The sequence below is a fragment of the Oncorhynchus tshawytscha genome, linkage group LG14 (assembly GCF_018296145.1).
Source record: "Oncorhynchus tshawytscha isolate Ot180627B linkage group LG14, Otsh_v2.0, whole genome shotgun sequence".
Classification (NCBI taxonomy): Eukaryota; Metazoa; Chordata; class Actinopteri; order Salmoniformes; family Salmonidae; genus Oncorhynchus; species Oncorhynchus tshawytscha.
The window spans coordinates 5,845,456-5,967,225 of NC_056442.1; the positions used below are offsets into that span (position 1 = coordinate 5,845,456).

Sequence of the window (121,770 nt, forward strand, 5' to 3'; positions counted from 1 at the left end):
GGCAGCTGGCAGTGAGGCCTTCCTTTAGGGGTAATGTCCATGTGTGAACCCCCAATGAAGAATAAACTGAACCCTTTTGTTTGGGGTGCAGCATGTGGCGGCCCCCTAATGTTAAAAGAGAGTGGAAATGTGGACAGAACTCAAGATTAATAAGGGGGAATGGGGCATTAAATTAGTGTAATGTAACTGTGTGTGTCTATGTGCGTGTGTGTGTGCGTGTGTGTGTCTGTGTGTGTGCTCACTTGTGAATGTGTGTATGGGTCTCTCATCTAGAATCACCAGAATTATAATTTAGTTTTTTTTTAAATAAACACACAGTGCTCCATAGTTACCCCCTACATCATATAGCGGTTGCTGTTTCTGAACATCAACACACAGCAGCTACAACCCACCATTCACCAGCATGGCAATAGGATTAGATGTAATAGAAATTGGATCGCGGTGCAGGAACGTTTTTTTGGTGGCACAGTAGGATACAGTAGATTGCATCTTTCCTTTTGGGGCAAATGAAGAAAGCAGATCTGAACAAAGTGTGCTGATGTTGTATCCTGAACAGCTTGTAAATCTCCTGTCCCAAATGAGTGCAATATAGTGGTGCCAACCTGGGACTGACGTGTCGCTGGAGAAGAGACAGGCTCGTGAAGTTAGTTGATGGAAGGGGGAGAGAGGCAGGAGGCGATGGGGACGGAACGAGATGTTTGTGATATACTACGTTATTATTTTGTCTGCACATCCAGATGGTGTGGAGTTATGAATAGGTGGGATGCACATTAGTTATATATTCGGCTTTGTGTGTGTGTTGGGGGGGGGGTGTAACGTTTGTGTGTGTGTGTGTGTGTGTGGTGTGTGTGTGTGTGTGTACACCCACAAGCAGTGGTGTACGCACACAAGTCTCCTACGGCCATCGCCAGTATAGCCAGTGCCTGACATATGCACGGTCTTCCCAGCTCAGCACGGCCCATCTGATACACCCCTCTGGTTTATTGATCCTCTTCATTGCGGGAGAACGAGATGCAGACAGCATCCTCCCGGCTGAGCCAGACCAGCCATAATCATGATCTAATGTCCTGCTTCTCTGCTCAATAGCTGATCTCTGTATGATGGTATAAATCGGATGCTAACCTCATGATTGTCTTTATTGTGTGACTGTTTTCATATCATGTTGTATTGACGCTGTCCACATATTCAATACATAAAGGCTTTATGTCCTTTTTGGCACATTTACGCTGGTGATGTGGAATAGAAGGAATGGTCAGTAGCCATTGTTCTCAATATGTTATGTGTTACACTGACATACGCACATTCTTATTACGTGATCACTCATTCTGTTCTTTACCATACAGCAATGTTCCCTGTTCTTCAGAACCAGGACCTTGGACAGCATCCTGCCTGTTCTCATTCAAGAGCCCCCTCAGTCAGCGATGACTTTGACTGCCCACATTGTCCCTGCCTCAGTGTGTGTGTGTGTGTGTGTGTGTGTGTGTGTGTGTGTGTGTGTGTGTGTGTGTGTGTGTGTGTGTGTGTGTGCATGCACATTCATGTGTGTGTGTGTGTGTGTCTTGGAGTGTTTGTGTGGGCTCCTTGCACATTCCCTCTCTCTCCCCCCCATAACCCTCGTAGCCATGGCAACTATAACGATCGATTCAACGCCATTTGATGCCAAACCTTTCGAATTTAAAAGATAAATAATTGTAGATGTTGATGACTGATGTGCAATGTCTCCCTATAAATATAAATAGCAGATAAATAAGAGATAGTGGTAGCTGAAAGAAGTGCTGTTAGCTGAGTAGAATTTTGTTCATTTAGTCACTGGGAGTGACTTGATTTCCATTGTTGACAATGGAGAAAATAACCAGGAGACAAACATGGCATGGATAACATGAACTGGAGAAAATAACCAACAGCATGCCTGTGAAACATATTATTAGAGAGAGACACACTCTGGCTCCTTCAGACACACACACACACACACACACACACACACACACACACACACACACACACACACACACACACACACACACACACACACACACACACAGAGATTCAGTCACAGGGCCTGTGGGGATTGGGCCTGAGAGAGGGGATATGTCACTTCTACTTTAGTCAAGCAGACAAGAACTTGCATATCTCTTCCTAGTCTGTGTTCAAGATTCAGGTTGCGATATTTTACCATGTTTCTGTATTTCAACTAAGAATGTTTGGTTCTCTTGTTATTTGCAATGAGTTACAATAACACGGTTTGTGTATGTGTTTGTGCGGGACTTGATGACACACAAACACACACCACAGAAGACGTAAAGTGGAAAAGGAGTGGACAGAAAGAGGAAGGAGAGAAAGAAAGGATGAATGGAGAGAAAGATTATTAGAGGAAAACAGATGGCTCCCAATCACAGTGGTCCTTAGGGACATAGAGGAACAACTCTCCACACCTCAGGCTTACGAGCTGGGTGGGGTACTTAAACATATGTGTGTGTGTGTGTGTGTGTGTGTGTGTGTGTATGTGTGTATGTATGTGTGTATGCGTGAGTGTGTATGTGTGTATGTGTGTATGTGTATGTGTGTGTGTGTAATGGGATTGAACTCCAAATCCTTCATTTCCACTCGCTGCCTGTCATCTGTGTGTGTGTGTGTGTGTGTGTGTGTGTGTGTGTGTGTGTGTGTGTGTGTGTGTGTGTGTGTGTGTGTGTGTGTGTGTAAGACTACTGCTTCAAAGCAATACTGTAAGGGGTTTGTAAGATCTACTATGGTTGTCATATACTCACAGAGGTTTGTCATTTGACGTTATTCGACGTCAAATTACGTCAAATACTGTAGTTCAATGTCTCTTAACAAAAACTCACACATTTGTAAAAATGCTGCCTTTGACATCATGACATCATGGCTGGTTGTGCTAATGGGGTAACAGCTATAAAATTAGCTTTCAAGATACACTCAGACACATCACACTTTCACACACAGATAATGTGTGCATGTGCAGCCATATGAACACACACACACAGGTCGCACACCCACACACACACACACACAGAAACACACACACACACACTCACACACAGATGACAGGCAGCGAGTGGAAATGAAGGATTTGGAGTTCAATCCCGTTACATTATGCAGCAGATGGTGTCCAGGCCGAGCCCGGCCAGGCCTTTCCCAGGGGTACACCCAGGAGAGAAGGGAGGATATGGGGAGGAGAGGTGGGTGGGTGGGGGGTTATGTGAAGAGGGGTGAGGGACAAAGCTGCTCTCTCTCTCTTTAATGCACACATCTATTTATTTTCCTCTCTCTGTGCTTCTCTCTGTTCTCTGGGTTAGTGTATGGGACAGTGCACCCAGGCATTTGTCCCTGGCTCCATGCTCAGGCATACACACCACTGCAACGACCACCACAGCCCTCTCCTCTGCTATGTTCTGTCCTCCACCTCGCTCTGCCTCTGCACTCCACCACCCCCACCCCCCATCTTCCAGCCCAGCTGGGTCTGCACCTGAGCTCAGCCACAAAGGGCTCCGACCCTGACTGACCTGGCTTTGAGAGGAGGAACGAAGAAAGGTGAGAACTGGAAAAGGAGAGAGAGGAGAAGGAGAGGAGAGGAGAGGGAAGGAGAGGCAGAGTGCAAGAGAAAGGAAGAGAGAAAGGAAAGAGAAAGAGGAGAGGGAGAGGGGGAAAGAGGGAGAGAGGGAGAGAGAGAGCAGGATAGAGGGAGTGAGGCCATTGTAATCATGACACTGTAATGGCTAATGGTTTTCACACTACGTTGTTATATTTATGGTCATTCCCGCTTGGCGGTTGATTAGCTCAGTGTCGCTTATTATTGGGCTCGCCATTCAACACACACACACACACACACAGCGGCCTGTATGCCCCCGGATTTTGCCCAAGGCACATTTTGTTTTGTATTTTTGAATTAATTGAGCTGGCACTCAAGTGTTGGGCCAGATGTCACTGTGACCTGTGGGGATTATTAGAAATCTGTTTCCCAGATCATTTATGTGGACCAGTTCAAGGAACGCTCAGATCTGGACACATCTTTGACTGTGACACTCAAGAAGTTTTAGCAAAAACAGAGAAAACTGATTGCTAATGTAGAGAATCATGGTCTTCTTCCAAAAATGAACTTCATCTACACACCCTGAATATCACCATGTGGTACATTCTGTCTGGTCTCCAATGACCATCATGGATGCCCAGAGGTCACTTGGGGCCCTGCAATCTTCCTGGTTGTGCCAAAAGCACTGTGCACCTTGGCAGGACTCAGAGCCTAATGAACTCATCAGCCAGCTGGAGGGGCTTGGATGGGCTTGGAGGGGCTTGGAGGGGGAAGGTTTAGAGAGCAGCAGAGGAGGGACTTGGAAGGGGACGGTTTAGAGAGTAGCACAAGAGGGACTTGGAAGGGGAAGGTTTAGAGAGGAGCACATGAGGGACTTGGAAGGGGAAGGTTTAGAGAAAAGCACAGGAGGGACTTGGAAGGGGAAGGTTTAGAGAGGAGCACAGGAGGGACTTGGAAGGGGAAGGTTTAGAGAGGAGCACAGGAGGGACTTGGAAGGGGAAGGTTTAGAGAGGAGCACAGGAGGGACTTAGAAGGGGAAGGTTTAGAGAGGAGCACAGGAGGGACTTAGAAGGGGAAGGTTTAGAGAGGAGCACAGGAGGGACTTGGAAGGGGAAGGTTTAGAGAGGAGCACAGGAGGGACTTGGAAGGGGAAGGTTTAGAGAGGAGCACATGGGAAGGCCTGGGTGCTGTGTGCCACAACCACAAGAGACGACAGGCCAAGAACGAGGGATGGAGATGGAAGGGTGGAATGGAAAAGAAGAAGGCACATTGGAGAAGTGAAAGTTGGGAAGATGGGAGGAAAGGATGGACAGAGATGGAGGGAGTACATAAGTGTCTACTGCAGATGTAGAGGAGCGAGGTAGAAAAAGGAGAGAGGAATTATACAAAGAGAACCAGAGAAAGAGTTAAAGAGCGAGAGCGAGAGAGAGAGAGAGAGAGAGAGAGAGAGAGAGAGAGAGAGAGAGAGAGAGAGAGAGAGAGAGAGAGAGAGAGGGCAAAATGGAAAATGAGGAGACTAGATCAGAAGAAGAGAGGAGAAGAAGATGTTACAGTTTTTTTCGATTGCTAAACGACAGTGGGCACAACTGGAGTCACATGTGCAAAACTCTAACTACAGTCTGCACTACCAACAGTCACCTGAGCTAAACAGTTCACATCACCTGCAAAACTCATTCCAAGCAACACAACTCTTAACACATGGCTCAAAACACGCTCAGTGCAGCCAAACACTATGCACAACCCTCACTGAGATAACACACACTGTCACTCAGAACACACTGAGAGTAAAAACACTAGCATCAAACACCAATACAGAAAATACAAACTTTTCATCTTTACAGTTTGAACAATTTCAGTGACTTCATACAAAGTAATGTTTTCTTCAAAGAAAAGAGTGACATTCTTTCACATGATTTATAATTTTTTTTAGAACATAACAATTCTTTAAGGTAAATGAAAATTAGCAGTTTGCTTCAATAGTCTGTAGTAATTTACGGAATTACAGTAATGAGAAAAAAAGGTAGAAACTAAAAGTACATACTGTAATTCGAACAAATAATTGAGGGGCTAATCCTGCCTCTCTCTAGCATCAGGCCACAGGTTTTCTTCAACATCACATCTAATGTTTTCTCTTGCCATGCACCTGGGGAAAAACCTTCTGGAGTGCCTTATCCATCCCTGGCAGTCCTCTGGACTCGTGTCCTCACATCCGGCACGCATGGCTTCCAAAAGAGACATTTGGTCATGTGGGTGGTGACCAAACACTTTCCACCTCCAGGCAGAGAAAAACTCCTCTATTGGGTTGAGGAAGGGTGAATATGCAGGCAGGTACAAAACCATACATCTGTGATGTGCTGCAAACCAATCTGTGACAGCTGCAGAGTGGTGAAAAGCAACGTTATCGCAAACTATGACAAAAACTTGGGGGTTTCTTACTGGCTCCCCCTGTTCTGCTGGCACTAGCTGAGCATAGAGCTGTTCTAGGAAAGCTATAAGCCTTTCTGTGTTGTATGGGCCAATGAGTGGTGTGTTGAGAAGCAAAACCATCATTGGCCATTGCAGCACACATGGTGATATTTCCCCCTTTGGCCTGGAACCTCCACAGTGGCCCTTTGACCTATAACATTCCTTCCTCTGCGCCGTGTTTTGGCAAGGTTAAATCCAGCTTCATCGATAAATACAAATGAATGTGGTCTTTCCAGTGCTTCCACCTCCATTACTCTCTGAAAAACAGTAAGTGCACAGTTTTACTGTAGAAATGCTAGTGTTTTTTTACTGTAAATATTTTGTATAGCTGTGTACGTAACCTCAGACGTCTTACCTGGACATATTGGTATCTTTGCTCTTTACCCATTCACTGTTTCTCTCGAACAGTACAGTGTATAACTGTTTCATTGTAACTTGGTGTTTCTTTAGAACTCGAGCAATAGTTGTTGTGCTGACAGAATTAACATTTTCAAATATGTCATTATCAGCCAGCACTCTATCTTGAATCTCCCGCAGTTTTATTCCATTGTTGACAACAACCATGTCAACAATAGCATTTTCCTGCGCATCTGAAAATATTTTTCCTCTTCCCCCTGTTGGGGGCAGCCTTTGGGTCCTGTTGTAAAAATATATTTTACAGTCAAACTTACTGTAATATATATCTGTGTAAATATTCTATAATTGCAATACAACATAGATTCCTGTAATGTTTTCATTTACTGTAAGGATGTAACTCTCACCTGTTTGCATGATGGAAAATTCGCATTACAGATGCCACTGTGGATCTTTGCAGATTGGGATGCACCCTCAACCCTGCCTCTCTCAATGAGAGACCATGGTTCACGACATGGTCTATAAGTCTTGTCTTCTTTGTCTTCCTCCACGCATCCGCCCTCTCCCTGCCACCCTTCTCCCTCCACGAACCCATCTTCCTTGTTCCATTTCCAAAATGAGTCTTTCTGAGCTCTACCTATATATACTGTAATATGTGTGTGTGTTCACTAACAAGTCTAAAACAAGACACCTGCTTAGCCTTTCAGCTGAAATTGCAATCAGCAGTGTTTGAAAGGCACAAGGCTGAAATCTATTCCGTTTTGAATGTGTGGTTCACAGTTTTGACAGCAGTGTGTTAGCATTTGAACAAAGTGCTGTAAATCCACAGTGTTGTGCAGGTTGTGGTTAAAGTCATGGGATAAGTGTGTAGAGTTTTGAAAACTGTGTTCAAGCAATGAAAAATGAACTAGAGTTTGGTCCACATGAACTGCTGCTGTGCAGAATGTAGTTAGAGTTTTGCACATGTGACTCCAGTTGTGTCCACTGTCGTTTAGCAATCGAAAAAAACTGTAACACGGGCTACGGCTTTCTGAGAAATCTGACAAGAAGTATTGAAAATTGTAAGTGGGGAACCATGCTGGGCCATTTGGTGACTAATGGGGCTTTTTCAAGTCTCTACTCTTATGTCACCCTGCCTAGTTACGAAAGCTGAAAATAACTAATCTCTTCTCTTTAGTTTATCCAACAGGTTATATACACATATTCAACATAAAAACACTCAGTCTTTTCCTTGTCGGTCTTTAATTCTCGAATAAAACTTCAATCTCCATATTTCCCCTGTGTACATATCTGTGTATACAGAGCCTTCAGAAAGTATTCATACCCCTTGAAGTATTCTACATTTTGTTGTGTTACAGCCTGAATTCAAAATGGATTCAAGCTATATTTTTCTCACCCATCTACACACAATACGCCATAATGACAGTGAAAACATGTTTTAAGAAATCTTGTATAGATAATGAAATACAGAAATATCTCATTTACACAAGTATCAAGTATCCACACCCCTGAGTCAACACCTTGTAGAAGCACCTTTGGCGGCTATTACAGCTGGGTGTCTTTCTGGGTAAGTATCTAAGAGCTTTGTACACCTGGATGTACAGTATTAGCTCATGATAAAAAATCTAACTATGACAATTTGATTGTTGGTCATTGCTAGACAGCCATTTTTAGGTCTTGCCATAGATTTTCAAGACGATTTAAGTCTAAACTGTAACTTGACCACTCAGGAGCATTCAATGTCATCCTGGTAAGCAACTCCAGTGTATATTTGGCCTTGTGTTTTAGGTTATTGTCCTGCTGAAAGGTTAATTTGTCTCCCAGTGTCTGTTGGAAAGCAGACTGAAAAAGGTTTTCCTCTAGGATTTAGCCTGTGCTTACAGCTGTATTCCGTTTATTTTCATTTTTTTAAACGACCTAGTCCCTGCCAATGACAAGCATACCCGTAACATGATGCAGCCACCACCATGCTTGAAAATATGAAGAGTTTTTTGCAAGAAGTGAATTGCTTTGCCAATTATTTTTGCAGTATTACTTTAGTGCCTTGTTGTAAAGGATGCATGCCTTGGAATATTTTTTATTCTGTACAGGTTTCCTTCTTTTCACTCTGTCATTTAGATTAGTATTGTGGAGTAACTACAATGTTGTTGATCCATCCTCAGTTTTCCCATATCACAACCATCTAACTCTGTAACTATTTTAAAATCCTGATGGTGAAATCCCTGAGCAGTTTCCTTCCTCTTCGGCAACTGAGTTAGTAAGGACGCCTGTATCTTTACAGTGACTGGGTGTATTGATACACCATCCATAGCCTAATTAATAACTTCACCATGCTCAAAGAGCTATTCAGTGTCTGCTTTTTTTTTTTTTTACACAACTACCAATCAGTGCTCTTCTTTGCAAGGCATTGAAAAAACCTCCCTGGTCTTTGAGGTTGAATATGTGCTAGAAGTTCACTACTCGATTGAGGGACCTTACAGATAATTGTATGTGTGGGATAAAGAGGTGAGGTAGTCATTCAAAAATCATGTTAAACACTATCATTGAACATGGAATAAGTCCATGCAACTTATTATGCGATTTGTAAAGCAAATGATTAACTCCTGAACATAACTAAGCTTGCCATAACAAAGGAGTTGAATGCTTATTGACTCAAAACATTTCAGCTTTAAATGTTTTATTAATTTCAAAAATGTTCCACTAAAAAATACCACTTTGATATTATGGGGTATTGTGTGTAGATCAGTGGCACAACATCTCATCCTATTTTAAATTCAGGCTGAAACACAACAAAATGTGGGAAAATGTAAAGGGGTGTGAATACTTTCTGAAGACACTGTATGTGTGTATATGTGTGTATATGTGTGTATATGTGTGTATATGTGTGTATATTTGTGTATATGTGTGTATATGTGTGTATATGTGTGTATATGTGTGTATATGTGTGTATATTTGTGTATATTTGTGTGTATATGTGTGTATATGTGTGTATATATGTGTGTGTATCCATGAGAAGACCTTTGTGTCCATATGTGTCCCCATGCCTCTGTACGGCACGCCGGCGTCCTGCTGGGAACACCAGATGGTGCAGAGGTCTGCCATGGCGATGGCCACATTCTCACATGGGAGCCCTGGCTCCGGCTCCCACACCTCCTGTTCAACACAGTTCCCCCCCAACAGACTTCCCCGCAGCCAGAGTCCACCCTGCTGACGCTACACAGCTACGCTACACAGCACCAAGAGCATGACACACAGCAACACAAGGACAGCTCCTTAATGGGCTCACTGTGCCAACGGTTCCCTCCGTTCCCATCTGACATGTGTGCTTTGGTGTTTGTGTGGGTAGATGCAAACGTAGTGCCGTTGAGTTATTCCCCTGGAAATGATGGCGACTATACCTTTTCTTTTCAATCCACCTTGGAGGTCCTTGTTGGGAGCAACACAAATATTTTGTGATTAGAGGATAGTTTTGCCGACTTGCATTAAAGGGAAAATCCACTCAAAAATGATATTTTGGTATTGTTTTGCATTTTGCATCACCGTGGCCGTGTGGCCGGCGACACTTTGATTCTTGAAAGTCCAATATCTTGATAACTTGACTGCTGACATGCAAAACATTTAGGGACTGTATCAACAGTGGACTACTGAAAAAACAAACATAAGATTTGACCTTTAACATGTGACAATTAACAAAATAACAGAAAGTTGACATCAATCTAAACACAAAACAGCTTCTGTCTAGACAGGTCTTGAAGTTGAGTGACACACTGACTGATGGCCAACTGGCCCAGACAGACTGGACTGAGCTGAGGGTTGGTCACAATGTCCTCTGTCTCTATCTGCAGAGAGTGTCCTCCCAAACAGCCCCCTGTGGCACCACATCTCCTGAGACAACACAACCCCATAAACCTCCTGACAAAGTGACTAATCCCTCCCATTTCACCGCTTGCTCCGTCTCACTGGGCCCAGGAACATCGCCGGGAAGGGTCTGTGCATGTGTGTGTGTGTGTGTGTGTGTGTGTGTGTGTGTGTGTGTGTGTGTGTGTGTGAGTGTGTGTGTGTGTGTGTGTGTGTGTGTGTGTGTGTGTGTGTGTGTGTGTGTGTGTGTGTGTGTGTGTGTGTGTGTGTGTGTGTGTGTGTGTGTGTGTGCGCGTGTGTGTGTGTGTGTGTGTGTGTGTGTGTGTGTGTGTGTGTGCACGTGTGTGTGTGTGTGTGTGTGTGTGTGTGTGTGTGTGTGTGTGTGTGTGTGTGTAAAACTACTGCTTCAAAGCAATACTGTAAGAGGTTTGTGTGTCTTCTGACAGGTTTGGACAGGAGAATGGGTGTCGAGAGAGAGAGGGCTGAGAATGGGGCTTATTCAAGAGGGTAAATTTCTATCATCACAGGACGTTCCGATGGTAATGTACAGTATTGTGTACAACAGACATCACCTTTCTACATTACAGTATATTACCTTTCTTTCTGTAATGTTCTAATAGATGAAGAATACATCACTGAAGATTATTTTGAGGATAAACCAGTCATCTTCCCAAGTCAGTACATCATCTGTGCATTAATTGCCACATCCTTGGGGCAGCCTGTATCTGTGGCTTGGACAGGGGCCTAGGGGGTCCAAGGGGTCCGGGGACCACAGACCGCCACGCTGGTCTTTGGAGCAATTACAGCGGCTCACTGCACTGCCGCTGTCAGACTGCCTCTGTCCTCTACCCCCTGACATGTCTCCTATAGCCCCCCGACTCCTCGCCATACATACCCCCCGCTGCCACTCTCTCTGTGTCACATCTCCTGTCTATCATCCCCTCCACACACACACACACACAGTCACACACACATGTGTGCAGACACACACACTATACCGGCCCTGTTAACATAGATCTGTTCCTCCTGGCACTGTAGCCAATGCCTGTGTGTGTGTGTGTGTGTGTGTGTGTGTGTGTGTGTGTGTGTGTGTGTGTGTGTGTGTGTGTGTGTGTGTGTGTGTGTGTGTGTGTGTGTGTGCGTGCGTGTGTGTGCGTGTGTGGCTCCGGGCCACAGCGAGTCAGCCGTGGTCCCCTCATCCTTTTAATCACCTCGTTAGGCGCAGTCAGTCACAACACTCTCTGGTCACCGGCTCTCTTCAGGACCCCTGGCCTCCTGACCCAGTCCTGGTGGTACCACTGGAGGAGAGGAGGAGATGAGAGCAGCAGAGGAGGAGAGGAGAGGAGAGGAGAGGAGAGGAGAGGAGAGGAGAGGAGAGGAGAGAGGAGAGGGGAGAGGAGAGGAGAGGAGAGGAGAGGAGAGGAGAGGGAGAGGAGAGGAGAGGAGAGGAGAGGAGAGGAGAGGAGAGGAGAGGAGAGGAGAGGAGAGGAGAGGAGAGGAGAGAGGGAGAGGAGAGGGAGGAGGGGAGAGGAGAGGAGAGGAGAGGGGAGGAGAGTAGGAGAGGGGAGGAGGAGAAGAGAAGAAAAGAGAAGATGAGAAGGAGTGTGAGACAGGATCTATTATCTTCAACCAGCAACACAGAGAGAGTCTGGTCAGACTGGCACTGCCTGGTAATGCCCACAGGCCCCCTTAAACCAATAACTGGGACCCTGCCTGGCCCTGCAGCTCTAGGCATGACTGTTCTGTACGATGTCCACTCACTGATAACTGTTATCTGTTGTATCAGCCCCTCCATCCTGTATGATGTCCACTCACTGATAACTGTTATCTGTTGTATCAGCCCCTCCATCCTGTATGATGTCCACTCACTGATAACTGTTAGATCAGCTCCTCCATCCTGTATGATGTCCACTCACTGATAACTGTTATCTGTTGTATCAGCCCCTCCAACCTGTATGATGTCCACTCTAACTGTTATCTTGTATCAGCCCCAACATCCTGTATGATGTCCACTCACTGATAACTGTTATCTGTTGTATCAGCCCCTCCATCCTGTATGATGTCCACTCACTGATAACTGTTATCTGTTGTATCAGCCCCAACATCCTGTATGATGTCCACTCACTGATAACTGTTATCTGTTGTATCAGCCCCTCCATCCTGTATGATGTCCACTCACTGATAACTGTTATCTGTTGTATCAGCCCCTCCATCCTGTATGATGTCCACTCACTGATAACTGTTATCTGTTGTATCAGCCCCTCCATCCTGTATGATGTCCACTCACTGATAACTGTTATCTGTTGTATCAGCTCCTCCATCCTGTATGATGTCCACTCACTGATAACTGTTATCTGTTGTATCAGCCCCTCCATCCTGTATGATGTCCACTCACTGATAACTGTTATCTGTTGTATCAGCCCCTCCATCCTGTATGATGTCCACTCACTGATAACTGTTATCTGTTGTATCAGCCCCAACATCCTGTATGATGTCCACTCACTGATAACTGTTATCTGTTGTATCAGCCCCTCCATCCTGTATGATGTCCACTCACTGATAACTGTTATCTGTTGTATCAGCCCCTCCATCCTGTATGATGTCCACTCACTGATAACTGTTATCTGTTGTATCAGCCCCAACATCCTGTATGATGTCCACTCACTGATAACTGTTATCTGTTGTATCAGCTCCTCCATCCTGTATGATGTCCACTCACTGATAACTGTTATCTGTTGTATCAGCCCCTCCATCCTGTATGATGTCCACTCACTGATAACTGTTATCTGTTGTATCAGCCCCTCCATCCTGTATGATCACTGATAACTGTTATGTCAGCCCCTCCATCCTGTATGATGTCCACTCACTGATAACTGTTATCTGTTGTATCAGCCCCTCCATCCTGTATGATGTCCACTCACTGATAACTGTTATCTGTTGTATCAGCTCCTCCATCCTGTATGATGTCCACTCACTGATAACTGTTATCTGTTGTATCAGCCCCAACATCCTGTATGATGTCCACTCACTGATAACTGTTATCTGTTGTATCAGCCCCAACATCCTGTATGATGTCCACTCACTGATAACTGTTATCTGTTGTATCAGCCCCAACATCCTGTATGATGTCCACTCACTGATAACTGTTATCTGTTGTATCAGCCCCAACATCCTGTATGATGTCCACTCACTGATAACTGTTATCTGTTGTATCAGCCCCAACATCCTGTATGATGTCCACTCACTGATAACTGTTATCTGTTGTATCAGCCCCTCCATCCTGTATGATGTCCACTCACTGATAACTGTTATCTGTTGTATCAGCTCCTCCATCCTGTATGATGTCCACTCACTGATAACTGTTATCTGTTGTATCAGCCCCTCCATCCTGTATGATGTCCACTCACTGATAACTGTTATCTGTTGTATCAGCTCCTCCATCCTGTATGATGTCCACTCACTGATAACTGTTATCTGTTGTATCAGCCCCTCCATCCTGTATGATGTCCACTCACTGATAACTGTTATCTGTTGTATCAGCCCCTCCATCCTGTATGATGTCCACTCACTGATAACTGTTATCTGTTGTATCAGCCCCTCCATCCTGTATGATGTCCACTCACTGATAACTGTTATCTGTTGTATCAGCCCCTCCATCCTGTATGATGTCCACTCACTGATAACTGTTATCTGTTGTATCAGCTCCTCCATCCTGTATGATGTCCACTCACTGATAACTGTTATCTGTTGTATCAGCTCCTCCATCCTGTATGATGTCCACTCACTGATAACTGTTATCTGTTGTATCAGCCCCAACATCCTGTATGATGTCCACTCACTGATAACTGTTATCTGTTGTATCAGCCCCTCCATCCTGTATGATGTCCACTCACTGATAACTGTTATCTGTTGTATCAGCCCCAACATCCTGTATGATGTCCACTCACTGATAACTGTTATCTGTTGTATCAGCTCTTCCATCCTTCTGATCCTATTGACACAAGAGATGATGTGAGGTCATCTTCACTGTGACAGTGTATTGATCCCTTCTATAGTGTGACTTCACTTGTGTTGATTTTGTAGGTGGTCATCAGTGGGTTTTATTCTGGCAGGCAGTCATCCTCTTATAACGTTGATTGTTTGACAACTGTGTTTGACTATTGATAGTTTTCTTTTCTATAATAATCATGTCAAAATACATTTAACCAAAACCAAAAACGAAAAGAAAAAGAGCAGGATACGCTGTAGATCTAGTACGTCTATATGCCTCCGTCTGATGTTGAAGGGAAACTGTAGACCGTTCCATCTGCCGACACCAGAGGGGCGATGTTACAATCTGGGTTCTATGTCTATGATTGGAATAGAGGTGGCCCTGTCTTTCATAGTAGAACAGTCTAATGGTCAGAAATCGGACTTGAGTTGTCGAAATAAAAACCGAGTTGGAAATATGGACCAAATAGCAAAAATTTGATTTTATGAATTCATGTTAGACTTCCAATGAAGAATCTTTTGCTCTGAACGTCACGTTTTCTTAGCATGTTTCAACCTCAATGTATTATAATTATTTAAGGCCTAATAGCCTAATAAGTAGTTTCAGTCTTGAAGTGAACTAACTGGCCCAATAAATCACATTTTATAATGTGAACCAACCTTACTGGTTGTTTCAATAAAATATTTATTTTTTCGTTGATTTGCTTATATATTCATTTAATTAAAAATAGGCCGATTTTTCTTTTTTATTAATCTGGAGGAAAAAAAATCTAAATGTTTAAAGTCCTTATTATCCATTATCGTACTCATCTCTGGTTCCTCTTTGCCCACTATCCCCAGAGGGACTACTGGAGGGCTGAGGGGCGTGAGTAGAGAGAGGGAGGTGAGAGGGAGTGGGCGGTGTTAGACAATACCATTCCTCAAATATATTCCATCCCTCCGTTTCTCAAGTAAGCCTTTATTAGTTGGGATCGTTTGGATCTTATCTCTCATATAAACCGCGTGCTGGACTCGAGAACGTTCGGGAAAACACAGAAGTGGAAAGGACGGGATTATCTTTCGGCTTTTCAATGCACTGACTGTTGGCACACGGTGCACAAGGGCCTTTCTTATCACGGTCATCTCCATCAAGAAGAACGGACAAATATCTGCACTTTCAGCGAGATCTTATCGACACAACAATCTATTGTTTCCAGCTGGGTGTTCACAAGGCACAAGATTTTTATCTTCAGAAATATTTACCACATAATCGTTAACTATACTATCAACTCTACTATCATCTTCCCAACGAAGTGATATACCACAACTTGAAATTAGATGGTTCTGAGATAAACAACATTTTATGTTTGATTCGACTGTTCCAAAATCTCAAAAAGTAAAAAGCAATTAATTGCATAAGGCTGTCAACAGTAGGCTATAATTCCTGTCATGAATTGGACTAAATAAGATGGTTTGTGAAAAAAAACAAAGGGAAGCACAGAGTTAATTTGGAGTTGGAGTTTACTCCAACAGCTATCAAGAATCATCAGACAGTTGTGTCTCTCAACTGTTTGTCAAGGTAAGTGTCCAATTAACGTGTAGGCCTAAGAAAAAAGAAAAAATACATATGAGGTACTGACCGTTTCTTTATTAGGCCTGTATTACATATTTACAACAAAGTACACAACTCGTATTTATCCATTGCATTGTTGATACAACAACATTTTGTGTGGCCCAATTCAATGTCCAGCAGATGTCAACAATTGTATCCTTCTTTCAATGTTGTTCCATCCTGTCAAGTCATACTGCTCGAGCCAAGCAGATGTGTTCATCTCACTGTGACAGATGGACGACTTTGAATATGGAATATGTTCATTTGAATAGCATGGTTTCTCTCAATATTTACCACAATTTGCTTTAATATTCTGAAAAATGCTATGTTTGCTGCAAAACAAATCATAAGAACTGACACATAAGTGAAAAGAAAATGGCCTATATTTAATATTTAATGCTCTATAACAAAAATCATTGTATAATAAATTATGCATTGGAAAAAATAGAAGTACAAAAACCTATTACAGTTTACAGTATTTCCATCACTGTCTGTTGCTTTTGCAATTTCCATTAAGACTATCACATTTCTAAGTCTTTGGCTCTTGATCTCAAATGATCTATTTTATGATTATGGTCTGCCTATCATCTACCCCCTGTGACAGGTCATAACAAGACATCTATGCAAAAACGACTCCCAATCATAATATTGAAGGAAAAAGTATTATTGCGTTCACAACATTATACTAAATTAATCAATAATATCTCTCTCTCCAGCTCTTTTTGGATACGAACTGAAAAACATATGAAAAGACTGAAAATGATGCTGAGTCCAGACCAAGCTGATTCCGACCTCGGATGGGGACAATCCGACGCAGAGTCGGTGCTCAACGACCTCAAGGTCGGGTGCCTGTCCGATGAACCGATGGAGGGGGAGGGGAAGACGAGGTCGCTGGCCCAACCGACCCTCAGCAGGGAGGAGAAGAGACGGAGGAGACGTGCGACGGCCAAGTACCGCTCGGCCCACGCCACGCGCGAGAGGATCCGCGTGGAAGCGTTCAATGTGGCCTTCGCTGAACTGAGAAAGTTGCTGCCAACCCTTCCCCCTGACAAGAAACTCTCCAAGATCGAGATCCTCAGACTTGCAATATGCTATATCTCCTATCTCAATCACGTTCTGGATGTCTAGTTGAAATTAGTGAGTTACATTTTCAAATGGGAGAATTGGACAATGAGAATGGAGGGACCAGAAAGAAATATGGGTGACATGTCACTTATGAAATCGGGGATACATGAAAGTTGCCAGAAAGTACAAAAAAGAGAGGGGAGGAAGGGGGTGGGGGGTGGGGGGGAAGGAATCTGCAGCCTACAGCCTACTTATCCATGATTCTGAAGAAAATGCCTGTTTGGTATTGCGTTTTGGTAAGGCTGGTTAACCCAGATGAACGGAAGAACGGATGTAAACGGAATGATATAGCTGCTTTATAGACATAGCATAGTTGATGTTTCCATAAAGGAGAACAAGTTCAAATGCATTAGTGCCACTTATGACGCGTACAATTGTGACCTTCATCATTGTTATTTAAGTTTATGGAATTATTTATTTAAATGTGTTAATATTGAAGGTTCTCTTATTTATTTATGTTTATAATAGACTAACGTATTTTATATAAATGTCCATTATTTGTATCATTGTATACATGTATATTTTAGGCTGTGATGATGAACTTCGAAAATGATGTTGTTGCTCTTCAAATGGCACTTTCTGTTTTTGTACTATACATTTTTGTTTATTTAATTAGTACGTTAAGTGTAATATACTTTTATTCATGTCTATTGTCTATCAGGCAACGATAAGCACTTAATCATGTTGGGTTAAGTAAACTCATAAAACGTCAAACTTCGTTTAGTTCCCTTATGTGTAAAGGGGAAGGAAGTTAATCAAAACTGAACAATACACTGAAAACGAATTAGCCTACTAAAGAAAAACATCCACACAATTTGAATTCGACTAACCGGATATAAAAAGGAAAAATCTAATTGAATGACATCCTTTGTGTTGATATCACATTACAATTCAGAGGCAAACCTCTTTTGCTGTGACCAAAAATCATTTCAAAATATTCTGATTTCTATTAAATGTTTTTATTTCCTTAAAAGCTAGAGGTGTTTATTTATATATCTGTCTCTGCTTTGTATCTCAAAAAACATAATAAGTAATTTTATAGCGAAGAAAATCCAAAGATTTTTTGTCTCTTCAGGGTTGTGTACTTGTTGCTTTATGCAGATATTTTGTAGTAGAGTTATTGTGACAGCTGATTTTTAATGAACGCATTTTTTATATTTTCCGGTGGTGTTTTTGATTAAAAAAGGGAAAGAAATACATGGTATTGAGGCTTTTCTGTTTTAATTGACATTTTATTGAGACTAAAACTGAGAATAATTACTTGGGAGTCTCCTTTCCAAAAATAGTCACACAATGTTGAAATTAGTCTGCCAGTCGCTCAGGGGGTAAAATCCCTTGCATAATGATTAGAGTAATATGAATGAAATGGACAGTGCAATGGTCTTGATAAAAAAAAAATATTTCAATATTTAAACAGCAGCTGTCATCCTGGAGGGAAAGCACGATGGTAGCCTAGCCTATTACACTTCCGAAATTATCTTGATTGACAGCCCCCCCAATGATAGGCATATACAGTATTATTAAATGACGTCGGTGTGAGCATATATCCCGCTGCTTTGAAACTGTTTACACACACACGATGTAGGTAGTGGTCAAGCAAGCAAAGAGAGCATATAGCCTATATGTGATTTTTTTCTCTCCTGTGCATGTATTCTGTGCTGCTCTGTGCTCCTCGCTAGCTCCTGGCTGAAAGGCGCTCTCCCCAGAGAGGGGGCAGGTGTTACTCCAGACGAGCCAAGACAACCAAATTACTGGCCGTCTGGCACCTCCCGTGGGAAAGAGAGAGGGAGAGGGAATGGAGGAGAGATGGAAATTTATGAGCGAGCAAGCACATTCATGTAATATTGCCAAATATGAGCAAAGATCCAAATCTTTGTATTTATTTCTGATGTATTGCCATCAATTCTGCTAAGGATTGTGGTCTAATAATGTAGGCCAATGCATTAGCTTAAGCTAGCGCAATTACATTATTTAGGTTAGGTCAGGCGCAACATTTGCACATGGAGTTTTTGCGCTTAAATCGGATAATATGCACTAAACAAACGAATAAAGGAATATACAAAAGTAAATAAATATCTGTGATATGAACATTAAATATGTATGTCGACAAACCCTAGGCGATTTGTACGAGAATAATTCGTTGAGGTGAGCGGGGGGATCTCTTTGGTCAATATTTTTAACAGTGATGAGGTGAAAACGAATGGAGAATTTTGTGCAAGTCATTGGGCACCTTACATCATTTCGATGCTATATGATTTACCTGCATTATGAACACCTTTAAGATTAGAGATGTTTTCTGCCTTCAGAAGATTATTCATTCACAATAAACTAAAGCAGAGAAATGACATGTAGGCCTAGCCCTTATTCATTACCCCAATTCTATTACATTACATTGAACCACCCACTGGACGGACGTCCACTTCAGCCTTGTAAGGAACATGTCCAGACGCTCAAGCGCTTCCTAAATGCTCTGCCTAAACGCGAATACCACTGGCACGCTGTACAGTTTCGGAAACATTTTAAACAAAACTTTTATGTAAGCGAGAAATAATTTTAAATGACAAAATATACACTTACTGTATTGCAGTTTAGGAAACTTGCACCCGACCGCACTTCCACCAGCCCTCCAATTTCTGCTTCAAATGTCTGCAATGGAGCATAAATGGGGAGGAAGTTTCCTACCTTGGCTGGGGGGCTGTGCAACTTTCTAAACTGCGTATTTGAAATATTCTTTCTCCCTGATGTGAAAGTTATGTATTGCAAGCGAGAATTATTACTGTTTCTTAACGTTAAAACGGAGCGTTGGGATTGGAGTTCATTGATCCAGCTGTGGTCCATACATTCAATTGAGAACTCATTGGTATACCCCCTTTGATTGTGTCATGTTCTGATTTATTGTTCACATTTATTGCCCATTTTACAGAGTTCCAATACATATGAAGTGTATTCCATAAGCATTTGCCTCTGATGGTAAGAACATTATCCTTTCTCCTCTCACTTGTGTTAACACTTCCTGGTTACCTTTGTACCATGTGACCAGTGACCCCATAACCCCAATGTGAGAATGCCCCTAGTGTACAAAACAAGTTGAAAAAACAACAACATCCCTGTACAGACAACAGATACACATCACATGAAATGAGCACATAAGAAGGCCAAAATGGCTCCTACAACACCATGGCAGACTCATTAATAACCTGCACAGGCTCATTCATGAATGGTTGGAGGCATCTCCAAATTGGTTTAGAGCAGGTGTGTCACGTGTACTGATGACCCATCAACCCTATGATCTCTCTCTCAGGGCATCTATGGAACCAAGGGAAATGTCAAAGGGAAGATCTCAATTCCATACCTCCTAACGTCCTCTCTCATCTCCTTCTGGAAGACCTTCTCCTCCAATGGCGTTTGAGAAGGAGACGAGGAAAGAGGAGAAAGGATGCTAGGAGTATGCAATTGAAATCTTCCCAAAGGCCCTTTACATGGGCAACTTGACGTAAAGCACCACACTGTATACTGGGATCGTGGACCTTTGAGACAGAGAAATAAAACAGCTTGGTCCCTTCCCATCATGCCTCATTTCCTCCTCCAACATCTCCTCCTCTTCTTCTTCTTCCTCCTCCTCATCCACGTCCTTGTCACCATCCTCAGGTGGCTGCTGTAATAAGGGGTGGTGGGGCCTTGCTTCGTATCTCTTTATCTGGGGAGAAGTGAGGGAAATGGGTTTTTGTCATGTCCAAGGTCTCTCCTAGTCTTGTAATCAGAAAGGCTCTATACTTGCAGAAAGATGTCCTTCGAATACAGTACGTCTGTCTGTCAGTCAAAGCTTCTTATACATTGGCCCTTTATCATTTCTCTAATTGCTTTCTCCTACATTTGACCTCATACAAACCAGCCTTCCTTGGATTACTAATTCAATTGCTGGTAGACTATTAAACAGTTACTTGAATGAATCCCTCTTGTTGTTTCTTTAGCAACATTAACATTCTCTAAATGGTATTTAATTCAACATACTATGTTCAATTAGGATTGGCCCTTGTACAATGGAGAGTATTTCATACTATATATACATACTTTAGATTGCCATAGTCTCCCAACAGAGATATTGCACATAGTGAATATATTCTCTTCAACCCCAGATAGTAAACCAACCAGCTTCATTCTGTCCAACCTTAGCCTCAGACTCCTGCTCAAGCTTATTAAGTAGACAGTCCATCTGTACTTGCATTAACTGTAAGACCATTTGTGTTCCCTTCCCCATCCCAAAAGGTTCTGTTGCACCGCCATCGGTCCCCTTCAATTTATTCTTTACAAACTCATGAGAGGGGAGAACCCAACAGACAGCCATGGCCCAAACCGCTGTGGGCAGTGAACAGACTGCGAGTGTGACCAGTGCATATGTGTTTGTGTGTGAGAAAGAGCCCTAATGCTTCCCCCGTTTCACCGTGGATTATGTCATGGCGGAGGCCTACAAGTGACCATATGTCAGGAAGTGTGCAGACGGCCTGGGATGACTATGACCATTATCAACATTTGGCCATCCTCTCCCGTTCATCATTCAGGTAGACTCCTTTAAAGCCTGGAGTAGAAGACACACACCTTCTTTCATTCTAAGGGGCTTGATAGCTTTGTGTGAATTTGCTAGGGACAAAAAATATGACAACAAACAGCCATATGTTCCCTGTGTGAGGAATAGAGGAACAGCATTTGAGGGTTTTGTACCTCTGTTTTTTAAAATCCTTTACCTTTTTTCTCTCCACTCTGGATATTGTAACAATTATCAATGTTCAAGGCATCCCCCCCCTCCCATCCTCCACCTCCACTCCTGCTTCCTCCTCTCCTCTTCTCGTCCACCCCATCAGAGGTGTGTGTTGTGAAGTGTGTGTGGGTCCTTTTAAGCAGCGAGCAGCACACAGCAGGACAAAGGCAGGTCCATGTGTTGAAATGCGACCCACGGGATGGGACGCATTATCCCTGCGCACTTCACCAGCAGGGTCCCAGGGCTCGAGCTGGCTCGTGGCCCTTTGTCTCCAAACAGATGGAAACGGGCAGAGAGCCGAAGAGGAGAGGAGGAGGAGAGACACGGGAAGAGATGAATGGAAACGGGGAGGGTGAAAAAAAAGCGAGTCAGTCTGTTCTCATTAACTCTGGATATTGAAGGCGTCGTGGACCTCACAATGCGTCAGCAGCCCTGGATGGTCTCGCTGTCATTCAGACTCACGCTCCTACCATCTGTACAGTGGACATGTCATAAGATGTGTGTGTAATGCATACATTATCCAATACTACACGTCCCAATCTGGCACGTTAATATGCCACATTCATGAGCTTTGAATTTGTTTACGATTTGTTTTCCAATTATTGTGTATTTGATGTTTCCAGCTTTAAAAGGATAAACAATACTTTGATTATTTCTGACCACGAATAAAGCTTTTTCAGTCCTGGTGGTGCATCTGAGGCCTTTGAAATAGAAATGTGAAATGTTCAATCTAAAATGACATGGAGGATCGAAAAACGAGAAAAAAAAACGAGAAAAGCATAGATGTATCTCATTATAATTTTTCTTGCTCTTGCCCGCACACATGCCCCGACCAATAAAAAAGGAGCACAACCATTTTTCACATTTTGATGGTTCAGCAGGGAAACTAAATTCAAAATACGCAAATACAAATAATTTGTCACACACACTGAATGAAATTGCAGTAAGAATATCTCATTTAGGTAAAAGACGATTTGGAGAATCCAAGTCAGCCCAAATAACATCCTTGTTGATGTGTGTTCGTGTGTGTTTGTTTGTGTGTGTGTGTGTGTGTGTGTGTGTGTGTGTGTGTGTGTGTGTGTGTGTGTGTGTGTGGTCTCATAAGCTGCATCTCTTTTCACTTCGTCTTCATTTTACATGCTTTAATTTCTCTTTTTTCTTTTTACCAAAATCCCTAAACTCATAAACTGTGTGTCTTCGGGGAGGGATCCATCCATCTTCCGGACACTAAATTTAATGATCTCATGGGCCCACCTTGCATGCTCAATAGAGACCATCTGCACGCGACGCTTACCTTCATGAATAAAAGCAAAATCGGATAGTGGGTGCTGTGACTCACACCACACGCGTGCCTAGTTAAATGCGAGAGCTTGCCTCGCACACCCATAGAACTGTCTAATCAGATTCACTGCTTTCACTCAAAATGATTGATTGGTGAGGGGACGGGTCTCTTTTGTCAACTTGTGCTGTCCTGTTTAATGAAGTAATGCTTACTTGAGAACATCAAGAAAATGTTGTTTGCAAACTTGCAATGATAATAAATAGCCAATATAGCTTGTTCTTGTTGCTGTTAGCCAGTGTTTCGAATTATCTGAAGATGGTCTGTAGGATTATTTTTTTAAATTCAAAACCATTGCAAAATATGACACAAAATGGTTCACGTGTTGATTATCAGTGTAAAACTAAAGTAAAACAAACTATTCAATTGTAAAGGTCATGTTATTTATCCATCCTTGCCAGCATAAAATTAAAACATTATCTCAAAAAACAACAACATAACGTGGTCTCGGTATCCCAATGGCAATTCACAAAAGCACAACAGCTTGTGCAGTGCTGCACGTTATACTGTAATGAAACTGTACTACTCTTATATGGCCAGAGCGGGGCGCACTAACCTTAAAATCTGAGAAAACCCAATGCTCAATTTAATGTTCTGTTATAATGAGGTGTCCAGGCTATTGACCAAACATGTCATATAGTCTCAGGGATTGACCTTGACTAATATGCGGCAGGTAGCCTAGTGGTTACGATCTTTTGTCCAATAACTGAAAGGTCGCTGGTTTAAATCCCAGAACCAACTAGGTGAAAAATCTGTCTGTACTCTTGAGCAGGGCACTTAACCATAATTTCTCCTGTAAATTGCTCTGGATAAGACTGTCTGCTAAATGATGTAACTGTATGATGAGTGAGTTTTAGGAGCATATTGGTAGTCTTATACCGCCTTGTTTTCACCTCATGTTTCTGTCAACATACAGGTAAATAACCCTGATGATCCACTTTTATCAACCTCACCATTCATTGAACCTTAGAATGGCATTATGTACTTGTCAGTTCAACCTCCTTTCCCCAGCCTCTGTGTTTGCATGGCCCTCAGTGGGGAGGGACAGAAAGGAAGGGTCAGGGGGTCATGTCCTGGTCATGACCTTTATTCTCTGCTGAGGGGAGGAGGTATTTTTGGAGGTGGGGAGCTGAAGAGGCCAAAATACACATGCTGTCATCACATGATGTCATCTCCTTGCTCAGCAGCTTTGTTGTGTTAGAATTGTTAAAATATTTGTATTACAAATGAATAATACACGAAATCCGTTTGGAACAGTTCCTAGTATTTCCTGTTCCACGCATCTGGGTGGGGGAGAGGTGAAATAATTGAGAATCTATTGGTCTTCAGAGCAGACTCCTTGCCAATGAGGTGCTCTGAGGGTATTTTGCAGACTGACACATCATTGACATCATCTGACCTCGACTGGCATAGAGGCTCTGGAGGTCTGAGGGGGAAAAAACAACACATTATTTACATTCCACCTTTAAGAGCCAGCGCTAAGGCTTCACTGAGCTCTTTGTTGTCTTTGACGGACTGGAACCAAGCACCCTGGGTAAGGTTCTGTATTTATTTTCTTAGTCAACCTTGTGTTCTGTTTTGTTGTGTTCTTGAACGTAGCCCTGTCTTTCATTTTTGTTCATTGATTTCACCTGTGTTAGTTACTCACCTGGTCTCATCAGCTCCTTATTTAGTTCAGTTCATTCTGTTTGTGCCTTTGTGAGGTATTGTTCATTTTGACTCTACTAAGCCTTTTCCTAGCTTGTTTGTGAGAACCAGTTATAGCCTTCAGTCCTAGTTTTGATTCACCTGCCTGTTTGCCTACCTGTGTATGACCATTACCTGCCTGTGACCACGATTCCTGCCTTCTGCGAAGGCGAAATAAACACGTTGCGCACTGCTCGTGAATCTACAACTTGAGTATTCATTACACCCTACAATATCTCTCTAATGGACTGCACTGATAAAACATGATGCTAATCACTCATCTGCTTTGTTCATGTTGCAATGAGATAAACCATGATGTTACTCAAGCAAGAGGGTGGCACTTTATATTACCAGATACAGTTAATTGTTCTAGAATCTATATAATGGGATAAGCCTGGTGAATGCACCGCCCACAACCACAGGGCTCTCCAGAGGGTGGCGCGGTCTGCACAACGCATCACCGGGGGCAAACTACCTGCCCTCCAGGACACCTACAGCATCCTATGTCCCAGGAAGGCCAAAAAGATCATTGAGGACAACATCCACCCGAGCCACTGCCTGTTCACCCCGCTACCATCCAGAAGGCGAGGTCAGTACAGGTGCATCAAAGCAGGGACTGAGAGACTGAAAAACAGCTTCTAATCTCAAGGCCATCAGACTGTGAAACAGCCATCACTAGCACAGAGAGGCTGCTGCCTACTTACAGACTTGAAATCATTGGCCACTTTAATAAATGGAACACTAGTCACTTTAATAATGCCACTTTAATGTTTACATATCTTGCATTACTCATCTCATATTTATATACTGTCTTCTATACTATCTACAAACTAAATTGCACAACTATGCCGCTCTGTCATTGCTCATCGAAATATTTATATATTCTTATTCCATTCATTTACTTACATTTGTGAGTATTAGCTATCTGTTGTGGAATTGTTAGATGTTACTTTTTAGATATTGCTGCACTGTCGGAACTAGACGCACAAGCATTTCGCTACACTGGCAATTAATATCTGCTAACCATGTGAATGTGACCAATAAAATTTTGATTTGAATGTTCAACCCCCCCCTTCAGCGCCCCCATAACAATAAGCACCATTCTGCACTAACTGTCATTTTTATTCAGACATTTGGAACAACACAAATAAATAATCAAAACATTTAAAACAATATAAATATATATGCAAAATAAGACTCATAAATATAAAAAAGTAACAAAGACAAATAGAAACATATTGCAGTATATAAATACAAGTAAAATAGAGTTTTTAATTATTAAACTATTACCCATTTGCTAACAAAAAAACACAAATAAAACTAAATTGCACAAATCCTATATCACACAAATAGAATAACACACTTATAAAGAAGAGAACCAGATTATTACACTATTGCACTTTAAACAAGAAACACACAAACTAAATTGCACAACTAATTGCAGTACTGTACAAAGTTAGAGGTGGGCTATCTGATAGATCCCCCCCGCTCCCCCTACCTCGGGCTTCCAGTGGGGAGACCTGAGGTCAACATACCACCGCCACCACACCATCTCATACTTCTGAGTGGGAGACTTTCCCATGCAGTAGCCTGCCTAGCTCACAAACTAGAATCAAGGCGCCCACTCCGACAAGGTTAATTGACCCACAGTCCCAGGCCGTGACATGAAATCATTGACGGGACGTGCAAATGTGCGATAGAAAACCGATCGCGCAAATGTCACCATTCGGAATATTTAGTTATTATTATTTTTGTGCGGGCGCCCCATGCCCGGAAAGATGCCGCCAATGCCTAAATCCGCTACTGCTTATAAGAATACATTGCATTTAATGTGCACCTCACTGAAAACATCCACCGGAGGCAGAATGTTGTTTTACTTTGCCTGGTTTCTATGGCACCAAACCCTATGCTATTTCCACTCTCCTGTCACTTTTTTCCACTTCAGCCACTTGTGACAAATCCACCTAACAGAGCCGAGCTGCGGGTGTTCCTGACACTCACTGAAGGTTTGACATGTGGATGTGAACTGGACTCTGACTCAGAAATGAATTGCAAACACCTGTAGCCTACTTGTCAGACAAGTAAATAAGATTTTGCTAAGTCATTTGGTGCTGCGGTTTTATCCTATTTGACTATATTTGCATTGTACAGCTTACTGTAATCACTTGACAGTTCACAGTCATCACCATTCCCCCCTAGCGCACCATTGTCGCACTACACATTTTCCTTTCTCTCATCATGTAAGTGCTGCCCCCTGTACAACGGCTTGAACCCGGGCTGGTTCCCGACTGTACCGTGTGCTTGAAGGGAGAAATATGCAATTTACATTTCTGGGTGAAATCTCTTCTTGGAATGGTTTACCTCCAGTGAAGGTGAGTAGCCGTGCGCGAAACAGTCAGAATTCCAACGTCTGCATCCCACATTGAGGAGTTGTTCGTGTATTTTAGGAGTGCGTTTGGAGCCCGATGTAAATTGGGAGTTTGGTTGGCTTGTTCCTGCTCGATGTAAGCTACACTACTAATTATTTTTATTCGGTGGAAATGTGTTATTTATTTGTTTTACAGGTAGGCAGGCCTACATTGTATTACAACAGTACAACCTACGAGTAACCGTTTGTCTTTTCTAATACGCTATATGAGGTGTAGGCTACATGTGGAGAGAAAATGTGATTTAGAATTCCCTCAATCTAAAGGACTGCAGTCAGCCAACGTAGGGTGTAAAGTTAACCCTTGAAAGTCATGTAAAGCAGGAGTTAATGTTTTCTAAAGCGTTACACCTAGAATGACAACAATCGCTTGTTTTTCAATTCAATTGATTCAATAATAACTCAAAAGTCTCAAACACACTTTCAGACTTAACTTTGAACTACTTTCTTGCACACGGTTGATCGAATTCGTTTGTAGTTCAGTCTGGCCACCTTGTTACCATCAGCGACAGCGTTGCGCCTCCAGAAACAATGTTGCACAATGGCTCATTGATATCATTCACGCTCGTGCAGACAGTTTCATATCATAGACAGTTCTCCTTAAACATTAGCTTGCTCCTTAGTGTTTGTGAATATGTTGGTTGTTGAACCAACTGTCTGGGCAGGGCTCGGGAGGCCTTGCAGAGACCAGGGAGTTTCCTACGGAAGTCTGCCATTTGGGTTTACAGGTAGGATCGGGCAGAGAAACAGCTGTATAGCTCTACTACAGTCTGAATATGCTGTTGTATGAAAATGACAGTCCATCCGAAAACTAGCACTTTGCATTTGTTAAGAGTACGGAATAAATTGGTAGAATTCCCATGATTTGCCTTCACCACATGCTTGGTGTTAGTTAGCCAGGCTGTAGTGAAGGTGTAACAATGTAATGTAAAGTGCTACCTGAACCTTCTGGACTGTCTGTGTTTTGTATTCTGAATGTAGTCTGGCCATTTTAAGAAATTCTCACCAATGAGGAGGGATTTTGTTGAAACATTGTTCAAGACAGTGTTGTATAAATTAATAGAATCATAATAATCCAACATTTCATTTGGGCCTTCTGAACTATGCGGAACTTGGAATATGTTACATAGTAGTGCCATTGAGTGTCACCCAGACCTGAAAATCCCAAAACATACAATTGACTGGTATGGTAATTCAGCTGAACAGACCACGACAAACCACAGTAGATGGTATATCTGTGTTGAATAAACAAACTCAAACATTTTCTCAGTGTTTAATCATTAGCAGACTGTGTGAATAAGATGTAGCTAACCTACCTAAATTCTCTAGATGTTCAGATGGAGTTGACTCCAATATACAGCTCTTTTGAAACTCCACGGCTATGAGCATTGTACAGACTAGCAGTCTCGACTCCCCCACCCCTAGTTGCAGTAAGAACCAGGATGGTTGGTTGGTGGTAGTGCTTAGGAAACGCTGAACAATGAAACTCCCTTTGTGTTGTGAAACATGACTGACTTGTCTCAGACAAGAGAAACACACTCACTTGTGAAGACGGATATATCTTCCTGTCTGACCATGAATAATTCACAGATCCATTATCATATCTTTTATCTGTACACCGAGCCTCACATCAGAGAAGTGTGATTTATAGGTCGTTTCCTTGTGGGATTTGAACAAGTCATCCTCCTGCAGCGCTCTCCATTCTGGTAGGCTAAATGGTTTCTGTTTGTGCGTCTCTTCACGTCGGCAAAGAGAATATTCGAAAGCTGATGGCATGATAACTGTCATAAGCTCCGCGTGTGAGTGACAGCGTGTGAGTGATTGTCACCATGGATGGGGAGGGATGCTGCCCCTGTGAGAGCTTTAGGTGTAGCATTGTGGTCTTTGTGTCGGCGATCAAGAGAGATGTGATGGCAAACCAGGTGGAAGGAGTAGTCACCAATCAAGTGCCTCAGCTCAGCTACAGAAGTACAGAGAGACAGAGCTGCATCCTGGAAAAAGTCCAAGAGGACATCTTTTGCCGTAATCTTAGATAATGTGCAACATTCAAAGTACATAGAACAGCAAGAAGGGGGTTCTTGATCTTATCTTATTTTAATCCATTAATCCAGTATGTTTGGAAGCCAAAGTGCTGCAACACGGACTGTAACACAGCTGCAACATTACAGTAACAGGCTACACCTTGGAAACTAGGTATTTATTACACAGTGCCTCCTCCTGTTTTTGAGTATCATTTTGAATAGAGAAATCACAGCTTAATTATTATGCTCCTCATGTACTATGAGAGCTGTCTCTCTTGGCTCTAAGGCTGTGTTTAGACAGGCAGCCCAATTAGGATATTTTTTTACCAGACTAATTGGTATTTTGACCAATAGCATCAGTTCGTTTCACATGAGATCTTTTTCAGAGCTGGTCTGATTGGTCGAAAGACCAATTAGTGGGAAAAAAAGATCAGAATTGAGCAGCCTGTCTAAACTCCGCCTTAATAACCTGTGGTGTCTGCCTCTCTTGTGAGTCCCAAATGGCACCCTCTTCCCTTTATAGTGCAATACTTTTGACCAGGGCACATAGGATGCTTTATTCCCTATATAGCCCACTACATTTGACCAGAGCCGTATGTGTCCTGGTCAAAGGTAGTGCACTATAAAGGGAATAGGGTTTCATTTTTTGCGATTTGTTTCTCTGCATCTCTGACACTAATGAATGGCCGGGGGAGTGGGGGACATTCTGGAATGTTGATGCAATTAATGGGTTCATACGCTCCATGGACAGCATCTCGATGACCATGTGATTCCAAAGAACACATTTAGTCGCTGACTCGTGTTTCTTCCCTCGGTCGACTCCCCTCCTCCGGCTTCTCAGATGAATCACGTTGTTACCTTTTTAACTGAATAAGTCTCTCTTGTCTTTCGTTACGCTTGTGTTCGCTTGTAGTTAATAGAGTCCAAGTAGATTTTTACAGTGAGAAGTATGAGGGGATGTGTGTGTACCGGTATGCATATGTACATGCATACTCAATTAATATTGTTTCATGTGGGAAAAACACAAACAGGACAGGAAGGGACTTGCCTTGTTGGGAGCTGCTTGGACAAATGTCAGTGTTGTCCTTTTGTCCTCCAGTGATTTGAACGCTCCTCTCTGTGTCTCAGCTAAAAGGTCTTAGTTCCTCACATCCGCGCCACCACAACAGAGCTGTTTGCCTCTGATATGTATGGCCTAGCTGGAATACCAGGCCAGTGCAACGACTGTCCTATTCACTCTGTCAGAGGAGATGGGTTAGAGACTATCTTTGGCTAATGAAGGTCGGACATATCATTGGCTGGCAATGATGATGAGCTTTTAATAGGCCCTTTGCTTATGTTGTGGTGAGGTGTGGGAGGGGCTCTGTCAGGCACACTGCACAGCTGTACTTCCTGGTCACAGGCTAGCAGGAGACGGCTTCAGTCAGGGCTCCCCTTTGTTCCTGAATACCTTCCCCGGTTGGCAGAGCTTTGTGCTTAGACTCGGTCACTAGAGAGAATTAAGCTGTCTTTTTGGGAAAGTACAGTAGTCTAGTTTCTCTTCCCCAGTTTGGGAGAGAGTCCCATCTCCTATTAAAGGCTGTGAGTAGTGAAGGATCTGTAAATTAGGCTGTCATATACAGTGGGATTAGATTACCGTCTTTGGCGCCGGAAGCTTGGTTGGAATTACAAGACCAATCTGTGGACTCACTGTCGCTGTGGAAACCATGAATGAACAAACTACCTTTTACCGTAAGGATGAGAAAGGCAATAAAAATGTTTTAGTTTTTTTTCACAAAGAATGAGCTACAGGACGTCACCGTTCCTGCGTTGTTCTGTGGTCGTTTTGTTTGCTCTGTTATCACCAGACCGTTACGACAACCTGCTCTGGAGGAGGAAGGATGTGTCCGGGGGGGCTTGAGGGTCTGTCTGGGTTTGGATTTGGTTAGCAGGCACTTGATGCGGCTTTGTTAGTGAGCTGACTGGTTGGATGGTTGTTTTCTTGTTTCTTTGCTCTGATGGTTTGCTCCCGCATGTTTGTCATCTTGTGCGTTTCACTCAAGGGTATTTACACTCCCGCAGTTCCTCAAGCATGAATCCCCGAGTCACACCTGTGTGTGTGTGTTTCTCTACCTTGCAGATCAGTCCTCATGCCTCTCTCTCCCAGCTCTCTGAGGGTGTGGTCCTTCATAGTGAGAGGATGTTTATCCAGTGTAAACAGGAAGAGAGCGGCTGAATGGAGGAAGATTAACAAGGAGGCTCTCATTGGCAGGCAATTGCCAGCTTGTCCAGCCGTAGACCAAATCAGAGGCAGGCAAACGCTGCTGGCGTCTTCAGCTTTAGTGCTGGACGGCCACTGGCACCACTCTAAGTAAAGACCAGGGACCAGATTAGTGTTTCCCTTATAGATCTGTTGAAGACCGCCCTTAAAGCTGCCTTCAGTCACCAACATCTTCAATTGAAACCCAGTTTGGCCAAATTCGTTGACAAAGCAGCTTAGCTGGGCTGTTGGGCAGGTGGTGACTGGCAAGGTGATTGTGGTGTTCTCTCTCTGACCCCCATCCTGGCAGGGACCTCAACCCCATCTTTTTCACCCTGTTAATCCCTTTCATCCCTCATTCTTAAAAGGATTAGCACAGGAGATGGAAATGCCACTGTGATGCTCTCTGCAGAACCAGCCTTATTTGCTCTGTCTGGTCTCTGTCTGGTCTCTGTCTGGTCTCTGTCTGGTCTCTGTCTGGTCTCTGTCTGGTCTCTGTCTGGTCTCTGTCTGGGCTCTGTCTGGGCTCTGTCTGGGCTCTGTCTGGGCTCTGTCTGGGCTCTGTCTGGGCTCTGTCTGGGCTCTGTCTGGGCTCTGTCTGGGCTCTGTCTGGGCTCTGTCTGGGCTCTGTCTGGGCTCTGTCTGGGCTCTGTCTGGGCTCCTGTAGCAGTACCTTTACCCTGGTTGGAGTGTCTATAGTCTGTCTGTAGTCCTCAACCCAGGCCCTCTGCCTTACTCTGGCCAGAGTGTCTGTAGCCCTGCCTCACTCTGGCCAGAGTGTCTGTAGCCCTGCCTCACTCTGGCCAGAGTGTCTGTAGCCCTGCCTCACTCTGGCCAGAGTGTCTGTAGCCCTGCCTCACTCTGGCCAGAGTGTCTGTAGCCCTGCCTCACTCTGGCCAGAGTGTCTGTAGCCCTGCCTCACTCTGGCCAGAGTGTCTGTAGCCCTGCCTCACTCTGGCCAGAGTGTCTGTAGCCCTGCCTCACTCTGGCCAGAGTGTCTGTAGCCCTGCCTCACTCTGGCCAGAGTGTCTGTAGCCCTGCCTCACTCTGGCCAGAGTGTCTGTAGCCCTGCCTCACTCTGGCCAGAGTGTCTGTAGCCCTGCCTCACTCTGGCCAGAGTGTCTGTAGCCCTGCCTCACTCTGGCCAGAGTCTGGATTTTTCTGCCTGGTCTTTTGACCAATCACATCAAATATTTCAGTGCTGATCTGATTGGTCAATTAGTGAAAAAAAGATCAGAATTGTGCTACCTGTCTAAAAGCAGCACCAGAACTATTTTGATTGCCGAACTGGCACATTGACTGAGCTGGCAGCTGGCTCTTCCGTAGAATAAAACAGCCTTAGAGAGGTTTGTCATCATGTTGTTCAGTATTCCCTCCGATGATTCAGACGTATAAAAGCGTGTCAAAAAGAGTGCTGTCAAAATATCCAGACTTTGTTTGATAGAACTAGCTTTCTCAATCCCCATGTGCAAACACACACACACACACACACACACACTATATGGGTCACTGTTTACACACACACACACACACTATATGGGTCACTGTTTACATTCACCCCAAGTGCTACTAGTTTCTAGTATTTCTCTAGTTTTCCTTTCTAAGTGGCAGATAAGATGGCACGGGGCAGTATCTTGATGAGCAGTTCTTTTCAGTGAAACGACTGGAACAAATGTGGTTATGAAAACAGAGAGAGTGCCCCAAGGGAGAGTTCGAGCCCCGCTCTACTTCCCATGGCTTCAGTTGTGACTGCTGCGGTAGTTAATCAAAAGGTTTAATGTGTGCAGAAGTGCGCTTTGCTTGTGTAACCGGCTAGCTAGTTAGCGGGGTGCGTGCTAATAGCGTTTCAATCGGTGACATCACTAGCTCTTGAGACCTTGAAGTAGTTGTTTCCTTTGCTCTTCAAGGGCCGTGGTCATAGGTAACGGAGCCATAGGTAACGATGCTTTGTGGGAGGCAGTTGTCGGTGTGTGCAGAGCGTCCCTGGTTCGAGCCCAGGTAGGGGCGAGGAGAGGAATGGAAGCAAAACTGTTACACTTGTGATAGTCCTTGAATGAGCACGCATACTGCTAACTCCAAACACGTCAGGACAGCAGGATGTGACTGTGGAGGAGACGGAGAGTGGTGACTGGAGGAGACGGAGAGTGGTGACTGGAGGAGACGGAGAGTGGTGACTGTGGAGGAGACGGAGAGTGGTGACTGTGGAGGAGACGGAGAGTGGTGACTGTGGAGGAGACGGAGAGTGGTGACTGTGGAGGAGACGGAGAGTGGTGACTGTGGAGGAGACGGAGAGTGGTGACTGTGGAGGAGACGGAGAGTGGTGACTATAGCACTCTAGTTAATTTTCACAACAGATATGGGTCAGTTAGAGTGGATTTCCTCTGCTGCAAGGGGTCATGGGAGTTGGCATGCTTTAAGTGTACACTCCAGTGAGTGTGCTCGTTTCTGGGATACGTTTGTAAATTCAACAATGTTCACTTTAACCTCTCTCCTTCAGCTCCTTGTTTACATTGAAGATTTTACTAGGGATTTTGGCCCAATACAAGCCAGCTGTATACAAGAGGAGGGCGGCTCATTCTAATGTTCAGAATGGAGCAAATGGAATGGCATCAAACACCTGGAAACCATGTTTTTGATACGATTCCACTGATTCCGCCCCAATTAAGGTGCCACCAGCCTCCTGTGCTGTATACATTATTTATTACCTGTGTTACAATACAACATATGTTTTCATTTTCATTAAATTCTTCTTTAAATGTGATTGGCTGGTTCTAGGTCAAAATGGAATCCCTTAGTGTTGTACGATGAATAATGCTGGCGCTGTTGAGAAGTGTACGTTGCAAGCTTGGCTTATCAGCTCTTCTGCCATATTATTGCATTGATGCGTGTGACTTTATGTAGCGTGCTCCGTTCACCTTCCTGTCCCGTTACCTCCAGCTGTTAGAGGCTCTCTGTCTACCTCCTTGATGGTTTACCTGTCGTGTGTGTGTGCGTGCGCCTGTCCCCAGCTCTCCCTGCTCACATGGCTCTCTCTGTTTCCCCAGGCGTTGTTACTCAGCCATGTGCCTAATCGTAATCCCCGTTGTTTCACTACGTCTGTTTCTGCCCTTTTCTTTTCACTTCTGTTCCCTCTTCCCTTCGGTCATTTAAGAACAACTCTTACATCATATCCTCCTGTACATGTAGTCAAATCAAGGGCACCCAATAAACACTCTTATCAGACCTGCGTCTCCTAGTGGATGCTGTAAAGTCTTTAGCCGGGTCTAGGAGTAGAACTAATGGTATGGAATTAGTGGGGAGTTAGAAAAAAATTCTCCCTTTGATATTGAAATCCACTTGATGTTTAAGTTACGGCTCTCCTCTGCATCCACACAGCCTTTAGCATTTTTCTGGGAGATTGATCCTCTTGGGAAAGAATGTTTCCAAGATTAGAGGCTAAAACACAGAATATAGGCCTGAAGCTAAATTGGATATTTTACGGTATCTGTTTGTGTGTTGTTGGCTGGTTGTCTCAATTCCCCTCTGAAAGCTTCTTGGTTTAATAATGTGATAACCAAACACTGTTTTACCTGGAGCACTTTGTCTGTGTGATGATGTCAAGCTAGTGGAATGCTGGGAGAGAGGGGCAGCCTCGCTGCTGGAGCTGGTCACTGCCAGATTTCCCTCTGGAGATGGCTCCCATTGATAATGCTGGGGCTGAGTGGGGAGGGGGGGGGGTGAGACCGGGGTCGGCGAGGGAAATGGGTTTGTTGCTCTGCATCCGACCATTGTTTTGTTGAAGCTCCAGAGGTAGACCTGCATGCTCTGCACAACATTCCAATTCAATCTCTCTTCTCATAGGCCAGTCTGTCTGTGGAAAGATTTTTTTCGTTGAGGGAGGGATTCATAGCTAGGTCTGCTGCTGTTCTGTTGTTTGTGGGTGTGCTTAGTGCTTACACTCTCTGTGAACTACTGTAGGTTTGGGTTGTCAAGGAGGTTAGAAGTAAGAAGAGCCTTTCACAATGTACCTTTTTATATTAGAATCAACAGAAACTAGTCCAATGGTTTCAAATCTCTCCTGTGTCAAGCTTCAATTGGTGTGTGTGTGTGCGATCCCTCCCACACAATCTTCATTAAAATAATGATTTCCCCATCCTGCCTAATGGGAATGTCAAATGCTGCTTTAGTGAAGCGGTTGTGTTTTTCTCATATTTATCTCCTGGAATGTTAATTCCAGAGAAAAAGGTGAAGTGGAAGCTATGTGCAGAGATCCCAGCTGTCCAGATCTATCTGCAACACACATTCTTGTCTTTCAGTATCAACTGGGCTATAGCAGACCACCACTTCTGTCCTCTGACCAGACCTGGCTGTCTCTGTCTCCTCCCCAGGTTGATGTTTCCTAGTCGGGAACCCCCAGGGTTGCTTTCAAGATTGACACCCGACAGCTTGCGGCCTCTGCCAATCTCCTGAGCGAGCTCCGCCTCCCACCGGACAAGACTGCCCACAAGCTCCCGCTGCGTCTGCCTGCGGCAAAGCCCAGCAACCTCCGCGAGGCCCTTGGCCAATTGCCCGGGAGGAAGGACCTCGTCGCCATGGACACAGAGTCCACCTACTCAGGGTACTCGTACTACTCTGGTCGCTCCCGGGGATCCCACCGACATGGGTAAGAGGAAGTTATTCACGTTCATACCCTCTCTAGTTTGAAGGATAGACGGTCACGAAACCTCTAATAAATTGCTCTCTATTTGTCTGTCATTAGTGGAATAGCAGTGTCTGACAGGCTCAGGAAGGGAGAGGGGGACAGGTGCTGAAGAGGCCTGACTGATGGCTCAGCTGATACAGAGGGCCACAAGCAAGGGGCTCCTGTTCCACACAGCCCCTCCTTTATCCAGCCAGCACATCCCTCTCTCTCTTTCTCCCTCTTTCTTCCCTCTCTCTCTCTGGGACCAGTTACCCAGGGTGAAAGGATCCCTCTACGACTGAATCTGGTGGGACCCCCCTGAATCCTCTGGTGTGCTTTCTATCTCTCTCTCTCTCTTTCTTTCTCCCTATGCTCTCTCGTCTCTCACGCGTCAGACCCCACTCAGCTTCAGTCAGTCGCCGATCCCTCGCTCGCAAGCCCCAGACGTGTTGAAAAGCCAGCAGCTGCCCTCGTTAATCTCCACTTGACCTCCTCCCTCGCTCCCTCTCTCCAGTGATGTCACCACCACTCCCATGGGATAGATTTGGGCAGGCGTATCGCTGGATGGAGAGGCCTCTCCGCTCCCCTCTCTCGTTCTCCCGGGGGGAAATTTGACCGTGTAGTCTGAAGCTAGGCAACGAAAACTGGGGAGACTTTTGTAAATTAAAGTGGGGTTGGAGGTGGGTGAGTGGAACTCACTTTCCCACCCAATCACCTCTCTTCCTATATCTCTAACTCTGAAGAGAGTGACTGTGTCCTAAAGATCACCCTATTCCCTTTCTTCCTGTATCTGTAACTCTGAAGAGAGTGACTGTGTCCTAAAGATCACCCTATTCCCTCTCTTCCTGTATCTGTAACTCTGAAGAGAGTGACTGTGTCCTAATGATCACCCTATTCCCTATATAGTGCACTGTTTCTGTCCAGGACCCCCAGGGCCCACAGGGCTTTGGTCAAAAGTAGAGCACTATTTAAGGTTTAGTGTGCCGTTTGGGATGCAGGAAGTGAGTGATGGCAAATTGGAGAGGCGGTACAGGGCCTCCTTGCCAAACTCCTTTCCACTCGCTCCTCTCTCTCCTCTCCCACTATGCTAAGGCCACTGGCTGGCCTCTAATTCAGTAGACAAAAGAGAAACTCTTGGCTTTGAAAACCCCCTGTCTCATCTGAAGGATAATCCTTTTACTCTGACGGGTGCCATGCATGAAGAGGCTTTGGATTGCCATTGTCTAATTACATCTGTGCCAGACTTGGATGGACACACACACACACACACACACACACACACACACACATATGTAAACAGCTGTGTAAACAGCTGTGTGCCTCTCTGAGATCCCATGCCTGGCCTTGGTACACAACTAAAGCTAAAAAGATACCAGAGAATGAACTTCCAAGATATTACCATGGCTCAAGCTGCGTGATCCTATACCGTGTCAAACATCTCTCCCACTGACTCCGGATCGCTGCCTCGTGCTGCTGTTTTTGTAGTGTCGTCTCTAGCGCGATTTATACACAGGGAACCCAGTCAGTCCCCATTGTAAGCCACTGTGCCTCTGTAGACAGTGGCTCTTGGTCTTTTTAAGGACATCAGAGTAGTTTGCTACCTACTGACGATTCTCCCAGACCAAGATCACCTGCCTTTCAGCATCCGCCACAACAGTGGCGTTGAGTGACGTCAGTAACTTCTGAGGCTTCTTTCTCCTCTCCAGAGAGGAGCTCTTCTGTGGCTGTGGAGCATGCCAATGATCATTGACTAGTGAGTCTCACATTGGTAGGCAGTCATGTGGAAAATTGGCTCTTTTTGATTGGTAGGACTCCAATTATATGGCGGCACACTCGATTAACACGTTGTCATTTATTCAATTCACTATCTCATGCCAAACGTTTAATCCCTTTGCTGCTTAGGGTGTTATGGTTCCCCAAACTGTTCCCCTTTCTGAGGCAGGCCACATTTTAGGGAGACACCCTATTTCTGGAACTTTCTGATTAGAGTTGATGCTAATGGGAAAAGCCAAGTGGAGTGAAAATACCCCCTTACCCACATGCTGCTTTTGAACTTTCCAACTGAAACGTCATTTATTTTAGTCAGGGGTCTACAGAGCAGGTCAAGGAGAGGCACCCACCTTGCCTGATTAATGCTATAGGGGAAACACTGGTACATGTCATACAGTGTGTACCCTGTCACCTGATAGTGGAGCTAATCCTAGCCAACAATCTGGCCTCACCACGGCCCCGATCACACACTGCTCCCTGGGCCTCTCTCTCTCTCTCTGGCTCAACACTGTGTGGAGAAATGTCATTGAGCAATGCTGCCGCCATGGATTCTCCCCGTCACTATGAGGGATGGGCAAATGAACGTGCTATGTCCAGGCTTGAAGCTATAGAGACCTTGGCTGTGTTGATTTAGGGTTGAGTAAATGACCTTTGTTAGTTTAATGTTGTCTATCCGCCACAGCCACACCTCTTTGCCTGTTCACCCCTCCCCCCTTCCTTGTTACAGTTACACAGAGTGAGCAGAGCTGCCAGTGTCATTGAGTACGGCCACTCTCTCAAGGTGAAGTGAAAACGGCCTCTCTCTCTCCCTGTAATATGATTGTTCTGAGAGTGTGGTTATGTATTTGGCTCCTCGTCATCCTCCCGTTAGCTGACACTGGCAGTGAGTACTGAGCTTCTTGGGCTCTGAGCTCCGCCTTGACATGGTGCCTGTTTTACACAGGTGTGTGTGTGTGTGTGTGGTTTGACTGGCCAGCCATGCGGAAAGCGAGCAAATTCATCCACAGACAGACTCTTGGCGGAGGAGGTGCAAATCGGCTTCGTTTCCCACAGCCCTCTGTGTCAGTGAGAGGGGGTGCACAGACAGTGTCAGACTTCGCTGCGGGTGTTGCGGTGGAAATCGCTCCCAGGTTTGGCTCTGCCCTAGCTTGCCAGGCTTCCATCCTCCATCTAAAAGCCACATCTGCTTTAGGAAGCCACTCTGGAAGTCAAATTCCTTTTTTAATCAAATGATACCAGAGGAGGGCTGTAGAATAGCAATGAGGCTGGCTGGTGTTGTGTGCTAATGATGCAGGAGGAGAGGAGGAAGAGTTGCACATTGATTTGCCCACAAGCTACTTTCTGCTTTCCTGAAGTCTGTTTCTGAAAGGCAGGCTGGGATATAAAAAGGGTGCTTGAGACTCTCTCCTTCATCCTCCGTCCTCCATTGATTTTAAACAATCACACTAGTCATAAGCAACTGCCTCCAGACGTACCCGTGTATGAGTCATCCAATCTTTACATCGACTCCCGGATAAACGGCTTGACTGAGCCTACCCCGATGTGACTTACAACCCCTATTGGCTGGAGGGGTATACCACAAATGAGTATCAATGAGTAAGCCAGGTAACTTTGATAAACAACCAGAAATAGCTAGTTATTTTCTTGTTCATGGAGCTAAACTTGGATATGAGTTTTTGGTTGTCGAGTTAAGTAGACCAAGCTTATCTTTCCAAGAATGTATTTCCATCATATTTAAGCAAGTTAGCAGGCTAACTCCTTGATCCTGCTTTGAAGTATAACCCTCTACCCAACTCTGGCCTGTGCAGCAGTACAGTACCATACCATATTAATGAGTACTGTAAGTATGAGTACTGTAATAAGTCCCCCACCCTCTCTCCTCACCAGCTATCTCCCAATAGGGCTCCAGCTATCTCCCAATAGGGCTCCAGCTATCTCCCAATAGGGCTCCAGCTATCTCCCAATAGGGCTCCAGCTATCTCCCAATAGGGCTCCTCCAGTTACTAATCACTGTCAGTGTGAATGATGATCATGCTCCTCGCTGGACTAATTGTAGCACTAGTAATGATATCCATTATTTATTTAAGGATTACTTCGATCTCCGCTTCCTTCTAGATTCAATGTATTAGTTCTGAATGTCTCTTGGTGCCTCTCCTGTTATTTCTGGAGTACCATGCAGTGCTTGAAGTAATGTAATGTCAATGTCCTCTCTGGGAGTCCCCAGTGAAAATGAATGGTGGAGAATGCCAATCCACTATGACTGACTCTTCAGATTTCCCAGCCCCAGTGAAGAAATATGTTTATTAAAAATTCTAATCCTGTTCCAATTTATCTTTGCATGTTGCATTATTCTATTTTTATGATATTGTTCATCTGAGTTTGTGGAAGCTGGCAGCGGTCATTTTCAATAGGAAACCGTGTCCTGATCAAAAAGGGAAAAACCCAGAATAGAGGCAGGAAACCGATGTGTTCACCTCTCTATCACAACACATTGGCTTCTATAGAGGTCCATTACTTTCATAGCAGCTAATCCCACCGATTCTCCCGATGAGCCTAACGTCAGGATATCCTGATGGGCTGTCCAATCAGCATTGATCCTTCAACCACTTTTACCTATGCTGAATGCTTCAGCGGCACTGATTGCTGTTTAGATTGCTTCAGGTCAATCAATAATGGATCTATGAGATCAATAGTGTCTATCTCATTGAATATCCACATTACAAGCTTAAGAAAAGTGCATAGTGCTCTTTCATGTCCTGGCATCCAGCTCTCACAACCAAATCCATGCCTATGTTCTGTAACAGATGGGTAAAATGTGCCAGTAACACCAATTAAACCATTTTGTTTGTGGCATTTATCCTAATGCATAAGGAATGCATATCTACAGTGCTACGCACCAAAAAGTGAATCTGATATGACAACGTGAGGTATTCTAAAGGATTTGAACATCCCTAAACAAGGCATACTGGGACACGCCAGGGTCCTCTGCCAGCACTGAGACTGAGGTGGCCACGTTACTGCCTGCAGTGAAAGAAAGATACAGGAAAAGCCACCCCATTTAGAGGAAATGTCATTTGTTACACTCGATACATCAATTTTATGGTCTTCACAAAAGACTCCTTACACGGAGATACGCTCAGAGGACAAGAAATGAACATTTAGGGTCAAAAGAAAAATGGCAGCAATATCTTGAACTGTGCTTGGTCTTCATCATAGCTAGAGGTTTGCACGTGTTTTAAATCATGATTTTCCCATAAGTTGTTTGTTGATGTCCCTGGATGGCACTCCGGCTGTAATTCAGCCCATGTTGTCTAGCATTTGCAATTTCTGGAATTTTTAATAAAGACGTACAACACGTTTTCATTCTGCAACTTGTTTGTTTCCCCCATAATCCCTCTGCGATAAATTAGATCAGACCGAGCCTGTCCTGTTATCTCCACACTAGCTACACTATTGCTACACTACACACTATTGTTTCTCTCTCTCGCTCCTCATCTCTCTTCTATTCTCACGCTGTCACTCTGTAACAGACCGGAAAGTACTGTATCTAGCTACTGTACAGTACAGTACCATGGCTATCCCTCTAACAGACCAGACCATGAGTATCTAGCTACTGTACAGTACAGTACCATGGCTATCCCTCTAACAGACCAGACCATGAGTATCTAGCTACAGTACAGTACCATGGCTGAGGGCAATTGGAAATAAAATGGGATTGACGAGATCAGATTAGTGGAGGCTGGGAGAGCGATGAGCCGCCGCAGTGTCCGGGGTAGTAGAGCCATGATGGAGCTGCAGTGGGCACAGTGCCATGTGTTGTACTGTATATGGCTGGATGGAGAAACCCTGTCTGTCACTCACTCCCACACAGGATCTGGGGAGCGGGGAGGTGAAGAGGGTCAGTGCCAGGGTCGGATCCACTAATGGCCCTCGCGGGGGAGATTTAACGTGGGAGGAAGTGAGGTGAAGTAGAGGCGAGTTCACAGCGGTTTGGTTGGTAGTTGGGTCATGAGGGAGGCAAGGAATGGAATAAAGAATGCTTTGCCACCTTTAGACTCATCAGCAGGTAAAGGCCTGGTCCCCAAGTCCTCTACTTCCCTTGTCCCCTAGTCTCCCACTGCTGGCTTGCCTCAGCAGGGTTGGTCCTGATCGATCCCTGTCTGGGAGACCAGATGCTGCCGGAAGTGGTGTTGGAGGGCCAGTAGGGGGTACTCTTTTCTCTGGTCAAAAAATGTTTTATCCCAATAACCCAGGGCAGTGATTGTGGACATTGCCCTGTGTAGGGTGCTGTCTTTCGGATGGGACGTTAAACGGGTGTCCTGAGTCTCTGCGGTTACTAAAGATCCCATGGCTCTTATTGTAAGAGTAGGGGTGTTAACCCCAGTGTCCTGGCTAAATTCCCAATCTGGCTCTCATACCATCATGGCCACCTAATCATTGCCAGCTTCCTATTTGCTCCTTCATCCCCCCCGTCCTCTGTAACTATTCCCCGGGTCGTTGCTGTAAATGAGAATGTGTTCTCAGTCAATTTACCTGGTAAAATAAGGGTTAAATTGAAATTAATGGTACTCCATTCCCCTTGTCCTCTATTCCCCTTGTCCTCTATTCCCCTGGTCCCCTTGTCCTCTATTTCCCCTGGTCCCCTTGTCCTCTATTTCCCCTGGTCCCCAAGTCCTCTATTCCCTGGTCCCCTTGTCCTCTATTTCCCCTGGTCCCCTTGTCCTCTATTTCCCCTGGTCCCCTTGTCCTCTATTTCCCCTGGTCCCCTTGTCCTCTATTTCCCCTGGTCCCCAAGTCCTCTATTTCCCCTGGTCCCCAAGTCCTCTATTTCCCCTGGTCCCCAAGTCCTCTATTTCCCCTGGTCCCCAAGTCCTCTATTTCCCCTGGTCCCCAAGTCCTCTATTTCCCCTGGTCCCCAAGTCCTCTATTTCCCCTGGTCCTCTATTCCCCTGGTCCCCAGGTCCTCTATTCCCCTGGTCCCCAGGTCCTCTATTCCTCTGGTCCCCTAGTCCTCTGGTCCCCTAGTCCTCTATTCCCCTGGTCCTCTATTCCCCTGGTCCTCTATTCCCCTGGTCCTCTATTCCCCTGGTCTATTCCCCTGGTCTCTCTCTTTCTCCCTCTTTCTTCCCTCTCTCTCTCTAGGACCAGTTACCCAGGGTGAAAGGATCCCTCTATGACTGAATCTGGTGGGACCCCCCTGAATCCTCTGGTGTGCTTTCTATCTCTCTCTCTCTCTTTCTTTCTCCCTATGCTCTCTCGTCTCTCACGCGTCAGACCCCACTCAGCTTCAGTCAGTCGCCGATCCCTCGCTCGCAAGCCCCAGACGTGTTGAAAAGCCAGCAGCTGCCCTCGTTAATCTCCACTTGACCTCCTCCCTCGCTCCCTCTCTCCAGTGATGTCACCACCACTCCCATGGGATAGATTTGGGCAGGCGTATCGCTGGATGGAGAGGCCTCTCCGCTCCCTCTCTCGTTCTCCCGGGGGAAATTTGACCGTGTAGTCTGAAGCTAGGCAACGAAAACTGGGGAGACTTTTGTAAATTAAAGTGGGGTTGGAGGTGGGTGAGTGGAACTCACTTTCCCACCCAATCACCTCTCTTCCTATATCTCTAACTCTGAAGAGAGTGACTGTGTCCTAAAGATCACCCTATTCCCTTTCTTCCTGTATCTGTAACTCTGAAGAGAGTGACTGTGTCCTAAAGATCACCCTATTCCCTCTCTTCCTGTATCTGTAACTCTGAAGAGAGTGACTGTGTCCTAAAGATCACCCTATTCCCTCTCTTCCTGTATCTGTAACTCTGAAGAGAGTGACTGTGTCCTAATGATCACCCTATTCCCTATATAGTGCACTGTTTCTGTCCAGGACCCCCAGGGCCCACAGGGCTTTGGTCAAAAGTAGAGCACTATTTAAGGTTTAGTGTGCCGTTTGGGATGCAGGAAGTGAGTGATGGCAAATTGGAGAGGCGGTACAGGGCCTCCTTGCCAAACTCCTTTCCACTCGCTCCTCTCTCTCCTCTCCCACTATGCTAAGGCCACTGGCTGGCCTCTAATTCAGTAGACAAAAGAGAAACTCTTGGCTTTGAAAACCCCCTGTCTCATCTGAAGGATAATCCTTTTACTCTGACGGGTGCCATGCATGAAGAGGCTTTGGATTGCCATTGTCTAATTACATCTGTGCCAGACTTGGATGGACACACACACACACACACACACACACACACACATATGTAAACAGCTGTGTAAACAGCTGTGTGCCTCTCTGAGATCCCATGCCTGGCCTTGGTACACAACTAAAGCTAAAAAGATACCAGAGAATGAACTTCCAAGATATTACCATGGCTCAAGCTGCGTGATCCTATACCGTGTCAAACATCTCTCCCACTGACTCCGGATCGCTGCCTCGTGCTGCTGTTTTTGTAGTGTCGTCTCTAGCGCGATTTATACACAGGGAACCCAGTCAGTCCCCATTGTAAGCCACTGTGCCTCTGTAGACAGTGGCTCTTGGTCTTTTTAAGGACATCAGAGTAGTTTGCTACCTACTGACGATTCTCCCAGACCAAGATCACCTGCCTTTCAGCATCCGCCACAACAGTGGCGTTGAGTGACGTCAGTAACTTCTGAGGCTTCTTTCTCCTCTCCAGAGAGGAGCTCTTCTGTGGCTGTGGAGCGTGCCAATGATCATTGACTAGTGAGTCTCACATTGGTAGGCAGTCATGTGGAAAATTGGCTCTTTTTGATTGGTAGGACTCCAATTATATGGCGGCACACTCGATTAACACGTTGTCATTTATTCAATTCACTATCTCATGCCAAACGTTTAATCCCTTTGCTGCTTAGGGTGTTATGGTTCCCCAAACTGTTCCCCTTTCTGAGGCAGGCCACATTTTAGGGAGACACCCTATTTCTGGAACTTTCTGATTAGAGTTGATGCTAATGGGAAAAGCCAAGTGGAGTGAAAATACCCCCTTACCCACATGCTGCTTTTGAACTTTCCCGGATAGGGAACTTTCCCTCTGTCCTCTATTCCCCTGGTCCCCTGGTCCTCTATTCCCCTGGTCCCCTGGTCCTCTAGTCCCCTGGTCCTCTATTCCCCTGGTCCCCTGGTCCTCTATTCCCTGGTCCCCAGGTCCCCTGGTCCTCTATTCCCCTGGTCCCCAGGTCCTCTATTCCCCTGGTCCCCTTGTCCTCTATTTCCCCTAGTCCCCTAGTCCTCTATTTCCCCTGGTCCCCTAGTCCTCTATTTCCCCTATTCCCCTGGTCCCCTGGTCCTCTATTTACCCTGGTCCCCTGGTCCTCTATTTCCCCTGGTCCCCTGGTCCTCTATTTTCCCTGGTCCCCTGGTCCTCTATTTCCCCTGGTCCCCTGGTCCTCTATTTCCCCTGGTCCTCTATTTCCCCTGGTCCCCTAGTCCTCTATTCCCCTGGTCCTCTATTCCCCTGGTCCCCTGGTCCTCTATTCCCCTGGTCCCCTTGTCCTCTATTTCCTCTGGTCCCCTTGTCCTCTATTTCCTCTGGTCCCCTTGTCCTCTATTTCCTCTGGTCCCCTTGTCCTCTATTTCCTCTGGTCCCCTTGTCCTCTATTTCCTCTGGTCCCCATGTCCTCTATTTCCTCTGGTCCCCTTGTCCTCTATTTCCTCTGGTCCCCTTGTCCTCTATTTCCCCTGGTCCCCTAGTCCTCTTTTCTGACTCAAACAGCGTCTGAGTTTTCAGCTGAGCCCCTGCATACTCACTGTGAGAGAATACTAATTAAAGAAATTCTAAGTAAAAGCCAGCAGGATTATGAAGACTCCTATAACCCTGTTGTTGCTGACGCTATGGAAGAAAGAGGGAGAGAATGAGAATCAAAGAGAGAGAAATAACATGAGGCTCGTACTGGAAATCCCGCCTGCGGCAGTCCGTTGCTATTCGCCACGCCGACATGCACTCTTCCTATCCTCTCCTCTGGTCTGCTGGTTGTCATGGTAACCCCGTACCTGTCGTTGTTTCTCAGGGAGCGCAGCCGCGACCACCACAAGTCACGCAGCAAGGATGGCAGCCGCTCGGAGAAGTCTGTCACCATCAACGCACCGCCAGCAGAACCGCTGCTGGGAGACTCGTCTGTACTGGGGGAGGAGGTCCAGGTAGGCCAATCCCTGCCCACACAGCCCACACAGCCCAGACAGGCAGGCAACAAACCACATTGCTAGAAACCCTCCTTTTTTTCCCTCACATGACAACTCCTTAACTTTTACATTTCTATATTCCTATGTTTTATTACCCTGATTTGTATTTATTGTGCAATGCCTCATTATGATGGTAATTTAATCAGAAAGGCACGGGCACATACAGTATGCGTCGGTGGACAGATGAATGCATCAAATGCACATGTATAAATCCAATCATGGGAGCAAGTCAATCTATCCACCAGCCGGCCCGGACAAGCCCTGTGCCTTTCTGGTTGAGCTGAGGACTTCACAGGCCTGTTTGAGGCTTTCAGATCACACACAGTGTGTCCCTTTTTTTGTGTTGTACTGCTATCAATGTGCACATTGCCTAGTGTTTAACACCAGAGACTTTCTGGCTTTACGGGTTTCAGGCTTTGGCTGATAAAGTACTGCTGGAAGTGGGCTTTGAGTGCTAGGTCTGCCTGGCCCTTGAAGAGAGGGAGGGATATAAAATGAGATGTTAACAGCAAGACAGACCGTTGGACAGATCCAGATGTATTGTCTCATACACAGAGTGCAGAGCAACACTACCACTACCAACCCTTCTCTCACCATGACACTAACCCTTACTGACCTACTTGGCAAACTCCTTTGCGGTAAACTCCCTGCTGTAATGCTGATGGGTGTACATGCCCTGGGGGGGGAGAGCAGTAGCCAATGCAACTATGCTACAGCCAATACTAGCTAACCTGTAGCAACCATCCCATATCTATCTTGACTTGAGTAGCCTAGAGAAGCTAGCTAAGCTAATTGAGGCCACATGATGCGCTTCCCCCCCCCAACCCCATTCAGATAAAACAACAGGCTACCTGTTGGTAGTTCGTTGTAGCCGACTACTTCACATTTGGCTAGCTTTTACTTCCGTAATTTTATTCCATCTTGCATTGCATTAGTGAAAGGCATAAACGAGCTACATACGTGAAGGCTACCGGATGGCTACCGGTCTTTTTATGGGTCGCACCATGAACTACATTGAAAAGTTTGTTTTTATGAAATAGTCATTAGACATGTCATGGTATATCCTTGTATGTAACAATGTCACATCACATGGATATTTTAATTTAATTTAGACAGCTTTTTTTCAGTGTTAAAATAGGCCTATAATAATGTTTTGCTTGCTGAAATGAATACCCATATTCAAGTGTTTGATTACTAACATCCGTTGGGGTATTTTCGTAACCGCGTAAGTAACCGTGCACATCCCAAGTACAGACATTCACATGTGGCCGGCTGCACAACGTCTTAACGATGCATTGGACCGGCATTTTGACTCTGGAGGCATATTTCCTGGAAATATGTATCCCGACATACTCACATGCTTTTCATCTTGTGGAATTGGTTAGTGTGTGTGTCTGGGGTTTGGCTGTAGCGCTGTGTATGTGTGAGTATTTTCTGTGTTTTGACACTGTGTGTACTGTGTGGTGTCTTTGACACGGTGTGTGAGCCCAGATGCAGGGGCTTGTGTTTGTCAGGAGGGTGCCAGCCCTCAGCAAGCTGTGGCCCTCTCTTACTCTGCTATAACCAGCCCTCCAGAATGAATTGTTTTTGTCAGGGTGCTTGTGTGTGTGTGTGTGTGTGTGTGTGTGTGTTTCGTGTTGTTTGCTGTTGAGCTTGTCAGGGAAAACTTGTTGTGTGACACTGAGTAAATACTTCATACTGTAAGCTATACTTTGTTTGTCATTGTGCGTTTGGGTACAGAATTTGAATTGGCAAATCAGGTCGTTGGTCTCAGTATGCTCTATTTTTTTCTCATTTTGTCTTGACAGTTTTATGATGGTGCAGTTCTTGGTGATTTTGCAGTGATGTTTGAACAGAGCTGTCTGCTACTATATTGAACGGCTGCCATTGAGGGAACCAGTCCAAAGCTCCAGCCTCCAGGCTATGCTAGTGCGCTAATGCTCAACACTCTCCAGTCAAGAGAACAGTAGCGGTCCCTATTCGTCTCGACTACTCATGTGTATTTATGATACATTTTATCAGTGTTGTAACGGTAGACCGTAGATGAGGAATGGGTACTTCTGAAGTACTCGTCTCTGGCATAACGGAGTTGTGCAGCTGTGAGTTGTGCAGCTGTGAGTTGTGCAGCTGAGGAATGCACTCTAGGTCCTCACTGCTCTACCATTATGTGAAGTGGCACCCAGGAGAAACATGATATATTTATATATGTAAATAAAAGCCAGGAAACATTCTTTGAGAATGAACAGCCCTCCACCTCCCACCTCTCCTGCTGACACAGACAGCTGTTTGAAAAGAGAAAGTGGATCTAACTTTATTTATAGTTCACGGGATGTCAATGAAATCAGAAGCCTTATAGAACCCAACAATTAGACATTGTGTTTGTGTGTGCCTCTGTGTGTGACTCATTCCAGGCCTCCAGCTCAAAGCTTGTTTGTGTCATGTAGGCTAATTCTGGTTTGTAAAGGCATATTACACAGGTTGCTGCACATGTTCACGTCTGTGTGATGATCGTGTACTATCTAACCTCGGCATTGAAGTGAATAAGAATCTGGCTTAAAGAAGTGGGACATTTTTTTTTCCCCGGCTGCCAATTGGTCGTCGTGTCATTTACTGCAGGCGAAATCCAAAAGGGGGGCAGATGTAGTCCCTGCCAGTCCCTCAGAATGGAGGCAGTGCCAACGGGACATCAAACCAAACTCTGCCAGGCTCTGATCCCCCAGCCCCATAAAAAGCACCTCACTACTGTACCTCCCCACCCCTGTCTACCCCCCCCTCCTCTCCCTCCAGCTTAATTCTGCCCAATTACAGCAGCGCCTGTCCTCTCAGATGGTTAGGTAAAGAGGTACCAACACGACTACACTGTATTTCTAGGCGGAGTGCAGGTACTTCTGTGTTGGGGAAGTATGTGGTCCAGTAGTAGCGATGTCGGGACCTTGGATGTGGCGCAGGGCTTGTTCTCATGTCTTCCCCCACCTCCATGTTGAGCCTCTGCTTCTCTACTAGTTGAGGTTTCTCTAACAAAATGAGTCCACGTTTCTGTGTTTTTGCTGTTCTTTCAAGTTCCTTGCTCTGCCACGTTTGCCCTGGGGTTGAGGCGAGTTCTAGGTCTATGCAGGAGACAAGTGGTCGAAGAAGGCACTTCTTCAGACAGGAAGTGAGTTACTGTGTCCACTCCAGTCCTTTTTCGAGATCTGCGTTTTACTTGAATCTGTAGAGTATCTATGAATCTTTAAAAAAAAAATTATGACATCTCCATCTTTTAGTAGCAAGGCATCTTCTAGCGGTGGTGTGACTGGTTGTATTGTCATCCTCCATAGAGGCTGCTAGAAGCCTGCAATCCAATGTCTATGAACAGTTCATCCGTACAAAGACTGTCGTCGTCACCGTGTGTTCATTGGCTGGTCCGGGCCGCCCAGGTCCCTCGTCAGGCCCTTCGCTATTGGCCGCAAGTCGTGACGCTGTCACCGTAATGCTCAGTGGCTCAGAAGGAATGGACGGAGAGTGGTTTTCACTGGAGCAGGCTAGGATGAGTGGAGAGAGACAGAGCGGGAGAGAATGAGAGAAGTTGCCCCAGGGAAGTGAAGGAATAGAAAAATAGTGTTTAAAGATGGGATGGGGGGGATATGGGGGTGGCAGGCAGGAGCCCTCTGAGTCTAATTGGTTTGTTATTTTGTTTGCTATCTCTATGAGGGGCACAGCTGCTTGTTTAATTTACCCCCCCCCTTCATCCTCCACTGGCCCTTTTCACTCCCCCCCCACCCACCCACCCACCCACCCACCCATATCTTGCTGCTAGTAGGACATCCCATGTGATGTCTCTCTCTGTGTGTGTGTTGCTTTTCATAGCCTGTACATTAAACCCAGAGACACACAGCCCATACAGTAGAATCTCTCTCGGGGCGTGATGGGGTGATGGAGATCTAGTGGTGAGGCTGCAGCAGGGTAGCGGTGGAGGCAGAGAGGTTGTCTCAGTGTGGAGAGATGCACTAGCTGGATCTTCATGGCCAAGCTTCTCCCTGTCCTGGCCGGGCGACGCTGTTACATGTACAAGTTTGCTGTTTCGACATGAGCTCTCCGCTCTCTGCTTTGATGGAGACTATGGAGGTGATGATGGGGATGGAGGAGATGGCGGTGGAGACCTCCAAGGAAGAGGACGACTCCAGCGCTCCACCTTGGGACACTCCTACTCTCAGCCCAGGGCCATGCACAGAGTCAGGCCAGGTAAGACACAGTAACCACGGACTGTGTGTTGGATGGCCAAGGGCTGTAGTAACATTTCCTTCTATCCAAGTGGATGTTAAAGGTCTGGATACAAGGAGTTGACATGAATGCAACTGGCAAGCCATTCGTAGCGTGCGTGCATTTGTTAAATACACTGAGAGACAGTGGTTTTGGTGTAGCTGTTGTGGTCTGTGAGACCACTGTTTTTAGAAGTGATTTCAAAATGGCCGGAGGGTGTTTTTGGAGGGAGAAATCTGCTCTGTGATGACAATGCTGGAATCTTATGGTCCTTTTATATGACGTTCAAAATGAGCTGCATCTCACGATGTGATAGGAGGGTTAGAGGACAAGTGTTTAGTTTAAATAGAAGTGATTTTCCCTAGAGAACTCCTATTTAACCCTACTGGACTCTCTTTCTGGCAGTCTGAACTCCAACGTTGTTCCTGGCTGTTCCACCTATTTCCTCCATGTTAGTGTAGAACATTGCTTCTGCCCACCTCCCCTGCCTCTCTGTCTTGACATGTAATCGGCAGCTTTGTTTGCTTTGCGTTGCTTGTCATGGCTGTGGTTGGAGCTGGATGTGAACGGCTTCTAGGAATGCCCCCTGTGCGCTGCTATATTTACACACAGAGACACCGCTCGTTTCCCAGGAGTCTGTGTGCTTATGCTCAGTCTCTGAGCAAAAGGTGTTGTATTTCACTTAATTTATACGTGGAGAAAGATTCTCACCGATGACATGTTAGAGACACACACACACACACACACACACACTGAATGGTTGGCAACATTAATATTTCTACACTTTGGTTTGACAATCGATCGCTTCCAGATTTGTCTCTATCCGTTCTTTATAATAGAACAAACGGCGTCCTGAGTGGCAATGTTTGAAAGGGAAGTGGGGACACCTACTCAGTTGCACAACTGAATGCATTCAACCTGAAATGTCTTCCACATTTAACCCAACCCTTCTGAATCAGAGAGGCTTCCTTAATCGACGTCCATGTCATCGGCGCCCGGGGAGCAGGTGTTGTTAGGGTGGGTTTAACTGCCTTGCTCAAGGTGAGAACGGCAGATTTATTTCACCTTGCCCGATCGGGGATTCGAACCAGCAACGTTTAGGTTATTGGCCCGTCGCTCTTAACTGCTAGGCTGCCTAGCGTGTGTTAGATTGTGTAGATGTCTTATTGCTGAATAGGTTTGGCCAGTTCTACCCAGTTTCTCAGCACTCAGAATATTAGTGTTTTTATGCACCTCTCTCTCTTTGTTTCTCTCTCTGTCTGTCTGTTTCTCTGTCGGTCCCTCCCTCCGAATCCCTCGGTCTGTTCAGATTTCACAGGAGTTCTCGTTACCATTGGGATGTCAGGTTTGCTCACGCCCCTCTATCCTGTGTCCTCTCCTTTCAGTGGCTACCCTGTCCCCTCCCCTCCCATCTCCTCTCCACTCTCTTTCTGAATGTGTATCAGCGTGTGGGAGAGAACATGTCAAATTGGATGTTTCAATGGCTATTCAGCTGACTTTTCACTGTATAACCCCTGACAGGTGTGTGTGTGTGTAGGGGGGTGGGCACAGGGAAACCCCAGGCTGGCAAGGGCCCAAACTTCCCCTTCTAAATCTCCAAACTCTCTATCTTAAGCCAGCGCTGGTTGGTACGGGCCAACCAATGGAAAACCCTTAATGGAGTGTTTCTCTAGATCACTTCATCAAAATGAAATTTTCATTCTCTATTTGGAATCATTCCATTCATGGAAGTCCTCTCACTCTCTATGTTTTGAGGAATCCATTGCCACTCCATGGTGAGAGCATGAAACAAAGGATTTCTTCAACATCCTTTAGTGTTAATGAGGGCTCTCTTACACACATACACACACTCTCTCCCTCCTCTTTCCTCTCCTCTCTCCCTTTCCCCTACTCTCTCACACACATAGTTGAGAGCTGCATCAATTCCCTTGCCTCTCCTCCTCCTCCACCCGCTTCCTCACTCATTACTGTGGCAGGTTTGGGTTTTGTAGGTCAGGTACTGAACCTGGTGTGTTTTCTGTGGACACACTGCTCTTCCTGGTTCAGTGGGCAGGTGGAGACTAGAGGATCTCAGTGCTCTGGCTATGGGCTGTGGTGGTAGAGTCAAGGTGCTGATGCTCAACACCACCTGGAAACTACACAATGGGGTCAGGTTGACTCCTATAACAGAAGCACAGCAGGGAACTGTTGAAATGGCACTGAAATATGTTCCAGTGTTGAATGGTGCAGTTCAAGCCAGCCATGTGACCTGAACATTCAATCAGATGTGGATGTTTGTTTTCCACCTAAATGCAAATGTGCAGTTGCATAACAACCGCCAATGTCTTGACCCTGTGTCCTCTTCACCCCAAAGGTCATACAGCAGCGCCACACTGTGATTTACAGCCCCCCCATTGGTCCATTATAAGGATTATTCTCTGGAGGCCAGGCTGACTAGACTAACGGCTATTTACGACCGTAAGGTTGTGTTATCAGTCAGGATTGTATCAGGAATGTTATCCGTTAGGTGGGTCAGTTTTACTGTTTCAGATAAGAACCTGGACATTTTGACTGTGTGTCGTCAAACCCTCCCTTGGACTGCTTGAATTGGCAGAAAGTAATGATATGGGAGGATTCATTACTAAAAGGATGGACGCACAGCTTGGAATTCAGCCTGTAGGAACGGAGGAGCGACAGAGGTGTAGTTTCTATTGTGTACACATCACCAACAAACTAACATGGTCCAACCACACCAAAACAGTTGTGAGGAGGGCATGACAAAACCTTCTCCCCCTCAGGAGACAGAAAAGATTTGGCATGGGTCCTCAGATACTCAAAAGTTTCCACAGCTGCACCATGGCAACTGCCCGGCCTCCGACCGCAAGGCACTACAGAGGGTAGTGCGTACGGCCCAGTACCATTGCTGGGGCCAAGCTTCCTGACATCCAGGACCTCTATACCAGGAAAGGCCAAAAAATTGTCAGACTCCAGCCGCCCCAGTCATAGACTGTTCTCTCTGCTACTGCATGGCAAGCGGTACTGGAGCACCAAGTCTAGGTCCATGAGGCTTCTACCCCCAAGCCATAAGACTCCTGAACATCTAATCAAATGGCTAACCAGACTATTTGCATTGTCCCCCCCTGTTACTCTCTGTTATTATCTATGCATAGTCACTTTAATAACTCTACCTACATGTAGATATTACCTCGACTAACCGGTGCCCCGGGACTTTGATTCTGTACCGGTACCCCCTGTATATAGCCTCGTTATTTTATTGCTGCTCTTTAATTAGTTGTTACTTTTTATTTTATTGACATTTTTTTGTTGATATTTTTCTTAACTGCATTGTTGATTTAAGGGCTAATAAGTAAGCATTTCCACTGTAAGGTGTGTAACACCTGTTGTATTCGGGGCATGTGACAAATACAAATTGATTTTATATGCCTCACTTGGTTCTCTCTGACTTCATTCAAATCTGAGCTCCTTTGAAGTTGAACACAGTGTGATAACCATGGTGGGTTGTCTGTAAGTGGCTTGAGATAGGGACATCAAATACAATTCTAATGTATTGAACCCACAACAGCAACATTTAACTAAATGTAGTTTGTCTCTGGACACTGCAGTAGGAGCTGGCCTGATTACAGTGGGATATTAACTGTGGATGCTGCATCTTTCTGACTGGGATAAAGCTTGGCCTTCTATTGTTCTGCCTCCTCCTGCCTGTCCTGTGCTGTTTTTAAATACTAGGACCATGTGACAGAGACCCCCCACACTGTGCAGTCCCCTATCTCAGATGGATGGTAAATGCATCCTATATGAATTCCCTTTTTCTTCCTTCCGTGCTATTTTTAGCTGCCTCCTGTTTTCAAATTGGAGTCCTCTGCTGAGGAAATCAAATCGGCCTCCATCTGCTGTCGTTGGGGAATGAGGGAAAGAGCATCTAGACAGACCAGAGACTGTCCGTCCAGTCTCCCCGTTGGTTTCTATTGGGCAGCCCTCCCTGGCAGCTCAGTTATCAGGCTACACTGTGGGCATGTGTTGGTACAGTGTTATAAAGGCTCTTATCTGTGTTGTTTTTAGTAGCTCTCGCCAGTCACAAATGACCTTTATTATCTGTTGTTGCCAGAAAACACAGACGTCAGCGCCTCGCCTCGCGTACCCCAGTTGGCAGTCACTCCATTCGCTGTTTTCTTTTTCCATTTCCTGTCTTTCTCTCTCTCGTTCTGTAACTCTTTGTTTGCTCATCCTCCCCTCCCTGGTTGACTTTTGAACGGAAATGAGCACAGCTTTTAAGCTGTCTATGGAAATGAGCCTAGAGTAGAAAATTCCGTCCTGACTTGCCAGATATATAACTTTTCCTGTCACTAATACATTTGACTCTAGTAGCAACATGCTCATATGCTACAGTATTTAACACTGACTCCTCTCTCTTTCTCCCCCCCCCTCCTCCCAGGATGACAACTGGGGCGAGACCACCACGGCCGTCACGGGGACGTCGGAACACAGCCTGTCCCAAGAGGACATTGTCCGGATCACCAAGGACCTGGAGGACAGCGTGGGCCTGGACTGCCGGCGCTACTTTAGCCTGACCCTGGCTGTGGTTCTGGGCCTGCTGGTCTTCCTCACTCCCCTGGCCTTCCTGGCTCTCCCCCACCTCCTCTGGCCTGACAAGCTCCTGGTGTGCGGCACGGCCTGCGAGGGCCTCTTTATTTCCGTGGCGTTTAAATTGTTGATACTGCTGTTGGCCGTTTGGGCGCTGTTCTTCCGGGCTCCGCGTGCCGGCCTTCCCCGGGTGTTTGTGTTCAGAGCGCTGCTGGCCGTGCTGGTGCTGCTGTTCGTCGTGTCCTACTGGCTGTTCTACGGCGTGAGGATACTGGACTCACAGGTACAGCAGGCAGAGAGCGAGACTCACACTCACAATCAGTGTTGGAACGCGTCTAATTACTGGTCACCACATCTGCCTCTTCAAGTGTTCCGTTTGTACGCCATTGCTTTCATCTGTGTCAATCTCTTGTCATGACTGTGTGTGTACCACAGGAGGTTGGTGGCTTAATTGGGGAGGACGGGCTCGTGGAAATGGCTGGAGCGGAATAAGTGGATTGTTATATAACACAAGGTTTCTATGTGTCTGATGCCATTCCATTCGCTCCGTTCCAGCCATTATTATGAGCCGTCCTCCCCTCAGCAGCCTCCACTGGTGTGTACCTATGTAGTGTGTTGACACTAGCACATGCTGGGTTGTCTTGTTGTTCCCAGGATGAGAACTACCAGGGCATTGTGCAGTACGCTGTGTCTCTAGTGGACGCTCTGCTCTTCATCCACTACCTGGCCATCGTCCTGCTGGAGCTCAGGCAGCTGCAGCCCGCCTTCTCTGTCTGCGTCACGCGCTCCACCGACGGAGAGACACGCCACTACAACCTGGGCCAGCTCAGGTGAGACGCGGAGGGAGATTGAGAGGGGGCAGGGGAAGGGAGAAACGGAAAGGGGGAGGATGCGAGAGGAGAAAAGTCCTTGAAAGTAAGACGGGACAATTCAGTGGGTAAAGCAGGCTGAGGAGAAAGAAAGAGAGCAGAGAAAAGCCAGCAAGTAAGAAGTGCGAGTAAGAATATCGTGTGTGTGAGTAATAAAAGTTTAAGCCAGAGAGAACAGCTCAGACTAGGAGAACCTGGTCTGTAATGACTTTGTCCTTTTGATGTGCCGTCTGACTGTACCAGGAAGACGTTTTACCTCATGACGAGTTGCTGAAAGATATAGTAAGACTGTCGAAAGGCATCATAATTGTATACATGGTCATTTCACAGTCCATGGCGTGCTCTCTCTCTCTCTCTCTCTCTCTCTCTCTCTCCCTCTCTCTCTCTCTCATATCCCCTTTTGTGAGGGCCTCAAACATATGCTGGTATTACGCTGGGGCCCTCTGGTTCACCTTTGTCTACCTCAGTACAGTGGCAGATGATGGACATGTAAAGTGCTTTAGCCTCTGCTTCACTAGTGTTGTTAGAGGCTGCCCTGGGGCTGTTGTCGCTCATAAAGCGCCTTGCTATTTTCCTCAGCTGGCCAACGCAGCAGCACTCTCTCTGTCTGTATGCGCTTGTAAAGAAACAGCTAATTAGTGCTCCCTACAGGCCACACTGAGCATCTGGTCAGAGAAGATTCATACCATACACACTCATAATACACACACACACACAGATTCTCAGGTTCAAGGGGAGACTGGGTGTGTTTCCAGACATTTTCCCAGGCCTGTCCTCCATTCCCAGGCAACCGGGGAGGACATTCCTCTGTGCAGGCAGGCTGTCTGTGTATGTGTCTGGCAGGCAGACTGTCTGGTCTGGAGGCCTGTTCTTCTGTCTGGCTCTGACCTGGCCATTCTTTGATGCCAATCTCAGGCCTGAGGAAGTGCTCAAGATCCTAACACCAACATTACCAGAGATTCACCTCGGCAAGAATCCTTCTATTCTCCTCATTCTGTCCCTTATCTCCAGTGTGGCCTAACATAACAAGTCGCTACTTATGGTAGAGAAGAGCCACAGGCAACAGAGGCACAGTGAGGCTCATATCTAGGCCAGTGTTTGGGCTTTATTTGTTTGTCTCCTCTCTCTACTGTAGTTTAATAATTGATCAAAGTACTGAGCACCGGAGAGCCTGACTGCTCAAAGTGCTGCCTTCATCACAATGGGTGTATGTAGTTTTGTTAAAACTTTAGGAGGTTGGTTTAGTAGTTTGTACTTGTTTTGTGCTAATGCACAATTGTGTGTGTCTGACGAAAAGTCTTCATACAGTATGTATAGATTAATGTGGCGTACAAAGTGGTTTGGGTTTTCCTGTGTGTCAACCCAGGAGTATTATAGCTTTAAGTGTATTTAAAACTTGACAAAGTTGTTTTTCAGTGTGCCTTTGTTTTGGAGATGTCAGAATGTGTCTGTCTGTGTACCATACCAGCGGTCTGTCTGTGTACCATACCAGTGTTGTGTCTCTGTCTGTCTGTGTACCATACCAGTGGTGTCTGTGTACCATACCAGCGGTGTGTCTGTGTACCATACCAGCGGTGTGTCTCTGTCTGTCTGTGTACCATACCAGTGGTGTGTCTGTGTACCATACCAGTGGTGTGTCTGTGTACCATACCAGCGGTGTTGTCTGTCTGTCTGTGTACCATACCAGCAATATGTTTTTACATCCAGGTATTTGACATCGTAGTTGTGGGTTTGTGAACCTACCTGCCTCCTCCATATGTTCACATTCACTAACACTCTTCATCCTGCTGTGGTCGTTTTCTCTGTATCAGTCTTATGGGATATCCAGCAGCACTCTGAGATGAATCCCAGGCTGTAATCCCTCTATACGGGACACATAGCTGCTGCTAACCTCTACAATACACCCTGCAGTGGTAAAGCTGGTTTATAACATACAGTGGGGCAAAAAAGTATTTAGTCAGCCACCAATTGTGCAAGTTCTCCCACTTAAAAAGATGAGAGAGGCCTGTAATTTTCATCATAGGTACACTTCAACTATGACAGACAAAGAAATCAGCCAAGACCTCAGAAAAGAAATTGTAGACCTCCACAAGTCTGGTTCATCCTTGGTAGCAATTTCCAAATGCCTGAAGGTACCACGTTCATCTGTACAAACAATAGTACGCAAGTATAAACACAATGGGACCACGCTGCTGTCATACCGCTCAGGAAGGAGAAGCATTCTGTCTCCTAGAGATGAACGTACTTTGGTGCAAAGAGTACAAATCAATCCCAGAACAACAGCAAAGAATCTTGTGAGGATGCTGGAGGAAACATATCTATATCTACAGTAAAATGAGTCCTATAACCTGAAAGGCCACTCAGCAAGGAAGAAGCCACTGCTCCAAAACCGCCATAAAAACGCCAGACTACGGTTTGCAACTGCAGATGGGGACAAAGATCGTGCTTTTTGTAGAAATGTCCTCTGGTCTGATGAAACAAAAAATAGAACTGTTTGGCCATAATGACTATTGTTATGTTTGGAGGAAAAAGGGGGATGCTTTCAAGTCGAAGAACAGCATCCCAAATGTGAAGCACGGGGGTGGCAGCGTCATGTTGTGGGGGTGCTTTGCTGCAGGAGGGACTGGTGCACTTCACAAAATAGATGGCATCATGAGGCAGGGAAATTATGTGGATATATTGAAGCAACAGCTCAAGACATCAGTCAGGACGTTAAAGCTTGGTTGCAAATGGGTCTTCCAAATGGACAATTACCCCAAGCATACTTCCAAAGTTGTGGCAAAATGGCTTAAGGACAACAAATTCAAGGTATTGGAGTGGCCATCCACAAAGCCCTGACCTTAATCCTATAGAAAATGTGTGGGCAGAACTGAAAAAGTGTGTGTGAGCACGGAGGCCTACAAACCTGACTCTGTCAGGAGGAATGGGCCAAAATTCACCCAACTTATTGTGGGAAGCTTGTGGAAGGCTACCCAAACCGTTTGACCCAAGTTAAACAATTGAAAGGCAATGCTACCAAATACCAATTGAGAATATGTAAACTTCTGACCCATATATATATATATATATATGGGTATAGTTTATATATCAATTATATTTATATATATATATATATATTACATACATACTGCACTGCGATGAGGGAGTGTGTATATATCCATAATGTCCTGTCACTTAGCCTGACATTTCCCCTGCGTCAGCACTAGGTGTGTAAAGTGGAATACCTCCCCCTCCATGCCACTGCTGTTAGGACGTCCCATGTGATGACTATTTCTTTCTGTCTCCTCACTCTCTTTCTCCTACTTATTCTTCCATGTGGAACGGTACACAGCAGTAGACCTTTTTCATGGTGTAGTATCAATAGGGGAATAAGGAGGAGGAGAGGTTAGTAGAGAGGACTGTGTCTGTCTACAGAGGGGGACAGTAGCCTCAGTGTGCTTCCTGGTTTCCCCGGGGGGGAATAGGAAGCACGTGGTACTCCCTCCCTCCCTGACTCAGTCTGCAACAGTTAAGTTAGCGCTTCTTAACAAATGACACGAGACCCGGGGAGGAGTAGAGGGGAAGGGAGGGGAGAAGGGGAAGAGAGGGGTGGAGAGAAAGATGTAAAGGGAGAGAGAGCCCTTTGAATTGAATAGCTTTGAGACAGGATTCAGTGTTAAATAAGAGGAGGGGGGGTAGTGTTTCTAGAGCGAGGGAACTGTAGACTAGTCAGTTGAGCCGTGAGGAATGACCCTGTACTGCTGTAGGCCTGTGAAAAGCTGCTCGCATCTGCTGCTGCTCTCAGTAGGCCGAATGCAGTTACAACGCAGAGGAACTGGGGTTCTGACTGTGTCTCAGCAGTGTACTAACAGGGCTTGATTGGATCAGTAGGCTACAATAAGCTACAGCAGAAAATTATCCCTGGCATTTCTAGATCAAAACCCTAACGGTCAACCTGGACCTGTGTAAAGGCACGTAAACAAAATGGATATTGGGTAGCTGGCTAATCAGCACTGATCGTCAAGTGATCAATGTACATGTCTGCATTGCCAATGACTTAGAGATGAGTTCAGGCCATACTCAGTTGCTACGTAATGAATTGCTGAAGCACAAGAATATAACCCATCTAAAAAAGTCTCAACTGGTGAAATATTGCTGTCTTTGAGAGGTAAGACATGGCATGTTGTGCCGGGACATGACGTCCATGCTGCAGCAGCAATAGGAAGTAGTCTCTCTCTCTCCCAGCAGCGCTGTGAGGTTCTGTTCTGTGTTTATTTGCAGAGCCTAGGCAGCAGGGATATGGCCCTGTGTTCAGGGGGGAGGGTAATGATAACATGATGGTTCAAAGTAACAGTCTTTCTCTCTCACATACACACACACACACACGTGTGTATATATATATATATATATATCTCAAGGGAAAAAAGTAACATCCCTTTTTCAGGACCCTGTCTTTCAAAGATAATTTGTAAAAATCCAAGTAACTTCACAGATCTTCATTGTAAAGGGTTTAAACACGGTTTCCATGCTTGTTCAATGAACCATAAACAATTAATGAACATGCACCTGTGGAATGGTCATTAAGACACTAACAGCTTACAGACAATTAAGTTATGAATCACAGTTATGTAAACTTAGGACACTAAAGAGGCATTTCTACTGACTGAAAAACACCAAAAGAAAGATGCCCAGGTTCCCTGCTCATCTGTGTGAACGTGCCTTAGGCATGTAGCAAGGAGGCATGAGGACTGCAGATGTGGCCAGGGCAATAAATTGCAATGTCTGTACTGTGAGACACCTAAGACAGCGCTACAGGGAGACAGGACGGACAGCTGATCGTCCTCACAGTGGCAGACCACGTGTAACAACACCTGCACAGGATCTGTACATCCGACCATCACACCTGCAGGACAGGTACAGGATGGCAACAACAACTGCCGAGTTACACCAGGAACGCACAATCCCTCCATCAGTGCTCAAACTGTCTGCAATAGGCTGAGAGAGGCTGGACTGAGGGCTTGTAGGCCTGTTGTAAGGCAGGTCCTCACCAAACATCACCGGCAACAACATCACCTATGGGCACAAACCCACTATCGCTGGACAAGACAGGACTGGCAAAACGTGCTCTTCACTGACTAGGCACGGTTTTGTCTCACCAGGGGTGATGGTTGGATTTGCGTTTATCGTCGAATGAATGAGCGTTACACCGAGGCCTGTACTCTGGAGCAGGATCGATTTGGAGGTGGAGGGTCCGTCATGGTCTGGGGGGGGTGTGTCACAGCATCATCAGACTGAGCTCGTTGTCATTGCAGGCAATCTCAACGCTGTGCGTTACAGGGAAGACATCCTCCTCCCTCATGTGGTACCCTTCCTGCAGGCTCATCCTGACATGACCCTCCAGCATGACAATGCCACCAGCCATACTGCTCGTTCTGTGTGTGATTTCCTGCAAGACAGGAATGTCCATGTTCTGCCATGGCCAGCGAGGAGCTCGGATCTCAATCCAATTGCGCACGTCTGGGACCTGTTGGATCGGAGGGTGAGGGCTAGGGCCATTCCCCCCCAGAAATGTCCGGGAACTTGCAGGTGCCTTGGTGGAAGAGGGGGGTAACATCTCACAGCAAATCTGGTGCAGTCCATGAGGAGGAGATGCACTGCAGTACTTAATGCAGCTGGTGTCCACACCAGATACTGACTGTTACTTTTGATTTTGATCCCCCCTTTGTTCAGGGACACATTATTCCATTTCTGTTAGTCACATGTCTGTGGAACTTGTTCAGTTTATGTCTCAGTTGTTGAATCTTGTTATATTTATACACATTTTTACACATGTTAAGTTTGCTGAAAATAAACGCAGTTGACAGTGAGAGGACGTTTCTTTTTTTCTGTGTGTGTGTGTGTCACCCCCATCTTCTCCCCTCAGTGTCAGACTTTGCAGTGTCTGGTTTTCCTGTTTTTATCGATTGTGTAAATATATATTTTTCACTGTTTATTTAACGGTTTATGTTATTGATATTTTTTTATAGTCGTGGATTTTATTAGCTGATTATTAGCTTAATTATTTTTTTAAAAACTTCTATTTCCAGGTTCCAAGTAAATCTCAAATTCTCCTTATTCTTTGTCTGTGTGTGTGCGCAGTATTCAGCGGGCAGCATTGGCCATCATAGAGAACTACTACAGAGACTTCTCTGTCCACAACCCGGCTCTGCTCACCGCCTCGAAGTCCCGTGCCGCTAAGCACCTGGCCGGCCTTAAGGTCTATAATGTGGATGGTGAGTTCCCCACAACCCCCGCTACCGGTAAGTGCATGGAGACTCCTTGGGTTTATCTATACATGTTCTCTTATCTGTCCTTTGGGCTTGATGTTTGACTCTCTCCTCTCCTCGGTTGCTCTCTAACACCCAGAGGCCTTTAAAGCCAAACTGAAAGCTTACCTTTTGGACAGTAAGTTCAGTTGTTCTATAGAATAACTCTCTCACTAAAACCCTGCATCTCTGAGCACTGGCTGGACTCACTGACGAACCCGCCTCTCTCTCACTGGAGCTGCACACCAAACCAATCCCCTTGCACACCACTTTAATCGGCATGCCTCATTGGTTTAGAGACACCGCTGTGAAATGATTTAACTCATTTGTGTAGGCCACACCCAAAGCATGTGATGTCACTTTCGACGTTGACCTAGTGACTACTTATCGCTGCATCTATTTACTAATGTTATACATTTTCACTTTTAGCTGAACATCTGCTTTGACTGTTTCTGATATGGAATAATAATTTTTTGAATTTGTAAAGTCAGCTCTGGGCAAGAGTGAAATCTAATAGGGTATCTGGAGAGAGGGAAACTAAATAAATGTGTTTGTTTGAACATGTTTAGTTTTGAAGTGAAGATGCATCATGACTACTTCATGAGTACTCACAAGAAATCTCCTGTGTTCCCCAAAAGTGTACCCCACCTCCACCCCCCACCCCCTTGTTCTCTCGCTCATTTTTTTTCTCTCTCTCTCTGGCTCTCTTCCTCTCTCTGGTTCTTGCTCTCTTCCTCTCTGGCTCTTGCTCTCTTCCTCTCTCTGGCTCTTGCTCTCTTCCTCCCTCTGGCTCTTGCTCTCTTCCTCCCTCTTGCTCTCTTCCTCCCTCTATTCTATCTCTGCCCTCCTCCTCTCCATATCCCTCCCTCTACCCTCCAGTAGTGCTCAGAGATGAGACAGCCAGCAGTGTTAAATCAATAGCTATACTGCCCACTCTGTCACTCTCCTCTCGTTCTCCTCATTGAGGAGCTGGTCTCTGGGGAGTGTCATCACAGTAACTGCAGCAGGGACAGTAACATGGGGAAGTCTGGGAGAGAGACTGTCCTCCCTCCATTATCCATGACCAAGGTCCATCACCTAACCACTAAGCATGGTAGAGGCTGTTAGAACACACACTTCAGATGAGTTGGCAGGAGACATGGCTTTGCTGAAATGAGTCATGATACTCATAGACAGCCACCCTTAATTCCCAATGTTTAGCTTTTCAGTACTATATTTTATACTGAAATGCACATGTACAGACCCACAGGGCTCTCGCCTTTATATCAAGCAAACTGTGTTATTTTGATCACCAGGTATTTCTTCTTCATGGTATTAACCCCCCAACAAAAAAATCTCTCTTTCGGGTTGGTAAGTTGACAGGTTCATGACCTGACTGGCTGTGCAAACATGGCTGCCGTTTCTCAGACTGGAGAAATAGGGCATGGATATATAATGGAATTCTCCCGTCCCGAACCCCCAGCCTACCCTACATTAATACTGCAGCAGCTCCAGCCCTCTCTTAGCCCCTATTAACATGAGCCGTTGCTCTCTTGCATATTAACACTCTCATAATGACATGCGCCTGACATTCAACTTTTGAAGTTGTCCTGGGAAGTTTATTAAGACGGACACTCAGCACCGCCCAAAGACACAGAGAGGCAGAGTAGCAGAGAACCCGGAATAACTGAATGTTAAACAGTGGATGCGTGGGTGTGGTGGTTTGAACATGCTTTTTCAACTATACAGATTTTTGTTGATGACTACAGTGTTCCGTCCTTTATGATTTTAGGTTTTACTACTATTCAAAGATGCAAAGAAGTGTTTTTTTAATATATTTTTTTTAGAAGTGTCTATATGTCTGTCTGAGTATAGGGCATGTTTGTTAGTGTGGAGATATCTTGACACTCTGACTTTGCAAGATTCTGTATCAATAAAAATAATGAACACCTGTATTAAGCTAACATCTCTCTGTTGTCTGCCTCCCTAGGTCCTGGGAACAACGCAGCGACCGGATTGGCCCACTCCCAGTCTCGGGCTATGATTGCCGCTGCCGCCCGCCGCCGAGACACCAATCACAACGAGCTGTACTACGAGGAGGCGGAGCACGAGAGACGCGTCCGTAAACGCAAGGCCCGGTGAGAGACAGGTTTGGGGGGATTTTCGGCTGTTTGATAAATGAATAGAAGGACATATGGGGATTGTTTTTGTACTTATTTTGTAGTAAAGGAGCCGTTTGGATACGGATACTAAAGTACGTCGTCTCTCTTTGGTTTGATATTAGATTACATTTACATTTGAATCACTAAACAGACACTCTTATCCAGAGCAACTTGTAATTCGTGCATTCATCTTAAGATAGCTGGTGGAGAGACAGTTGTAGTAAGAACGTTTACCCTAAATAAAGTACCAGTAAAAAGGTTGGACACACCTACTCATTCAATGGGTTTTTCTTTATTTGTACTCTTTTCTACATTGTATAGCAGTGAAGACATCTAAACTATGAAATAACACACATGGAATAATGTAGTAACCAAAGAAGTGTTAAACAAATCAACATTTATTCTAGATTCTTCAAAGTAGCAACCTATGCCTTGATGACAGCTTTGCACACTCTTGGCATTCTCTCAACCAGCTTCAGCTGGAATGCTTTTCGAACAGTCTTGAAGAAGTTCCCACATATGCTGAGCACTTGTTGGCTGATTTTCCTTCACTCTGCGGTCCAACTCATCCCAAACCATCTCAATTAGGTTGAGGTCAGGTGATTGTGGAGTCCAGGTCATCTGATGCAGCACTCTATCACTCTCCTTCTTGATCAAATAGTCCTTACACAGCCTGGAGGTGTGTTGGGTCATTGTCCTGTTGAAAACAAATTATAGTCCCACTAAGCGCTAACCAGATGGGATTGCATATCGCTGCAGAATGCTGTGGTAGCCATGCTGATTAAGTGTGCCTTGAATTCTAAATAAATCACAGAGAGTGTCACCAGCAAAGCACCATCACAACACCACCTCCATGCTTTACGGTCGGAACCACACATGCGGAGTTCACCTACACTGCGTTTCACAAAGACACAGCGGTTTGAACCAAAAATCTCAAATTTTGACTCATCAGACCAAAGGACAGATTTCCACCGGTCTAATGTCTATTGCTCGTGTTTCTTGACCCAAGCAAGTCTCCTCTTCTTATTGGTGTCCTTTAGTAGTGGTCTCTTTGCAGCAATTTGACCACGAAGGCCTGTTCACGCAGTCTCCTCTGAACAGTGGATGTTGAGAAGCATCTGTTCCTTGAACTCTGTGAAGCATTTATTTGGGCTGCAATTTCTGAGGCTTGTAACTCTATAATGAACTTATCCTCTGCAGCAGAGGTAACTCTGGGTCTTCCTTTCCTGTGGCGGTCCTCATGAGAGCCAGTTTTATTGTAGCGCTTGATGGTTTTTGCGACTGCACTTGAAGAAACTTTCAAAGTTCTTGACATTTTCCGGATTGACTGACCTTCATGTCTTAAAGTAATGATGGACTGTCATTTCACTTTGTTTGAGCTGTTCTTGCCATAATATGGACTCTGTCTTTTACCAAATAGGGCTGTCTTCTATATACCACCCCTACCTTGTCACAACACAACTGATTGGATCAAACACATTAAGAAGGAAATAAATTCCACAAATTAACTTTAAACAAGGCACACCTGTTAATTGAAATGCATTCCAGGTGACTACCTCATGAAGCCGGTTGAGAGAATGCCAAGAGTAGAGAATGCCAAGAGTGTGCAAAGCTGTCAATAAGGCAAAGGGTTGCTACTTTGAAGAATCTAAAATATATTTGGATTTGTTTAACACTTTTTTTGGTTACTACATGATTCCATATGTGTTATTTCATAGTTTTGATGTCTTTACTATTATTCTACAATGTGGAAAATAGTCTAAATAAATAAAAACCCTTGAATGAGTAGGTGTGTCCAAACTTTAGACTGGTAATGCAGATATCAGCTAATTCAGTGCTGGTAGGAAAAGACAAGTGCAAGGTATTTTTTTGATTTCTATATTATTTTTTATTTATTACTCCTATGCCATGTAAATCCTTTTTAGATGCTTCCAAAGCTGCGGTAGTAGAAGTAAACACTCCATCATGTGCTGAACAACCACATTGTGCTGAACAACCACATTGTGCCCTCCTAGACTGGTGGTGGCGGTAGAGGAGGCCTTCACACACATCAAGCGTATGCAGGAGGAGGAGCAGAAGAAAGCCCCCGGGGACGTGATGGACCCGCGCGAGGCCGCCCAGGCCATCTTCCCCTCCATGGCCCGCTCCCTGCAAAAGTACCTCCGCACCACCAGGCAGCAGCACTGCCACAGCATGGAAAGCATCCAGCAGCACCTGGCCTTCTGCATCACCAACAACATGACGCCCAAGGTGACCAAGTGTTCTCATCAGTGGAGGCTGGTGGGAGGAGAAATCGGAGGACGAGCGGATTGTAGTGGCTCGAATGGAATCGTTTGGTATTCCATTCCAGCCATTACAATGAGCCCATCCACCAACTTAAGGTAACATCACCCACTGGTTTTGACCAATTCCTTTGAGTGGCACCTTAATTGTACAGTAGTAACAAATAATGATGTTATCAGGAAAGTGCTAACTCCTCTCCTCATAGGCCTTCCTGGAGAGTTACCTGAACCCCGGGCCCACCCTGCAGTATGGCCGCGAACGCTGGCTGGCCCGGCAGTGGACTCTGGTCAGCGAGGCGTCGGTCACCAGCGGCCTCAAGGAGGGCGCCATCTTCCTCCTCAAGTGCATAGACTTCAGCCTGGTGGTGACTACCAAAAGGATCCCCTACATCCAGCTTTCAGAGGAGTTCATCGACCCCAAGTCGCACAAGTTCGTCCTGCGGCTACAGTCAGAGACCTCTGTGTAGAACTGGACAACTGTTTTTACCACAACTTTTTTGTTTGTTTTCAAAATGGTTTTATTTTAGGTTTGCGGTTTTATTTGAGGATTTTTTTATATATTATATATGAATATATGTTACACACACGTTGGAAAATATTGTCCTTTTTATCTATGGTTTACTTGGTTTGAGTTAATATAAAAAAATATATACACCGGTGTTGAATTTGTCTTGCATGCACACACACAGGAGATTGAACTGAACTCTGTGGAGATGGATCTATAGATGAACAATGTGTGCAGCACACAACTGCAGATGTGTCAATGTCTATGAACACCGTTGTTCCACCTCTGAAAGACTGATGCAGAGCTCAAGACGAGGAATTGTTTTAATTCCATGGCTCAAGACGGGGACATCTCACCGAGGAGTCAAATGACACTACTGTTGCTATGGACATTGCTTCATTCCCCCTCAGCTAAACCACTACAGATGGTGAACTGCCACTATTTAACTTCTGGACAAAATGTGTCTTTTAACACAAACCGTCTCAGGCCTGTCTGCTGTTCTGAAACTATAGCTACTTAATTTACTTTTTTTTTTGCGTTACATGCACATGTTCTCTACATCTGTATATTGATTATGTATAAACACATTGTGATATAATGTTGATTAAGTCTGTGTACTGGGTCAATCTCCATCCCATTTCCTTATATCCCGATCTGTGGATGTACAGAGTAAGACATGAATATCAGTAGCCTTCGTTGTTAAACAAAACCCTTGTTTTAGCTGTTATAGGTGATTGTTAAATAGATATTCAAATTCAATGCCAATTTATATGATTAACCCCAAGGCCGAAGGCCTTAAATCTCCAAGGGATCTTACAAAAATATTTTTAGGCCTCCAAGTGTGTACTGTAGTACGGCTTATGCATACAGCAGCACTTTTCCAGGTTCAATGTCGCAATACAACAGCATGTTATACTGCAGTACATCTCGTCCACAAGCCAGCTCTCTCTCTCTCTGTAACAGAAGGTTATTCTGTACTATGTTATGTTATAAGTACTGCTGTCAACATGGGGGCTCAGAATGGTCCATCCATATCCCAAATGAACAGATACCAATATACACTCATGGCTGGTTTGTAAAGCAGAGCTCTTCAAATGTTTAAAACCCATAGTCGCCCATATTAGGAATCCCATAGGATCCTGATTGCTGATGTAACTCAATATTTCCAGCTTCTGTAATGGATTTTGGAGATGTGCTGCTGTCTCGTTCCACTTTTCAATTTTAAATGGGACGTTCACACTTCCCAGCTTAGGCATATTTTGATAATGAGTCCATTTAGGACCTTATATTTGCTGAAACTTGACAGCTACTTTTTTTTTATAAAGCAACACGTTCATGCCCCGCATATATCTCTTCTCAGGGTTCAGGCTTTCACATCTATCACACTTACTTTGCCTGATAGAGCACTCTGGGAGAGAAGATACACAGATACAACTAATGTATGACACTGATTTGGACCACAGCCTCAATCTGCCTGTGTACCTTGTACACGGTACGCAGAACTCTATTGTGCAGCTATTACCATTTAAGGTCTAAGCGGTTAATTAAGCTAATCGCCTCTTGAGATGGTGAGTACGGTACTAGGGGGTGAAGAGGAGCCTCCCTTGTAACTCACCCGTCTGGTTAGTCTTCTATTACAATGTCATCAAGCGAGATATCATGTTGAGCCGTGAATCTGGGGACCTGATAGCTTTGAGGATGAACATAAACATCCCCAATGACATCAGAATCCTATATTCTCCCCTAGTGAATGTGGGTGGCAGATTGAGATCCATCCAGGATGAGTTGCTTCAGAGGTGATCAGGATCCTATCTATGTAAAAACCTCATAAATCCCCATGTAGAATGGACTTCTGGCTTGTAGAGGTCCTCCACGGTATTACAGCTCTGCGTGTCATTCCTTAAAAAAAAAAAACTGCCCGTCAGCGCCACCTGGCAGACAAACCAGAAAGTGTCAGACTTTGGTCTGGCAAGGGGTTACTGTTGATGGGTGGCGACACATTTTCACACGTTCACAAACAAACGCATGATGCCCGTGTCCAGTTATAGACAAACCATTTTTAACGATTAGCATGTGGCTCATAAAAGCCACTTGGAAATGCAACTCTCTTTGTTTTCTCGTCATGAAAACAAACATATTTTTATACTTATAGCACGGAGTCTTTTGTACCCATAATTGATGGACTTTGTATGAACCCCAACTCCTGTGACTGTGCCTCTTGTCTTTACACTGTATGTATTTATGTAGCTAAGCGTGTGCATATGCCATTCCCTTATCACATGCTCAGCCTTCCCTGTATTGACTGCAGGTTGACGTTTATTGGGATTAGTCTTGCCCTGGAGGCAGAACTGAGCGATTTCCACTAGATGTGCCAGCAGAAAAGTCCAAATTTGCTGTATGGCAAAAATTCATGAAAACCAAAATTTGCTTTTTGTTCTTAATTAAAGGTTAGTGTTCGCGGTGTCGTTACGAGCAGGACTTTGTGGCTGTGCCAGGTTGTGACCGCTCTGTAGAGCTGCCTCCAGTACACGAGTCTTCCCAATAAATGCTAACCTGCGTATTGACCTCTGTCATGTTTTGCTGGCCTTGTCACAGATCTGTTTGTGCTGTTACTGCCAGGTTCTGCTAACCTGGCAGTAACTGATCTGCGACCAGGCTAAAGGTTAGCCAGGTTGCACCCATACTGTAGAACTCTGCTTGTTACTGACCTGACATCGCATTGTAACCAATGTGTCAATTTCACTATACAACAGGCATTTGTGTAAAATAAACATTTGTATGAACATTCGTTAACTGGCTCTAAGAAAGACATTTTCAAGCATTCCATTGAAATGATATTTTTTGAGGACCATACAACTGTATCCTAAGCATGTCTGTGGTCCTGTGGTGCTTATAGGTAACACATTGAGTGCCATTGGTACTAAGAAATCATTTGTATTGACTGTCACCCAGGCATAGAAAGTGAAATGACCATGACTTGTTGCCTCTTCTGTGAAGGCTCAATGAGGAGCTGTCAGTGTGTGTAATTGTCTAGACTAGAGTTCCACTACTTTATAAATTAATACAGTGCAGCCAGACTAACCATAAGTACCACAGCGTGTTGTTATGACCTATTAACATGTCAAAACCCAATTTTAAACATTCTGCTCTGTCATCGCCCATTAACAGTTTGATCCTGCTATATGAGCCAAATGTCAGCTTTTTGGGTTATTTTGGGGCTGGCTGGTTGTTGTCATGGTGCCCATAGTAATTGGCTTGCTGTCAGGCTCTCAGTGGGGCGCCACACAGCCTTGTGGGTAAATGAATGTGTGCAGCGGCGACGCACGCAACCTCATCCCCCGAAAACTAGCTGCGGGCCCACCTGTCACTACTCATCTATCACCGGTTTAATCCTCGTTTCTCCTACGCTCTCCAGAAGAGCCACAGAAATACATTGTTAGAGTGGGGAGAGGAAATGAGAAGCATTTGCATCTAAATGGAATGTTTTTTTTCCTCATACTTTCCCTCGTTTGGTTTTGTAATGACTTGGTGATGTGTGCTGGCCTGGCTGTGTGCAGACCGACTGAAGCAGAGGGGAGAGATCAGTGGTATTTTGTTCTCACAGCCTGCTCTGAGTCGGGCCTTTTGGGCTTTGGGCTCTGCTGAACAAGATCAGTTCTGGGTAGGGCAGATCTATAGTACTACCCTGTGCTCACAGAGTCTGACAAAGCTCTCCTGACCAAGGAGCTTGACTCTGAAACACATCAGGAATACGAATACGTGTTTTTGGAGCCGAAAGGTCCAATGCATCTGTTGTTATCACAATATCAAATCATTTCTGGGTAACAATTAAGTACCTTACTTTGATTGTTTTCAATTGAAATGGTCTGAAAGAAACAAAAATAGCTTCTTAGCAAAGGGCAATTTCTCAAGCAAGAATTTAGCTGGGACTGTCTGGGAGTAGTCTGAGAGGGGAGGGGAAAACGGAAAATGAGCTGTTATTGGCAGAGGTTGGAAACTCTTTCTTATTGGTCTCTTAAATGAGAATTTAGCTTTTTCACAACCAAATCTGTTTTTTTAATGTAAATTCCATGTTATCGAAGGGTCCAGACACTTTTTTCCGATTTCACTTGTTTTTGAGAAACGTACACCAGGCAGCGATTCACTTCCTCATTGTGCTATGGGGGTTCTGAAAAAACATGAACAAATATTTGGGTGTTTTTGGAGCATTTGTTGCTGGGTTTTTTTAGAGGCCCCACACTGCACAACGAAGATGAGGAAGTGAATCGTTGCTTGGGGTATGTTTCTGAAAAAACTAGTGAAATCACCCAAAACATTCTGAAACATTATAATTACATGAATTGAGATTTGGTTGTTAAAGGCCAACTTCTTCTTTAACTATATAATTTACTGCATCCCACCAAAACAGGCTGAAATGATGCTATTTTAGCGCTTACACTAAAATAGCATCATTTTCACAATTTCATGGTATTATTCCAATGTCAACATGTGGAAATATATAATAAACCAGGAAATCACATTTTTTTTAATGCACTGGGCTTTTAAATGTGCACTAATAGTGGCAGGTGCATGTACAGTGCCTTCGGAAAGTATTCAGACCCCTTGACTTTTTCCACATCTTGTTACATTACAGCCTTATTCTAAAATTGATTAAATTGTGAGAAAGCAAGAACAGGTTTAGACATTTTTGCTAATTTCTAAAAAAAAAAAAAAAAACTTGTCACATTTACATAAGTATTCAAACCCTTTACTCGGTACTTGGTTGAAGCACCTTTGGCAGCAATTACAGCCTCAAGTCTTTTTGGGTATGACGCTACAAGCTTGGCACGCCTGTATTTGTGGAGTTTTTCCCATTCTCTGCAGATCCTCTCAAGCTCTGTCAGGTTGGATGGGGAGCGTTGCTGCACAGCTATTTTCAGGTTTCTCTAGAGATGTTTGATCGGGTTCAAGTCCGGGCTCTGACTGGGCCACTCAAGGACATTCAGAGACTTGTCCCGAAACCACTCCTGCGTTGCCTTGGCTGTGTGCTTAGGGTCACTGTCCTGTTGGAAGGTGAACCTTTTCCCCAAATCTGAGGTCCTGAGCGCTCTGGAGCAGGTTTTCATCAAGATTCTCTCTGTACTTTGCTCCGTTCATCTTTGCCTCGATCCTGACTAGTCTCCCAGTCCCTGCCGCTGAAAAACATCCCCACAGCATGATGCTACCAACACCATGCTTCACCGTATAGATGGTGCCAGGTTTCCTCCAGACGTGACGCTTGGCGTTCTTCCATCTCCACAGAGGAACTCTAGAGCTCTGTCAAAGTGACCATCATGTTCTTGGTTACCTCCCTGATCAAGGCCCTTCTCCCATGTTTGCTCAGTTTGGCCGAGTGGCCAGCTCTAGGAAGATTCTTGGCGGTTCCAAACATCTTCCATTTAAGAATGGTGGAGGCCACTGTGTTCTTGGGGACCTTCAATGCTGCAGAAATGTGTTGGTACCCTTTCCCAGATCTGTGCCTTGACACAATCCTGTCTCAGAGCTCTGTGGACAATTTCTTCGACCTCATGGCTTGGTTTTTGCTCTGACATGCACTGTCAACAGGTGTGTGCTTTTCCAAATAATGTCCAATCAATTGAATTTGCCCCAGGTGGACTCCAATCAAGTTGTAGAAACATCTCAAGGATGATAAATAGAAATAGGATGCACCTGAGCTCAATTTCGAATCTCATAGCAAATGGGCTGAATACTAATGTAAATAAGCTATTTCTTATGCAGGTGCTTCTACACCTGCAGGTGCTTGCTGTTTGGGGTTTTAGGCTGGGTTTCTGTACAGCACTTTGTGACATCAGCTGATTTAAGAAGGGCTTTATAAATACTTTTTAATGAAATTTGATTTTGTTTTTTAAAATAAATTTGCTAAAATATCTAAAAACCTCTTTTCGCTTTGTCATTATGGGATATTGTGTGTAGTTTTTTGAGGAATTGGTTTTATGTAATACATTTTAGAATAAGGCTGTAACGTAACTGAATCTGAATACTTTCCGAAGGCACTGTAACTCCTGAGTGGCGCAGCGGTCTAAGGCACTGCATCTAAGGCACTGCATCTAAGGCACTAAGGCACTGAATCTAAGGCACTGCATCAGTGCAAGAGGCATCACTATAGTCCCTGGTTCAAATCCAGGCTGCGTCACATCTGGCTGTGATTTGGAGTTCCATAGGGCGGTGCTCAATTGGTGTCGTCCAGGTTTGACTGGGGTAGGTCGTCATTGTAAATAAGAAATTGTTTTTAACTGACTTGCCTGGTTAAATGAACATTTTTAAAATAAATAAATACTAAGGTCAGATCTCACACTGCCAGCCAGAGTCCTGACCAGCATCCTCTCTGGCTATACACTTCTCTCTATAAATTATTCAAACCGTTCTGAATAATGCAACATCATTAGTCCTTCAAATGCAGGGTGGGAAGCACAGGCAGCACACCCTGCAACCGCACACAATTTTAACATACACACACACACACACACACACACACTCTGGGTGAATCGGTGTTACTGGGTATAAATGAATAATGAGAGATTCACTTAAAATCACCTCCCTCCAGCTACTCATGTGCTGTGGTATGCAGACGGTATGTTTGGATTATGGCAAAATACATAAACATGCCATGCTATGGCTGAAGGGATGTGGTGGAGGAGCTAAGAGGCTGTATCCTTAGGCGATAGGACAAATCACTGCATGTTCTCCCTGCCCATGGGAACCGGGGAGTGAAAACACTTAAGACCAGAATGAGTGTGTGAATTATGGTTGTGGCCCCCAGTGAGGGTCTCCAGGGCCTTCAGTTTTATTGATACCCGTGTCATGACAAAACGTGATGATGTTCAACATGAATAATGGCTGAAGTAAACGCAAAGAGCGGCTGGCATGTAGTTCATTGGTTGGGTTATTCAGTGTCCGGCACAAGCTCCATGGAAGACGGGGACTAAGGAAGGGTTTGGCGAGAAGGGATACAGCTTTTTAATAAAATTGACTTTTTGTAGCTGGTATAGGAGAACTTACACAGCAGGTTAGGAGAATTCATGTAGCAGGTTAGAAGAATAAGGTTAATGTTAGGAAAAGGGTATTTTATTTTTTTATTTTAATGTTAGCTATAATCCCTTCTAGACATGACCCTAAGAAAGAGGATAAGAGTAGGTAATGAATGAGGCCCAGGATAGAGATTACCTCTATCAGCTCAACAATGTGGGGGACTTAAGGAGCCTCTGTAATGATAGGGGTCTGAAGCTCTCTCTCTCTCTCTCTCTCTCTCTCTCTCTCTCTCTCTCTCTCTCTCTCTCTCTCTCTCTCTCTCTCTCTCTCTCTCTCTCTCTCTCTCTCTCTCTCACTCACTCACTCACTCTCTCACTCACTCACTCACTCACTCACTCACTCACTCACTCACTCACTCACTCACTCACTCACTCACTCACTCACTCACTCACTCACTCACTCACTCACTCACTCACACACTCACACACACACACAAGTAAAGATACCTTAATAGAAAATGACTCAGTAAAAGTATTTGTTTTTAAATATACTTAAGTATCAAAAGTAAAAATATAAATAATTAAAAATTCCTTATATTAAGCAAACCAAATGGCACCATTTTCTTGTTTTTTGAATTTACGAATAGCCAGGGACACACTCCAACACTCAGACATCCTTTACAAATGAAGCATGTGTGTTTTGTGAGTCCGCCAGATCAGAGACAGTAGGGATGACCAGGGATGTTCTCTTGATAAGTGCCTGAATTGGACCATTTTCCTCTCCTGCTAAACATTCAAAATGTTATGAGTACTTTTGGGTGTCATGGAAAATGTAAAAACAACATTATTTTCTTTAGGAATGTAGTGAAGTAAAAGTTGTCAAAAATATAAATAGTGAAGTAAAGTACATGTACCTCAAAAAACAACTTAAGTAGTACTTTAAAGTATTTTTACTTAAGCATTTTCCACCACTGCACGTACACACCAGTGGAGGCTGGTGGGAGGAGCTATAAGAGGACGGACTCATTTTAATGGCTGGAATGGAATAAATGGAACGGAGTCAAACGTGGTTTCTATGTTTGATACCATTTCATTAATTCCATTCCAGCCATTAAAATGAGTCCGTCCTCTTATAGCTCCTCCCACCAGCCTCCACCAGTACACACACATCACATGCATACACACACCCAAAACCTTTAGGTTACATTACATTTATTCATACAGTATCACATAGTTATACAATCAAGTATTTATGGAATCAAGACAACACAACCTGGTCTCATAAGAACCTTTACCTTTACAATCCTCCGCCATAAAGAAGCTTTAGCTTTTATTTAGAAAATGTAAAAAGTAATTATACGATGTACTGATGTTGCAGGTTATTTCACAGTCTAATTAAGTATTTACTTGCTATGGTCTGAGAAATTGCATGGTAACAATTGGTTCTTTTCGTGCTTCTAGTACAAAGAACTGAACACTACAGACTACCTGGTATCAAGCAGTAAAGGCTATACGTGCACTTATTTAAATACATCCCAAAGAAACCAAGCGTTTACTATTAGATCATTCTCATGCAACTATCATTTCACCCTACAATTTCCATGAAAATACAAGATAAAATACCAGACTGTTCAATAAAACATAACCCATGAAATCTCTGCTGTACTGCAGGTTAGCCACTGTCATCATGGTCATCATAGTCTCCATGGTCCTCGTGATTGTCACCATGGTGCCTATCCTCCCTGTCAACCTCGTCATAATCATAATAATCCTTCACATCATCGTCATCCTCAGTGTTGACCTTCCCAGACAGCACGTCTTCTATCCAGTCCTCCAGTTCCTCAGCTGTGGGCAGGTCTTCATCGTTGGACATGTCCAGCCAGACACTGTCCGCCTGCCACATTGGGGGGGTCAAAGTTCAACCACAATCATCCAATTCAATTTTGTCTTCGGCTCAAGAGGTCATACAGATTCTATTGTAACGAGACGTCCACAGATATTATCTTACCATTACGTTGAACCAACAGGTGGAACACAACTTAAGTTAAAGGAGAGCTCAACTTACGTCTGTCACGTTCACAACTCCAATCTGAGGCTTAAACAGGTTCACCTTGAAGGTCTTCTCCCAGTATGTGGTCAGCTGCATCGGGGAGACAGACACAAACCATTGGTGCAGTTTATGAAGCTGAACAATCACACCAGATGAAATAGGTCATCATATACAGCATGTTGGTGTGTGTGGAGTCAGAGGTCATACAAGTGGGAAGTCATCAGGGTCAATCCACACTATACTGAGCTCAGGGTTGTTGGTGTTGTCTCTGGCCACGTCTTTCAGGATCTCCAGGAACTCATAACCATCTGGAGAAATCACAGATGGACAGCTTAGAGATATTTGTATGCACCCATTTGTGTGTCTATCCATGTACTGTGTTAAATATGGAATCCGCATTAGGGGAAACAGCGCCACTGTCCGCCCCCAGCACCTTTGTTATTGTTTTTGTTTCCTGGACAAAATGGAGGAGAGGTGTGTCAAGAAAATTGGAGTACATGTTCTTCTGTTCTGTTTCGTGGGGGGGCGTGTCTGTTGTTTTCAGGAACTTCTTTGTTGTTGTCACATCCCAAACGGACGTTGCAGTTTCACCATTTAAGGATTCCAGCTTTAAAAATGAGAAAATTAAGATCAACAAACCAGGGTCTTCCTCCTCAGCAAAGGCTACGATGTGGATCCCATCCAAGTCATCCTCCTGGGAAAGGGACGTTGAATTTGTAAAGGGTACACATATAATACCACCAGTATAATTCCCTTTTCTCAGGGAGAGGTACAGTAACACTGTAGGTAACTCACCCACGTCTCAAACATGTCCTCTGCACGCAACTTTCTCAGAGTCGCCCTGCGGAAGACAGACCGCAGCCACACAACATTTCAAGAATATCCAACAGTAAACTGGGTCATCCATATGAGATAAGGACTAATAACAGGGACGATATGAAAAATGACTGGATTCTAATGATCTGCACCAATGGGAGAAGTTAGAACCACAGAACTCAAGGGTCGCACACACCGCATTGAATGTGGATCTCCTGTTCATCCATCCATCGTTCAGTGAAGTCTGACTGACAACGTTTTCACGTGATTCTACATGTAAAATCGGTTTGCACAGGGTTCACTCTCGGGAGGCAAACGCTATTGGTGTGTACGAGCTCTGAAAGGAAATGTTTTTTCGGGTTACCTTTTGTGTTGGTGGACAAACTCCACTATCTCCATCTCTGAGAGTTGCCTGCCAGGGAGGATGGCTGGTTCCTCCATGAAGGGCTCATAGAAGTTCACCTCGTTCATCTTCAGAGAAAGGTGCTTCGCCGTCTGCATCACAACACACAACTTATCCATCACTGATGTTGTGTAGAAACGGACCTAGATACTGTCTACACGCACACAGGTTTGACTTGATTCAGGTTTGTGGAGTGTCCTGTACTTACAGCTTTGTCGAATGTGGCGAAGAACTTGATGTAGGGCTGAAACCGCTCTGAGGCCTCCTGGAACGCCTTGTAGTCTGATAGAATGGAAGAAGAGGAAGAGAGAGAGAGAAAGAAACAGATTGCAGTTTGGCAGGATTGCATTCAAAACTCATCTTCCTTCAGAAAACTATGTGATCAGGAAAACAAGGGTTGACATTCAATTTCAATTTCCCAGCGTAATCTCTCTCCCTCCTCCTCCTCAGTAACAGAACCATTTTACATCCAGCTTCTGAGGCGCCAGGCTATCCTCTCAATAAGCCCCAAGGTCACGGCCGTAGGACCTACAATCTTCTCTCCGAAATAGGATTTTTCCTAATAGAAGCTGCATCATGCCTCTGTCAAATATGAGATTTTATCTTCCCTTCTCTCGTGTCTGGGTTTCTTCTTTGGAGCAGCACTGTCTATAATTGCTCTCGACCTATTAGACAGAGAACTAGAAGCTATTAAAAGCCTCTCAGGAGGCAAGAAGGAGTGTAGATCAGCCCAGAGCAAAGTGTCTTTTTTAGCATCTGGCCTTAACTGCTATTTGCCTCGATTAGGTCCTATGTGGAGTAGTGAGCTTCTGGGGAGTATAGGGCAGGAACAACAGTTGTTCACACAATTCACTTGTTTGACTCGTGTGAACAGGCCATCCCATAATGCATGCTTAGGCATACACAGACTCACATGAGTCCTCTCCCTTGAAGTAACCAATGAGGCGTATGTCTTCCTCCATCCTCTCAAAGGCCCTCAGTTCCATAGGGTTACTGATGAGCTCCACTGGGTCCTCCAACACCTAGGGGGCAGAGGAGCACAACAGCATGGCCATTCATTAACACAGTGGGAGAGAGTGGGCTGTGATGAGTGAGTTGCCTTTAATAACAGAAAAGTTGCCACTTGTATTAGGCAAAAGACATTGTTTGTACCGTACACGAGCAATACAAGTTTATTCCTTGCATTTATCTTTTATTAATTCATCATGTTTGCTCTCTACTCCCTTCAAACTCTACACCAACAGCTATATTTACCAGTTACAACATTCCTTCAAACACTAACTCTGTTTTTTCCCCCAGGAAAGACAAGGGGGAGAGGACTTACAGTCTTCTCCCGCTGAGCCTTGCATTACATTGCAGCATTTACATATCATCTAACAAGGCAGAGGCTGTTCATTTTGTATAACATGATGAGCTAGGAAGTCTTCTCCCACTGTGGTTATATCCCTCTTACAGTGGAGGAAGAGAGACGTCCCTCTTCCCTCTCTCTTCCGCCTTCCTCTTACCTCTCTCTCCCATGTCCCAGCTCCCTCTTCCCTCTCTCCTACCTGCCTCTTCCCTCTCTCTCCTCTCTCTCCTCCCTCTTCCCTCTCTCCTACCTCCCTCTTCCCTCTCTCTCCTCCCTCCCTCTTCCCTCTCTCCTACCTCCCTCTTCCCTCTCTCTTCTCCCTCCCTCTTCCCTCTCTCCTACCTCCCTCTTCCCTCTCTCTCCTCCCTCCCTCTTCCCTCTCTCCTACCTCCCTCTTCTCTCTCTCCTCCCTCCCTCTTCCCTTTCTCTCCTACCTCCCTCTTCCCTCTCTCTCCTCCCTCCCTCTTCCCTCTCTCCTACCTCCCTCTTCCCTCTCTCTCCTCACTCCCTCTTCCCTCTCTCTCCTACCTTCCTCTCCCCTCTCTTTCCTCCCTCCCTCTTCCCTCTCTCCTACCTCCCTCTTCCCTCTCTCTCCTCACTCCCTCTTCCCTCTCTCTCCTACCTTCCTCTCCCTTCTCTCTCCTCCCTCCCTCTTCCCTCTCTCTACTCCCTCCCTCTTCCCTCTCTCTCCTACCTCCCTCTTCCCTCTCTCTCCTACCTTCCTCTCCCCTCTCTCTCCTCCCTCCCTCTTATCTCTCTTGTACCTCCCTCTTCCCTCTCTCTCGTACCTCCCTCTTCCCCCTCTCTCCTACCTTCCTCTTCCCTCTCCCTCCTCCCCCTTCCCTCCCCTTTGATCCTACTCACATCCAGCAGGAATTCCACCAGGGTGTCTGCTGAGAATTCTCCGTCAAACTCAATCACACGGTCGTCCTTGAAGATGTACAGACTGCCCTCCTCCTCCAAACCTGAGGGCCCAGAGGAAAGGAGGATTCAGGAAGCATTGGTGACTGAGTGCCAACTGGAAAACAGGCCTTGACAAATACTTATTTTGTAGAGGTTATGGCATTTTGATATTTTTGATGTAAAGGAATAGTTCAGAAGCCTTGTTTCCATATTCGTGTTTTGTGACCAGGGGTTTGTCTGACCATGTGACCTGACCAGGAAACACACTGGGACCTACAGTATATATGACAAATTACGACGTACCCAGTTTCTTGGCAACTTTGGCGTCCTTCTGGGAGTCGACCATCCCAAAGCCAATGTCCTTGTCCTCCAGGACCTGTGCAGTCAGCTGCGGATTTACCAAAACACAACATTTGTCATCAGCCAACTTGGTATTTCAACAATGTAGCAACAATGTGTTGTTTGGGGTGTTGTAGGCACTCATTTCCTTAGTATCCACCTCAATTATTAGAAAAATGCAGCATTGTATTAGTCCACTGTGGGAAATAGAAATATATAACCTGCTTTCAAGCTCAACTTCCTCTCTCCCTGATGCTTGGAATTTGGGCTCGCAACAGCAGCCAGTGCTGTCTTTGTCTACACAGCTTTGATCACCAAGGTCATAGAGGAGAGCACCCTGTGGACTGACTGTGGGAGAAACTCCTTTGTAAGTGTCAGCACTGTTTACTGTTCAGAGAACACTTCCTCAGAGAGGAACAAAGGCCTCCAAACTCCCACTGCACTGCAGAGGGCTAAAGTGGAGTTTGACTGAGGTTTTGTTGTGACTGGGGAGGGGACTTCTAACTTTCTGAAAAACAGATGTTTGCAAATAGTTAGGCTACTGTTTAGTATGCATCTATATTGTCACAAGAAGCAATGGAGCCTCTTTCATTAGCTAGTTAATGTATTCTGAGCCAATTAAGTGGTTACAGTGCATTCGGAATGTATTCAGACCCCTTGTCTTTGTCCACATTGTGTTAGGTTACAGCTTTATTCTAAAACGGATTCAATCGGCTTTTCCCCTCATCAATCTACACACAATGCCCCATAATGCTATCCCATCTCCACAGAGGTACTCTGTCAGAGTGACCATCAGGTTCTTGGTCACCTTCCTGACCAAGGCCCTTCTCCCCCTATTGCTCAGTTTGGCCAGGTGGCCAGCTCTAGGAAAAATATTGGTGGTTCCAAACTTCTATACCATTTAAGAATGATGGAGGCCGCTGTGATCTTGAGGACCTTCAATGCTGCTGTTTTTGGTACCCTTCCCAAGATCTGTGCCTCGAAAAGAATACTGTCTTGGTTTTTGCTCTGACATGCACTGTCAACTGTGGGACCAAATATGGGACCTTGTGTGCCTTTCCAAATCATGTCCAATCAATTGAATTTTCCACAGATGGACTCCAACCAAGTTGTAGAAACATCTCAAGGATGACCAATTGAAACAGGATGCACCTGAGTCTCATAGCAAAGGGTCTGAAAACTTATGTAAATAAGGTGTTTCTGTTTTATATTTTTAATACATGAGCAAAAATGTCTAAAAACCTGTTTTCACATTGTCATTATGGGGTATTGTGTGTAGATTGAAAAAAAATTAATTTCATCCATTTTAGAATAAGGCTGTAATGTGACGAAAGTGGAAAAACTCCAGGGGTCTGAATCATTTCCGAATGCACTATATAAATTATAAGCTGACCTAGAAACAGTCCTGGGAATATACATAATCGTCACATCCTGATGTTATGATATTGCTCTGTTCTACAAGAGAAACCAGGTAATGCTCTCTCTGAAACTACCCATCAACCTTTAACAAATGACAGCAATATAACCTGTAGAGTTCACTCTTTAGGTCAGGGGTGACAAACTCATTCCACGGAGGGCCGAGTGTCTGCGGGTTTTCGTTTTTTTCCTTTCAATTAAGACCTAGACAACCAGGTGAGGGGAGTTCCTTACCAATCAGTGACCATAATTCATCAATCGGGTACAAGGGTGGAGCGAAAACTCGCAGACACTCGGCCCTCCGTGGAATGACTTTGACACGTTTATCAAGTATGGAAAAGGGAAATAAGATATTATTCTAGTTTTAGTCTGTTCTTTCTCATGACATGTTGTAACAGATAAGCTTCAGTGTCAGAAAGGTATGTGTGGTTGAGGTGCTATTTGGCTTAAACATTTGGCTTTGACTGATCTCTGACATCAAATCTTTATGTTACGAAGGCTTCTCAAATGGTCATATATCTGCTGTCCAGGCACAGAACTTATTTCTCTTGTCCACACAGTGTCCAGAAATCCTCATTTAAAATGTCCTGGTGGCGCATAAAGATGTCAACTCTATTTATGATGTCACCGGAGTTGAAGTGACAGACGGTTAACTTCAGCGAGGGAAGCCATGTAAATCAACCAGCCTGAATGTGATGGAAAGACGATGCTGACCTTGGGAACAAACAGGTGCTTTTACAAAGACGTATCTAAGGAACTAGGATGTGTAATATATCTGCCGTGTCAATTATCAAATTAAATGTATAAATTCACCGTGATTACCATTAAGCCTTAAAGCTCTACATGTCCCCATCCTCATCTGTTAAAATGACCTTTTGTCTGTGCTCTACACATTTTGTCTTGGGGTCGAATAATAATCCCATAATCCTATTCACAACCTTATTGACCTTGCTTACCAGGAAACATCTACTATCCGGGATCCTTGGAATGTCTGTACCCTAAACCCTAACCTTAACCATAACCATAACCAGTACCATAACCCTTACCCTTACCTAACCCTAATCTTAACCCTTACCTTAACCATTTTAAATTTCAACTTCAATGGGGGACATCCCAAGGATCCCAAGGACCCCGGATAGCACTGACCCTCAGACAAGGAATATTGGCACCTGTTGGCTGACCTATAGCATCTGAACATCCCTGCACTACCTTCCCCCCTCTCTCCTCCACTCTCACCTCATCTCCTCTTCCCCCTCTCCCCCTCTTACCTCCAGCACAAGCTCAGTCATCTGAAGCTGCTTCTGCCTGCCTTTGTGAGCCGGCTGCGGTTCATGGTAGAGTAGGCACAGCATGTCAAACCTCTTCAGAGCCTTCTTGTAGTTGCGTTCGTTGATGTGCAGAACGCGGTCCTTCCCGTCGAAGCTGGGGAACTCCAGTCCCTGCTCTGCAGTGCACAGAGAGGTCACGTACAGACAGGGCAACAGAGACAGCCAGAAGAGCTGCATCTTTCTTAGAGGGAAATGTCCACTAATGGACAATGAGTAGGAACTGGAAGAAGCAGCAGAAACTATTCAGAACTATAACCCTTGAGACTTCAATGGATAGTAGCCAGTACTAGCCACCAGTTTGCACCAGTAAAAGAAACAGAAAAATAAAGTTTTGAAAATAACAAGCAAGAGTAGAATTGTTGTTCGCCCTAAAGTCTCCAGCTCTGGTTGTATTATTTCACTCTCTCTTTCTCTTTCTCTTCCTCACTCTCTCTAGTTCTCTTTCTGCCTCTCTCTATCTTTTCCTTCCTCGTTCTCTCTCTTTCCTTCTCTCTCTCTCTCTTTCTCTTTCTTGACTGCCTCACACTGTAGTTAAAATAATAAGTCCCCAAAAGTGAATCCAGGGAGCTTTGGCAGAGTGGAAAGCTCACAATAAAATAGCAATTGACCCCCTCTCTATTGCACTTTTGGGGCCTTTTTATGAGGCCAGTTGTTTCTGGGCTTAAAATAACTGTTAGGCTGCGGAAAAGAGGACGGATAGATAGATAGGAGAACCCCAGGGGGTTTCCACTGTCTGTCTATCAGCGCCTGACATGATGAAACATCTCTCTAGCTGTCGGGGGAATGGCCAAGGAGTTGGGATGTGGGGCAGAGGAGAGAAGTGGATCTGGAGTGAAAGGGTTCACCATTATTTTTGGAAGGAGTGTGTTTTCAGTAATGTGAAGTGCTGTTCCAGCATGCATGTTATCCTTATACAGTAGGGTGTTTAAAGAATAATAGGTATAAAGCCTGATCTACAATGTGAAGGAAATGTAATCATTGCCCTCACACAAGCCACTGTTTGTGCTAAGGAAGCCACAGTGTGTTTAGCTAACATTCCGATCCTTGTACTTCGTGTCATATGCCAAATGGCAAGGAGTGGAATGATATCTTAACAGACTGGAACCCAGACTAACAGTGTGTTTCCATGGATGATGAGCATAATGAATACTGATTTGTTCATTGTGTAATGTAGCTCCAAGGCTGGGTAGAGAGGGCCAAAATAACACTTACAATGCCATTGAAGACACGAGAGAAAAGTTTACAAATGTAATATGTCTGTGTCCTATATTTGTCAGGGGGACTAACAGCATTGAACGAGGGTGTGTACATAACTGTGACTGAATGCGTTTTGTGTTTGATCAAATTCAAATCTAATGAGCAGCAGATTGAGGCCTCTTTACATTGAAACAAAAAGAAGCAATGTACAGAACCAACCTGGATTCAGAGCTACATGTAACATAGTAAAAAGAAATCTGTTTTTCTGCCATGTAGTATGATATGTTACATTTCTTATGGTATGTATTCATTTGTGGATGTCCATCATCCATTTCATATGATATGTTCCGAATTGCAATTCATACAATATGTTACGAATGTGCAAAACGTATGACATGTTACAAATCCCAATTTGTTGTGGCTAACGTAAGCTAGGTGGCTAATGCTAATGTTAGCTATGTGGCTAACGTTAGCTAGGCTAGGGGTTAGGGTTAGGCATTAAGGTTAGGAGTTAAGGTTAGGAGTAAGGTTAGGGTTAGGAGTTAGGTTAAAGGGTTAAAGTTAGGGTTAGCTAACATGATAAGTTGTTGCAAAGTAGCTAAAAAGTAGTAAGTATTTGCAAAGTTGCTAAAATGCTAAAGTTATCCGTGATGAGATTAGGCAAACTATTAGAATTTAACAACCAGGAAATGGAGGAGCGATTTCTGCATAGTGCTTCTTTAAAGATGCACTATGCAGAAAACACTCTGCCATTACTTGGTTGCTAAAATTATAATTGTTTGCCTAATTTCAGTTTATGTAACAAAGTCATTGTGTAGAGAATCATTGTACCATCTAAATCGCTGTGAAATATATGTTCAATAACCAAAAATATTGTATTTACAGCTGTTTGAAACTGGTGTACAAAACCGAAAGGAAAAGATGTAAAAACTAAACTAAAGATTTGGTCAGGTCTCCCAAGAAATTACATATTGTATCTTTAAGTAACCTGTTTTATGTAACTATACTAAACGTAACATATCATACTAATTTGGGGGTCTCGGATTTACGTTTACTATGTTACATCTCGTCTATCAGACCAGGCTGACAGAACACACATAATGCGCAAACGGTCCCAATATTACGGTAAAGATACGTCAATACCTGTAATTACGGTAAGGGTTTTCAGACCAAACTAGAGGCTGACCAAGCATCAGTCATCGCTAACTGTCTAAGCGAAGAAAATGAAGCTGCCGTGGCTCTTGATCCCTCTTCTAACTTTACAATTTTGTGGAGTTGATTTCAGCGTGGCCGGATCAGGTAACAATAAAGATATGGAATATGTACATTTTTCAGGTCTGTGCTGGACAAATTGCATGACCGAATTATTCTCAGGAGTTCCCATTCATCCTAGCTAGCTAGCCCAGTTAACGTTAGCTAACAAACTAAGTTATCTTGCAAGTAGAACCAACTGGTTGCATGCGAAATAATATTTTTTTTGGGGGGGGGGGGCAGAAATCTTAATACAATATTGGATACAGAGTTTTCTCAAGGCACCCCTTTAAATAAGTAATTTTATTTAACTGTGTGGCTCAAGTTGTTACTTTAGTTAAGGTTAGTTAATGTAATGCAACAGGTCTGTCAGAGTTGTAGTAACGTTAGGGTCGGATTATCTGACATTTAACCTTTCCAAGCCTGGTCTCATAGACTAGATGTAACATAGTAAATGTAAATCTGACATACTAAATTAGTAAAATACAGTATGTTACGTTTGGTATGGTTACATAAGACAGAAGGTCACTTAAAGTTAAAAGGAAAGGAGTGTGGTAGTTGCGTGTTCGAATCTATTCATGGTCAATTTTAGCTAATTGGCAACTTTGCAACTACTTTTTAGCTACTTTGTAACTACTTAAAATGTTAGCTGACGCTAACTCTTAACCGTAACTCTAACCGCTAGCTGAAGTTAACCACCTAGCTAATGTTAGCTACCTAGGTAATGTTAGCAACAACTAATTGGAATACGTAACATATCATATGAATTGCAATTCGTAACATATCATACGAAATGGAGTGTCTCAGATTTATGTACATAAAAATAGTAAATGCTCTGAGACCAGGTTTCCTTTACTGACCTCAGTCTCTTCTAAATACTAGTGTGCAGCTTGCTTATCCCATATGTACAACCCAATGCAGTGTAAGTATCCTTTGCCACGGGCTTTCAATGTGTAAGCAATCATGCACACTGATCTGTATTTCAGTAGTCCAGGAAGTGCATGCTCTTTGCCTAACAAGCTCTGTTTTATTAGGTAATGGTGGCAGGTGGCAGATATACCTTGAAAAGATCACCAAAGCCACGCAACTTTACAAGCCTTGCAGCCCATACAACTGCAGTTGCCATCTCAGGTAATACATGCAGGAGAACCGATGTTGCTCCCTATGAGAACAGTATTGCTATACAAAAGTGTTTCAGCTTTTTAACAAAAAGCCGTTGGTTGCCTTTTTAGAGCATTCTCTCTCCATTGTCCTCAATCCATCCAGTGTCTTGAATGATGACCTACGACCCTTCAGAGAGGGAGTGTCTGAGGAGCTCATGGCAGACACGCTTCGTCGTGGTGTGGGCACCCATTACCAAATCATTAATAGTAAACTGTATCGGGAACAGAACTGTATGTTCCCAGCCAGGTGAGGAAACAAAACATTACAATTAGTCTGTGCACACATTTGAGTTTGTGTGTGCAAGTGTTTCTCATCAAGCTTAGAAATCAGACCCTGGTTTTGTGTGATAAATGTGGTCCATTAATTAGTGGTCGATCATTTAGTAACATTTATTATCTTTAGGCCTATATCAGTAGCGAGCTAGTTAATATGATAGTCATCATGTATCAGCTGTCTGTCTCTCTGATTTGGTTTAGGTGTAGTGGGGTGGAGCACTTCATCCTGCAGGTGATTGACAAGTTGCCAGACGTGGAGATGGTGGTGAACGTGCGGGACTACCCACAGGTGCCAGGCTGGGTGCAGCCTATCCTGCCTGTCCTGTCTTTCAGTAAGGTCAGCTCTGCAACCATGCATGTCCTCATCACACGCACACAAAAGTGTTGCTTGTTTATGTTATTTAGACATGTTTTTACTTTTGTAAATGTATATATATTTGTTGGAAGTAGTGAAAGAGTTGTCCAATGTGATGGCATTTGTGTGTGTAAAATGAAAGTGTTGTGTGCATTTAGACTGCTGACTACCAGGACATCATGTATCCTGCCTGGACGTTTTGGGAGGGGGGCCCGGCGGTATGGCCCATATATCCCACTGGACTAGGACGATGGGACCTCATGAGGGATGACCTTAAAAAGTAGGTTTGACCTCCTTGTGGTGAAAGGAAACATTTGTATTTTATTTATACTACCAGATCATTTTCCATGTTATTCACAAACACTCTGTTTGTGTTAGATCGGCAGCACAGTGGCCCTGGAAGAGGAAAGAGTCCAGAGGTTTCTTCAGAGGATCCAGGACGAGTCCTGAGAGGGACCCCCTTGTCCTTCTGTCCAGAGAGGCTCCAGACCTGGTGGATGCTGAGTACACAAAGAACCAGGCCTGGAAGTCTGAGAAGGTCCGTCTGGAACTACCAATGCAAATGTCTGTGTGACAGTGGCTTGAATGCCTTGAGAGCAGTACTATGTTTTTCAACCGCAATATCAACAACTGTTCAATAGCCTCTTCTTTTTTTTATTTATTAGGACACACTAGGTAGACCACCAGCTCAGGAGATTCCCCTGGTTGAGCACTGTCAATACAAGTAAGAACAAGATATTATGGTGGAATTGCATTGTGCTTGGTTTTGTGTTTACAATGTTTTACATCAAGTGCATAGATGTGGCTTCACTCTGACACTTTCCAGTTCAGCCTGGATAAGATTAGACTAATTTAAAAAAAAATGTTTTTAGCTTCAAAGATTTTTAGATTGACTGAGAGAACATGGACCTTGTTTTAATGAGTTGAGAGGGAAACTTCCATTACCTGTTTCAAAGGTCTGTTAATTAACCCTGGTTATTTATTTTTAAACCTTCAGCTATGGAATAAAACACTACAGGTGTGCATTGTCAGCATCAGTTACGTTTGCAGGTCAGGCCAGGGCTCCAAATCATAAACTCACCATTGTGGCCACACCTGTTGCAGACTACCAAGGATAGGGTAACTTTTTCCTTACCCTGTACACAGTGTGATTTCCACCACAATTCCTACCTCATCATCTGACCTCTAACCCCTCAGGTACCTGTTCAACTTCCGGGGCGTGGCGGCCAGCTTCCGCCTCAAGCACCTGTTCCTGTGTGGCTCTCTGGTCTTCCATGTAGGGGAGGAGTGGCTGGAGTTCTTCTATCCCCAGCTGCTGCCCTGGGTACACTACATCCCTGTCAAACAGGACCTCTCTGACCTCAGGTGACCTGTCTGGCTTGGCTGTGTATCATAACTGTTCAACTGTTAACCTGCTCCATGGGTAGTAAAGTGGAATATGTGGTTTGTCTAATGTCTGAATGTTCTCTGTTATATCTATAGTGATGCCCCCCTTTTCTGTCTTTCCAGGGAACTGCTACAGTTTGTGAAAGAAAACGATGACATCGCTCAAGAGATTGCCGTTAGGTAACAAGCTGGGTTGTGAACTAGAAAAAATGGCTTTAGACTGGTTACATTACCTGTCTGCTTTCTCACAGCTTGTACAGTTGCATGCTAAATAATTAGACTATTGATATTGTTGACTTATGTTAGTTGATCAACCTCTGCCTCCAGGGGTCAGCGGTTCATCCTGGACCACCTGAGGATGGAGGACGTGTCGTGTTACTGGGAGAGACTCCTCACTGAGTTCGGTGGGCTGCTCAAGTACAAACTCCAGAGGAAGACTAACTACAATCAGGTCATCCACAAGCATGGGAGGACAGAACTGTGACCGAGCCGTGGGGGGGGGGGTCACTCTGTATGGACTATATGAAGGCAGCTCCAGTCAATAGATAGCGGCAGATCACACTGCTAAATAATGTCCCTAATGCTGGTTTTAGAATTAGGAATGGCTGGTCTTCACATTTATGCTGTGGTCTCCCCATAGATTCTTCATAGGGTTAGATGTAATGGAGTACCCTTTTAAAGTATTGTGTTATAGAAGATTTAGGAGTTGAAAAATGCTATAAGAAGAAAGCAGCTATTTGGGATTAAAATTACCATTGGGATTAGCACACAGAAAGAGTAGGATACTGTATATATTGGTTCTCACACAGTTTACAGTTTGTATTTAGCAGACCTGGGTTCAAATACTGTTTAGGGTATTATAATTGCTTTCAAATATATTTGGAAGTCATTATTTAGATACTTTTTTTATTTGAAAAGACAAGTATTCAAATGTATTTGGAAATACACTTGGAAAGTATTTGAAAATACTCAAATACAATCTCATGCATTTAGCCCAGGCATTCAATTTTTTGATGTTGAAATTAGTAAGGGAAAGGGGATATATAGTCAGTTGTACAACTGAATGCATTCAACTGAAATGTGTTTAATGCATTTAACCCAACCTCTGAAAATACAGTACTTTCAAATAATTCCAATAAAAGTAGTTGATTCGGGCCACATTTTTGGAAAATACTTTATTTTCTCTGTATTTACGCCACAAATGATCAAATACACATGTATTTGAACCCAGGCCTGGTATTTAGTCTTTCCATGCTCAAAATATCAGCGACTTTATGTCTCGAAAGGAACTTAGGGTAGAGTATTTATAAAGAGCTTGATAGCGTTTGCTATTAGGCGAAATCAGTTATCCCATCTCACACTGAAATTGTGTGAAAAATCAATGAAATTGGTTGATTCTGGGAAATGACACCTAAAAGGCCATTTTCCATCTGCTTTCCCTTACTGCCCTCTAGTGTGTGACCGAAGCCCTGTATGCTGCTCAGGAGTTGATACTTACATCTTCCATTTGATTTCCAGTGTTCAATTCAACTACAAACACAACCAAAACACTCCTCACCTCAGAGTGTTGCCTCTGTTTAAGAAGAACAATACACTACCATTGCCATATACTGTAGAGATACGATGTAGCTTGAAACACTACATATTAAGCATTAAATAACTACACTCAACACCAAGTGCCAATAGAACGTGATTCATTCATGTAGAATGACATGTCAAACCCACTGTCACTACACTACTTTACTTGGACCTGCCTTGGAAAAGATGAGTATGAGCCACAATGGTACTGAAATTTTGAATATGTTCAAGTATTCCCATTGTAGAATGTATGTGTTAGTTCTCTGATTCTACAGCTGTGGTATATATGTATGTATGGTACTTTGCACTGTGTATTGTCTTGACCAAAGAGTACGAGGTGCAATGCCAAACTATGTTCAGCTTGTGTTCAAAACATATGATGTGATCTTCATGCTTAGTCAGAGTATTATATGCACAGAGATTGTACTATCATGGGCAGGTTGATTCACCTGCAGAATTGGTGGAATAGTTTTGGTTTATCTGTTGGGCTTTTTAATTATTAGCAATTGATGCTATTTTTTGGCTTGAAACACAATGACTATGATATGATGCAATAACAGCCTTTTGTCAATGTTTTGTTTCTTTAAATTTTTATATCGAATGTATCATTTTTAACTCCGTAATAAACCATTCAAATCTCAAGTAAATTCACAATGGTCTCTAATGAATGTGTATGTTTGGTCCTCCACCTGAAGGGGGTGCTCTCCAACCAAATAGGTTTAATTTACTAGCTAGCAGTTCATGGGTGTACCGGTGGAAATCAGAAGCAGGTAGGAAAGACAAACTACAAGGACATTTCAGAATAAATTGGTAAATACTCAGTAAACAACTTAATCGTTCAAACGTAGTCTGCGATATAACTATGCTTAGCTACGTTAGACAAATAATAGGCTGTGCTTCACAAAGCACGGAACTGCTGAATACATTCGCATTCACAGCTAACGTTAGCTAGCATGATGAATCCCCTTAGCTCTTTGCGTCTTCGCGTGGAACAAGATGCTTTGAGAACGTGAAGTTATGGTAAAGACACGTACCGTCTTTGGTAACCGTGTCACCTCACCTGCTCCAATTGAATGCAAACGTAACATATCTATTCTCGTTCAGTCTGCTTCATACGATAGCTACGTAAGTGGTCATCTTTACCTTGGGTGTTGTTGACCTATCTGTCATAACAGCTGATTGTAGCTAGCCTGATAATTTCCAGCCGGTGTAGACCGTATTTATCAATGTTCCAGCAATGTTAAAGTTAATGTACAGTAGGTATTCTATTGTACACACTAATGACTATGTAATGTCAGATGCGGTATTAAAACAGCTGTTTGTGTTTTGTCCATTTTCTCTCGATTCCTCTGCCCAAGAGGCATTTATTTAGCAGAAGGATTAGCTGTAACATAAGTGTAACATCCTAGCTCCTGGCCATGTGTTCTCAGATCCAGCTCCCATTGCTGGTGAAGCGTTCATGATGCATCCTCCTAAACAGCCTGGGGCGTCCCCAGCCCCATATCAGCAGGCAGCCTCTGCCCCCCAGGGCACCCTCTGCACCAGACCACTGGGGGGTCTCCTCCAGCTAGCCATGCCCTCCCTGGGCCGCCTCCTCCCCTGGGTCCATGCAGCTGACAGTGTGGCGCCTGCCCCGGTACAGATCCCCTCCCCCCTGCCCAGCCTTGTGGGCAAGCCAGAGTTCCCAGACACTGGATGGGACCGCATCAAGGATCTCTTCGACAGGGAGTAAGTTATGACCGTGACACCTCTCTTCTATTGTCTGTGGCTTAGCTGAGTAAACCCATCACCATCGGGGAGCGCTCCCCATTGCTTACCTGTGCAGCAGATGAGTTTTCTAGCCTGCACTTAGTTTAGAAGGTTCCAGTTAGTTTAGAAGGTTCCAGACTTCTAGTGTAGCATTGCCATCACTTGCCTTACAGGGCTTCATACATTGGCTGTCTAAAAAATGCTCTGTTTGATTTTAAAGCGTATTTATACACCCCTTTCCTGTGCTCCCAGTGAAATGCAGAAGTATCCTGAGGAGCTCTCCAGCGTGGTGAAGAGTACCTTAGCTGCCGCCTTGGCCGGCATGATCTACGGAGGGCTGCCCGCCGCCCGGCACGCCAGGGAGAGGTACATCCAGCTCCACCAGGCTGAGATATACCACAGCCGGGTGGAAGCTGTGGTGAGTGTCTGCGGTTGTGAATTAACAGCAGGCCATTACATACAGTGGGGAGAACAAGTATTTGATACACTGCCGATTTTGCAGGTTTTCCTACTTACAAAGCATATAGAGGTCTGTCATTTTTATCATAGGTACACTTCAACTGTGAGAGATTAAATCTAAAACAAATATCAAGAAAATCACATTGTATGATTTTTAAGAAATTAATTAGCATTTTATGTGATTTTCTGAATTTTTGTTTTAGATTCTGTCTCTCACAGTTGAAGTGTACCTATAATAAAAATGACAGACCTCTATATGCTTTGTAAGTAGGAAAACCTTCCAAATCGGCAGTGTATCAAATACTTGTTCTCCCCACTGTACATGCATACATGCAATACGATGTCAGTGCTTTTGTATACATTTTCCCAAGTGCAGCAAAAGCACATTGTCTGTCTGTCAATTTAAAAAAAAAAATGTTTGTCTTGTGTTGATGGAGGCTTTGTGTTGTCGTTGTTCTCCCCCAGCGTTCTGCACATAACGCAGCCATCCGGGGCTTTGTGAGGTATGGCTGGAGGTGGAGCTGGAGAGTGGCAGCCTTCGTCACATTATTCAAGTAAACAATGTCTACATGACTATTCAGTATGGGACTCTTTCCTCTGTGGCCACTATATTAGTTTGTTCTCCTGTGTTGAGTGACATTAGTTGATTACCTCTCTCTCTCTCTGTGTGTGTGTGTGTTCTGTCAGCACTGTGAGCACAGGCCTGTCTGTGTACAGAGATAAGTATACCCTCAGCCACTACGCAGCAGCAGGAGGTGAGTTACTTCAACACCCAAATGGAGAGGATACCTCAATGTATTATACACACCCACACTTATTCAACTACTTCACAGTAATAATTTGTAAGACTTTTACAGTGCCTAAGGAAAGTATTCAGACCCCTTGACTTTTTCCACTTTTGAAGTTACAGCCTTATTCTAAAGAGTGTTACTTTTTTTTCTACACACAATAACCCATAATGACAAAGCGAAAACAGAAATATCACATTTATATAAGTATTCAGACCCTTTACTCAGTACTTTGTTGAAGCACTTTTGGCAGCAATTACAGCCTTGAGTCTTCTTGGGTATGATGCTACAAACTTGGCACACCTGTATTTGGGGAGTTTCTCCCATTTTTCTCTGTAGATCCTCTCAAGCTCTGTCAGGTTGGATGGGGAGCTTCACCGCACAGCTATTTTCAGGTCTCTCCAGAGATGTTTGATCGGGTTCAAGTCCAGGCCACTCGGACATTCAGAGACTTGTCCCAAAGCCACTCCTGCGTTGTCTTGGCTGTGTGCTTAGGGTGGTTGTCCTGTTGGAAGTTGAACCTTTGCCCCAGTCCGAGGTCCTGAGCGTTCTGGAGCAGGTTTTCATCAAGGATCTCTCTGTACTTTGCTCCATTCATCTTTGCCTCGATCCTGACTTGTCTCCCAGTCCCTGCCGCTGAAAAACATCCCCACAGCATGATGCTCGCAAACTCCAAATGGGCTGTCATTTGCCTTTAACTGAGGAGTGGTTTCCATCTGGCCACTCTACCATAAAGGCCTGAATGCTGCAGAGATGGTTGTCCTTCTGGAAGGTTCTCCCATCTCCACAGAGGAACTATGGAGCTCTGTCAAAGTGACCATTGGGTTCTTGATCACCTCCCTGACCAAGGCGCTTCTCCCCCGATTACTCAGTTTGGCCAGGCGGCCAGCTCTAGGAAGAGTCTTGGTGGTTCCAAACTTCTTCCATTTAAAATTGGAAGCCAATGTGTTCTTGGGGACCTTCAATGTAGAAGAAATGTTTTGGTACCCATCCCCAGATCTGTGCCTCGACACAATCCTGTCTTGGAGCTCTACGGACAATTTCTTTTGACCTCATGGCTTGGTTTTTGCACGGTAAACTGTGGGACCTTATATAGACAGGTGTGTGCCTTTCCAAATCACAATCCTGTCTCTGAGCTCTACGGAATTAAAATTAATTTGAATAGATTTTTTTTGTCCCCCATTTTAGAAATTTCAGCTAATTTGTTGAAAATGAAAAACATCTAATTTACATACATATTCACACCCCGTTGCTATGACACTTCAAATTGAGCTCAGGTGCATCCCATTTCCTTTGATCATCCTTGAGATGTTATTACAACTTGATTGGAGTCCACCTGTGGCCAATTCAATTGTCTGGACATGATTTAGAAAGAAACACACCTGTCTATATAAGGTCCCACAGTTGACCGTGCTTGTCAGAGCAGAATCTATACCATGAAGTCCAAGGAACTGTCTGTAGATCTCTGAGAATTGTGATCAGGCCTATATCTGGGGAAGGGTATAAAACAATTTCTAGAGTGTTGAAAATGTCCAAGAGCACAGTGGTCTCCATTGGGGAATCTGGGTTTTATGGGAGAGTGGTCAGACGGAAGGCACTCCTGAGAAAAAGTCAGATGAAAGCATGCTTGGAGTTTGCAGAAGGCCACGTGAAAGACTCTGAGCATAAGGCAAAAGATTGTGGTCTGATGAGACAGAAAATTAACTCTTTGACCTGAATGCAAAACGTTATATCTGGAGAAAACCAGGCACAGCTCATCACCCATCTAGGGACTTGGGAGACTGGTAAGGCTAGAGGGAACAATGAATGGAGACATACATGCAAATCCTGCTTCAATGCGAACAACCTTAGACTGGGGCAAAGATTTCCGGTCCAACAGGACAATGACCACAAGCATACAGCCAAAGCAACACTGGAATGGCTTCAGAACAAGACTGAAAGTCCTTGAGTGGCCCAGACTTGAATCCCATTGAAAATCTGTGGAAATACACCGCCGCTCTCCATCTCACTTAACAGAGCTTGAAAACATCTGCAAGGAAGAATGGGAGAAAATCCCCAAATTCAGATGTACAAAGCTGATACAGACATACCCAATGCGACTCATAGCTGTAATCGCCACCAATGGTGCTTCTATAAAGTATTAGCTCAAGGGTGTAAATACTTATGTAAATTATTCATTTCAGTATTTAATTTCAATAAATTTGCTAATTTCTAAAAAGATGTTTTCACCTTGTCATTATGGGGCATTGTGTGTAGATGGGTGAGAGATTTTATTTTATTTTGAATTCAGGCTGTAACACAACAAAATGTTGAATAAGTCAAGGGGTATGAATACTTTCTGAAGGCACAGTAAGTGTGATTATTGTAAATGTGTGTGTATGACATTCCTGCATGTGTGGGTTTGAGCAGCTGTGACAGGAGGCCTATTCAGGCTGAACCTGGGTCTCGGGGGACTGGTGGCAGGCACGGCCATAGGAGCAACCATGGGGTGAGATATGAGGGTTTTAAGTGGCAAAATAACGGGCTGGTTTTGAACAAAGTGGTTACCTGGACTAATAGTGTTGACAGTGGAGAAGAGGTATGAGGAGTAGTTTGAGGGAGCCAGATAGTCCGGGCTTGCCCTGCAGTATGGTACAATATGAACTATGAAGCCTGAAGGATGTCAGAAGTATGTCTCTTGACTGCCAGCTGCGCCCCCTCCCTGCAACCCCTCTGCTTCCCAGCTGCACCCTTTCCTCCTCTCCCAACCCTCCAGCCCCCCTCCCTCCCCCTAGCCATGCGCTAGGTGCCAGAGGGACTCATGTGCGTTGCAGAGGGCTGTGTTTTGGGCAGTAGAGCAGGGACAGAGGCCAAGGCAGCAGCTGCCCATCTATTTTTACCACCCCATTGTTACCCCATCTTTTCATCTCCATCCAGCTCCCTCTATCGCTGCTGCACTAGTCCCTTCTGTCCTCTCCTCTTCACCTGTCTTCTCCCTCCTTTTCCTCTCCTGTCTGTCTTCCCCCTTCCATGTCTGTCACATAGTCTTTGATTTGTATGTATATCTAATGTGTCAGTGAAGGTTTTTAGAGTAGTAATGGACTGGGTGTATGTGATCCAACATTCAAGCCATGTTGCTGTGTCTCCAGAGCGAAGCAGAGCGCTGTCCATGTCTGCCTCAGTGCCCAGCCACCTGGACCGTGTGTTTGATGTGTGCAAACAGCCCCGGGTGCACCCACAGCCTCAGCCAGGTGCAGGGGAGTGGGGAGGGAGAAATGAAAGCAGGCAGCTAATCAGATAACACATCACGCTCCAAATGTCTGCCCCTACCTCCCTCATAGTCCTGACACATGGACGAGGTGATAGGGGCGGGGCGGGCCGGGTTACTAAGTGAGTGACAGCCACCACAGCTCTTCATGCTAAGCTATGTTTAGGGGGGTTGGAATGAGAGCTGTAGTCGATAACGGGAACCTGGATAGATGAAACCCTGATTGATACTCAGGAGTGAAACAATTAAATGCTCAGAGAGGCAGCAACATGGCGTCCAGCTCTGAAGTTGGCCAAACTCTCTGTATTGTATAACAGTCTGAGGGTTATTGAGAGTACGTGACGGCCACAGTGACATAATTTAATGTGACGCGGAACATTGACATGTTGGAATGAAGGTGATGTCAGCTCGGCTCATGTCATCTCTTGTCAGGGTGCCGGCAGGAGCTCTGATCATCGCCATGCAGGGATTGGCGGGAGAAACGGTCCGGGAGAGGAGGAGGAGGGAGCGCAGAGAGCTGTATGAACTAAAACTGGCGGAATGGTACATTCCATGGGCATCAAAACACACACACACTTTTGATTTTTACTCCTAGTATTCACTCACTTTTTCCTACACCCTCAAGGAGTGCCCGTTTGCAGTTGACGGATGACCTGATTGGTGATTTGAGCAGCAGTGGGCGGATCCAGGATGTAGACCAGGACATACAGAAGATCCAGGAGCTGCTCAGTTTACCACGGAACGAGGGCGTGGCCCAGGACTCTGACAGCCATTGACAGCAGCTGAAATACTCTTAACTGATACCAATCATAGCCATCCTCATAGACAGACAATGGTGGGTGAGACTTTCCTCACCTCTGAGGACATACTGTTTTCTTTTGATGTCGACTCCTCTATTCTATGTTCTGTTGAATACAAAAGAGGACCTACTTATTTGCTCAACAAAATATGTATTGATGCTGAATTATGATTTATACTGTAAATGTAATTACTTTGTCTGGAACTTTTAAATGATTTCCAACATATTTCATATAAATGGCAATAATGACACAGTATCTTCAAGTCTGAAATTCACTGAATTAGTCATGACGTGTGCAAAGTACATGAGGCTGAGAGCCAGTGGGTTTGAAGAACTCTGAGGAAAAGCACTACATTTTAGTCATTTAGCAGACGCTCTTACCCCGAGCAACTTACAGGAGCAATTAGGGTTGTGTCTTGCTCAAGCGCACATCAGATTTTTCACTTAGTCAACTCGGGATTCAAACCAGCGACCTTTCGGTTACTGTCCCAACGCTCTGATCCGCTAGGCTGCCTGCTGCCCAGTGTGTAGGTTAAGACACAGTCACATTATGTTCAGATAATTGATCAAGCAACCGACTGCTAGGCAATTCCATGGTAATGATGCTGAGACTTCGATTTTTCACTTTAAAATGTATGCCAAACAAAAACCAATGATTGTAAAGTTAAACCATAACTCTATGCACAAGGACGACTTTTAACAATTTCCATTGAACATTTTACAAAAACATTTATTTGAAGAACAGTACAAATGCAAAGTTTGGTAACAGAAGGACGGTTTGTGCTGTTTGTGCCATCCTTCTGTTACCAAACTTTGCATCTGCACTGTTCAAGTAAATGCGTTTTTGTAAAAACAAATATAAACATTTAGAATTGAAAAATCGGAGTCTCAGCATTCTGTTACCATGGAATTGACCTGCTTTCTTTCTTAATGACAGTGGGGCGTGTGTCTAGAAACATGAAAATTGAATTACAATCTGTGTGTGTTTCCATGTCTGTTTGTAGGCCTGTAATGTTGGCCCCTGGGCTTGTCAGCAGCAACTAGGTCAAACATAGCCTCTGCCCCTGCTGTAAACAAGATGTGGCACACTAACAGCTGGGCCTCGGAACGCGACTCAGATTGACAACAAATAGCCAGGAGATTGGAAAGAGAGACAAGTCGTTAGTTAACAACACAGCTAACATTCTAATTCTACTTTAAAGCTTTGGTCAGTGATGATCGGTTACAGCCATGTTGTTTAGTGTGTCATTAAGTTATGATTGTGTAATTCAATTCAGTAATCATCTGAATGAATTACCTTTCATGTCCTATCAGAGGGAGTCTGCTCAGATCAACAAGTGACGTAAGCGTTATTATGCAAATTAGTTTTTGTTATAATGTAATGCAATAGTGTCTCCTTTTGTTCCAGGGAGCTATTACTAAAGAAATGCATTCCTCTTCACCTCCCAGCTGAAGGCTAGCCTACAGTTAAAATGTAAATCATTGTATGTATGTATGGAATTTATTTTCAGGGCACTGGGCGGCATGTTTTAGACAAAACAATGACAGGCTTTTAAAACATACAGTTGAAGTCGGAAGTTTACATACACTTTAGGTTGGAGTCATTAAAACAGTTTTTTCAACCACTCCACAAATTTCTTGTTAACATACTATAGTTTTGGAAAGTCTGTTAGGACATCTACTTTGTGCATGACAAGTAATTTTTCAAACAATTGTTTACAGAGAAGATTATTTCACTTAAAATTCACTGTATCACAATTCCAGTGGGTCAAAAGTTTACATACACTAAGTTGACTGTGCCTTTAAACAGCTTGGAAAATTCCAGAAAATTATGTCATGGCTTTAGAAGCTTCTGATAGGATAATTGACATAATTGTCATTGGAGGTGTACCTGTGGATGAATTTCAAGGCCTACCTTCAAACTCAGTGCCTCTTTGCTTGACATCATGGGAAAATGAAAAGAAATCAGCCAAGACCGCAGAAAAACAATTGTAGACCTCCACAAGTCTGGTTCATCCTTGGGAGAAATATCCAAATGCCTGAAGGTACCATGTTCATCTGTACAAACAATAGTACTCAAGTTTAAACACCATGGGACCACGCAGCCGTCATACCGCTCAGGAAGGAGACGTGTTCTGTTTCCTAGAGATTAACATACTTTGGTGCGAAAAGTGCAAATCAATCCCAGAACAACAGCAAAGGACCCTGTAAAGATGCTGGGGGAAAAGGGTACGAAAGTATCTATATCCACAGTAAAATGAGACCACCTTACTTTTTTGAGAAATGTCCTCTTGTCCGATGAAACAAAAATAGACTATGATGACCATCGTTATGTTTGGAGGAAAAAGGGGGAGGCTTGTAAGCCAATGAACACCATCCCAACCGTGAAGCGTGGGGTGCTTTGCTGCAGGAGGGACTGGTGCACTTCACAAAATAGATGGCATCATGAGGTAGGAAAATTGTGGATATATTGAAGCAACATCTCAAGACATCAGTTAAGAAGTTAAAGCTTGGTCGCAAATGGGTCTTCCAAATGGACAATGACACCAAGCATACTTCAAAAGTTGTGGCAAAATGGCTTAAGAACAACAACGTCGAGATATTAGAGTGGCCATCACAAAGCCCTGACTTCAATCCTATAGAAAAGTTGAGGGCAGAACTGAAAAAGCATGTGGAGCAATGAGCCCTACAAACCTGACTCAGTTACAACAGCTCTGTCAGGAGGAATGGGACAAAATTCACCTAATTTATTGTGGGAAGCTTGTGAAATATCAGCAATTGTGAGAAACTGAGTTTAAATGTATTTGGCTAAGGTGTATGTAAACTTCCGATTTCAACTGTATTTTACTGCTGCAAAATATTTTGCTGCTGTACATTGCATAGATAGTATAACATCTCTACGCCTACAGTGTGTATGTAAAGCTGTCAAAGCTAAAGGGATTTCCGTATAGGGCAGGCCCACTGCACCCGAAATAACATTAGAACGGTAGGTGTCTTTTGAAAAGCAACCTCAGAGGTTACGTGAGAAATGCAAATGAAAACCGACCAATTTGGTGCAGTTGACAACCTCACCACCACTGTCAGTTACTTGTCTCACTGCATCAGTGTTGACCTCACCATGTGTCCGCTAACATAACGTTGGGTTACGGATGTAGCCTTGGTTCTCTGAGTAGTCTGTCGCCAAGCGATTTATGGGAACTTCTTCTCGCGATGTGATTGAGATGCTTAATATCAAAGATGTTTAAGTGATAATGCCGGCTTCGGGGACATTATCACTTGTATACAAGTGGTTGCTAACATATTCAAATAATGATCGACATTTAAATTAAAAACGTCAAATTATTCGTACTATTTCATCCTTCCACAAGATATAGTCCCAACTCAAATTAGGGTTGCTAGAGACGCAACCCAGTCGTTTGTTCTAAATGGACCATTGCCATACTGACTGGCAACGTTATTATCCCTTGCTCGCTAGCTAGCCGACTACGGCTAGTTCACAGTCACGTCAAAAAGTATAGTCAGAATAACAGCAGTACAAGTAGCTGAATTTTTTTAAAGATGTTTTCTAGTTAAGATTTATTTGGATACATCCATAAATGAGTTTATGATGCCTGGCAGAACAAATGTGTTCTCTTGTCACGACACTGTTCAGACCAAATAGAGACAATCCATGACATTCATTTGAGCTGATTTTAATAAATGAAACCATACATTCACTTTATCCACCACAGCTGACTTAAGTGATAATGCCGAAGAAAACGGTGTTTGTTGGATATATTGGCACCGGTGTCTCCCTTGGGCCCAGATGATTCTTTGTGGCCTCGTTATATGCGAGAGTGGCGTATCTGAGAGAGAATGCGTTGTTATTGTTTTCCAGTACCCTAAATACGAGAGCAATTTAGAAATAACACAAACAGGTTATGGACAACATACCTTAGTCCGTTTAGTTGTCTGTTCCCCTCTTTTCCTATTCGACCCAGATGTAACTGGAGGTTGAACCACACTTTCTGGACCAGACCGCATGGTGTACCGGGATTCAGAGCCTGGGAGTTTTGGAGCTGGGCCATGTCCTTATCGGTGAATGGAGGGTGGCTGTTTGTGACATATTTTCCTTGCGTTCTTAGCTGTTTGATGTTGCCCTGAAATACATGATTCGAGACACCAGTTGCGACCGATGGGTGGGTCATTTAGAAACCGGTTGAGCCCACTACGGAGTGCCAGGTAGCTACTTAGGCTACACTGCTCCCCCTTCCCAATTCGTACATTTCCATAAAACTGTCGGAGAAGGATGTTAAAACTTTTCCTTCGTGACAGTTTTGAAGTCAACAACGTTCTTCTCTGCTAGCCAGCCCCCGAAGCAACGCACAGCCCAGTTTGTGTTCTTAAATTGTGTTTTTCCCCCGTTGAGGCTTTTCTCTAGTCTAGGTCATTCAATGCAGTATCCTCCAAATCTGCATGCATTGGTATTATTGCCATCTCTTTTTCCCATTCATCCATAGTAATGCCGTCGAAAAGATCAAAATACATGTTCCACTCATCCGTTTTAGTTTTCGCAACAAAGTTCGATTTAGCCAGTCAACTGAAAAAAGGTTTGTATGTTGCTATGACAACCAACTAAATTCGCTGTCAGTGTTCTGACACATTCATTTTATATGGGACGGTAGAGATCGCAATTAAATATTGAAACAATATTTAAAAGGTCGGAGACCAAATATACAAATCTCTGCTGTTGAAAACCAAATGCTAATCTAAAAGAAATTAGGAGATAATGTCTAGATGTTTTTTAAAATTTTTATAGTGGAGATCAAATGTATACATTTCCTGGCAGGGTTGATGAGACAGTGGATTGAGCAGTGAGATGGAACAGAGTAAATAGGCATTTCAACGTCATCGATTTTGCGGGTGGTAATTTGTGAAATAGACACAGGCTGGAAAGCAGTTTTAACCAATGAGCATTCAGGATTAGAACCACCCGTTATATAATTACATTCACTCCACACCCTTACTGTACCCACTTAACCTGTCATTATAAAATGCGGTATGACGTGACATACTGTCTATTACTTAACTCTAGTGGTGTGGGGGCTGTGCTTTGGCAAAGTGGGTGGGGTTATATCCTTCCTGTTTGGCCCTGTCTTGGGGTGTCCTCGGATGGGGCCACAGTGTCTCCTGACCCCTCCTGTCTCAGCCTCCAGTATTTATGCTGCAGTGGTTAATGTGTTGGGGGGCTAGGGTCAGTTTGTTATATCTGGAGTACCTCTCCTGTCCTATTCGGTGTCCTGTGTGAATCTAAGTGTGCGTTCTCTAATTCTCTCTTTCTCTCTCTCTCTCTCTCTCTCTCTCGGAGGACCTGAGCCCTAGGACCATGCCCCAGGACTACCTGACATGATGACTCCTTGCTGTCCCCAGTCCACCTGACCGTGCTGCTGCTCCAGTTTCAACTGTTCTGCCTTATTATTATATGACCATGCTGGTCATTTATGAACATTTGAACATCTTGGCCATGTTCTGTTATAATCTCCACCCGGCACAGCCAGAAGAGGACTGGCCACCCCACATAGCCTGGTTCCTCTCTAGGTTTCTTCCTAGGTTTTGGCCTTTCTAGGGAGTTTTTCCTAGCCACCGTGCTTCTACACCTGCATTGCTTGCTGTTTGGGGTTTTAGGCTGGGTTTCTGTACAGCACTTTGAGATATCAGCTGATGTACGAAGGGCTATATAAATACATTTGATTTGATTTGATTTGATTTAACCCCACAGAGGTGGAGGAACGACATGAAAGCTTAGCGACCCATTACTCTAATCTGAGAACCAAGGTTACATCCAAAACGTTCTCTTTCGTTTTCGCAACATGTCACCAAACAACCTATGGGAGAGGCCCACCATTTTACTTAGTCTAGATGAGTCCCTGGGACATCCTCCTATCCACCATAGGATGCAGCAAAAATATAATTACCCAACAGGGTAACACAGAATTTCAACTGTGATATACAACCGTATACACAAGCAAGCTGAAAGCTAGAACTTAAAACATGAGGCTTTTCAACTGGGTGCAATAGCACCAAGAGTGGAAGGTCACTGTTTAGGACATCCATCTCACTGATGGTTAATAAGTATGTATGTACAAGGTTCACGGTACGCTTACTTTTCTGGGTTGAGCGAGTGTGCCGTGTCCAGATTTACAGCCCTCACGGATGGTGTGGACAACATTGAGTGTGATGTACCTTATGAAAGTCATGGGTGTTGCCCTACATGCAAAAGCACAGATAGAGTCCAGAGAGAACCCTCTGAACAGGATGGGTAGAAAGTGGATATAATTCTCCAACACGCTTGGCTTAAACAATAGCCAAAAGAAAGGCAGTCTTGACTGAGAGCTTACATACACTATATATACAAAAGTATGTGGACATCCCTTCAGATTAGTGGTTTCGGCTATTTCAGCCACACCCGTTGCTGACGGGTGTATAAAATCAAGCACAAAGCCATGCGATCTCCATAGACAAACATTGGCATTAGAATGGTCTTACTGAAGCGCTCAGTGACTTTCAACGTGGCATCATCATAAGATGCCACTTTTCCAACAAGTCAGTTCACACATTTCTACCCTGCTAGAGCTGCCCCTGTCAACTGTAAGTGCTGTTATTGTGAAGTGGAAATGTCTAGAAGCAACAATGGCTCAGCTGCAAAATGGTAGGCCACACAAGCTGACAGAACAGGACCACCGAGTGCTGAAGTGCGTAAAAATCAGTTTCATGAAATGGGTTTCCATGGCCGAGCAGCCGCACACAAGCCTAAGATCACCACGCTCAATGCCAAACTTCGGCTGGAGTGGTGTAAAGCTCGCCACCATTGGACACTGGAGCAGTGGAAACGCGGTTTCTGGAGTGATGAATCACGCTTCACCATCTGGAAGTCTGATGGGTGCATCTAGGCTTGGCGGATCCAAGGAGAACGCTATCTGCCCCAATACATAGTGCCAACTGTAAAGTTTGGTGTTGGCGGAATAATGATCTGGGGCTGTTTTTCATGGTTGGGGCAAGGCCCCTTAGTTCCAGTGAAGGGAAATCCTAACGTTACAGCATACAATGACATTCTAAGCGATCCCGTGCATCCATCTTTGTGGCAACAGTTGGGGAAGGCCCTTTCCTGTTTCTGCTTGACAATCCCCCCGTGCACAAAGCGAGATCCATACAGAAATTGTTTGTCAAGATCGGTTTGGAAGAACTTCACTGCCCTGCACAAAACCCTGACCTTAACCCCATTGAACACATTTGGGATCAATTGGAACACCGACTGTGAGCCAGGCCTAATCGTCCGAAATCAGTGCCTGACCTCACTAATGCTCTTGTGGCTGAATGGAAGCAAGTCCCTGCAGTAATGTTCCAGCATCTAGTGGAAAGCCTTCCCAGATCAGTGGAGGATATTATAGCAGCAAAGGGGGAAGCAACTCCATATTAATGCCCATGATTTTGGAATGAGATGTTCAACCAGCAGGTGTCCACATACTTTTGGTCATGTAGTGTAGCTCAAGTGAAGACAGGTGCTCAAATTGTGGGCTCATTTGTGATCGTAGGACAACATCTAATGCCCATGAGGGTATTGAAGGAGCATCGGAGAGCCGTAGCCCGTGGGCACCTTTTAATGAATTGTAATTCTAGACTGCCCATGATGCACCCGCAATCTGGCCATGACCCATACAGATGGCTGCAATATACACTTTTAATGTATACTGAACAAAAATTTAAACACAACATGCAACAATTTCAACGATTTTACTGAGTTAATATGAGGAAATCAGTCAAGTAAAATACATTAATTAGGCCCTAATCTATGGATTTCACATGACTGGCCAGGGGTGCAGCCATGGGTGGGCCTGGGAGGGCATAGGCCTACCCACAGGGAAGCCAGGCCCAGCCAATCAGAATGAGTTTTTCCCCACAAAAGGAATTTAGTACAGACATAAATAGTCCTCAGTTTCAACAAGCTGGATGTAGAGTTCCTGGCTGGCATGGTTGCATGTGGTCTGCGGTTGTAAGGACGATTCGACAAACTGCAAAGTTCTCTAAAACAACGTTGGAGGTGGTTTATGGTAGATAAATTAAAATAAAGCTCTGGTGGACATTCCTGCAGTCAGCATGCCAGTTGCATGCTCCCTCAAAATTTGAGACATCTGTGGCATTGTGTTGTGTGACAAAACTGCACATTTAAGAGTGAAATGTTATTGTCCCCAGTACATGGTACACCTGTGCAATGATCATGCTGTTTTTTTTAACCTTTATTTAACTAGGCAAGTCAGTTAAGAACAAATTCTTATTTTCAATGACGGCCTAGGAACAGTGGGTTAACTGCCTGTTCAGGGGGAGAACGACAGATTTGTACCTTGTCAGCTCGGGGATTTGAACTTGCAACCTTCCGGTTGCCCAACGCTCTAACCACTAGGCTACCCTGCCGCCCCCGTCAGGTGGGTGGATTATCTTGGCAAAGGAGAAATGCTCAATAACAGGGATGCAAAAGAATTTGTGCACAAAATGTGAGATAAATAAGCTTTTTGTGCGTATGGAACATTTCTGGCACCTTTTATTTCTGCTCATGAAACATGGGATCAACGCTTCAGTATAGATGGGGACTTCCCTGCAGACATAAGCTACTGGAGAAAGTCAAATTACAGAAAAGATTCCACTTGTAGGTATACAGCGTCAAGGATGCCCTGGCTGCCTGAATTGTATCAATTACCAAGGAGGGCAACTCTGCAGTCACTTCCAGGGGCCACACCCACAACTTCAGTATGCTGGGTTAGAGTGCCAAAGCTTGCTGTTCGCTTGTGACAGGAGGTCCTTTCGAAGAGGGAAATCTCATGGTTGGGAGGTTGTCAGCTGTGCAAGGTCTGAAAACCAGGGATGCTGTGGCCAATGTGGATCAACTAGTAGAACTAACGCGCTCTCGAGGCTGCTCCCTCAGGTCTTGAGGAAGATCAAAGCAATTGGTGGCAAGGCATACAACATCCCACTATATCCTCCAGTCATAAGGATAAGGGCCTCCACTAGAGAGAAGGTATGCTGTATTATTCTCCACCACCGGCAGGTGTATTGCTCTGAGGGATGTAAGGTGTCTGTTTGCCCAAAGCAGTAGCTCCCTTGATATCTGCTGCAGTGCCATAGACCTCAGTCCGCCTTGGTGGTTGATGTGTGCAACCACTGTTAAGTCCGTATCAGTACATGTTGCCCTATAGTACTGGGAGGAAGTGCCGGAGTACAAGGTGAACCGCATTGAGCTCCAGTACGTAGATGTGAGCTGTTGTCCATGGTACTGACCATACACCCAGGACTAGTTCAAGGCTGCTCCTCATCCTTGTGTTCAAAGTCACCTGGTTGTAAACTGTGCCTAGGAGAACTCCACTGGGAGTTTGAAGTGCTAGGCGCCACCATTGCATTGCTCTTCAGCAACTCATTGAAATGGTCAGCTTTTTGTGTTTGTCTCTTCTGAGACATAGATAGTGTCTGTTGTACCAGCGCTGTATTGGCCACATGTGGAGCAAGCCCAACTGTACAACATGGACTGCAGCCGCCAGGAGGCCTAGGAGCCTCTGGCTCTCTAGTGCTGTCACCTGTTTTCTCAGTTTGAATGTTGAAAGGCAATTTGGCAACGACACCACTCTTTCTGGAAAGAGTGTTGCTCACATGATTTGAGTGTACAGTGTCAAGCCCAGGAAGTGCACACACTGAGTGGGGACCAGATAACTTTTTTCCAAGTTAATTGTTAGTTTCAACTCGGAGAGGTGATGTGAGACCATGGATGTGTGTGCCAAAGCTTGGCTTTGTGACCCTGCACATATTATCCAATCGTCTAAGTAGTTCAGGACCCTGACTCCTGCTTGGCGAAAAGGGGCTAGCACTGCGCTTATGCACTTTGTGAGAATGCGAGGCGCGAGTGAAAGGCCAAAGGGTAGAAGGAAAAAACTGAAAACACATTTCGAAGGCAAATCTCAGGTATTTTCTGTGTGCAGGTAGAATGGGGATATGAAAGTATGCGTCTTTCAGGTCCACTGTGGTGAACCAATCACCTGGTTTTACTGACTGAAGGATGGTTTTGATTGGCAGCATTTTGAAGGGAAATGCTGAAAGATGATGACTCAGACACCTTAGGTCCAGGATCTGCCCTTTTTTGCCACCAGAAAATAGATTTGAGTAGAACCTGCAGTTTTGTTGCTCTGATTCTACCTCTTCGATTGCATGCTTTTCTAGGAGGAAATGCATTTCTGAGCAGAGTGTTTGCTTTTCAGCAGGGTTGCGAGCTGTTGTTTTCAAGACACTCCTGAAGTGTAGGGTCACTGACAAAATTGTAGTGCATAACCTTGTGTTAGAGTGCATAACACCAATTTGTTGGGTGCTGACTCTTTTCAGCTGGAAAAGTGGTGCTCAAGGAAATGGTGTTGCGCTAGGAAATCGGTCCCACCAAGGACTAGGCTCAGTGTGCTGTGGTGCACCTCTGCTTCTTGGGTGATGCTGCGCTCCACCTCGTCTGTAGGGCTGAGAGTGTCTGTTCCTCCACTCCTGAGCAGGTACAGCATGAGTCTGAGCCTGGTTTCTTGGCATCCCAGTTGGAGCCCTGGGATGGAAGTAATGGTTTTCTGGCAGGCGCATTCTAGGCTTTGGAATGAGGCGCTGAAGCTCCATTTTGCTTCCTTGTCTTCTTCAGACACTTGGGGGTGGGCCGCTGCTGGGCAAAATATGCCTTTCCACCCTATTATATGGTCCTTTGTTTCATCCCAAAAAAAGAGAGCAACATCTGTCCAGTGAAGTCCACAAAGCATATTGCATGTAACAAAAAGTCACATCAGTGGAGGCTGCTGAGGGGAAGACGGCTCATAATGGCTGGAACGGAGCAAATGGAATGGCAGCAAACCATATGTTTGATGTATTTGAAACATTACCCTTTTCCGCTCCAACCATTACCACGAACACGTCCTCCCCAATTCAGGTGGCACCAACCTTCTGTGAGTTACATGACCTACAGCATGGTCAAGGAAGTTAACGTTTCCGTCACTTTCGAATAACTAAACAAATTGATGGTGAATTCGACTGGACACGGTAGACTCCTCCTACTTTTATTTACACATGTTGGCGTAGTGTCATTGCACAACGGAACAACTGAAGAAAGAAGTTAAATGTAATCCATCAACAACAGCCAATTTCTTTTCGCGGATGTTTTTCTGGTAAGTATACAACTTTGTTTACAGTTAACACTGTAGCTCGATCTTTTGAAAGTAGCCTGGCTATTATGGGTGCGTTCGTAAATCCGCTCTGGCTGTCGTTTGAGAGTGCCAGAGCTCAAAATAACGAACGCCCAACACCGGTTAACTATGGCAGGTGTCATTAAACGCAAAAAAAAGCGTGATTAAATTGTTGCCAGCAGCACAGTTAGTCACCAATGACCTGGGTAACATAAAAACAGCCTAACTAGCTCTGCCAGGGCGAGTAAAATGGCCAGAGGTCTCCTCTCATTTGAAGTAGCTGTAATGTAGTGAACATTATGCCACATTCCAGTCCGTGTATGCTCCATGTTTTACAGTTGCCAGACAGTAGTGATATGTCATGTGAACTATGTAATGCCAGTATACTTCGGAGTAAAGTTAAACTAAAGTATACGAACGCCCCGACATCTAAACAACTGTGGATGTTACAATTGGCGACGAGTGAAACGCACAAGAGACGAATGCAATTTACAAGGCGAACTACGTGCCTATGTGAGCAAAAACAGACTAGCCAACGTTGGAATCAGCTAGCTAACATCGTACATGGTTACAATACAATACCATGACGTACACACGGAACCCAGCTCAATCGGCTCGAGGTGGAAACAATTTTCTAGTGGCATTAGACGGCGCGGATAACACACAGAAAAGGGCATTACTGTTACGCTATGCAGGGTCGGATGTGTACGATATATTTGACACACTGAAAGATACCGGAGCAGCAGATGACTATAATACAGCTGTAGCCAAGCTCAGTGCATATCTCTGTCCAATATTCCAACAGAATATGAAACCTACGTTTTCAGACAAACGAGACCAAATTAAAACGCTATGTACTACTCCCTTTACAGAACAGCCCAACCTGGCTCTAACCAGAACAGAAAGAGTGGGAAGCCCCGATGTACAACTGATCAAGAGGACAAGTACATTAGAGTGTCTAGTTTGAGAAACAGACGCCTCACAAGTCCTCCACTGGCAGAGTCGCCTCTTCACTGTTGAATTAGAGACGGGTGTTTTGCGGGTACGATTTAATGAAGCTGACGTACAATAATCCCTTTCAGAGTTTTGGCAGTTTCATCTCAACCACAAAAATAACGTACACCAAATGGCCTTTGAGGAGTGCTACCCGAACAAGCATAACACCATTTTTTAAATATGCTAATTCAGGGAAAACGGAAAGAGGTATTCTGCTCGTTTTTCAAGTTAAGTCTCAATTACTCCTCAATTGAGTTTACGTCACATTTGATAGCTAATATAATGGATTATTTTGCCAGCGCAAGTCTAGACATCAATAGCTGTATTATGTCTACAACGGTTAATACGTTTCAGTCAGCCAGGTGTATCTCTACAACATGGGCATGTCTTTGGGTTTGATGTGGATATTGCCCATGCATACACCTTATCAAAATATGACTTATTCAATATTGCACCATCCCGTTCTCTGGGCTTTGTCTGCAATCATAACCAGTTAATTATGTTTTTCTCACGTGTGACACAATTATTGGCAGCCCTACATTCAATACTTTGTGCAACCTCCTTTGCCAAGATAACAGCTGAGTCTTCTCCTATAATGTGTAATGAAGTTGGAGAACACATGGCAAGGGATCTGAGACCATTCCTCCATACAGAATCTCTCCAGATCCTTCAGATTCCGGGGTCCACCCTTGTGGACTCTTGTCTTCAGCTCATCCCACAGGTGTTCTATTGGGTTTAGGTCAGGGGACTGGGATGGCCATGGCAGAACCTTGATTCTGTGGTCAGTGAACCATTGTTGTGTTGACTTTGAGGTGTGCTTTGGATCGTTGTCCTGCTGGAAGATTTGACCACGGCCCAGTTTAAGCTTTCTAGCAGAGGCAGTCAGGTACTTGATGGAGTCCATGATACCATGTATTAGAGGTCAACCGATTAATCGGCATGGCCAATTAATTAGGGCCGATTTCATGTTTTCATAACGATCGGTAATTTACGTTTTTTGAGGCCGATTATGGCCGATTACGTTGCATTCCACGAGGAAGCTGCGTGGCAGGCTGACCACCTGTTACGCGAGTGCAGCAAGGAGCCAAGGTAAGTTGCTAGCTAACGTTAAACTTATCTTATAAAAACAATCAATCTTCACTGGAGGTCGACCGATTAATCGTAATGGCCGATTAATTATGGCCGATTTCAAATTTTCATAACAATCGGAAATCTGTATTTTTGGACACCGATTTGGCCGTTTTAATTTTTTTTACACCTTTATTTCATCTTTATTTAACTAGGCAAGTCAGTTAAGAACACAATCTTATGTTCAATGACGGTCTAGGAACGGTGGGTTAACTACCTCGTTCAGGGGAAGAACGACAGATTTTCACCTTGTCAGCTCGGGGGATCCAGTAAAATGGCTATCTAGTTAGCCGGGTGCGCGCTAATCACTCGCTCTGAGACTTGGAGTGGTTGTTCCCCTTGCTCTGCATGGTTAACGCTGCTTCGAGGGTGGCTGTTGTTGTTGTGTTCCTGGCTCGAGTCCAGAGAGGAGCGAGGAGAGGGACGGAAGCTATCATCTCTAGTTGATTTAAACTTCTTAATTATTGCCCTGATAGTGGAAATTGGCATTTTCAACCGTTGAGCTATTTTTCTTATAGCCATTTCCTGATTTGTGCAGCTCAACAGCCTTTTGTTGCCCATCATTACTGTATTCTCTGGTCTTTCCCATAGTGATGGAGGACTATGGGAACTTGGCCTAATCACTCAGGTGAACTTAGAAACGTAAAATATGAATGGGAATTTTCTTCAGTTAGAACTGAAGAACTTCTAGGGGTGCCAATAATAGTGCAACATGTTCTGGAGAAAAATGTTTATTTAAGTTACTTCAACATTTTCAATCACTTTACTTAAATTGAAGGTTTGATTTTTGTGAATATTTTGAATGAAAGACCAAGAGGATAAATAGCAAAGCCATTTTTTTTCATTGCCCCGTTTTGCTCATATTTACCAAGGATGCCAATATTAGTGGATGGCATTGTACCAGGAGTAATGAAACACAGAATAATAATAATACATGTTTGGTGAATGAATTATGACCACTGGAGTCTGCCACTAAACATTAAAAAAATATATATAATATTTACATTTCTCATCAGTCAATCAGGGTTAATAGGAATTTAAAGTCATTTGATGTGATTTAAATGAATCGGGTCATTAACCTTTTATTTAACTAGGCAGGTCAGTTAAGAACAAATTCTTCTTTTACAATGACGTCCTACCCTCCCCTAACCCGGGTAATGAACATATATATGGCCTTTGAAATGAACACGGGAGAAGTTAAACGTAGGCTAAGTCTGGCATAAGCTTATTCCCATACTTTACAATAACTCTGTTGCAGTGGTCTCCATATAGACTATTCCCTCCATCGCCACACTTCCGCCCAGTTGAAGCTCTCGTGATCTCCATGCCTCTTCGGAAGAGCCCCCCTCAGCCTCAGGAGATGACCTTCTGGAGGTATGCAGTCAGTCATTATACCCTAATGTAGGTCTATTTGCCTACTAACCAAATAAAGTGCAGAGCATGATGCGTGCAACTCGTCATTCCAACATATTTGAACATTTACTTCAGTCAGTCAGTATGTCATTCATTTAGTAATTTGACATTCATTCGGTGATCTGTCCGTTGCAATAGGAATGAAATCAAAGAGAATAGAACAGTCTTATCCATATGTTTATTGAAATCCACGTGTATTCAAATTATCCAAAGTTCTTTAGCCTATCTAATAAGTAAATGTTTAATTTAGGCCTATCCAAATTAAAAAATAGGTCTTCAACTTGTAGGCATTGCAATTCAGGCTATAATTTTGGGTACTGGTGTCTTACGGAATAATTTGAGTACTCTTTGTGTTTTGTAACAGTTTTTATTATAGGGCTCCCTTTAAAAAGAGACCCTAGCTCACAGGCCTCTAAATGTAGCCTCTAAATGAAATGTAAACAAAATAGTTGAAGAGGCACGTGCAGTGGCTGATAGGGAAACAGATCTGGCAATAAGAATTGGCTATAGATAGTCTTGACCATTTGGGAGACCTTGACTATTTCGCTCAGGACAGGGTATAGCCAATACTTAATATGTTGTTTTGTTTCATTTATTGATATGGATATAGCCTCTACGGGATGGGGTTGTGCAACGCAAATGGCTATAACAAGCCTACATACAGAGTGGAATTCACTAATACAACAGTCAAAATTGCTAATATATAAGACCTACAGTCCGTGCTCCCAAATACTGGAACATGTGCAGCTATAAAAATAAATGTAAGCAATTATTTGGCCATTTAAATAACACACAACAGCATGGCATATTTAGATAACGGAATAGGCCTACCCTAAATCATATTTACTTTCTATTTTGAAGTTCAGGTGGATATTCTAGACAAGGCTCTTCTGTGTCTTTGTCATTCTCACTCAAGTCATTTGCTGAAGGCCCAAGCCTATACTATGTCATCTACTGGTGTAACATTGTTATTGAATGCACTTCTAAAACGAGCTCTAGACTTTTTTTTTATTGAAATGAAACCAGAAGCAGCAAAGCAACTCTAACGTCTGGGCTAGAGTTGCTTGATTGACTAGTTAACTTTTACTAGCTACGTTTGGTTCATGTCCTTTGAAGGTGCCACATTACTGACAAAAGTTTGTACACATAAAAAAAGATCTGTAACCAAGTAAAGGGAGACGTAAAAATGGAATGTTAATTCATAGTTGTAGCATAGGGATTGTACGTTTACAGATCTATTTTAACGTTTGTGTTTCCCGCATGGCTTTTTTTACGATCCTAACAATTTACATATGGATTTTCTTACTATCCTAACGATAGTAAGAACGTTAAACCTTTTGTTAAAAACGTTAAACGTACGTTAAACCTTTTGGCAGGTATCTGGCTCCATAGGTGTGTACCACAATGAGTGCTCGAGGAGTGGAACTCACCTTCCACCGAGTTGCATTATTTTCCAGAGAACGCAGAGAGCCCCGAGTTGAATGCTCTGCACCAGAGTTTACTCAGGCAAAAAGCAAGTTTAGAATGTAAATGAATGTATCACAGCGCCTGTACTGTATATATGTTTATATTAATAGTATGTTTGTTGTCGCTTGGTGTCTTTCCTATATAACTTATTTAGTTTAGATATTTAATATCTTATGGTGTTCTTGTCTATTACTGTTCTGTACTTTGTCATGTATTTGTACATTTTATGTGGATCCCAGGAAGAGTAGCTGTGGCATGTGCAGTAGCTAAACTTCTATACCATTGCTATAATTTAACACATTTTCCGCTAGAAATATGTTCAGTTGCAGGTAGAAATGTGTTCAACATCCACTTAAGTAGATAGCTATAGTATTTGCCTTGGTAACCAAACAAACAAACCTGCTAGTTCAGTTAACCCAAACCATCATATATACAAAAGTATGTGGACACCCCTTCAAATGAGTGGATTTGGCTATTTCAGCCACACCTGTTGCTGACAGGTATATAAAATCAAGCAGCACACAGCCATGCTGTCTCCATAGACAAACATTGGAGAGCTCAGTGACTTTCAACGTGGCACCGTCATAGGATGGCACCTTTCCAACAAGTCAGTTCGTCAATGTGGTAGGCCACACAAGCTCTCAGAACGGAACCACCGAGTGCTGAAGTGCGTAACGTCCAAACTGGAAGCAAGTTCAGCACAAGTCAATGATTACCATGCGAAAGGCCAAGTCGTGTATTTGACTATCATTAAATGTGACGACTGTATATTATCAAATCAATTCTCTGTAATATTAATTACGTGATGCCACTTTAATTAACTAGGAATTTGGGGCACCACGGAAAAATGTTTATAGTGTATTCATTTCCCTACTATAACTCTTCAGATTTTTTCACATCTTATCAAAAGTCTCTTATTAAGGAATTTTACTTCATCAGTCTCATTACTGAATGTCGCAACCCTTGGATATCTGCACGAATCCTAGCATAGAATCATGAATCAGCAATATACAAATTGGCTTAATTATTTATTTACTAACTTAATTAATCACAGAATTACATAAACACACACACAATAGGTAATATATTGGTTACTACATGATACAAAGAAAGTCCCTAGCGGACAACTGATATGACGGCTTGGTAGACAAAGGGGTGGGGCAGTTCAAGAGCGGGAAACACAGAGTGGGTTCACGACATACCTAGAAATAGCTAATACTTTGAACATGAACACCTGCTCATTCGAAAAGAAATAGCAATTTACATATTTACGAGTGTCTACCTTTGTTGTCCCTCTCTGCGATTTTCTGGTCCATCTGCTGGATAGTCGGTCGACATGGCGCCTCTGGTTTGTCCTTCTGAGATCAAAGTCATGTTAGAATGGATACTTCAGAGTACCATTCAGAAATTATCTTAGAACGAATGCGTTTACCAGACTAAAGTATTTAAACAGCTACAGTCTGAATAATTGTTCTTTCGTTTGTAGATTTCTTAGCCATTTCAAGGTGGGAATGATATCCATGTTCCCTGTCTTGTCCTTTGGTAGAGTTGTAGTTCTTAACCGTTTCAGCATGAGGCGTCAGCTCCATGTTTTCTAGTCTTCTTAACTGTTCAAGACGTCCGGCTTACCGTGGGTCTCTTTGGCACAGTTGCCAATCATTTCAACATGTAGCTACCGCTTCATGTTTTCCTGATCTAATGTACATTTTGTCAAGTGGTTTTATACTCTGTGGAAGAAGGGGGCGTTCCATGACGCCGAAATAAATGTCTGTACTCACGGGGACGTGTCCACTGACTAGTTAAACTTTATTTTAAAAACCCACACTCTCATTTAGAGGGCTAAAACATCACATTTCATCTTTTCACAAATAGTTTCATATGTAATCATATACGTTTCACAACATTAAGATGTAAACCCCATAATGGAGAAGTGTACACAACCAAAGACACAGTAATGTGTGTTTCCTGTCCTTCATGAGATCACCACATGAAACACACTCCACATGACTGTCCCTTAAGTGTCCACGGACCACTCCCACTCCCTTTTGGCAAGGAGAATGTCTTTGTTCTCCGTAGGCTCTCTTTCCCACCATACTGAGAGTTTCTACCAGGAATTTGTGACTGTTGTAAAACCTTATGTGAGAGAGGGGGGAGCCACGATGTACACCCAAAAGGGCCACATCGTGACACATTGTTTTTAAGAGTGTTTAATCATGATTTCTGCTGACAGACATAATAGGCTACATTGATTAATGTGTAGAATTGCAGGAAATTAAATTTTCAAACTTACATTTCTCTCTCTACAGTCAAGAAGGGGGCAACTAAAACGTTTTGCTGCAAGGTGTGGGGTTGGAGGGGGGGAACCAAATCTTGCTTAGGGCCCCCAGAAAGCTAGAGCTGGCCCTGACCATGTCAAATTGTCTAGCAAACTAATAAAATATGTCAATATGTCTAGTTAGCCATCTAGTTCATACCCTGATAGTTAGCTTGTGTCCAAATTCTGTTTGATTTACTTGACATCTATAGTGGTGATGACAGAAGTCTGACTGACAACTTTACCAGTACGAGGACTTGCCGATGTCAAGCGTATTCCAAAAGCCTAATCTCTGTTGAAGCAAGCAAGCTGAATTGCCTTCAGAAAGTATTCACAATCCAGGACTTTTTCCACATTTTTTTGTGTTACAGCCTGAATACAAAATGTATTAAATGGAGACTTTGTGTCACTGGCCTGCACACAATACTCCATAATATCGAAGTGGGATGTATGGTTTCAGAATGTTTACAAATGAATTAAAAATGAAAAGCTGAAATGTCTTGAGTAAATACGTTTTCAACCCCTTTGTTATGCCACGCCTAAACAAGTTAAGAAGAAAAAATGTCCTTAGGTCACCTAATACTTATTGGACTTACTCTGTGTGCAGTAATGTTTTACATGATTATTGAATGACTGCCTCATCTCTGTACCCCACACTTACAATTATCTTGAGGTCCCTCCATCGAGTAGTGAATTTCAAGCACAGATTCAACCACAAAGACCAGGGAGGTTTTCCAATGCCTCGCAAAGAAGGGCACCTATTGGTAGATAGGTTAAGAAAAAGCAGACATTGAATATCCCTTTGAGCATGGTAAAGTTATTAATTTCACTTTGGATCGTGTATCAATAGACCCCGTCACTACAAAGATACAGGCGTCCTTCCTAACTCAGTTGCCGGAGAGGAAGGAAACCCCTCAGGGATTTCACCATGAGGCAATGGTGATTTTAAAACCAGTAGAGTTCATGGCTGTGGTATGAGAACTGAGGATGGATCAACAACATTGTATTTACTCCACAATACTAACCTAAATGACAGAGTGAAAAGGAAGTCTGTACAGAATAAAATATTCAAAATCATGTATCTTGTTTCCAACAAGGCACTAAAGTAACACTTTCTAAAATGTAGCAAAGAAATTAACTTTATGTCCTGAATACAATTACGTTTTGGGCAAATCCAACAACACATCACTGAGTACCACTATTCATATTTTCAAGCATGGTGGTGACTGCATCATGTTATGGGTATACTTGTCATCGGCAAGGAACAGAGCTAAGCACAGGAAAAATCTTAGAGGAAAACCTGGTTCAGTCTCCTTGCCAACTGACATTGGGGAAACAAATTCACCTTTCAGCAGGTCAATAACTTAAAACACAAGGCAAAATATACACTGGAGTTGCTTACCAAGACGACATTGAATGTTCCTGAGTGGCTTAGTTACAGTTTTGACTTAAATTGGCTTGGAAATATATGGGATGTCTTGAAAATGGCTGTCTAACAATGATCAACAACCATCTTCACAGAGCTTGAAGAATTTGAAACAGAATAATGTGCAAATATTGTGGAAAAAGTCAAGTGGTCTGAATACTTTCCGAATGCACTGTACTGGGCGCTATAATGAAATAGAATGCCTTTCAAACCAATCAGAAACTAGTATTCAACAATACCATGGTGTAATTGTAAACAAAACACCAAATACCTTACTGAATCAGCCTTATTAAATGTTTGAATTATTCTTCAGGAAGAGGAAGTTCCTGTGATATTTCCCCTAAATGCTAAAATGTTGATGTCATTTTCAGGAGTGTAACTAAGCTATTTACTGTGTGTTCTGTAATCATTACAGAACATACTGAGCAATCGGGTGAGTAGGGCCTTGGTCAGGGAGGTAACCAAGAACCTGATGGTCACTCTGCCAGAGCTATTGAGTTCCTCTGTGGAAATGGGAGAACCTTCTAGAAGGACAACAATCTCTGGTGGAGTTCTGCAATCAGGCCTCTATGGTAGTGGCCAGACGGAAGCCACTCCTCAGTAAAAGACACATGACAGCCCTCTTGGAGTTTGCCAAAAGGCACCTAAAACCTCTCAGACCATGAGAAACAAGGTTCTCTGGTCTGATGAAACCAAGATTGAACTCTTTGGCCTGAATGCCAAGCGTCACGCCTGGAGAACCTGGCACCATCCCTACGGTGAAGCATTGTGGTAGCAGCATCATGCTGTGGGGGTGTTTTTCAGTGGCAGGGATTGGGAGACTAGTCAGGATCCTTGATGAAAACCTGCTCAGGACCTCAGACTGGAGCCGAACGTTCACCTTCCAACAGGACAACGACCCTAAGCACACAGCCAAGACAACGCAGGAGTGGCTTTGGGACAAGTCACTGAATGTCATTGAGTAGCCCAGCCAGAGCCCGGACTTGAACCCGATCGAACATCTCTGAAGAGACCTGAAAATAGCTGTGCAGCAACGCTCCCCATTCAACCTGACAGAGCTTGAGAGGATCTACAGAGAAGAATGAGAAAAACTCTCCAAATGGAGGTGTGCCACTCTTGTAGCGCCATACCCAAGAAGACTCAAGGCTGTAATTGCTGCCAAAGGTGCTTCAAGAAAGTACTGCATACAGGGTACTTTTGTAAATGTGATAATTCTGGTTTATATACATTTTCAAAAAATTCTAAAAACCTGTTTTGCTCTGTGATTGTGTGTAGATGGAGGGGGATTCATCCATTTTAGAATAATGCGTAACAAAATATGGAAAAAGTAACGTGGTCTGAATACTTTCCGAAGGGGATACATTTGCATAAGTTGGACTTAAAGGGTAGTGTAGCACTAAAAGCACTCCCTCTATGCAGAATGTAAATGTCTATGGTTCAACTCTCTTCAGATAGGCTTTAGAAAGACCCGTTCAACTAATTAACAAGAATAGCAGTACAGCAAATATTTGATTTTTATTTAACTAGGCAAGTCAGTTAAGAACAAACCACCTTTTCAATGATGGCCTGGATAACTGCCTTGTTCAAGGGCAGAATAACAGATTTTTACCTTGTCAGCTCGGGGATTCGATCTTGCAACCTTTCGGTTACTATTCCAACGCTCTAACCACTAGGCTACCTGCTGCCCCAAATGTGAATCAGCTTTCAGATAATTAATTGAAGGTGGTGTGTGTGTGTGTGTGTTAGTCTTTGCATGGTTTCTTATCCACCGAGGGCCAGTGTGGTAGGGTTTTGTTCTATCCAAACAAAATCACACCTGATTCAACTAATCGAGTCTTGATTGAAGTTTAATCAGTTTAATTCGTTTAATCAGGGTTTTGTTCTAACCATTGGTTAGAACAAAAGCCTAAGTGTACATTATCTGTGCATACAATTGGATATCCCCCTGTTATGAGTGCTACTTTCATTTAAAAAAATTGATTTAACTAGGCAAGTCAGTTATGAACAAATTGTTATTTGCATTGACGGCCTAGGAACAGTGGGTTAACTGCCTTGTTCAGGGGCAGAACGACAGATTTTTACGCTGTCAGCTTGGGGATTCGATTGTGCAACCTTTCGGTTACTAGTCCAACGCTCTGACCACTAGGCTACCTGCCTAGTCCTGTGACTTTCCTCACAAAAACATATCACCATGCCAACGTGGAAATGAGATGATTTGACAATTGTATAACCATGTTCGATGAGGTGCTTTATTCAATCCGTATGGCCGAAGTTCCACGCTATATAGCGCGATTGAAAGGCAATGTTCCCGCGTTCGTGTATTCTAGGTAAACGCCACATCAGCTTAATCAGAAATGACCTTTACATTTCAATCATACTATAATGGGGATCTTCTGCGCTACAGATTGAATCTAGCCTTTAAAATCACTCTCAGAAATAGAAGTGATATTCATTCATGTAAACTCATCTGACAAGACCTGACGATGAGGATCAATGTGAATATTAAAAAGGCACATAGTCAATTACAAGCTAGAAAAGTATTTGCAACATTGTTGCCTGAGAAATTGCCATTTTGACTAAATATTTAGTGGGATTCATATTCAAACTACCTGAGTATTGAGTTTCAGAAGACATTCGCAAACCCTATTTGGTACATTGATGCAGTGGCTACAGCAGATACAGTAAATATATTTGAAGCTGCTGGTGCAAATAGGTTGTAAAAAAAAAAGTTACATTTGACATGAGATTGATTTGGTATGGCTAAATAACTTTTATGTTTACACTTTGAATACACATTACTACATTTAAGATATGAATTATACAAAAACAGATTAATCATAATCTAGAACTGCTGCAAAAAAATGAACAACGTACCAGCTCAACTACATGACGTAGTTTACACTTTCAATCAGATAATAGGCCACACAAGTGAATCTAAGGAAAGAGTCCTCAAATTTTAGTCCTTGTAAATTGTATACACAAGTCGTCTGGCAAAAAATACTTATCAGTCAAGTCACAATTATACAATCAATTGCCATGGGTCTCAATGGTTATTTCTTGAAATTGATTGATTGGTTATTGAATGTTTGTTTAAATGATAAATAAAATAAAATAAAAACTAAATAAGGGACAGTTAACGTTTCCCAACTTTTTTAGCTTGGGGAAAAATCCCTACAACTGCGTCAGTGGATTTAACTCAACTCATCCTGTGGCACACTGGACCAAGCCGTTCCACCGCTTTGCAGATTCCTGTCCAAATGGAGTTTCCAACATGTAGTTTTTGCTGGGTGATAAGGCACTGTTGATTGGACATTAAATGAAAACCAGTGTATTTAAGGAAAAAACTAAATTGGAATACTGAAGAGTAGTTGGACGTATCCAGTTGGACGTGTTGGGTGATCATTGTGACTGGAGAGCTCTCACCAGAATGCGATCGCTGTCTATGATGGTGTTGAGGCGGTGGGCGATGGTGAGCACGGTGCACTCCCTGAAATTGTCTCGTATCGTCTTCTGGATCAGCTCGTCTGTTCTACAGAGCCAAGACCAACAGACAGGTGAGGACACGCAAAGCTGGGAGGAAGAAACACTCACACTTTTGTCTACTAGTAGATGCCTCCCAGTCTTATGTTGCATTCATAACCAAGTGGGAAGTTGGTAATTACCAGCTGGATGCATTCACATGTTTTCTTATTGAGAAAAGACAAGTGGCTTATTGACAACAGGCTGCATCAAACTAAAATTATCTATCATTAACTCATTCATGCCTGTAAACAAATTAGTGTTCGAAAACCATATTACTAAATTGCTTTTTATATTAAAAAAAATGTTTTTACTGTTTCATTTAATTTAACTGCCAAAATGCTGTTATTGAGAATTTCCTTAGTAGGAAAGCAAAACAATTTCCAGGGTAGGGTTTCCACGGTGTCTCACCTGCGAAAATGCCGAGGTAGAAATCCAGGCTCAGCTCTTCAGTGACGTTGACACCATTTTGGACGGTCACAGTGCCGTTAACGTTGAGCTTCTCCTGCTCTCCTGCCCTGTCAATCACAAGAGGAGACAGAGCCAGTCCCAACACAGCATGTTAAAAGGGTAACATGACAGTTGCATGACTGGAAATGAACAGTGAAATTAAAACGTCTTACCAATATGCCAGCCACCAGTCCTGTAGAATGTATGCTGCCTGCACACAACAACATATGTTAGTAGACCTATATAATTTAATGAAGTCGTCATCAGATTGAGTTTCTTCCGCACGCACTACTACTTCTGTTTTTGACCATGTAGTTGTACTGGGGTTATGATGTCATTACCTGAGCTAGGAACTGGAGTAATACAACTCCTATCAACACCAGGATGTTGGCGCCTGCCTTCAGATACTTGACATAGAGGCCGACGCCGATGGTCCCCTCCGAGCGGCTCTCCTCGACTACTGTCTGGACAGGCTCTGCCTGCATTACACACAAACATCATAGGATTTAAATGGGGGCTATTCATTAAAGCCACTGCAAATAAAATGATGCATGATAACTGTGCAAAGTGAGTCATTCTGTGCACTCTGTGTAGGAGAAACTCTGCAGAGGTTCAAGCACGAGGGACGTTGAGAATTTACACAACCCCTGTGTTGGGGAATCTGAGCATGTCAACAAGATACAAATTAACTTTTTTTAAGGGAGGTATGACTTTGCTGTGGCAAAAAATATATATATTACGTGTTACTAAAGAATTTCAGTTAATTATTATAGCTACTGCCTTGGGCCAAATCAGTGTAATTGTGTAAATGCTGAATCTCTATGGCAAGACATCATTCACCCAAGTGTCGTCAGAATCTTGTCAGTGCTGTCTGAGATATTGCGTGTGACAGAATTTGCAGTGTCTGGCAAACTTCTACTAAAAGTTTGTACGCACTGCCTTCTTGTGGACAAAAAGAGCAAACACAGGTAACTTTCTTCACTCACTGCTTTGCTACAAAATATAATCAGGGACACAGGGTGAAAATGCTCCTAGCGACTGTATCTAAGGGATGAACCGGAAGTGGGGGGGGCCCCCACAGGA

At 44.1% G+C, this 121,770-nt stretch overlaps 5 protein-coding genes and 2 long non-coding RNA genes across 13 annotated transcripts; 5 read left to right on the forward strand and 2 right to left on the reverse strand.

Moving 5' to 3' along the window:
- Positions 1-15,165: 15,165 nt before the first annotated feature.
- LOC121839183 (helix-loop-helix protein 2-like) lies at positions 15,166-17,066 on the forward strand. Its single transcript, XM_042296598.1, has 2 exons — positions 15,166-15,773; positions 16,523-17,066. Exon 2 carries the CDS (start codon positions 16,551-16,553, stop codon positions 16,932-16,934), a length of 384 nt encoding a protein of 127 aa, XP_042152532.1. The 5' UTR covers positions 15,166-15,773; positions 16,523-16,550; the 3' UTR covers positions 16,935-17,066.
- Positions 17,067-26,924: 9,858 nt separating this feature from the next.
- On the forward strand, positions 26,925-69,676 carry LOC112266426 (vang-like protein 1). 4 transcript variants are annotated; one of them, XM_024443886.2, is made up of 9 exons: positions 26,925-27,084; positions 35,765-36,039; positions 45,816-45,945; positions 54,659-55,090; positions 55,462-55,637; positions 61,794-61,927; positions 63,930-64,077; positions 66,117-66,351; positions 66,590-69,676. In XM_024443886.2, the coding sequence occupies exons 2-9, from the start codon at positions 35,969-35,971 to the stop codon at positions 66,848-66,850; spliced, it is 1,587 nt and encodes a 528-aa protein (XP_024299654.1). In that variant the 5' UTR covers positions 26,925-27,084; positions 35,765-35,968; the 3' UTR covers positions 66,851-69,676. The 4 variants fall into 4 exon arrangements, with proteins under 4 accessions (XP_024299654.1, XP_024299651.1, XP_024299653.1 ...); XM_024443883.2 differs by having other exon boundaries at positions 26,927-27,084; positions 61,794-61,954; XM_024443885.2 differs by lacking the exon at positions 26,925-27,084 and adding an exon at positions 27,112-27,216 and having other exon boundaries at positions 61,794-61,954.
- A 5,414-nt stretch (positions 69,677-75,090) lies between these two features.
- LOC112266427 (calsequestrin-2) lies at positions 75,091-83,089 on the reverse strand. The gene is made up of 11 exons (XM_024443887.2): positions 82,439-83,089; positions 79,719-79,803; positions 79,377-79,477; positions 78,078-78,186; positions 77,373-77,446; positions 77,126-77,256; positions 76,741-76,786; positions 76,585-76,639; positions 76,153-76,253; positions 75,961-76,035; positions 75,091-75,789 (listed from the first exon to the last, which is right to left on the reverse strand). Exons 1-11 carry the CDS (start codon positions 82,673-82,675, stop codon positions 75,568-75,570), a joined length of 1,236 nt encoding a protein of 411 aa, XP_024299655.2. The 5' UTR covers positions 82,676-83,089; the 3' UTR covers positions 75,091-75,567.
- Positions 83,090-84,850: 1,761 nt separating this feature from the next.
- poglut1 (protein O-glucosyltransferase 1) lies at positions 84,851-90,346 on the forward strand. The gene is made up of 10 exons (XM_024443888.2): positions 84,851-84,994; positions 85,981-86,077; positions 86,213-86,356; positions 86,587-86,722; positions 86,899-87,020; positions 87,119-87,278; positions 87,406-87,464; positions 87,938-88,105; positions 88,250-88,306; positions 88,454-90,346. Exons 1-10 carry the CDS (start codon positions 84,919-84,921, stop codon positions 88,608-88,610), a joined length of 1,176 nt encoding a protein of 391 aa, XP_024299656.1. The 5' UTR covers positions 84,851-84,918; the 3' UTR covers positions 88,611-90,346.
- Positions 90,347-90,355: 9 nt separating this feature from the next.
- LOC112266429 (complex I assembly factor TIMMDC1, mitochondrial) lies at positions 90,356-97,002 on the forward strand. 4 transcript variants are annotated; one of them, XM_024443890.2, is made up of 8 exons: positions 90,356-90,474; positions 91,135-91,432; positions 91,706-91,871; positions 92,378-92,466; positions 92,600-92,667; positions 95,110-95,188; positions 96,380-96,490; positions 96,573-97,002. In XM_024443890.2, the coding sequence occupies exons 1-8, from the start codon at positions 90,372-90,374 to the stop codon at positions 96,721-96,723; spliced, it is 1,065 nt and encodes a 354-aa protein (XP_024299658.2). In that variant the 5' UTR covers positions 90,356-90,371; the 3' UTR covers positions 96,724-97,002. The 4 variants fall into 4 exon arrangements, with proteins under 4 accessions (XP_024299658.2, XP_042152890.1, XP_024299657.1 ...); XM_042296956.1 differs by having other exon boundaries at positions 92,378-92,415; XM_024443889.2 differs by having other exon boundaries at positions 90,434-90,514.
- Positions 97,003-100,422: 3,420 nt separating this feature from the next.
- Positions 100,423-101,385, reverse strand: LOC112267528. Its single transcript, XR_002956092.2, has 2 exons — positions 100,680-101,385; positions 100,423-100,591 (listed from the first exon to the last, which is right to left on the reverse strand). It is a non-coding gene; the product is annotated as an uncharacterized LOC112267528 (long non-coding RNA).
- A 6,311-nt stretch (positions 101,386-107,696) lies between these two features.
- LOC112266431 lies at positions 107,697-113,499 on the forward strand. The gene is made up of 3 exons (XR_002955942.2): positions 107,697-107,956; positions 111,357-111,472; positions 112,888-113,499. It is a non-coding gene; the product is annotated as an uncharacterized LOC112266431 (long non-coding RNA).
- Positions 113,500-121,770: the final 8,271 nt, after the last annotated feature.

Bases quoted from the DNA above. Each gene is read 5' to 3' on its own strand.
- LOC121839183 (XM_042296598.1), top strand. From the start codon at position 16,551: ATGAAAAGACTGAAAATGATGCTGAGTCCAGACCAAGCTGATTCCGAC.
- LOC112266426 (XM_024443883.2), top strand. From the start codon at position 35,969: ATGGACACAGAGTCCACCTACTCAGGGTACTCGTACTACTCTGGTCGC. The intron at 45,946-54,658 runs GTAGGCCAATCC...CCCTCCTCCCAG, and splicing joins TACTGGGGGAGGAGGTCCAG to GATGACAACTGGGGCGAGAC. The intron at 55,091-55,461 runs GTACAGCAGGCA...TGTTGTTCCCAG, and splicing joins TGAGGATACTGGACTCACAG to GATGAGAACTACCAGGGCAT.
- LOC112266427 (XM_024443887.2), bottom strand. From the start codon at position 82,675: ATGCAGCTCTTCTGGCTGTCTCTGTTGCCCTGTCTGTACGTGACCTCT. The intron at 76,640-76,740 runs GTGAGTTACCTA...TCCCTTTCCCAG, and splicing joins AGGACATGTTTGAGACGTGG to GAGGATGACTTGGATGGGAT. The intron at 75,790-75,960 runs GTAAGTTGAGCT...CCAATGTGGCAG, and splicing joins GAGTTGTGAACGTGACAGAC to GCGGACAGTGTCTGGCTGGA.
- poglut1 (XM_024443888.2), top strand. From the start codon at position 84,919: ATGAAGCTGCCGTGGCTCTTGATCCCTCTTCTAACTTTACAATTTTGT. The intron at 84,995-85,980 runs GTAACAATAAAG...CTGTTTTATTAG, and splicing joins TTTCAGCGTGGCCGGATCAG to GTAATGGTGGCAGGTGGCAG. The intron at 87,021-87,118 runs GTAGGTTTGACC...TGTTTGTGTTAG, and splicing joins ATGAGGGATGACCTTAAAAA to ATCGGCAGCACAGTGGCCCT.
- LOC112266429 (XM_024443890.2), top strand. From the start codon at position 90,372: ATGTGTATGTTTGGTCCTCCACCTGAAGGGGGTGCTCTCCAACCAAAT. The intron at 90,475-91,134 runs GTAGGAAAGACA...ATGTGTTCTCAG, and splicing joins CCGGTGGAAATCAGAAGCAG to ATCCAGCTCCCATTGCTGGT. The intron at 92,467-92,599 runs GTAAACAATGTC...GTGTTCTGTCAG, and splicing joins GCCTTCGTCACATTATTCAA to CACTGTGAGCACAGGCCTGT.